This window comes from Zootoca vivipara, chromosome 2, assembly GCF_963506605.1.
Source record: "Zootoca vivipara chromosome 2, rZooViv1.1, whole genome shotgun sequence".
Classification (NCBI taxonomy): domain Eukaryota; kingdom Metazoa; phylum Chordata; class Lepidosauria; order Squamata; family Lacertidae; genus Zootoca; species Zootoca vivipara.
The window spans coordinates 40744063-40888241 of NC_083277.1; the positions used below are offsets into that span (position 1 = coordinate 40744063).

General features: G+C 43.6%; 2 protein-coding genes across 11 annotated transcripts in view; one reads left to right on the top strand and one right to left on the bottom strand.

Annotated features, from left to right (window-relative positions):
* Nucleotides 1-1112: 1112 nt before the first annotated feature.
* On the bottom strand, nucleotides 1113-85000 carry MGLL (monoglyceride lipase). 6 transcript variants are annotated; one of them, XM_035106463.2, is made up of 8 exons: nucleotides 84781-84998; nucleotides 82958-83096; nucleotides 62579-62685; nucleotides 22100-22236; nucleotides 14619-14729; nucleotides 11791-11880; nucleotides 5349-5564; nucleotides 1113-4081 (listed from the first exon to the last, which is right to left on the bottom strand). In XM_035106463.2, the coding sequence occupies exons 2-8, from the start codon at nucleotides 83080-83082 to the stop codon at nucleotides 3956-3958; spliced, it is 912 nt and encodes a 303-aa protein (XP_034962354.1). In that variant the 5' UTR covers nucleotides 83083-83096; nucleotides 84781-84998; the 3' UTR covers nucleotides 1113-3955. The 6 variants fall into 6 exon arrangements, with proteins under 6 accessions (XP_034962354.1, XP_034962353.1, XP_034962352.1 ...); XM_035106462.2 differs by lacking the exon at nucleotides 84781-84998 and adding an exon at nucleotides 83702-84772; XM_035106461.2 differs by lacking the exon at nucleotides 84781-84998 and adding an exon at nucleotides 83258-83695.
* A 20740-nt stretch (nucleotides 85001-105740) lies between these two features.
* The window catches only part of KBTBD12 (kelch repeat and BTB domain containing 12), a 62709-nt gene continuing 24270 nt past the window's right edge, over nucleotides 105741-144179 (top strand). For 2 of the 5 annotated variants that reach the window (XM_035106453.2, XM_060271410.1), the window contains exons 1-5: nucleotides 105741-105861; nucleotides 110717-111869; nucleotides 113809-114079; nucleotides 119549-119699; nucleotides 141560-141757. In XM_035106453.2, coding sequence (XP_034962344.2) covers nucleotides 110791-111869; nucleotides 113809-114079; nucleotides 119549-119699; nucleotides 141560-141757 — 1699 coding nt within the window. In that variant the 5' untranslated portion in view covers nucleotides 105741-105861; nucleotides 110717-110790. Of the gene's footprint in view, nucleotides 105862-110716; nucleotides 111870-113808; nucleotides 114080-119548; nucleotides 119700-119808; nucleotides 121829-122030; nucleotides 122119-141559; nucleotides 141758-144179 lie in introns of those variants that run through there. The other 3 variants (XM_035106456.2, XM_035106455.2, XM_035106457.2) reach the window with 3 other exon arrangements.

Genomic DNA, 144179 nt, shown 5'->3' on the forward strand with positions numbered 1-144179 from the left:
GCAGAAATGATTTTTTGTTTTAGAGTCTTCACTGGTGTTGATCCAGCACAATTCAGTTTACAAACTGTTGCTTATTCTATCCCAGCAGGAATAGAAGTCTTTTTCAAATTCCCCAACATCTAGCAAATGAGTATTGTTTAAATTGCCCCTCCCCTTTTTTGAAAGCAATACTTAAGCCAGGCATCCCCAAACTACGGCCCTCCAGATGTTTTGGCCTACAACTCCCATGATCCCTAGCTAACAGGACCAGTGGTCAGGGATGATGGGAATTGTAGTCCAAAACATCTGGAGGGCCAAAGTTTGGAGATGCCTGACTTAAGCAGTTAGTTCTATTCTTTTAAAAGCTCCATGGCAGACGGAAGCTCAATAGGCCTATGTGAAGGTGGCCGGCTTCTATTTGCTCTTAAAGGAACATAACCTCCCTAACTCACTCTCCCCAAATGCATAGTCCTTAGCAAAAATGAACGAACAGTAGCTATCACTTTCCCAATAACAGTAGCTATTGCTTTCCCATTAAGTAAGTGTCTGGTTTTTCAAACCTATGCATGACTCTTGACAGTTGAATAAATAGTTTTCAATCCACTTGTCTCCAACATGTGGTCCTCAAGATGTGGTTGCAACCCAGCTACTCCCACCAGTCCCAGCCACCATTGGCAATGGTCAGGGGGATGGGGACTATACAGTAGTTCAAAACATCTGGAGGGCACCAGGTTGGGGAAGTCTGTTCTAACTCTTCTCGATCTATTGCTTCAAAGCTCAGGAGTTACAGCAGGCTTTCGCTGGACAAATTTATTCAAAGGCACTGAACTTAGAAACTCTTCTGGGCATGTATACAATAGAGACCAGCACAGCAGTGCTCATGTGTGTAGGAGTTAAATGCAAAAAAGCACTTCTCCTCCAAGGCAGCCAGCATTGACCTAGATTTCTCACACTGTGGCTAAACTCCCAATTGACTTGAATAGGTGAAGAATTAAGCTAACATGCACATCTTTGGAATACTCTCCACCTTGATTGCCATTTTAATGTGTGCAATGTGCATTTTCTGAGTGCTTCTACTTCTGTGCCAACTGTTGCTTATTCATGCAGCTTACCTGATTTTTTTTTAAAAAAAATTAAGGTTTATAAATGCAAGGGCATTCACCTTAGCTAGTCACCACCCTTGCAATATTGCCTGTTCCCTCAGCTCGTGGAATGGGGAAAGAAGCCTATTATGAAGCTAGAAGAACAATGGTGTATCTAATTCACTGGGCTTTTGCTGCTGAAATAACTCCCACCACCCATATGCAACGGCAAGCATGCTGTTCTCCCATAGCCCAGTCTCCATTTTAGTAACCCACAGGCCACAACTCCAGCTGCACTGGTTCAGTGAGCTGAGCTCTTATGGTAGGGCTAGTCCTCTGTGATGTGAAATATCTGCAACCAATCATTAATCCGGGGCCTGCCAAAGGAAGTTTTAAGCACCCTGATTCTATAACAAAAGGCGGCTTTTTTATCTGGATGAACTGCTAGGAGTTGCAAGAGTCTGTGCAAACCAGGCGACTATTACTCCTACAGTGCTTTCTCTTGCTGAGGTCTTATGATGTGTTAAGCTTCTGCCACTCACACCCTTATTAGAGAACAGATCAGAGCTAATTAAAGTTAGATTCGGGGGCTGTTTGTTATTACACAAAGTTCTCTTTCACAGTTCCCAAAAGGAACTGGCTTTGGAGGTGGGAAGTGAAACTGTCATAATCTGGGTGGTTTTGCAATACAGTACAGACTACTGGTCCAGCTGAAAAATCTCAACAGTGGGGAATGCTGTGTTGTTCGCCCCCAGTGCAAAGCTGAAAGACCAGCAGGTGAAGAGAGTTCAAACTCCTGCTGGGTATCTATTATATAAAGTCCTATCCACTCTCCATGCCCCTCTACAGCAGAAATGCATGGTAAAAGCAGGACTGGCACTCTTGTAGAAAGATCATGGTAGGCACCCAATGGAAAACTTTTAAAACTGATTCTCTTTCCAAGTCACTTTAACAGGAGACTAGCTCAACAGTGCTAACGGGTTATTCTAGAGGGGGGAATAGTAATAAATAGAAGAATTTTGCTGCAAAGCAAAGTTGGCAGGCCCCTCATAATCCTCACACTAGTCAGGGTGGAGGGGGGGCACTTTTACACAGCCTTTCAACAAACATGGCAATTTTGGGCTGCCTGAAAGCACTGTTTGATAGCTAGGTGGCATGTTTTTGACTAGCCATGGGCTGCTCCTTCATATTTTCCTGGTGCAGCTGGCCAAGCAGCTAGTCCCAGTGAAAGCTAATACCCCAAAATTGTTGCAATTAAGAGATTCCACATAACTGTTTTGCTCTCAAATCCCCTCCCTCAGAGATGCGTACCATAAACAGCCCATTTTACCCATTTCCTCACCCCTCCACACAGATCCCAATCTTCCTCATATGCAACAAGCACTTTCACTCAACGGGTGGCTCTTTTCAATTCTTAGCGCTGCCCATTTCCCCCTCCTCAAATAAGTATTGCCAAAAACATGTTAGCCCTACTACTCTGCTAGTCAAGCTTCCAGGGCCCCCACATACCATGGACTCTGAGAATCCAGTAACTTTTACAATCACCTCCTGTCCCCGACTCGTCCATTACTTTGGCTTCTTTCTCTCACTCCTTCCCCTTATTTCCTTCCAAACATGGATAGAATAAAAGAATGGGGAGAAAACACTACCCTACCCCAAAGGCAAGCTGTTTCTGTCTGGTTCATCCTAATTAAAAGGAGTGTGAGAACTGTGGAAAAGCAACGGGTAGCTACCACCTGGTTTTCAAGTGGCAATTGCATTCATATTGCAACATGGCAGAGTTAAACTTGTGCTGCCTGGAAATCCCTTAAAGGGACACACGTTGCAGAAGCGACACCCCCTGCCTTCATTCTATACTCTGTTCCTCCTCCTCTTCCTCCTCCTCCTCTAGAAACCTCTGAACGACCTTTAGAGACATTATATATTATATTTAATATATATTTTTAAATATAACTTTTGACTTTACATTTTAAGTTATCAGTTAACACAAATAACAAGAAAAGCAGCCCCTACGTGTATTTACAGATTACAGTTCTTGCACAGAAGAAGGATTTGGTTTCTGGAAGCAGAAGTAACAACATCAGCATCTCTTTTGCGTGCTTAAGAGTCTATGCCTTAAGGCTTGTAGACTTCTATGTTAGTCCTGTTCCTCAGTGGCGTCATTTCTGGGGCTGATCATTAAACGGCGCTACATCTCAAGTGCTGTTTGCACTGTTCCTGTGGCCTGCTGGACTCCTCCTTGTTCTCAAAGCCCTGAGGGCTGAGAGGCCCTTTCGGCCTGGCCTGACCCTAAATCTAAACACTGTCATGGCCTGAATTCACACAGGAAGAGACTCCGCCAGCAGCCTAACTTCCTTCCTAGCTCCATCTCCATCTGACAAAGACGTTTCCCTTTGGATCTGTTTTGTATCCTTGGAAGTAGAGGAGGGAGGAATGATCACCTGGCAAGAGTAGAAACTGAATGACATGGAAGATGCCAATTATTTTTTAAAACGTTCTGAAGATTATTGCAATATTTAAAAAATGGAAAAAAATACCTCAGCACCTCAGGAACTCCCTGGACAACAAAGAACATGTTTAGAGCGTGTTGTGGGCTTTGAGGGGGGATTCAAGGAAGTCCCTTAAAGCAGCACCCCCAGCTGGGAAGTCTGTACTGATACAACATTCCCGTAGCTCTTTCTGCTGGGAAGAAAGCGCCCTTCAAACCGCTGCGTGGCAACCCCCCTCCCCACAACGCCACAGGAAATGTCTGTTTGAAAATAGCGTATTTCAGGAGTCCCTTTAAGAGAAACATTTTTGCCCCCGGAAAAGAGGTTGTAAAAAACAGAAAAGGAAAAAATATCTTCCCGGAATAGCCCAACAACCATTTAAGAAGGTCTCAAGCCAGCTTTTCTTTAAGAGCGACGGGCTTCTGCTGCTGCTGAGAGTTTCTGACTAATCCACGATTGTATTTCCTTAAGGACAGATGCAGTCACGTCAGGAAGCTCTTTGTGGAGGGCATGATAAGCCTCGTCATACACCTGCAAAGAGAAGAAACAAGCACGGTTAAAGGCACGGTTAAAGACACATCCATTTCAACGGGTCTTCTCTGAGTAAACCCTAGTTGAATATGACCCAATGGATCCAAAGATGTTGGAACCATACATCAAAATGACCCATTTGGGGGCTTTCTGCTGCCTACTGACAGTGGTAGCTTCCTGTCTGCCAGGGCAAAGGTTACATGTCTACCACATCAGAGAACCCACCACCCCTGGCACCCATGACTCCTCTCTGCCAGTGGAGGTCCAGAGAAGAGGACACTATGTGCCACCCTAAACCCCTGCTCTCACCACCATCAACAGCAAGGGTGGGGATTAGGATTGCACAACAGGCACTGTGTAGTATATGAATGAACTCCACAAGCTTACAATAACACCCTTCGCATCCTGCAAGCAAGTGTGGCCATCTGTGATCTACTCAAATAGAACTGCACTTTAACATGTATTAACAAGTCATCTTTCCCCTAATGCTCCGATGCACACAGAGTGGTAATGCTAGCGTCACAAAACCAAGCAGAGATTGAAAAAGAAGCCCCACATCTCTCCCTTGTTCAACTGATCATAACTACTGTTTGTAACCATGGATTGAAAGCAGGTGCCGAATTTCAGCATGTACCATCCCTTTTGTACAAAACTACACTGCATGCACTGTAATTCTTCATAAATACTTCAAAATGGCTCAGAAGGCAGCTTGTTTCAAGCTGCTCATCAACACCTGATAAAAATACACTTTATCCCTCTTTTTTTGTTTACTCTCCTATTGCTAGAGCAGATGTTCACTCAAACATCTAATGAATAAAAATTAAGTGTAATTTAAATATTTTATGGTTGTGAAATCCTAGTAGGTATTGCACTCCCTGTTTTTGTTTTTCTGCACATGCTTCCCATTACTTCATGTTAACTTCCTTGTGTTTTGGCTGAAATCAAGAATGTTCACCCTACTCAGAATAGACCCAGTGAAATTAATGGACACAGCTAACTGGGGTTCATTAATTTTAGAAGGTCTGCTCTAGATTAGTTGAGTGGCGTCCAGTGGTATTTATTTCCAAATAAATGTGCTTAGACCTACTTAAGTATTGCCCCAGAATTTAACTCATATCAGCCTGTGGAAGATAGAGAAGTTGACACATGCCTCTTCCCCAGGTGAGGTTTTCCTTTACAGTGCCTTACATCAGCCGGAAAGGAGCCCAATCGAACTGCCAAGCAGTAAACACCAATCCCTTAATCCTACAAAAAAACCCAAGATAACCTTGAGAGTTTTATCCTGGCTTGGTGCCGTATCCATCAGCAAATAAGAGCCTTTGATATCGCAGAGTTTGTCAGGTGAACCATGGAGCACCAGCAGGGGAAGAGTCAGTTTGGGGAGTGAACGCTCTATTTTGGCAATGGCATTCAGCAACTGGATGACGAAGGAGACTTTCATTCCGCCATGGTAAACTAGCGGGTCTGTGGTGTAAGAGTCAACCTGTTGAAATAAAAGGGACATTTAATGAACATTTTATGGCTTAACCAACTCAATGGATACTTGCTTTAAAGGCAGCACATTCTTATGTGGTGAAGCCTCCACAAAGGTTCCCAGTTTTGATTGCAGTCACATGAGAGGTTTTAATTTATATGCTGCCTTCTACAGAAAACCATGTTCAAAGCAGGTCATAATGTTGTTGTTGTTGTTTAGTCGTGTCTGACTCTTTGTGACCCCATGGACCAGAGCACAGAAGGCACTCCTGTCTTCCACTGCCTCCCACAGTTTGGTCAGACTCATGTTCGTAGCTTCGAGAACACTGTCCAACCATCTCGTCCTCTGTCGTCCCGTTTTCCTAGTGCACTCCATCGTTCCCAACATCAGGGTCTTTCCCAGGGAGTCTGCTCTTCTCATGAGGTGGCCAAAGTGTTGGAGCCTCAGCTTCAGGATCTGTCCTTCCAGTGAGCACTCAGCAATATATAATATCATCATATACAGCAACAAAAACAATACAATTCGGTTTTTGAAAAATCAACACAAAGTATCAATAAGCATCTCAATTCCAAAATATTTCAATATTAAGCAGGACATAGTGCTACTTCAATTATATTAACAATAAGAGAGCATCAACCTCCTTTCTTCTTTAACTCGTCACAGAATTCCATGGACTCTGCTATGAGATTAGCTCCTTCTTCCCTCAATTGGTAGCAGTCATTCCATCTCATTACAGTAGAGGGGGGGGAGAGGAGGGCCACCACTAAGTTTGGTAGGGCTCCTGCTGTCCCCCACTTCCTGCAGTGGCCCTTGGCACAGCAGGGGGCCCCTCCTCTTCCCTGGACAATAGAAGGCAGGCACAGCAGCAGCAAAAATTAAAAGCCAGTATCTATAATTTTAATCCCCCCCATGCCTCTGGAGCTCCATGTACTATTGCTCTATAGCAGTGCAGTCTTGGGGCCCCAAAAGCATTGTGGGGGAATTAAAATGGCAGCTGCCAGCCACAGCCACCTGGGCTCAAGCACTGGGCAAAGGAAAACCAGTGGACCAGCAATGAGAGGAGCAGGGTGGCTGGAGCATGTGGGTTATGTGGTGGGCCCTCCTGAGGGTTTTAGGCCACGGGAAACTGCCTGGCAGTGCTGATCTCTACTGCTGCGTAAATAGAAAGTATGAACAGCAGGTATGGACTTTGGTCAATACTCATGGGAGATGCTGCATGTGCCGAAAGTTCAGTTTCTTGTTGGTTTGGGGCGGTTGCTTTGATTTTTTTGAAGGCAGATATGCTTTTTAGTCAAACACTGAAACACACCTTGGGTGCAGCAAAAGTGTTCTTGGGGAAATGTGGAGCACAGTCATCCTGTGCCTCTATTTCTCCTACGGAAATATTTTTTCTTAGAAACGCTGGCTTGTGCCCCTGTGCCTAAGGGTACGTGAGGAAACCCAGAAGATTTTGTTTGCCTGGATGGGGGAAGAGAAGATGGAGAGAAAATCCTTCCGTACAGGTGGAAGTCCCTGCACCAATGGGATAACTCTGTTGCAAACAGTCCACTCTAAATAAGTAGACAAGTATGAATCAAGGCATTTCTTCCCTTGCCTTTAGGCATCTAAACTCTGCTTCTTCACTGTCCTCCTCCCATTTCTGCTCAGGAGAAACCTTGCTTTAGAAAGGTCTGGCTTCCGGTTTAATGTGCTTTCAGGGAAGAAGAAAGAGATGGCTAACGGAACAACTGAGGCGAGTGCATGCAATTTTGCCAACTCCCTTTCCCAGCACCTGGGTGTCCTCTGACATTTTCACCCGGGCCAATTCGACTTTTCTCCTCCAATTTAAACAAAAGTGCTGGGTTGCTCCGGCTACTTAGCAACTGGCTGCAGACTAAAAACTGCCAAGTTGTTTGGTGCTGTGACACAGCACCACGTGCAGGCAGCCCAGCCTCAAGCTGCTTCCCCGACGAAAAAGCAACAGATAAAAAATTCTTGGGGGAAGAAAAATCACAAAGGAGTGGGTGGGCGGAGTGACAGACGTCCTCTTCCCGCAGAATAAAATAACGTAGATAAATTCATATGACGTACCACCTTCGCCACCCTCATATGCAAAGCCACGAATGCCAGGAAATAGCCTAATGGGATTTTCTTTGTTTTCTCTCCCTAACCTTGTTTTATGCTGTTTTTTTAATCCTAATGCAGGAGAGTTCTTAAAAAAAAAACCCAAAAACAACCCTAACCAACCAAACAGTTTAAACTGTTTTAGGATGCTTCTTAAAAAAAAACCCATTGTGGATGTGCTTGCCTCCCTTGGGCTCCTTAGGGAGGCAGAGCAGGATATAAATGAAATACTAATAAAAAAAACTATGGTAGAAAAGCGTTTAAGTACAGTACAGTACAGTACAGTAAAGCAAAACAAAACAAAGAAGAAAACACAACAGGCATCACTGGAACACTATGAGTTGCTTTGATACTGCAGAGTAAACATGATGTTTGCAAGCCCCTCCTAAGTTTCCAGCACAGAAACTATTGCCTCTGTTCATCTAACCTGTCCTGTTAGCAGAACCACAGAGAAGGACTATTACTGCTAGTGAAACTGGGCTTCCCCCATCTCCTCCCCGCAAACTGGCTCGGGAGTCGCAGCCAGGGGAACCCCCAGAACAAGGTGCAGGGGGAGAGCTTTCTTCATCAGGTAAGCACAAATGCTTGCACCGACGGAGTGATCTCCTTAGCGCCATGTTGAATTCCTCCTAATACAGTGGATACTCGGGTTGCGAACGTGATTCGTGTGGGAGGCATGTTTGCAACACGCAGCGTTCGCAACCCGCAGTGCAGCGCCGCGTCAGCGCACGCACGGGTCGCAATTCAGCGTGCATGCGCAAAGCGCGATTTAGCACTTCTGCACATGCGTGAGCACCGAAACCCGGAAGTAACCCATTCTGGTACTTTCGGGTTCGGCACAGTGCACAACCCAAAAACATGCAGCCTGTAACCCGAGGTATGGCTGTATACTGATATAGTTTTTTCAACCCTAAAATTTGGTTTAATGACCTTTTCAGAGATCGAGAAAGGAAGACTGGTGAGTGGGAAAAGGCTGGATTCTGGATTCCCATTGGCTTTGCAATGATCACTCAGGTCCACAGAACCAGCTGGATGTATCTTAATGCAGATGGAGATGCACATCATAAGATGGGACCACTAAGGATTGTTCAACTAGAGCTAGATTGAGTGGGTTTTGCTTTTTAAGGCAGGCAAGGCCCACCCCACCCCCCAAACCCAAGTATAAATCTATAGCAACACAGCCTTCGCATCAAACACATTTTAGATTATGGTGACAGCCTTGCTTTCTTTTGAAATTGCACCCCAACACATCTGGAGTTTTGCATCAAATTTAACAAGCCAGAAATTTTTTTTTGATCAAAATGTCTCGAATCTATCATTTACATTTCAGTTCCTGGTTTGCAAAACCAAACTGCTATGAACACAAACAAGTCAGGAAATTCTTGGAGGACATCCCAATGATATTTATAGAGACTAGAAATTGGTCTGGCAGATGAATACGTGCAGCATGTAAATAGTGGCTGTTCCCAGTACAATCTAAACTTGTATTCTGCAGGTTTTGAGTGTAGGTGACACTAAAATGCTGGGGATTTATTTCTGTCAAACTACAGATAGGTCATTTTTCAGAAGTAAGCCAATGTCAGCAGACATGGCAATGTTTTCAAATTGCTTGGAAGTTCTGATGCACATAGCAGAGATGGACAAATTTTGGCGTCAGAGATCAGCTTTGACTCACCTTGGGCATTTTTTGCATCGCAGTTACCTGAGCTCTCTGTTATTGCTACTGCTACTACTATTATTTCAATTTATCATTTGCCCTTCGCCATAAGTTCCCAAGTTGGGTTACAACAACTGAAAATACAGCATTAAAAACATTTTAAAACAAACTATTGTCACAATAATAGGCTGGGTGTCAAGAGGTCTGTCTTGGGCACACTTGTGCAGAAAGAGGCCATAGAAAGGCTTGGATGAGCTTTTAATCTGATACAGTCTCATGTGCATATCAGACAAATTCCTATGTTGTTCCCAGCAGATTCTAAATTCGTATTTTTAAGATTCTGAGTGTAGGTGGAACTAAGAAACTGGGGACTGCGCTCTCTCTCTCTCTCTCTCTCTCTCTCTCTCTCTCTCTCTGTGTGTGTGTGTGTGTGTGTGTGTGTGTGAGAGAGAGAGAGAGAGAGAGAGAGAGAGAGAGAGAGAGAGAGAGAGAGAGAGAGAGAGACTGTTCAAACTTTTATAGGTAATGTTTCAGAAGAAATCTAATCACAGCAAACTAGACAATATTTTCAAATTGCTAACAGTAGGTATCTGTAATGTATGACATCAAAGAGGTGTTCCTGGTTCCAAAGCGATTTGGTAAGCAGCAGTGGTCAGTGTGGTGGAACAGCATGACAGAGTTGTCTGGCCAACACCAGTGTTGCTACAGGTTAACTGGGTAGTGCTGGGGCAGGACTGCATGGATTTACTGGTGGAGTCAATCCAACATCTGCACAGTCCTACCCACACCACTGCCCTGCCCTGCCCCAGCACTGCCCAGGTATGCTGTGCCAGTGTTGGGGGGAGGGTGGCTGCACGATGCCAACACTCCATGTGAGCTGCTACTGCTAGTACATTGCACATGTGGACTGTATGGATTGGATGACCTCCATGAACACTTGCCAAAAGCTGCCTTCCGGAGAGATGGCCCATTGTTTTTCCTAGCCAAATATTGTCTACTATGATTGATAATGGCTCTCCAGGCTCTCTCAGGCAGGGATATTTCTTAGCCAGATCTATTATCAAAAGGGCAAACTACAAATTACACTCACTATGTAGCTGTGCCTTTAAGTATTTGATTTGTTTTCTACACAAATTGCTGGGACCCTGGCATGGGGATTATTTGGAGGGCTTTAACCCTTTGCCACCTGATGTGGTTCTGATCTGGATTATTGCCCCTGTGTGTCTGTAATTTCCGGTGGGGGTGGGGAGACACGGACCACCCCATACATTTCAATAGGACCATTAAAATTTTTTTTTAAAACTATGCAAGCTACAGGTATGTTGAAGCCCCTGCGCCAGCAATTTAAGTTAAAACATCCCTGTACTGAAAAGCTCAGAAACACAGGAAATTTAGCATGCAGTCTGGCTCATGGACTCTTTAATGAAAGATACCAAAGACAGAATCTGGACCTTAAATGCAGAGCCACATACACCCAATCCTCCTTTAAGCTGCTATGTGTAGACCTCTCTGTTAAGTACAAGTGTTGTTGACTACAACAGGCTGGATGTGCTAAGAAGCATTTTAACCTTGCTGCATTGCTGGCATCCTGTTTGCACTTTGCTGTCAGACACCTTCTTAGCATTTCCAGGGTGAGAGCTCCATCAGCATGTATTAATCATTGCAATGCAGCTTACCTAGCAAGTTAGCAGCATTAAATATATTTACAGTGCATCTGAGAGAAATCTGAGCTGGTAGGAATGTGCGTTCACTAACATGCTATAGTCTCAGACTGCTGCTTTTTTCAAAATCAAATCCCAGAGTGGCATTTCCTGTCAGTTCAGTTGATCTTTACAATGAACTACAACCCCATCTAGCAATCCTTTGTCAGCCTCTGCTTACATTCATTTCCCCCCTGCCTGTATGGCCATGATTGTGTTCTCCTTTAAAGAACAAGTACATTTTTATTTGTTACCGTTTTGATGCCAAAGCTGCTGTGGATATCTCTGGTTTTACTAGCGGCTGCAGGTGCAGGTTTGCATCCTGTGCTTCAGGAAATGTCTGTAAGCAGCACGGAGGTGCTTGTCTACAGAGCTACTGCAAAATGCAAGGTCTACTACTGGGCAGCCGCCACCACGGGTGCATCATGGCAACTATGAAGTCAACCCATTTGCTTCCATATTACCGTAAGATGAAGAACAGGGACACAGAATGACAGAATGAATTTTCCCTGCTTCACAATACTGATGCAAAACATATGAGGATTAAGTCATTTCAGGCTGGATTAAATTTTCTCCTCCTAAGTGCCGTATGAAATTCTCTCATTGTCTATACAGACAAGGTCCCATCCCTTTTCCGAGGGCATTTCATCAGTTTGCACCAAGATGCAACTTGGCACTTGTAGTTCAGTCAAACTGCTGAGGCAAGAACAAATGGACAAGACTGGGAAACAAGAACAGACACCGCAATGATTTGCAAGAGCAATAAAATTCTCACCTCTTTTTTATTCCGGGAAACCACGTTTGGGTCGATAGATCCCAGGGACAGGTTTGGCAGAACTAAGTTAAGTATTTTAGCTGCAAAAACCTGAGGGAGATGAATGTAGTTAGTAACTTGGACAGCAAAGAAGAGAATTACAGGAGCCAGATCAGCAGGTGGCAGAAATGGTTTGAGGTTCTCTGTTACTGTACCACCACATCAATGTTATATTCCAGCTGAGGATCCGGTCTTAAGTGCCAACTAACAGCTCCAGTACAAATACACTGAAAAGGCAGGGAAAGTTCCCATGGCCATTTACAATGCCATTTCATGATGCAACAGGCAGTGTTCCTCAACACATCTTTGTCCAGCTTCAGGACTCCTGCATTTCTTCCTGGCACCAAAATAAGCAGGGAGAGAGTCCTTGCTGAAGAAGCTAATACTGAAGCAGCGCTTCACTTTTCAAAGCAGCCCAATTTTGTCTCATCACCATTTACTTCTAATTTCAGTCTGTTACAATGCAAATTGTCGCCTGTGCAATCCAACCAGTATTTGCCTAGGCTGCAACTCTTTCTGTGAAGCACATTCTCTAGGGGGACACAAATAAACAAGAACAAATGTGCAGGCATTGACTAAGGAAATCTATTGCATACCTGCCCTCTGGGAGTTAAATGCAAAAGGTCTGAACTTCTGGAGCATAAAAATGTCCACAGAAGAGAAGGAAAATGTATTTCTTTCTCCCATTAAAAGCATTTTGCAATCAAGCCCAATATTTAAAATTCTCCTCTGATCTTTTGAAAATTACCTTCTAATTAAGTGGTGATTGCTTGGAAATGTTGACAACCAAGAAAACAAATAGCCGGGCCTTTGTTTTATAGTCTCTTTGAATGTCAAATACTGTATCCAGAGATACTTCCTGCAAAGTATAAAATGAACCGTGCAACCTTGCTAGAGTACAAATCCATTAAATACACCCAGTCACATAACATTCTCTCATCTTCCTTTATCAAAGTTGCTATGGATTGGGAAATTATACTGTATTAGAGCAAAGATAAAAAGGATGAAATGAAGAGTTTCTCCAAGGTACCAAATATCAAAGCAGTCACAGATTTCAGAGGCATTTAGAGGCATTTCAAATGCCATTGCCATGGAACACTCCTTTTGTACCAAAGCTTCATGAGCTCCATTTAGCACATGGGCCAAGAGAGAGATTTTAGGACATAAATGTCTTCGCCAGAAATGCAAACGTGGTCCTGGAACTTCAAGTCACTTGGAAAAGTTCACTTTTCCACTGGCACTAATGCACATATTTCTACATGTTAGGAGACACCCTCACAGAGCTGTATTTCCTATCACCCTTAATGAACTACAGTTCACAGTATTCTTTTTTTGGGGGGGAGTGCCATGACTATTAAAGAGGTTTAAGAGTGCTTTAAATATTTAACATGAATGTGCCCCTGTGCTTTGTTTGTGCACCACTACTTATGCTCTGCCTAATGTGTTTAGTCTAGGCTTAGTTCCTAGCACTGGCCTGAGGAGGTGAGATGTCCTGGCTTCCTGGGGGGTGATACTAAGAGTCAGTGAAACAACAGGCTTTTAATTAAGCAGCTTTGTGTAACAAGTACCTTGTTTTACCTGGGGAAAAGCTAATGAACTCATCTGAGCAGTGTTCTTGCACAGTGTCTTCTGCCAGGAGTTGTGGTTGGTAGATTTAACTCATTATGGTGCATATCCATCTACATCAGGGCTTCCCAAACTTGGGTCTTCAGCTGTTTTTGGACTACAATTCCCGTCATCCCCGAGCACTGGTCCTGCTAACTAAAGATGATGGGAATTGTGGTCCAAAAACAGCTGGAGACCCAAAGTTTGGGAAACCCTGATCTAAATGATGGTACATATATATGCATTGCATGCGCTCTTAACAAGACAAATAAGGTGGGATTCAACCATGGTATGTTTTATTCAGAGTAGACTAACAAATATGTCCAGGTTAGGGGCATCCGTTTCAATATATCTTCTCTGAGTAAAACTTCACTGAATTCCACTGATATAAATAATGAAGATTAGCATATGTCGCCATTCTAAAAATCTAAATTTTACCATTATAAAGTTTGAGTAGAGCAACAACTGCATGCATGCTCCCATGCTTATCATTAACAGATGCCGGGACTGGATATAGGGATTGAGGCTACTTTTCCAATCTCAGGGCGTTCCCCCCCCCCATCCACTTAAATGCAAGCAAATTCAAAATTGCTTGTTGTGTAATACTGAGACTAAACCTATGAAGCTAAAGCAAACTAGGTTGAACCAAACTAGATTGAACCTCGCCTCCCAAGAAAGCCCACCAATCACATAAGCCACATCAATTGAAAATATATTAGGCAGAATTATAAGTGAAAAGTGTCCTTCCACTCATAGCGACTTTACAAAGGTAAACATGAACCTGGAATATGGAAAAAGCCAGGGAGGGGAGAATAGTAGAGGTAAAGTGACAGCAAAAGCCAGTTGTTAGGTCTTTGCAGGTTTCTCTGCTCCAGATCTCACTCGCTCAATGGTGCCTCATGCACTTTCTTAAAGGCAGCCACTGGGATTTTGCTATTCACATGTTTCCAACACATATTTAGGCCCATAGTCTTCATAGTGACCATGGCTTTTACTCTGAAATTCAGTTAAAATTAGTAAGGACCTTAAATCAATCCTTCCCCCTTTTCTTTTCTTTTTAGTGCAAATTGACATGTACAGAGGAAGGACTGGTGGGGGGAAAAGAGCTACTGGCTGGAGACTGTGTAAAGCTCAGCTGACATTTAGCTAGCATGTTGGAAATTAATTTATGCCTGGATTTTTACCTTGATCGGTGTTGCTACATCTGGGTTTGCAACTACCAGAGGAGAAATTAATACCATGCCTGAAAAGTCATTTGGTCTTTCGCACGCAGTGAGGATGGAGATGGCTCCTCCCTGAAATGAAAAAGCAAGCAACATTTTGAGTGAAAACACTGGCAATTGCAATGAGTATTATAGTCATAGGATTGTAGACCTGGAAGGGACACCAAGGATCATCTAGTCCAACCCCCGCAAGGCAGGAATATTCATCCCAATAGAGCAAAGAGGGATTCTAAGTATTTTATAGTCAAGTGCAGTAACAAGGTTTGCTACTGTACCCAGGAATCTTGTCGATTTGCTCTAGCGATAGAGCTACAATTGAGCCAAAGTAGTTAACGTGAATTTCCTTCTACGCACAAAAAAAACAACACAAAACAAATTTAGATAAGAGTTTCATCCTCACATGCCACTGAGTTCAATGGACATTTTTTTTTTGAAGTGCCAACATGGGATCACAGTGCCTGTGAAGCTGGCAATTTCAATTTTTATAACATGGATACAAGTGTGTATCACAGGTGTGATTCACCTGCCAATCTCAGCTGAGCAATTTTTGCGCTTCAAAGGGGGTTCCAATGCTGCTGCAGCCACTGCAACACTCAGAAGCACAATTATATGAAAGAAGGCATCCTGTCAATCTGCACACGGCTATTCTGTGATAGGTACATCAAGCTCAAGCTCATCCATATATAAATCCCAAGTTATACATAGTTTAGCAGAGAGAAATGAGAACAGTAAACTACTTTATTTACAACCCACCCACCCACATTTTAGACAGTAATTGGCGTGGGGCAACGAGGTGCAAGAAGTAAGAGTATGGTTGTCCTGGTGGTGTGGAAAGGAAGGATGCCTCTGATGTGCATATAAAGGTTAAAAAAAATGTGGGGAAAGAACTGACACAATCAAAGGGGCATGAGATGGTTGTATGTTATCGAGAAAGACAAGGTGAGTTAAGGAGCCAACTGGAAAAGGGGAAATGGCAGAAAAGACAGGCTGGCCAAAAACCAAAACCAAAAACTAAGTTACCAACAAAAGACAAAGAGAAAACCGAATTAATAGAGTTGTGCAGCTAGACACTAAACCTCAACTATTAAACACACACACACACACACACACACACACACACACACACACACACACACCAAAGCTATGGTAACTGTTTTCTGACATTCAAACCTTTCTTAAAACTTTCTGGGGGTTTTGCCTCCTCCAGAAGTAAGCTGCAGCTCAGGGTCATGACAACCTCTGTGGTGTCAGTATCAGAAGCAGTATGCATTTGAATGCCAGTTGCTTGAGAGCTCAAATTGGGGGGGGGGAGTGGTGCTGCACTTATGCCCTGCATGTGAGCTTCCCACAGGCATCTGGTTGGGCAGATGTGAGAACAGGATGCTGGACCAGATGAGTCCTTGGTCTGATCCAGTCCAGCATCCTGTTCTCACAGTGGCCAACCAGATGTGAGAACTTATTAAATTATTGTGTGTGTAGGGCTCCTTTGCTTGAGTGGGGGCTCTGGCTGCTTCACATAGAGCAGCAAAATTCATGTGTGAATGGCCTGCAGGTACCTTGGCATCCAGAGCACAGCTCTCAGGCACAACTCCCACCTTTCCCTTATGCATATGAGGTGTCTATGAGAACTAAAGGCTGAACCATTTTGGCCTACTTATCCTTACCGCCCAGTTATCCTAGCCGCCCAGAGTGGCTGGGGCAACTCAGTCAGGTGGGCAGGGTACAAATAATAAAAGCATGTCTGAACTGAAACACGAAGTTTAGGAAGAAGCATGAAGCACACACGTGTGCGTTTTCACCACAGCGGCACAGGTCACAAACACCTAGGTAGGAGCTAGGCTCCACAGAGAAAGAGAGTCCTTTACATTTGCTGTGGGGAGGAAGGCCTAGTATGGTGGTCTTTAAAAATCCTGTGAAGGACTGGACTCTAGAACCTTCTTGGAGACAGGGGATTTTGCAATTAGAGACTAAACTAAGGCTTTAAATACTCCAGTATTGTTGGCTAATATTTGACCAGTCTTTTAACAACATTGTTTCATCTAATCAAATGGGAAGGCTATCTTGGATCACAAATCAGTACAGCCAGGACAGAGCATATCTCAGGCACCAATAAGCAGGGATTGCCTTGGTGAAATTCTATGAGCTGGAGAGTCACAATCCTGTTTACATGTAGAAATGACAAGAAGACTATGTAAGACTTCATTTTGATGAGGATTTAGGAATCAGACTATTGCTACAGTCAATTTGCCTTTAAAGGTATGCTATGAGCTTCAAACCAAACATCTTCATTCAAGTTGGTCGCATTTGGACTAGTGACGGGTGAACTCCCTCAGCCTTGTCTCAAAAATCATTTTTGTTTTGCTTTGAACTTTCCTTGGGAACACTCAGAAACTTGAAATTAATTGTTTTTGTGTGCTGAATTCTGCTACTACCCATTCCAAACAAAGAGAACCTTTCTATAAAGAGGAGACGGCTGCCTAGACCCTACTGCAGTGTTTCCCAACCAGTGTGCCTCCAGATGTTTTGGGACTACAACTCCCATCATCCCTAGCTAGCAAGACCAGTGGTCAGGAATGATGGGAGTTGTAGTCCCAAAACATCTGGAGGCACACAGGTTGGGAAACACTGCCCTACTGAACCAAAAATAATGGTCCTGAGCATGTTCAAAGTTTTCATTTTCCTGCCAGGGAGCATGGGATTTGTAGTCGTCTCTGTTTCCCAAGGCAAATTCAACTGAATTAATTAATAGGGGTCCTGTTCAAAGGGGAGTGAGGCTTTTAGAACTAGGGGAGTTCGTGTTTCTGATTTCCCCAGTTGCAAAACTGCACCCACTAATCCTGACTCAGTATTTTCTTTTTAAACCTAACAATAGGCAATGCACTTTTCATGTGGCAAGTCTTTGAAGCATAATGCCGTGGGATATGGGGATGGCTAACAACATGGTAGTAATGCTAGATAAAAGGAGGGGGCAACATATTGGCTTAGAAGATCTTCCAGGGGCCTTAACTAATGAGCTGATCCTACTGGTTGCCACTCTACAGAAAGGAACAACACACTGAATAACTCCCCCCGTTCCTACTATTGATGCAGGAGTGGACACTGGAACTCCTGCAGTGCTGATAGCTGCCTCCAGCCCTTGCTTAGCTGTGCCAGGCAAAGGCAATTACATAGCAAGGAGAGAACCAGGGTCAGTTTTATGCCATGGCATCCGGCTCAGAGGTCAGAAGTCTGGGTTTGCTTGGCAAGTAAATGCAGCACTGCAGGTAAATAAACCAACCCTTAATGACTGGAGATGCAGATTAACAGGGCATGTATCCCCATAACGAAAGCTGTTGCACTGTATGCTCTAGGGCCCTCCAACAGACTACCTTTTGTATTTGCATTCCTGATCCTTTTTATGTTTTGCTTATATACACAATAATAATTGAACTAAGCTCCTATGAGGCTTGTGTGCGTATTCTGTGTTTTAAAACTCATTATTCCCATTCATGCAATAAGGTAACAGAAAGTCTCCATCAAGGAAAGCAGAATTCGGAGTTATGAGTAAATTGTGCATATCTGTATATATTCGCTTATTTTGCTTAATTCATGCTTCTTTTGTTAAATGGCAGAGGGAGCTATGCTGAGCCATACTGAAGCCCCCATTCCAAGATCACAAGGAGCCCTGCTCAACATTTTAATGTTTTAATGTTTGATGGATTTCTGTATTTTAGAATTTCTGTTTGGTTGGAAGCCGCCCAGAGTGGCTGGGGGAACCTGGCCAGATGGGCGGGGTATAAATAATAAATTATTATTATTATTATTATTATTATTATTATTATTATTATTATTATTATTATATTACTTTCGTTTCTGAAGTTTTCTTGAGGCGTTATCCACAACCTTTCTACCTTATCTCTAGCTTATCTCCACAACCACAGGGACTAGGCACCTGGGGGAGTTAGCTTTGTTTTGGAGAAGAACACGGAGATGCTCAGGTCGTTATTATGTGTCTACTATGAACTGCCCAGGAGGATTCCCCTGCTTGAGTGCCCTGTTCCTGCCTCTCACCACCTGACAGGCCTCATAAGGACGGTTGCCACTGCTGCTGTTGCTGCCCAGGAGAACTCAGAACAGTGCAGAGTTCTTTTAAAAATGTTTTTTAAAAATTCTTTTTTACCTTTTTAATTTCTTTTTGGTGTGGGGGGTGGGATGGATGTTTAGTCGGGTTTGGGAATTTGTTCAATTTTGGTATGTTTGTAATTTTTACTGTTTTTGGTTTGTATTGCTTTATTGTGTTGTTTTTTTTATTTTGTTCTTAAGGGGAGGGGTCAGGGCTGCCTGGGAGTGGATCCCAGCCAACAAAATGGATGGGGCAGGTTCCACCGGGGGGGGGGGGGAATGCACTGGGCCAACCGATCTCAGTGATCATGGGAAGGAGGAGGAGGAGTTACGCTAAGACCAGACCATGTCATTACCGAGGAGGCAGGTTTAGTTGTTGTTTGAGGACTATCCCTGCCTCCAGGTCTGGTCTTGACCAGACGGATATGGAATCAGCAAGGGATACCCACATGACCAGAAGGTGCTGCTGTGCAATGCCAGGTCAATGATTCATAAGACCACCGCCATCCATGGCTTGATCGTGGATGACCTGGCAAGTGTAACAGAGACTTGGTTGGATGAAGCAGATGGGCCTGTCCTTGCCGCTGCTTGTCCACCAGGTTTCTCTTACGCACAGCAACCCGGGCCTTGTGGGCAGGGAGGGTGGGTTGCAGTGATTTTTAGGAAGTGATTAGTTTGCACCAGGCATCCTATTGGGAAGACCCAGTCCTCTGAAAGTCAGTGTGGTGTAGTGGATAAGAGCGGTAGACTCGTAATCTGGGGAACCGGGTTCACGTCTCTGCTCCTCCACATGCAGCTGCTGGGTGACCTTGGGCTAGTACTTCTTTGAAGTCTCTCAGTCCCACTCACCTCACAGAGTGTCTGTTGTGGGGGAGGAAGGGAAAGGAGAATGTTAGCCGCTTCGAGACTCCTTCAGGTAGTGATAAAGCGGGATATCAAATCCAAACTACTCTTCTTCTTCTGAGTGCATGTTCTGGAAGTTGGGCAAATAGGGGCAGTACAGGATTCCTTTTGGTGTACCGATCTCCCCGCCGCACCAAGGCTTCCCTGCCCGAGCTGCTTCAGATCATGGCGGATGTTCTCCTGGAGACACCTGGTTTGGTTGTCCTAGGGGATTTTAACATCCACACCGACACGACCTTACAAGGGGTCGCTCGAGACTTCGTGGAAAGCATGGCCTCCATGGGGCTGTCCCTGAATAAGCCTGGCCCAACTCATAGCTGCGGACATGCCTAAGACCTGGTGTTCATCTCTATAGATGTTGGTGATCTGACACTAAGTAAAAGCAAAATTAAATAAGTGCCACGGTCAGATCACTTCCTGGTGCAACTGGACTTCTCCGCAACCCTTCCCCTCTGCAGGGAGGTGGGACCGATTCGGATGGTCCGTCCCCGCCACTTAATGGATCCAAATGGTTTCGAGAGAGTGGTAGGGGATGCTTTATCCCATGTTGGTGGCCTTTCAGCTGATTCCTGGTGGCCCGCTGGAATGTGGAGTTAACCAGGGCTACTGACTGCTTGGCTCCGAAGTGCCCTCTCCAATTGCATGGAGCCCGAACAGCCCTGTGGTTTTCCACGGATCTGAGGGCAATGAAACAATCACTGAGACGTATAGGGCGCCGGTGGCGGATACCTCATTCTGAAGCTGACCAGACACAGGTTAGAGCTCAATGTCGAGCCTATCAAGTGGCAGTAGCGATGGTGAAGAAGACTTTCTTCACCGCCTCTATTGCATCTGCAGAAAACAGCAGCAGGAGACTCTTTCAGGTGGTTCGCAATTTAGCGGAACCTGCTCCATCGGGGCCCAGTACGGGCCACATGATCTCCTGCAATGATTTTGCAAAGTTTTTTTGCAGATAAAGTAGCTCAGATTCGGGAAGAGGTGGACTCTACCGTAGGAGCAGGGGCGGGGTGGGAGAGTGCTAGAGTCCTGTCTAGTTAAGTTGTGTGGGATCAATTCCAATCTGTTACCTCTGAGGATGTGGACAGGCTGCTTGGACGAGTGAAACTAACCACCTGTCTCCTTGATCCTTGCCCATCCTGGCTTATAAAAGCTAGCCGGGAAGGGCTGGGTGATGGGCTTTGCAGGGTGGTGAATGCTTCTCTGTGTGAGGGAGCCTTCCCAGACCCACTAAAAGAGGCGGTTATCAAACTGCTTCTATATAAAAATTCTTAAACCCGGCCAATATGGCCAACTATCGCCCAGTCTCAAATCTTCTATTCTTGGGCAAGGTGATTGAGCGAGTGGTTGCTGAACAACTCCAGGCACACCTGGAAGAAGCTGACAATTTGGATCCCTTCCAGTTGGGATTCAGGCCTCATCATGAGACTGAAACTGCCTTGGTCGCACTGGTCGATGATCTCCGGCGGGCTAGGGACAAAGGTGAGAGCTGTTTCCTAGTTCCGCTGGATCTCTCAGCAGCTTTTGACACCATCGACCATAACATCCTTCTGGACCTTCTAGAGGGCTTGGGAGCTGGGGGCACTGTTATACAGTGGTACCGCTCCTTCCTCCTGGTCCGTGTTCAGAAAGTGGTGGTGGGGGATGAGTGTTCAGACCCCTGGGCTCTCACTGGTGGGGTGCCTCAGGATTCTGTCCTTTCCCCCATGCTTTCCAACATCTACATGCAGCCACTGGGAGAGATCATCAGGGGGTTTGGGCTGGGTGTTCATCTGTATGCGGATGATACCCAGCTCTACCTCTCTTTCAAATCAGAACCAGTGAAGGCGGTGAAGGTCCTGTGTGAGTGCCTGGAGGCGGTTGGAGGATGGATGGCGGCTAACAGATTGAGGTTGAATCCTGACAAGACAGAAGTACTGTTTTGGGGGGGACAGGAGGCAGGCAGGTGTGGAGGACTCCCTGCTCCTGAATGGGTAACTGTGCCCCTGAAGGACCAGGTGCGCAGCCTGGGAGTCATTTTGGACTCACAGCTGTCCATGGAGGCGCAGGTCAATTCCGTGTCCAGGGCAGCTGTTTCTTCCCTACTTACTACTTCAGTCCTGAGCTTGATTAGTCTCTCAAACCTTGGCCATATTGTGTCAAGTCATGTGGGTTCTCTTTCTCTTCGCCTCTCACAGCTTCTCGCCACAAAAGCTCACCAAAGTGACTTGTTTAGTCACCTCACTGGTTCTCCAGTGACTCCATCCCTCAGGGTCATGCCTGTTCACAGGTAACTCCACAGGTGCAATTACTGCTTTTAGCAATTATCCATGTAAAATGAACATAAAACGAAGAAAAAGGGGTAGGGAAACAGAAAAGACCAAGAATGGGAAAAAAGTGTCCTCTGCTCCTTGGTAGGAAGCCGAGAGTCCATTAAGGAGGGATAGAGCAGGACTGCTTACCATGGAGTGCCCTAGAAGGAACACAGGGAGGCCTGGGTGGTCTTTCTTCATGAGGTCAATGTGCTGCAAGCTGTCTCTGACAAACACATGGAAGTCTGACACAACCATACGGTCTCCTTCACTCTGCCCATGGCCAACTGTGGAGGGGAAAGGAAAAGTGACCTGCTACATCAAAAATATTCAACACCTTGAATGTAAAGATGCTTGAGGCAGCATCATATTTGAAATTCAATGGAGAGAGAAGGGGGGGTGCTAGAGATGTGCAAAGAGCTCTTGTGCATTGTCAGGGATGACCAATGGCAAAAACATCTTTCTGGTTAGTTGTAATCATATGAAGATGCAAACATAAGGGTAAACCACCGTGGCCTGGACCCAAATAATGCTGCTGCATGCAAACAGATCTGCCCACACACTCTTGCCTGGATAGCTAGCACTGACCTCTCTCAATGTTGGGGACCGGGATTCAGCCGCCCTCCAGAATGTGCTCCTGTGAGTGGCTCTCCCTTGTTAGCTTGGGGGTGCATCTGCCCACAGATGCACAGAGTGAGGGACTCATTGACTGGCAGCCTGCCAGAATGTCTGTCAGTTATCATGACTACACAAATACCTTGCATATGAACACACGCAGGAAGAAATTTTCCAGGAATTACACAAAGATTATTGGCACCCAACTATGTGCTGCCAGTGTCTAAAGCATTCAGCTTGAAAAGAGATGTTGATTGTGCTGGGAGCAGCTAAAAAGGCATTTCTGATTCAAAGGCAGCAGATGTCTTGATCCAAACCTGGATACTGGAGTGAGTGAAGGAAATGGCTAACAGTTAAGGAAATTATCAAAAGGGTGGCGTCCACAGCGCAGAGAAAGAGGAAATGCATGAGCAACAGAAGCTGGGAAGGAGACACATCAGCACTTACTGTAAATCTCAGGGTTAGAATCTAACTTTAGCGGGGTTTGAAATGCGGATGTTAAACATCATATGAGATACAGGGGAAAGAGAAAAAAATGACATTTCAGAATTTTGTCTATTACTTTTCAGCAAGGAAATTTTATGCCCTCATCAGACATTCAGAAATCATCTTTGGGGAATCTCAGAGCCAAAAACAGACATTAATTTAATTGCATGGCTAGCAGTCACATCTGTTTCGTTTTGTTGTTTTAAATGCAATATCTGGCACAGTGAGGGTGAGACTAAGTCAACTTTCATCAGGACCACAGCATGTGGGGTGGGGCGGTTTAACCCTTCCTTCTCATTGCCAGTCCAAGTGAAAATCACCCCCTGCACTACAATTAGTATTAGAAAGAACATTTCCTATTGGCACGAATAGGAGGCAGCTTTTTCTCTCATGCTAATTGTGGCACAGGGTGATTTTCATTGGATTCAAGACTGGGAGGGAAGGATGAAATCTCCACTGTTGACATGCTGTGGTCCGATTGAAAATTATTCCCTCTAGACTGGTTATTACAGTTAAAGTAGCATATATTTTGATCCTTAGGCAGCCCATGTGCTTTAATTCTCTTCTTCTTGAACCCATTCCTCCCCTATCCAATTCTATAAAAACACAATAGCTCCCTAAAAGATTAACTGATATATTAAAAGTTACAAATCTCCTGATAACTATTCGGAAGCATGAGTGTAAGTAACTATGCAGAGGTGCATGGTGGGGCAAAAAACTCTAATTTCACATATGCACTGAAGGGGTCTGAATTTGGATGCCTTTAAAAAGGGGTTTGGGCAAATTCATGGAGGATATCAGTGGTTATGAGCCATGATGGCTATGTCCTACTTTCACTGTTGGAGGCAGAGTGCAACTGAATGCCAGTTGCTTGGAATCACAAGTGGGTTGTGCTCAGGTCCTGGCTGTGGGCTTCCCATAGGCATCTGTGAGAAGAGGCTGCAAGTCCAGAAAAGTCTTTGCTTTCTCATGCTCTTAGGTAATCTTGGAGGAAACTTGTGTATGTGGCAGCAGTGAAAAATTCAGATTTCATACTACAGATTATAAAGAGAGGGATGGGAAACAGTGCTTCTTGCTTGGTAAAAACCACAACAGAAGGGGCTTTGTAGAAACTAGCCTTCCTGCACAAAGGCAAATTTGTCACCGGTTGCTCTGCCCACTTTTGCCTATGGCTCCACCCACCACAGGCATGTGGCCCCTGGAAGGTTGCCTAGGAGGGAATGTGGCCCTTGGGCTCAAAAAGGTTTTCCATCCCTGGTTTTCGCATGGCATGTGAATGTGAAACTGAATCTCAGAATTATTTGCAGCAAGATGCAGGGCTGGCTACTATCTATGGCTGCTTTTAAAGGAGATTAGACAAATTAATGGAAGATATGTATATCAACAGCTATTAGCCATAACAGCTGAAAGCACCTCCATTGCTGGGATGAAACAGTGGCAAAAGGCTTTATGACCCCTTTTCTGGGCTTTTCAGAGGCAACTGATTTGCTACTACATGCAACATGATACTGGACTGGAAGGACTCTGGATCCAGGACTCTGGATGGATCCATTCAGGCTGCTCACAGCCTGAATGAGAACTGATTGCAAATTGTAGGAATATGGCCCATTGCTCTTAAAAATAGAAAAATAATTATTAGCCTCCCCCACTACCCATCTCTTGCCAGATAAGGATTGTTTGCGGCACTGGACTATTGAAATTCGTAATTATCCCTTGAGGAACAGAACTAGAGCAGCAGCAATAAGCACTGATGATAAACTGATCTGAATAGGTGGGCTGCTGCCATATCACTGAGCCAAAATTACAGCTCCTTCATTGTAGAGTAGCTCTAATTCCCAAAGGGGAAAATGCAGAATAGCCAAGCTGGGAGAGGAGGAAGAATTCAGATCATTGAGAGACTTCTGTCACTCATCAGAGGAACATTTAGTATAAAGTGTTTCTCTTGCTGCACCCGCAGGTTTTTATCTAGATCTGCTCATACAAATTCTGCAAGTGCTTCCTCAGTTCTGACACCTCCATCTAGTGAGATCTCACTCAAAATGAATTCGAAAACAGACACAGCAAAGGCCTTCCTATTAAAACACTAATTCAGGCTCATTAGACAGCTTTACATTATCAACAGATTTGTAGGAAGCAATAGCATTGGCTGGGGGAAGGGAAGCAGGTGAATTTTTAATACGTTTAAAAATAGAAGTTCTGCAATGTACCATTCCAACTCCTCAACAGATAATGTACTGGGGACTTTGCTTGACTCTTTAGGTCTCATGGGCCAATTAACACACAGCTTGGTATTTTATTTTGTTTACTTAGGATCAGAATAGAGGTGGAAATCACAGAAATGCAGATGGTTGGCAGCTGTGCCATGTGGATTCTGGGTCATAGCTGAGTAGAGAAACAAGCAAGCAAACAAACATATTTTTTACATGGATCTGCCCTTGGTTTGGCTGGAAACCAACAACCACACAAGTCTTCTACATACCCGGTATGAATGAGGCAGCCTTGCAAACAGTTTTACAAAACATACTAGCCCCATGTGCCCAAATAGATTGTAGCTGAAAAGGAAAAAGATCCAGTCTCATTTCCTCATTGCTCTCCTTCACCCCCAGAACCCTGGAATAAACAAAGGTCAGTTTGACTGTCACTTTGGGCTGCTTTCTTAACCTAACTGAGCTGCCTTGATTGAATAGAAGTCAGGAGGAGCTCACCTGCAGGCAACTTCCACCATCACTGGAGCTCCAGAACGTGGCATTTGAGTCTCAAAGTCTGTCGCCCCAAGAATCTGCGAGCATTCAGGATTTTAAAAACATTTTTTAGATAACAGAGACCATTTTCTGAAGGCTTCCATTAAACATGGTGCTGTGGTCTGTGGTGGGATCATGGTCTGACCACAGTAATAGTAAGAATAACAAAAAGGCTAGGGAGAGCAAAACTTAACACCTGAACGATCCCTCAGAAAGATGAAGCTGCCATATGCAGTTCTTTATTCTGACACACTTCACAGCAGGCCTCCTTGACTGCTTTGTAAGTAGTGAATTCAATCTAATTTCAGCATCTTTCAAGTTCAGAGGGAGCTGCTACAATAACACTCCAGTATCTTGGTATGCAGAGGCTGTTGACTTTCATCCAGTTTCCTAGGATTACTTGGACACGTAACTCAGCTCTCCTGTTTCCTCTGAGATTCTTTTTGAGAAGAGATAATTGTTAGCATTGTTTCTTCTCTCCCTTAGTTTAATTACATACACCAGATGATGATCCTTCTACTGCACCACTTGACAGATTATTCCATTGCCTACTGGATTCAGAAGCCTCAGCTTCATCGCTCCTAATTCCTTTTAAAGTAAGCAGTCCTCTCCCCGCTCTCTGGTGTTTACACTTCTCCAGTTGCATAAATTGCTACTGTTGTTACTGTGGACAAACGCCAGGGGCCTGAAAAGCGACATGAGTGTCGCACCCCATAGTCGCCTTTGACTGGACTTAACCATTCAGGGCTCCTTTACCTTTACATTTTTTTAAGCTTACTGTTGATATTCTAATAAACCAGGGTTGGGGAACCTTTGCCAACACGAGAGCTGCATTCCCCCATCAGCAGCCTTATGGGGTGGAGGCAACTGTCATGTTGTGGGTGGGGCCAGAGGCAAAATGGGGGTGGAGCTACAGCTGTGATTCTTACCTTTGGACAGCAGGCTACATTCCAGCCACACAAAAGTAAGAGGTTTCTACACACACACACACACACACACACACACACACACACACACACCCTCCATCCTAGTAAGCAAGACAGTATCACAATTCAGTGACACATTCCACCAAGACCAAGCACTTGGGGAGGGTGCAGAGCAGGGTTGGTGACCATAGTGGCCTAGGGAGAGGGACTGTGGCGTGCAAGAGCTGGTGCAAAGGGAACTGAGAAATTCCTGGAGGACAGGATTCTGTGGTGCCTATATGGAATCTTCACGTTCAGGGGCAATGTGTGCATGACTTCAAGATAGGGATGCAAGAAGGCAGCATTTTCCATTCCTCCCTGTAGCATGCAGCAATGTTTCTATTCCGCTGCAGTTCATCTTTCACCCAAAATGACCTTATTCATCTCACAGTCCGCTGTGGCAAAATTATGTGCCTTACGTAACTAATTACATAAATTATGACAATCACATTGTCATGACGATATTCCACCTCATTCAATTCAATGCAAAGGAAAGGTAATGAAATGTAATCGCTTGCTGACTGAAAGCAACAACAGTAGTGAATACTGATTATATTCACTGGATTTATTTTCATCTAGCTGGCCATTGTTAGGAACAAAGATTTTGCTCCAATCAGACAGGTTTCTTCTCATGCTCCTATTAGGTTCTGGATTCTTTAAATGAATATCCAAGCTACGTAACTAGGGAACATATTATTTGCCTTTGGTTTCCAAGTGAGCCTTTATTTTGTTTTAAATCAGGATAATTGAAGAGTGTATTTCACCATTACTTCCTATGGGAAATAATAGTGGCTAATTGTGATTTTCAGGTCATCTGACATCTCTGAAAGGTAAACAAATATTTTGCCAATCCTGAGAAAGCAGGGGTTCAGCAAAAGAAGTGGCTAGACCAGAGATGGGAAAAGGGCCATTTTAGTTTAGTCTTCTACCCAGCAAACAAGCTTTACCATTCCCATCTGTCCTCTGTTTAAACTTGAAGTAAACATCTGTACAAATAAAGTGGGAAAATGAATATGTACGGCATGACCTCTCTTTCCTGGATGGCCTGGGAGCCATGCAAAGTATTTGGATAATGAGAAGTCTGGATAAACAAGAATGCAGCTTCCTTGGAGTTACAATGACAATGAACTATATGGAACACATACACATTGGTGGGTGCAGGAAGAGCTTGGGGTAGCTGGAGTTCATGGGAAGGGGAGGATGTATGGAAACTTAGCCACTGGTTTCAGCTGGATCAGTTCTGTACACATTTATTTTAGAACACGTCAGAAGAATTCCCCATAGAATAAAAGCACGTAAATCAAGAATGGGTTTTTAGGAAGGGAGTGGAGCTTGTACATGAAACACTGGATTTAACAAAATACATGGCATTTAATTATTCAAGGAGCAAGCAACACAGCTAATTCAACCATTGTACCCAAGAAGAAGGAAATCCCAAGGGCGGGGCACCTCTTCAACATCTGGAAATTCAAGGGCTCACATCCTTTTGGACATGCAAAGTCAACATTGTTCTGACAGAGCACAGGAAGCACCTCAAGTAAGCACATACACAAGGACACATGCAACATCAATCTGGGAAACATCTTTTAACACGGAGCAGAAGAGAGTGCTTTAAAAAGCCTTAGTCTACGTGCAGCTGTTTAGTTTTTAAAAACAAGCACACCACAATTTCTATATTGCTTTTCCCCTTTAACAAACACGATTGTATTAAAAAAACCTACCAATCTAGCAGTGGTGGGGATCTAGCATTTGGCTCCAAGAATCTGGGGATGAATCCACCCTAGCTCCATACCACGAAGCAATCCTACCCTTAAACTAGGGACCATCAGTGCTGCTGTGTCAGCTTTGGATAGGTGAATAATCTGCACCTTCAGTGTAGCCAGAAAACAACCTCACTAAGTGGTTATAGCTTATTTTTTAGAGACAAGTGGATCAGATATGGCTTAGTACTGGGAACTGTTTTACATGTTGAAGCTTCAACTTTTGCATGTTGTGCTGGAGCAGCTTAGGCAATGGGTGGTTTCATTCTTCCCATGTGCAGAGCTACATAAATGTACACATAGCTATCATTTTAGTGGGTCTGATGCATTAATTAGTGCATCGTGTAGGTGGAAGACTCTCTCATGGTTTCCCTGCAACAGACTAACACGCCTCTGAAAAGTGTTTCCCCCTGTTCTGGCCCCGCCAGTCCATTTGGTTGGTTGAAACTTTTGCAAGGTCAGAATGGGCAGTGCAGCGCATGGCTGACTTCCAGCTTTGAGTATGGGGGGTGTTCTGGGGCTTTAAGAAATGGTATCCTGCCTGCAGGCTCTAAAATGAACTAGGTACTGAAAAAGTAACAGATTATCTACAACCTGGATGCCTCCAAACCACTCCCATTCATTGCAAACCCAGAGGCCGGCCCATGCCAGTGTTCAATTGTCAGCTTGTGCCAAGGCAGGCCTAAGAATTCTCCAATTTGTGTGACTTTCAGCATGCTACTTCTAAGCCACATTTAGGGTCAGTGTGCCGAAGCTGAACGCCACAGGCACTGGTGAAAACCAACCACACTATGGCTGTTGCTGCTGGAAACTAGCAAAGGCTGGCTTTCATTTGCAGTTACCATTGGCTGAGCTCATCTTCTATTTTCTGCAAAAGCGTGTATCAGTTCTACTTTTTATATTACTGATGTCGCTGGGCTGGAATACACAATCTTTTTGTTTCCAGCACGATCAACATCCATTTCTTTTCAGTGTTCGCAAGATTACTTTTCTTCTCCCGCCTCACACAGCACAACACATTGAGAAGGATCTCCTCCCACCAGGCTCACATTTTTGGAGAGCAGAGATATTTTTAGACTATTGCCTGCACAACACTTACATTATTGTTTTGTTGTCTTGGGAGGGAGGGGTGGGAAGAATAATTGGAAAGAGGCAATTTTCTAGGCTAAAATTATTTCTGCCTTATTTCTGTGCAGCAGAAAATCTCTCATCTGGTAAATCCACTGCAAGGGGTTCCCCCCTCCCCTCCAGTGCTAAACAAAATGATCCCCGATGTCAGAAGGAACATTAATTCCCATCGGATAGAACAGCTCGGTAAGAAAAAGGACATGCCTCTGCTTCTATCAATGCTGGGGGCCAAAGTCAGACTTGGGGAATCAGATATGCAACTCCTGCTAATATTTTCATAAATGACCTTTTTTCACCAGCAGTCTCTACAAAACCTGTTTAAAGCAAACAGACTGAGTGATACATTCTTGGCGAGGTTCACCTAACAGCACCAGTATCACAGAACCGAGCGGGGGGTGGGGAAACCACATCAAATTATTTCAGTGAACAGAATCAGGGGCAGTAGAAAGGCTGCAAAGCTGCAGAACAGCAAGCCATATCCCTGAGGTCAATATTTTGCATTTTGAGTGGCTCTGCTAAATGCACAACTCGTGATTTCTTCTTCTTCTTCTCAGAATGTCCTCAGAGCTTGCTCATGCACTGGCTTTTCAGCTGAGGCTAGATTCCTGGATTGATCCAATTAGTGTATATGCATTCTCCAAGAATGCTTCCTGGATGGCTTATTCTACCATCCATGCACATATATTTCCATGCACATATATGGGGATCATGTCAAAGGTAAGCCTTTCAGTTGGAAAACATTGTAAGTTATATAGGTTGGCATCTCTCTGTCTCGGGAAACAATGGAAGAGCACACCTTCAGGGGTGAAGTCAAACCACTGGAGAGTTACAGCGCCTGCTGTGGCTGTAGAGACCAATACAGGAGAGAGATGTTTTGTTGCAGCTGAGGCAGATGAAGGCGTCTGTTGCCTTGCATCACACTGATATAGGCAACCGCACCTGGCTGAAGGCATACACGCTCCTTTTTTTTGCACAATGAGTCCTGAACAGGAATGCATAGGAAAGCCATGTGACTTTTTCACAGTTCTTCATGAACGAACTATTATCACCTCTTCCCTTTGCTAATAGGCAGCATAAGGAGAACAAAATCTATCCAGGATGTCTCAGGTTCACTGAATATAATGAGTTTCCTGAAGAGAGATCAGAGACTTCTTACATGCAGACTAGTCAGCTCTGGGCCACGGGCAGCCATGTATGTGGAGAGCAGAAGGTATATGTCCTGGCAGGATTGGACTCAGCAATATCAAAAGCATCACGATGGCCAAAAACAATTACAATGTGAAACTTTATGGAATAATTCAAAACATAAAGATTAACAAACTAAAGTCTCTGAAAGTCTCTTGAGAGTACTGAATGAATCACGGTGCCAGACTTTACCCGGCGGAGAACAAGCTGTAAAGCTTTGTAATCAGCAATGTCCAATTCTTATGTCCAACTCTGAACTCTGCTAAACAGTGTTTCCAGATAGCAACTACCGTTTCGTTGAATTCTTCATCAGCCAATTGGAAAGATATGTAATTTCTTCATAAACCAATCTTTTTTTCAAATAGATGTAATATACACGAGAATGGAAAATATTCTGGAACAATGCTCAAGCAGGATTGGAAGCAGGAGCAGAATGGGGCACTGCACCAGAGCACCTCAGGCAGGGTTTAGAAGGCAGGTTGGCAGAGAAACAATACAGAAGGTCCATAGAGAGGAAGAGCTAGTTGCAGGCAGGGGTTAAGATGAGGAATTTGATCAAAGGAGGCAGGAACAAGCATGTTGGGAAGCTGTAAACAGGTGGATAAGGAAGCTGCCTGCCCAGCTGGAAAGACCAGATCTGACTGCAGCCAAGAGAGAGAGACTAGCTTGACCTGCAAGCATCTATAGCCAGAAAGAATCAACAGGTTGTCTGGGGAATGGCCAATAATGGGACTACCCCTTTCTTTCCCCTCTCTGTAGCCTCAAGCTGCTCATTAAAAGACTGAAAAGAGACACCAGTGAATACCTGACAAGCAGTGTCTCTTGCTTTAGAATAACATACTTTCATTGTACACAATTTAAGGTCCTTATATATCAGAAGCCCATAAAGAAAACCCACATCACAATAACTTGTTCTCCATTTCTTTCAGGTCAACAATATGACTACATGTGGACAGGTAGTCTGGCCATTTTTTCCTCAATGTGCTAGTAAGCTTTGCATAGCTGCCAAGTTATCCCTTTTTTAAAGGGATTTTCCCTTATGCTGAATAGGCTTCCTCATGAGAAAAGGGAAAACTTGGCAGCTATGCATCCCCACACTGAGGCCCTCCAGAAGTTTTGGCCTACAACTCCCATGATCCCTAGCTAACAGGACCATTGGTCAGGGGTGATGGGAATTGTAGTCCAAAACATCTGGAGGGCCGAAGTTTGGGGATGCCTGCTCTAAAAGAACCAGGTTTCTTAACATGATTTGCTGGAACAGGTGCACTGTTACAGTTTAATCAGGAAAATTGGTCCTCAGAAGGTCCAGATCATTTGCCAGAGCCTCCTATGAGGAAAAGTCTTTGGGGGTTTTATATTGCTGATTTCTCATGATAGTCACTGCAACCATGTGGATAAAGACCACCGACTGAAATAATTTTAGTGCATAGTTATTTTAGAGAATGGGTGGAGAACATTTTTCGGCCTGAAGGAGGCATTCCCTTGTGCACAAATTTCCAGTGCCCACATTCTAGCGCTGGGCCGGATCAGAGGAAAAGGTGGGCAGAACAATAGTTGTGACCGTTGTCCAGTAAGCTGAATTTCAACTACCCAAATGTGAGAGGGTTCTAGACAAACTGCCTTCTCCATCATCTACTTGGGCATGAAAGAACCACTACCACAGTTCAGGGACAAGCGAGACGCACTTGACAGTATGGGACAGGGACCGTGAGGGTGTGGCCTGGGGAAAAGTGGACGTGATATGGGGAAGGACATGGCCTGAGGAGAGCCCTGAGGGACATCTAGAGAGACCTATGGAGAACTGCACTTGGCCCCCATCCCAGCCCCTGGTGCTTCCCACCGATTTCAGAGTTTTAAGGTGTCGAACATGGTGCTATTCTGTTATGAGCACTGTGACAGCTTTCCCTTTACACAAAATCTTCATTATGGCAACATGCCTCAGGTTTTAAAGAGACTATACCTACCATTATGTCCCTGTTGTTTTTAACTAAGAACATTGGGTAGCCGGGGGGGGGGGGGGAGAGAAAGAGACTGAAGTAGGGACACAGGATTTACCTTTAATAACTCAAGAGTTTTAGAAACAGCTGAAGCACAATGCCAGAGCAGTTGGGTGGTGGTGGTAGACTATTTGCTGATCACACCATGTGTTTTCACACCATGGGCATTGAGGGCATGCATGCAGCTGTGCTTTACAGCAGCACATGCTATTAAGTCCCAAATGACAGCTTGCTTAGCTGGAAAACATTTCCTTTCCTTTTCAACTAAACTCACCCACTTCCAGCTCTTCTGTGGGGCTTTGTTCACTCTGCTCGTGAGTTCTATATAACCCATTTGGCTGGTTTCGATTCAAAGAGTGTTACTAAGCTTAAGTAAGACCTGTTGGTCAAGAGAGAAAGGAGGGGTTTTTCCGCAGAGGCACATCGGAGTACCTTGTCATGTTGTGTTTATGTTGCAGAATCAAAGTTTGAGTTTCAAATAATGTTGGTGCCAGAGAAAACACAGAATTCTTATTTGACTTGAAAGAATCCTCTGTTTTCTAGCAGGAGTGGAGAATAGGCCTTGTGAGAGAGCTGGAGCACAGACTTCCTTTGATGATGGCTCCTTTGCCATCCTTGGTATTTTGCATTTTTAAATGAAAAATTCTTCTCAAAACACTTCCCCTGTCATGACTAGCCAATACAGCTGCCATTCACCCAGTATGCTGAATAAATGCAGCTGGCTTAAAAATATATAGAGAGAAGCTACAGTTCCCAGTAGATTGCTTTATCTTATAAAGATTGCATGATATTTCAAAAGTATCTTCTGAGTTTTGTGTACCTTAAAACTCTTGCTTAAGTAAATCACAACAGTTTGTGCTAGCTGTAGTTTAAAACCCCAACCATAGTTTGAGCTTCCAAATCAGTGTTCGAAATTCCCATTATTCTAGGCATATTTTGCGACAGGGAATTTCATTAGCGCGAGCAGTTTCTGAGCTCTGGGCGCAGTACTGCGCCTAAGATTTCAGATTAAAACTGCAGAGTGAAAGGAAAAAGAGGACCTTTTTCTGCCTGCCCACTTCCAGCTACTCTGAAGACTGGAGAAGAGACCATATCTGCCAAGTTGCTGTCAGAGAAATAAGGGACCGGGCCGGAAATAGCAGGCCGGAAGTAGCGCTGCTGCCATTTTGGAACTGGGCGGAGCATACTCAGAAGTGACTTTTGATGCTGCTTTGCCCAGTTCCAAAATGGCCACCGCGCCAGAAGTCGCATTTTGGAACTGGGCAGAGCAGCATCAAAAGTCGCTTCTGAGCATGCTCCGCCCAGTTCCAAAATGGCCGCCGCGCCAGAATAAACCAGGAAAAAACAAAAAAAAATCCGTTTTTTCAGCTAGGAACAGCTGGAAAAACGGGGATTTCCCGGGGAAAACGGGAGACTTGGCAGCTATGGAAGAGACCCTCTTAAGAATATTAGGGGGATGGGCAGGGGAAGAAACAGACCATGTGAAAAATGAACATAATATTTTTAGCTTTGTATTCTTGTTATCAAAAAATTGTGCCTAGACTTTTGTTGTTGAGGCCATAACCTAGGTTTAAGGTACACTTTAGCTCCTAGCTTTCATATATCAGTTTCTAACACTGTTCCAAAGGAATAAGGCAACCAAGGCTTAGAGCTCCTTGTCTACTTTCATTTCTGGTCTGTTCAGCAATGTGATTTACAGGTCTACTGTGTCCTCAGGAAGAGAAACCATGGTTTGCCAATTCAGGCTTCTCACCAAACCATTAGATGCCACAAACCAGGATTTGCTAATTCACTTTCAACCATGGCTTAATTGAGAATCACTTTGTAAGAGGCAGCCAAGAGCCACATGTGTAGTCAAAAGATTTGTCCATGTCTTGGCTTAATAGGCTGACATAGGATTTTCCAAGCACAGCCTTTGTGTCCAAATCCATTCCAGCTCAATTGGCACTTCCTTTTTTCCCATCAGACCAGATAGAGATAATGGTCAATGGAATCGAAAGACACTGAGATGACAATGAAAACCAATAGGATCACACTCAACAAAATTCAGGTCAACCAAAGGAGTTTCATTTCCAAGTTCAGGCCTGAGGCCCGCTAGTTGTGGATCTAGAAAATCAGTCTTATCCATGAGTGCTCAAAGGAAGGAGAGAACAATAAAGGTATGAATTAAACAGGGGAATAATATTTTACTATTTTAAAAATTATTCCTGCCACTTTTAATCATTAATTTGATACCAATGTTGTGCTAGGTGCTACAGAACCTGGAAAAGAGTATAATCCCTGACCAATTGACTTAAAATAGACAAACCTGAGTGGGACACAGAAGAGATTCATCCTCTGTAGGCATTGGGAGAGTACAGGAGAGTACACTTCAACTAATATGAAGCGGCAGTGCAATGGAAAATCATGGTTGTGTAAGATACATGTGGGTGGAAGATTTTGCCTGATCCAGATGCTGGGAAAAGCCTGTCCTTTGACTATATTCAGCACACTTTCTTTGTGAATTGAGCCCTGTGTCTGCCTCTGAGCATTGCCTAGTCACACTGGCTCAGCTGCTAAACTAACTTCCATTGTCTCCCAACCAAAGCTCCCACTTCAGCTTCTCTTTGCTATGCTCTGTGTGCTTGTCAAAAATAGCACATTCCCTACATCTCTGTGTGTGATCTGCTGGTATGGCTGAATCTTTGACCTTAAAATTCTGGCCTTTGATTAAAAAAAGAAAAAGATCAAAGCAAGAGATATCTCTTAGCCCTCATTCTCTGTACTTACAACACTTATACTAAATTATAATGGCATTTATTTCAATGCAGGAGACAGCTCTGTGTGCACAAAGGGACAAATGTACCAAACTATCCCGTCCACTGCTGTTATGAAAGATGCCTCTTGTGCAAGAGTTTCTTATGTACACTGGAGCATACACAAAGCTCTCAACTGGCTTTCAAATTCTCTCTCTCTCTTAAACACATGCACTAATCAAAAATATAATTTGCACAGTCAGAGATGAATCGTCTTAAGTAATTTAATAATAGAAATGTCTGAGGTGGGAGGCAAAATCCATTTAATGGGATGGGATATATGTCATCGTAATAAGAAAGCAAATTTTAAAATACTAAAGCTTTCTTTTTAAACACGGCTAGGGGCTTTTTTAAAAACGCTGCAAATTTCACATGTGGGTAGAAAGCAGGCAAATGCTAAGCAGTTGCTTTAATACTATGGCGATAGGTTTGCAAACAAATGTACTTACATCACCAAGAACTTCAGATGATAAAGACCTGGGACCCAATTCAACTAAGAGCTGAACACTTTTTACCAGGGGTAGGCAACAGAGTGCCCTCCATATGTTGCTGAAGTACATCTCTCACCATCTGTGAACACTGGTTATATTGGCTGGTGTTGGTGGGAATTGCAGTCCATCAATATCTGGAGAGCACCATGTTGGCTAGCCCACACCCACCCTTTTTTAAAAAATGCAAGTCTACTCAGAAGTAAGCCCCACTGAGTTCAATGGAGGTTATTCCAAGGAAACGGGGAGGGGGGAGTAAAACTTCCCAGGGGGTGTTAACTGAAAACTGTGCTTGTATTCTGTTTCCAATAGGAGGAAAGAAAAGGGAATAAACTATACTAGCTCCAGGACTGAAGTAGCTTGTTCCTTGGATTGAGGGTGTGTTGGACAACTAGGAAGGCAATGGATCCTTTTAGAGCCATGCCTTTCTCCAATCCCACTGAGGCATGCCTCAAGACCACCAGCAGAATACTCTCTTTTTGGCTACACTGATGGTGGAATTCTGACACCAACAGGTCAGGATTGTCAGGGAGCAGAAATTTGACACTGGGTCAATCTCTCTGAGGCTAGAGAAGGCATAGGCAAACTCGGCCTACAATTCCCATCATCTCTGACCACTGGTCCTGTTAGCTAGGGATCATGGGCCAGAGCTTTCTCTTCACCCTCAAAGTGGGAGATTTGATGCATCCTACTGTCCCTGAGATACTCTTCTGAACTGTAGGACCTGCCATTAATTCCACTGATAGAAAGAGGTTCAGCACATGTTCAACAGTTTTGGCTCATCCTCTCTTCAAAATCGTCCCATTTCACAGCTGGTCATTTTTTCCCTACCTCCTGCAGAGCAAGAGTTTTGCAGGTTGTGCTTAGCTTAACTCATCACAGGTTTACTAGATTACACATCACCTGGTTTCCTCAAAATGACAATGCACCAAGATGTGTTAAGTGTGAGCAACCACTAACAACTGCCTAATAGAAAAATAAAAAGCAACCTTTCTAATCAGACATTCTTGGCAAGTAAACGATATAGAAATCAGTTAGCTGATCACACTAATGAAATGCTGTTGCTATGGAAAAACACGGTCCTCATAAACAGTAAAACAAGGGGGAAACTCAGATTCACACTTCTGCATTTACTGCAGTACTCCTAAAGGATTACTGGTAAATCTTCTGAAGAAGGGTAGGCCACAATCTTGGCACAATATTTTAGATAATCTGTTTATTTCCCTCCCAACATTTTCAGATTTAACTGTGTACAGCCAGATGTACCCAACAGATGGGAGATTATGCAAATTTATATTACACAAGTCCCAGTCTCTCAAATGCCCTTTTTCAAAAATCCCAAAACTCTAACCCACCCGATCCCTAGCTAAACTGAAGTCAAGGAAGATCTATTTATTCACGTACCATAGGAACATAAAAAGCTGCATCAGACAACTGGTACATCCAGCTCAGTTTTTCTATACTGACAAGAAGTGATTCCGCAGGACTTTAGCTAGCAGTTCCAGCCCTACTTGGAAATGTTAGGGATTGGATATAGTGGGATATGCATATAGAGTACATCTTCTGCCACTGAGCTACAGCTATTTCCCTTCACATCAGGCCTCACCTGGTCATTATCAAAGCAACATTGCTAATAACCTCTAGTGTACAGTAGGAACATGCTTGTGGTGCTACCCCCCCTTTTCTAAACCTGCCTTCTTCTAATTTTCATAAAAACATTTGGCTGCAGACTCACTTTCTGCAGCAGGCCTTTACAACTTAAGGCTCACACAAATTAGTTGTGGTCACTTCCCTGTTCTCAAGGAAAAAATGGGAATTGTGGGAGGAGTCATCCCATCTAATGAATGTCCTCCTGTCCACTCTTGCAAATTAAGTCACATCCACATCATACATATAAAACACCCCCCTCAAAAAAAAGTATAATGGGAACTGTTATTTGTGAAGGGTGCTGGAAACTGTAGTTCTGTGGGCGGGGGGCTTAAACTGTGCTTTACCAATGTGGATCTACTGGCATTTGATAAACGAGTCAGCATCTACTCCTGGACACTTCAGTGGAGTTGCTCCGGGTGACCCCAGTGTGGGTGAAAGTCAAATTTTCTTTTTCCTGTGGGAAGCGCTCTCTGGTGTGAATGATTGGCAACCTATTGAAAGTATCACCAAGAGCTGTTTCTGCTTTGCCCTGCCTGTCAAAACCATTTTGCATCAGTTAATGTGCAATAGGGAAATTTGTGTTTCACAATGATGTTAAGTGGGAAGGAGCTCCTACCCAAAACTCTAGAGAGTGGCTGCCAGTCAGTGTAGGCAGTCCAGAGCTAGTTAGACCAATGGACCTGACTCAGTATAAGGCAGCTTCCTGAGGAATACCTGAGCTTTCTGCAAATAATCAAATGAAGGCTGCTGTATTTATACTCAGCCTCTGGCTGCAGCAAATGCACTGACATGCTTCTGCGAAAGAAGACACATGCTTTCAAACAACGTGTCTTTTAAAACGGAATCGAGAAGATAGTGCTTCACCTACAGAAGGCGCAGGAAAGCACCGTTGCTTAGGTGTTGAAGAATGAGCTATGCAGCCAGTAAAGTGAAACTTTAACTTGACCTACTTCTGTTGCCAAACAAAAGGTATCAGCTTACCTATGCCACATACAAGGAGGAAAGGCAATTGATCAGTGAACGTGCATGGTTCATTTCTGAGGAGCACGACAGCAAGCATTCAAGAGACACTGATCTTAAAACCAGTAGCTACAAGGATCTGTGGGCACTTATTTGGGGAGCTCCTTTGATCCCCCAGCACTATATCAACAAATGCCTCCCAAGTGTAAGAAAGGAAAGGTTCCTCTGCTTCCTTCCTCAAAGCAATGAAGATCTCACAACCATACCTGTTCATTGTGGAAGAGTTATGGCGTTAACCAAGGAGAGGGCATTTAAAACTGTGGCAACCTGGTTATAAAGAAGCATGGCTGGCGCATTTTCTGTTATATTTTAGGTGCCAGGCAAAAAGATTTTCAATTCCCCTGGGCTTTAAATGTTTTTAATATTTTTTTAAAGCTGCTGTGTAGCTCACTTTGCCATTTTTAAGTGCTTTTCATGTCTTTTGAATTTTGTTTTGTACATATGCAGTGGTAGCTTCACAATAAAAATAAAATACATTGTTGAATGTGAACCACCCTAGGATATGCATTAAGAATGGTATATAAAGGTTCTACAAGTAGATAAATAAAGGCTGCAGTTCTATACACACTTACCTGAGAGTGAGCCCCATTGAACTTTATGGCAGTTACTTTTGAGTAGACAGGCAAGAGATTCAACTGATAAGGAGTCTTGATATTAGCTGTTCAAATTCTAGAAAACATTTACTAAGGACTTTGAAGGACTCTCACTAGATCTAAGCAAAACATTTGTAAGGTGTTTTTTTGTGTGTGAGCTGCCTTGGCTATAATAGATATATATAAATCTCCAAAGGTGGAATAAAAATGTTTAAAAACAGTATATTTGTTTCCAAGATTGTACCCTACCCTTCAATAAATTCCCAGGGTAGTAAGATGGTGGTGGCTGCCTAGGGTACAATTCATCCACAGTTAAGCACTTTCAAGCCTATGGATGTAAAATAAATCCACTGAAATAGAATGCAAAACTGCTTAACGTTCTGGATCTGGATCGTAACCATAGTAATTTGCAATTCACATCCTGTGCAAGATAGCTGACCTCCTTTGCAAGCATTTACAAAGTGCTGATCATCTTCCAAAGAACTATGCTAGGTTGCAATGGGATTCGGCAAGCACAACTCTGGGACAGCCCTGATTACAATAACACTGTTTGATACAGTCAAGCAAAGGTGAAACTGACTAGAATAAATGCAAAGTCAGGAGATAGGCAGATCATCCTTATAATCAGGGATTTGGTTAGCAAGACAGTACTGAAGAAAATATGCATGCTACTTACACATGGCAGGTGTTGGTTAGATTTTTTACAATAATGTTCCAAATCTACAGCATGGTGTCACACCAACCCACATAATGCACATTAAAACATCAACTTATCTTTACTCTTAAAAATCCCACACCCTGCAAAGTGGGAGAAGCCACACCTCCAGGAGCAGAACATGGTTGCTATGTCTCAGGTTGCTTTCACCAGACTGGCACAACCAGAAGGTAGGATTGCACTGTCAAAGGTGTATATCCAGAGAAGGGATGGATAAATTGGTTGATATCAGTTGATTTCAGTTTGATTTCAGTTTCCCAATTTTTCCAACTTTAAGTTCAGTTAGCCCCCTTTCTGCATCAAGTTGATTTTTTTTCCTTTTAAAAAGTCACACAAAGCCATATGCATGTTTTGTGCTGATTTCTCCTAATACATGTCTTTTTGTATGCATTTTTTATAATATATTAGGGGAAATTGCTTGCTGAAATGCATATATTATGTATTGTACATTGTTTCCCTAATAAGTGCATTTTTGTGCGGAAAACCACTTCACGAGATTTGGAGAAGTGTGAATTTCTGAGTGTAGCTGCAATTTGGCTTCCTTATCAGTTAAGGAAGTACAAATTAGGTAGAGAGTGAGTGTGATGTATTGTTTAGAGTATTACACTAAGACCTGGGAGACCAGGGGTTCAAAACCCATTCAGACACAAAGCGCACTTGGTGTCCCTGGGGCCAGCCACTCACTCTCAGCCTAACCTACCTCACAGAGTTGCTGCGAGGATAAAATGGGGAGGGTTCAGTTCTGTTACCGTCAGCAGTCTCCAACATCCCTATGTATCCCTCTTGACTTTGACACTGGCAACTAGGGAACTGTGCTCAAAGAACAGCCGCAGAAAAGCTTTATGCCTTCCAAAACCTCCCCACCCCGCCTCATTTTTGTTTCCATTCCAGATTTATTGGTGTCTGAAACAACACCTTCAGGGTGCTTTAATGCAAGAGCCAACAGAACGGGTGACTCTGGCCAACTAACAGCTGATGATGAGTTTACCTCATAGAACAATCCTCTTCCCCAATACGCATGCCTGCAGAATAATTATAAAATACTCTAGGAGCCTAGCCAGAACTAACAACCTGTCATTTCTTTCCTCTACCGCTGTGGTTGAAGCAGGCCAGCTTCACAACAGACCCACTCTTGGCTGTTCTGTGAAACAGAAGTGACTGGAAACTGAATTAAAAGAACAGCAAAAAAAGATAAAAGAATAAAAATTCCTTGAGGCAAGGGAATCTCTCAGGGCTCTTCGTGAAGCAGCAGGTCTTAATGTGGGAGGTGAGCTTTCCCTAGGGAGATCCTTTCTCCCAGAGTAGGCACTGACTGGGCCAAAAACCAACCTTGTCAGGGCTGAGTGTCAAAAAGAAAAACATTTCCCCCAAAGCTTCTTTCTTTGGCATCTTAAAGGATTCAGCAAGAGCCCCTGTAATCCTTCTCCTTCCTTAGTTCGTTTTTTTTTAATCCCTTCACCTCTAAAAATAAGGACAAGAGCAGGGTCAGAGAAAAATAGTGAACGATGGTCAGTAAACCTACTTTCCCTTTTGCTTGGTTGTGCTTACAGAGTTATTTCAATCACTGCTCCATTACTCTTGTGGCAAAATTTGAATACTATTGTGAGTGAAGGGACACTTCACACACTTGATGGTCATGCGAGGACTTGCACATGTGTTACTGTGGGATCAGAACTTGAACACTGCACTGTAACTTCAACTTGGTCACATGATCGGAGATTGTGAAGGAACAGACCAGTACATTTTATGTGCCTCCCTCCCAGTTTGGGATAACTCCTTTTTAAAGAAACTTCACCTGGAAACTTGAGTACTGATCTTACAGATGTGGCCGGAGAAATAACCAATGAGCATATGTGGATTAACATATAGTCAATGAAAAATGTTACCAATCTAATAAACACATGGGTTGATCAGATCTAGGGTTACCATATTTCAAAAATTGAAAATCCAGACACATAAGTTACTGAGCTTTTTAGCCATTTTTAAAAGGAAATTTGCCAATTAATAAACACTTCCGGCATACAACATCTCAGACAATTTTGCGATTTTCAGAAATTCCACCCGTACACTATTTCTGATGGATGATCCCGGATATGTATGGCAGCCCCATTATATCTCAACTTGAAATGCTCTGGGCATTTTACACAAATGAGAGTTTATATGGAGTGGGGTAAATTTTTCTGCAAGTCTTTGGAGAACAAAAAGGGCAGCCTGCTCCTATGGGGAATACAGCCCAAGGACTTAAATGCCTTGCTTGTGTACACACACACACAACACATACACAACACATACAAACATGCCATGCACCTGAAGATAATTTGAATGATACTTCCATGATACAACCTAAATTAAGACAAATGACAGTGGGCTACACTATTATTTCAGGAAAAAACTGATGATACTAACGTACTAACTTGTCTTAACACATTCCAGGAGTTTAACCAAAGACTGATGTGAGTTTATATATATATATATATATATATATATATATATATATATATATATATATGTGAGGGACAGGGGATATCGCGAAGTCCCTCCCCTCCTGAGTTCAAGCCCGTCCCCGAGCAAAGGGGAAAGCAGGGAGAGTTCCGATTCCAGTGGGGAAGCAGGAAGTCGTGTCCGAGGCTCAGGCAAGGTAGAGGAGCCAGGGTCCCAGGTGGGACAGGAAGGGGCAAGCAAGGGGGGAAGACCCATCCCCCCAACTCCAGAATTACGCAGGAAGAGGAGGGGCAAGAGGATGGGTCTGCCAAAGCTTTTGTGTTGGAGAAAGACGCGCCAAAAGCCATTAGGAGGTTCTGAAACCGACTGACCACATCACTCCGTGTAAATAGCAATGACTTGAGCACTGTAAATACGCAGCACCAATAAAAGAATAAAATGCAGAGCTGCGTGGCGTCGTTACTCTGAAGTAGTCCACTCCGGCCACCGTGACAGCAACCTCCTAAACATTTTTGGGCTACTTTGGAGTTGCCGGGATGAGCGTGTCAGAGGCGGAGAAGTGGCGGCAGATCGCGGAGCAAGCCCAGCTAGAACTGCAGCAGCTGTCGCTGCAGGCGCAGGGAGAATTGAAGGCAGCTAAAGAGGAGACTAAGAAGGTCCAGGACGACCGGCTACAACTTGCGGAACAGGTGAGAGAGCTTCAGGAAAAAGAGCAGCAATTAAGGGCGGTGGCGGTAGACCTCCAAAACAAGCTGGATGCAGAGAAAAACAAGGCGGGAGGGGCACCCCAAGTCCAAGTGCTGCCAGGAAGGAGAGCTGGGACCCTAGTTAGCAAGTTCAATGGAGACCCGAAGGAATTTCAAGGCTTTGAGACTGAGATTGTGTATGCTCTTGAGCTGCACCACGATGAGTTCCCTGATGATGAGCACAGAGTAGCGTTTATTGTGGAGCACCTTACCGGGGCAGCCAGGGAGTGGCTAAGACCGTTAATTGCAACAAGGAATCCTTGCATGAAGAATGTCAAACTATTTCTAGAAGGTTTGAAAACGATGTATTCGTCCGATAGTCATATGGACCAGACTAAGGAGGAACTTCATAATTTACGCCAAGGAAATATGACAGTTCGCGCGTATTGGGCGAAATTCACCATGCTGGTGCACAGATTGGGGTGGGAACTGGGGTCCCCCCCAATGCAAGCGGCGTTCTACTTGGGGTTGCATGAGGAGGTGAAGGATGAGCTCTCGAGAGGTCCAAAGCCCAGTGATATGGATCAGCTGAGCAAAGCGGCTCTGGCGGTGGGGGTGAGACAGGAATCCCGGTGGAGCGACAAACAAGCAACGCGCGCAAAGCGGGCTTGGTTCCCATGGTCGCAGGAGAAACCACTCCCCCAACAACCCTTTCAAGCCACGCCTGGGGCCAGCCAGGACCAGGAACCCATGCAGATTGATAGCGCGCGCGCGCGGGCTTTTCAAACCCCAGCGGCGCCAAGACGCAAGGAGGGAAAGGGCGGGAATTGCTTTCTCTGCAACTCCCCCCAGCATCTCGTCAGAGACTGCCCACATCGCAGGGAGTGGCAAGGAAGGGCGGGAACGGTGGTGCCCTCCCCCACTGACGCAGCACCACAGCAGGGAAACGGGAAAGCCTGGCTGCAGGAGACAAGGGGCAGCAGCCAGGCACAGTCAGCAGACAACAGCCCCAGCCCACCCACCCGCACAGAGAGGAGCAGAGCCAGCCCACCCCTCCCAGAGCAGGAGTGGTTCTAGAAGTCACGCTAACGCTCCCTAATGGCTATCCCCTGACAGTCCTTGCCTTAATTGACAGTGGTGCCTCAGCGAACTTCTTCTCGAGAAACTTTGCAGAAGAGCACCAGATCCAGCTTCTGCAGCTGGATTTTCCCCTTCACGTGGCAACCATTGACGGCAGAGAGCTGCTGGGGGGGGCCATCACTCATCAAACCCCCCCCATGAGAATGACGGTGGGAAGGCACTCAGAGACACTGGCATTCAACGTCACCACCATCTCAGACCCCCCCATCGTCTTGGGCATGAGCTGGCTGGCGCGCCACGACCCCTCCATCAGTTGGCACCAGAGATGCATCACTTTTGGATCGGACTTTTGCCTGGAACATTGCATGCAGCACCAACCAGGGGAGGGGCCTCCGATAGCCACGGTGGCCACCATGCACGTCAAAGGGGGTGAGGCGATACCCAAGCCGTACTGGGACCTGCAGGAGGTCTTCAGCGAAGCGGAGTCCGACCACCTACCCCCACACAGGCCTTTTGACTGCCAGATCAACCTGGTGCCAGGGGCAACTATACCCCCAGCCAAGCTGTACGCCATGTCAGACCAGGAACTGGAGGATCTGCGCGCTTTCATCGACAAGAACCTCAAGCGGGGGTTCATCAGAGAAAGCAAGGCAGCAGGGGGCAGCCCGGTCTTCTGGGTGGACAAGAAAGACACGCAACAGCGCCGCCTGGTGGTGGATTTTAGACGGCTGAATTCGGTGACAGAGCCAGTGGCTTTCCCCATGCCCAGAGTGGATGATCTCCTGACAGCAGCACGCAGGGGCAAGATTTTCACCAAGCTAGACCTGAGGGGGGCGTACAACTTGATCAGGATCCGGGAAGGCGATGAGTGGAAGACCACGATGTTCACGCCTCTCGGCTCTTTTGAATATCTGGTGATGCCCTTCGGTTTGCAAGGGGGCTCAGCATGCTTCCAGGCCTTCATGCACCACGTCCTGGGGTCCCTCCTCTTCAAGAACTGCCTGGTCTTTCTGGATGACATCCTTATCTATTCCAATGACCCAGTGCAGCATGTGAAAGATGTCAGGGAAGTGTTGCAGCGCCTGAAGGAGAACCACCTGTATGTGAAGCTGGAGAAGTGCAAGTTTCACACCAAGGAGGTGGACTTCCTGGGCTACAAGCTGTCAGACAAGGGGCTGGCGATGGACAAGGACAAGGTGCAGGCCATCCTGGACTGGCACAGCCCCAGGACGCGCAAAGATGCCCAACGCCTACTAGGCTTCGCCAACTTCTACAGGAAGTTCATCAAGAACTTCTCTCGCGTTACGGCTCCCATCACTGACTGCCTGAGAGGCAAGCAGAAGTTCAGGTGGACACCAGAGGCGCAAGCAGCGTTCGAAAGCCTCAAGAGGGTGTTCGCCTCGGACCAGAACCTGTTCCACGTGGTCCAGGACGCGCCCCTACGCATTGAGACAGATGCTTCTGAGAAAGCTGTGGGCGCCATTTTGTTGCAACTGGACACCAACAGGGAGTGGAGACCCTGTGCCTTCTTCTCCAGGAAGTTGACACAGCCCGAGCGCAACTACACCGTGTTTGACAAAGAACTTCTTGCGATCCACGCTGCGTTCAAACATTGGAGACACTTCCTGGTGGGCGCCAAGCACCCCATCCAGGTGTGCACAGACCACAAGAACCTGGAGTTCTGGAGAACTGCCAGGGTGCTCAACCAGCGGCAGATACGGTGGGCAGAGTTCTTCTCGAACTTCAACTTCTCCATACACTACATCCCGGGAGAGCAGAACGTCAGGGCGGATGCCCTCTCCCGCAAGCCAGAGTACATGGAGGAGGAGGAGCCACCAGCCCCAAGGCACATTTTCCCCCCGTCGGCATGGTCCTGCGGAGCAGCAGTGGTGAGCGAGGCAGAACTCACAGCACTGACGGCAGCGGATGACTTTGCCAACCGCATCTTCAGAGAACTGAGAGGGGGGAGGGAGCAGGCAAAAGACTTTGCAGAACGCAGAGGGCTGCTTTTCTACAAGGGGGCACTGTACCTGCCCACCACCCAGCTCAGACGTACGGTCCTCAAACAGATGCACGACAACCCAACGGCGGGGCATTTTGGAAGGGACAAGACCACTCACCTAGTCATGAGACACTTCTGGTGGCCAGGGGTGAGGGAAGATGTTCGAGACTATGTACGGGGCTGTGACACCTGCCAGCGGGCAAAGGTGGTCAGAGCAGCGCCACCAGGGTTGCTGGAGCCCTTAGCCACGCCACACAGGCCGTGGGAAGTGCTGTCCATGGACTTCATCACAGATCTGCCTTCTTCCCGGGGTAAGACCGCAGTGTTGGTGGTGGTGGACCTCATGTCCAAAATGTGCCACTTTATACCGTGTGCCAGGGCAGTCTCTGCAGAAGAGACAGCCAAACTGTTTGTTGATCACGTTTTCAGACTGCATGGATTACCTTTAAGGGTTATTTCGGATCGTGGCCGCCAATTTGTTTCCAGGTTCTGGCGGCGGCTCATGAACCTCCTGCAGGTGGAGGTCAGCTTGTCGACGGCTAGACACCCGCAGACCAACGGACAAGCGGAGAGGGTCAACGCCATTCTGCAGCAGTACCTGAGATGCTACGTCAGCCAGAGGCAAACGGACTGGGTGGATCGCCTGCCACTAGCAGAATTTGCCTACAACAATGCAGTGCACGTCTCCACAGGGGTGTCGCCCTTTAAGGCCAATTACGGGCGCGACCTCAGATCTTTCCCAGAGAGGGAGGGGGAGGAGGAGGAGGAGGGCCCACAGGCTGAGGATTGGGCAGAGGAACTGGAGACGGTGCACCAGCAGCTCAGAGAACACTTGGAGAGGGCCAAGGAAGCGTACAAAAAGGGGGCAGATCGCCACAGGCGACTAGGGGAGGTCATCAGGGTGGGGGACAAGGTGTGGTTGTCCTCGGAGGGCCTTCCCACCAGAGGGAGGTGCAAAAAGCTGGCACCCAAAAGGCTGGGCCCCTTCACGGTCACGCAACAGGTCAACCCGGTGGCATACAGGCTGGCACTGCCAGAGGACATGAGGGTGCATCCAGTGTTTCATAGATCGCTGCTGTCGCCGTACAGGGAAAGCAGCAGGCTCCGAGACAGCGAACAAACCCCCGAGGGAGGGGGGGAGAGGGAAGGCAGGGAGCAACTCAATGAGGCCACGGCCATCCTGGATTCAAGGTGGGGGGTGGGGGGACTGGAGTACCTCATGGCATGGGAGGATGCTCCACCGTCCCAGAATGAATGGGTCCCAGCCACTCAGATACAGGAGGAATTCTTGGTGGAAGAATTTCACGCCCTCTTTCCCCACAGACCCAAGCCCTGGCACATGGAAAGGGAGGGGGAGGAGGAGGAGGCACGGGAGAGCAGCTCACCATGGCGCTGGGAAGCGGAGTTTGAGGAACCAGAGGATGAGGTATGGGTGTCACCGAGATCCACCCAGTCAGAGGAAGGAGCAGATTGGCAGAACGTTTTTACCCCCACCAGCTCTGACGCCACGGACTTTTTGGGATTCCCGTCCGCCCAGGCGGAAGGGGGGGGCTCGCAGGACTGGGGGGAGGTATTCACACCAACGGGCTCGGAGAGCACTGAGTTCTTAGGCTTCCAGTCGTCACCGACACATGGGGGGGGCCTGGGGAGGGGTGAAGGAGAGCTTGGGAGGGGGGTGGATGTGAGGGACAGGGGATATCGCGAAGTCCCTCCCCTCCTGAGTTCAAGCCCGTCCCCGAGCAAAGGGGAAAGCAGGGAGAGTTCCGATTCCAGTGGGGAAGCAGGAAGTCGTGTCCGAGGCTCAGGCAAGGTAGAGGAGCCAGGGTCCCAGGTGGGACAGGAAGGGGCAAGCAAGGGGGGAAGACCCATCCCCCCAACTCCAGAATTACGCAGGAAGAGGAGGGGCAAGAGGATGGGTCTGCCAAAGCTTTTGTGTTGGAGAAAGACGCGCCAAAAGCCATTAGGAGGTTCTGAAACCGACTGACCACATCACTCCGTGTAAATAGCAATGACTTGAGCACTGTAAATACGCAGCACCAATAAAAGAATAAAATGCAGAGCTGCGTGGCGTCGTTACTCTGAAGTAGTCCACTCCGGCCACCGTGACAATATATATATATATATATATATATATATATATATATATATATATATATATATATATATAATATTCCCAGATTAATTAGGGCACTCTGGACACATTTCTTTTACACTTTGAGATACCTGATTGTGACAACAATGCAGCAGTAAGCAAAATTAACAGCAAGCACATAGTGACTTGAAATGAGAAGCAAGGGTGCAAGTTCAAGGCACACTGGGACTGTATCTACCCAAACAATAAATTCAAACGGAAAAGCTGCACACCTGGTTATGAACCCCGATTTAGCAACCATGGCCACTTCTGTGTTAAGAAGCCCACCATGCCCAAACTACAGTTCCTCCTTTGTGTATTCCAAAATGCAGGAAGAGAGGGATGGCACCAATCTGAAACAGACTGCAACCCTCAGCAAAAATCTGCGGGACCCGAGTTTGAAACAACCTTTCCAGACGCTTCCCAGTATATAGCAGTTGCAGCAATAAAAAGAAGCTTTGGACCTAACTTTAATGTGGACACATCCGTTCCAATGATTTCCTTATAGGCATCCTAGGGATAACCAATGTTATTGTTTCAATTATTTTATAACAACAGAATAAATTAGACTGTTTCCCATCTTCTTGTTCTTGAATTTCTTGAGGTGCTTGCTCCTTTTTTACCCTGCTGGCATAATTTTGTGTTGTACTGATCAGTTTGTGCTGATCAAAATTTATTTGCTTTGCATGATAGATGTGCCATTCTATTTGATTACATTTATTTTGAAAGCAAGAAGTATTACAGGAGCTCTTTTCTCATTTTGGAATATTGCCCATATATCACTTCCAAACCAGAATTGCACAATAGCACTCCTTTTAGGGAGAAGAATTGGTCCAAGCATGAAGGCACACTGATAGAAGTGCTCAGAACCAAGGATGGATGGATCAGCCTATTTCAGCTCCATATGCCTTCAATCCTAAATCCATTCCATCCCATTTTCTTTGGTGTTTTTTTTTAACCATGGGGAGGAGGTGAATTTTAAATGTAGGAGTTTTTGTTAGCACACACAGGTCCCGCTTACTAAACACAAGGTGTTCACTGGAAATTGTTCATATAACAAGCCCACGATTTCCATTATTTCCTATGGAAATATTTCTAATGTGGGACTTGCTCCCCACTCCCTCTCTCTGTGGCTTTTGCCTGAAAATGGATGTCACTGACCAGCAAAACACAAACAAACAAGGAATTATGGAGGTTGGTGGTTTGGATATCTGAATCTGCAGTGTTTATCAAGGTTCCGGCATAATTCTTTACCTGCAGATGACTGAACTTTTGGATAGCAAGCATGTGGTTAGCAGGACTTGCATGCACTTTCCTCTAGAGTTTGTTTCATGCATTTCCTCCTTAACATATGCATTTTGTGTGCTTTTCTCCGCATTCCCCCCTTTTAAAATAAATCAAAACACTAGCATACAAATTCAAGGTGCACAATCTGATTATGAATTTTCTTCCAGACCATTTGTAACTGTGAACTATGTTAGTCCACTTGAAAATGTGGAATGAATGACATCCAAATACTGACTCTTTCTTCCTAGGCCATCAATCCTCTGCATCCATCTTTTACATGTTCTAGGAGTATTCCTATTTTCATCTCTGAAATGTCAAATGGTAGGTGGGAGTATGTCAGAAATCCATACATTCTCTAAGTTAGGTGAGAGGATAAAAAGGTTTTGCTTGATCCAGTAATTACAGCTGGGAACTTGGACTAAATACTCAGCTTGGTGCCAAAAATAATGGAGGGGAGCTAAGACATGCCGAGTAAGTCAATACTCCTAGCTTCAATGTCTTTGGAGAATTCATTCCACAGTCAGCTGCACAGGCTGTATGTGCAGCTTCATTGTCTTTTTATTTTTAGTTCTGTGTGGTCCAGCTGTTTCTTGGCTTGACAATGTTGCTCCGTTGAGCCTCCTGGGAGCATTACACACAGCGAGAAAAAGGCACACTTGTCTGTGTAGGATGCATCTTTCAGAGTGGAAGAAACTGCAGGTGATTTTGCCTCCAAGACTAATGGAGCTTCTTTCGCTGGGCAAAGTGAAGAACCAACAACATTCAACTTCCCTGTAACTGAAAAAAAAGGGATGGAAAAATACCCGGGGTCAGGACAGAGGCACACTACTGTGGGAATCACAAAGACATACTCCAAAGACAAGGGTGGCTGCCATCTGCTTGACATTCTCCAAAGGAAAAGCCCAAAGGGCCTCCTTTTGAAGTTTGCGAGGTACAGCCTGGGGCTCTTGACAAACTGCCAACGAAGTCTTCTTCGCTTAAATGTCGTGTCTTGATCAAAATACATCTCATGCTGGCTCTCCCCTAGCCTTACGTTTGAAGGCTGCTTCCATCCATGTTGACTGAGAGAAGTCATTCCAACTGCATTCCATACCGATGGGCCTCTTCATTTCAGCTGCTGTAGCAAATTCAGGGCCATAACTCTGTGTCACCTGAGCTGTGTAGCAGCTTTTTAAGTGCAGGGGGTTTATTTTACTTTCACAAAAATTACCAGAGTGGGGGTCCTGATCCAGACTGGTACACCTGGATGGCATGGGTGGGCTTTAACTCTTTACCTCCTTTGTGGAACTGATCCCGAACAGGCCCTTTGTACCTCCAATTTGCACTGAAGGGGGGGGGACCTCAATTTGATTCACTAGGAGCTTTTTCTCTATGCAAATCAAAACTGTGGGAGGCCCAACCTGGACTAAGTCCATAGCAAGGACAAAGGACTTCCATGCTAGGGTCCCAAAACACATCAGGGTCATTGTGCTGGCAATTCATGCAAATAAACCAAGAGACATGCACTTAAAAGGAGATCTGCACAACTAAAGTCGTATAGTTTGGCCCTCAACCACCCTACGTTCTTCCTGCTGGCTGCCTTTTGAGCAGCAGACTGAATTTTGAAATCGAGGCACTTAATGTTTAAAAGGACGCAGAGAAGTCGTTAGAAGTTCTTACTTCGTATTACCTGCAGTTTTGTTGTGTCAATGGGTTGACAAACCTATTCTGCATTGGGCTGTACAGAAGTGGGGCCAATTTAGCTATCCCTTCCCTTACAATCTGGGTTGTAGTCAATGTAGCCTTAATTAATTAATATCACACCCTCTCAATGAAGCAACTTTTAAAAAGCACTCTTAACAGTTACAGCTGGAAAGTGTAAAACAGTTATAGTCAAAACATTGTCTCATGCAGTGATCTCAGGGTTGCCAGGAACAGTGTCCTTCAGACATCAAATGCCTGGGTAAACAGCAGTGTTTTCAAGCTCTTCCTGAAAGTTAATACTGAGGGAGGTAGGCTCACCTCACCAAGGACATTCCACAAACGAGGAACTACAGTACCATTGAAAAGCCCCTGTCACGGGTCCACATCAGTGGTGGCACCACCAAGTACACCTCACCTGCTGAAGGTCACCAGAACATAGACAACTGAGACCAAGTTAGTCTGGTCCCAGAAATGGCCATAGCTGGAGAATCCACCTAAGATGGGCATAAGCACTCCTAGTCAAAGAAGCCATTTGATATTCCAGTGACAAATTGGAATCCAGGAATACTCCCAAACTATGAAGCTGTTCCTTCAAGGGAAGTGCACCCCCTCCCAGAACAGGTTGTGCATCTATTTCCCAGATCCGGAAACCAATCAACCCTACTACTTCCATCTTTAGCCATAGTACTTCAGCCTCAGTTTATTGTGCCCCATCCAATCCATCACAGCCTCCAGACACCTGTCCAACATCTTCAAGGCCTCTCTGGATTCTGATGAAATGGAGAGGTAAAACCAGTGCTTTTTTCTGGGGGGGGGTACGCAGGGGTACACATACCCCTAAACATTTTGTGAACCTTTGTACTTTTGTCAATTTATTTATTTTTCCCGATTTGAACTAAAAATGCTGATTTTCTTGAGTCAAAATGAGAGTACCCTGAAACATTTTTTTTTAGAGAAAAAAAGTACAGTGGAACCTCGGTTTATGAACACAATTGGTTCCAGAAGCCTGTTCATAAACTGAAGCGTTCATAAACTGAAGTGAACTTTCCCATTGAATGTAATGGAAAGTGGATTAATCTGTTCCAGACGGTCCACGGAGTACTTAAACTGAAGCGTTCATAAACTGAAGCGAACTTTCCCATTGAAAGTAATGGAAAGTGGATTAATCCGTTCCAGACGGGTCTGCGGAGTACTCAACCTGAAGCGTACTTAACCCGAAGCATGGGTGTAATTGGTTCCGGAAGTCTGTTCATAAACTGAAGTGTTCATAAACTGAAGCGAACTTTCCCATTGAAAGTAATGGAAAGTGAATTAATCCGTTCCAGATGGGTCCGCAGTGTTCGTAAACCGAAAATTCGTAAACCGAGGTGTTCATTAACCAAGGTTCCACTGTACTGGGTAGAACTGGTGGTGCCATGCTCCAAATCCCCAGACGGCAGTGCTCAATAGTTTCATATAGATGTTAAAGAGCTTGGGTGCAGAATGGAGCTTTGTGGAACCCAAGAGCACTAAAGCCACGAAGCCAAGCAACAATCTTGAAGTACTACTTTCTCTCTCTCTCTAGATTTAACACCCAAGCTCGAGTAGGTATCAGAGCTTTGCCGAGTGATCATAACTTGAGTGCTTGAATTTGTGAAACTGTTTGGAAAACCACAACCAAGTTATGCGCAATCTGTAGAGTCATCTGCTAGCCTTTCATGGGATTTTGTTCCTGGTTATTGTAGAGGGACCTTCTGTCTCTAGCTCTTCTTGGCAGGGAATGTATTATACGTGTCCTTTGAAATGCTTTGGCTGGAAGGTGAAAATGAAGACTTTAAAAGAGTTGGGGTGGGGAGGAAAAAACATAATCATTGGCAGTTTAATGGCCCTATCCCATTTCAGAAGTTAAAAGAAGATTGATTAGGGTGGGGATGAGGATTATGTTCCCTCCCCCCTGGTGATATAGTAGATTGGTGGTTGAAATTATTTCTGATCCCCTGCTCTGTCATCTGCCTCAGAAGAAGGGGAATGTTTATAATTGCTTCTCCTCCTACCCCCTGCTTCTTCATGAAGGTAGATGAGATGTGGGTGAGAATTCCCAATAGGTCATCACAGCTTCCAGAGCTCCCATAAAACAACCAAGATGCTTGTGAAATTACCTATCTAAAAGCTTTCTTTGCTGGTAAAATATTCTAATTACTACAGCTTAGGTTTAGGAGCTCCCTGTTCTGAATTCCTAATAGCTGTAGGAACTGAGGATAACATTATTACTTCATTAATCCATCCTGCTGTGATGCAGGGCATGAAACAAGGCTTTAGTCATGTCTCAGCATCCCCATCTAGCCCCAAAGATCGTAAAAAGATGTAGAGGAAGGTCAGAGCACATCTAATTTGAATGGTAATTTTGTATCTTCACCTTTTTATGATGGTGTTTGCAAGATCTAATCCAAAGGACCAAAGGTCTGGTTTCCTTAATGGGTTCTGTGCAATGCAATTCAATCAAAGCTTGCAAGATATAAGAACAGCAGCTGCTGCCGGTAGTACTGGTATATACAAAACCAAGCAAGGTCTATGAAGCTGGAGATGCTCAGATTTTCCTGAGCTAAGCCAAGAATTAAAACTACTGCTCAATAAAACTGAAAAGTGGGTGATTTAGGACAGACAAATGGAAGTACTTCTTCACACAGCACATAGTTAAACTATGGAATTCACAAAGTCACTTTGTGGTGACTGCCCTCAAATTGGGCAGCTTTGAAAGAGGATTAGATACATTCATGGAAGATGAACCTATCAGTAGTTACTAGTCATGATGGTTACCTCCAGAAACAAGAAAGATATCACAGCGAGAGAAGACTATTGTACTTGTATCTTGCTTGTGGGCTTTCCAAAAGTTGGCCACTGTGGAAACAGAATGTTGCGCTAGACAGGTTTTCGGTCTGTTAAGACGTTGTGTGAACTTAAGAAGTTCACATAAGTAGCAGGGCTGCAATGACTGAATGAGCACATGGATTTCTGTAGTCAACAATGGAAGGAATAGACATCATCTCAATGTATTCTATATATTTTATTATGTGTAAGCAACACAGCTATGCTAACTAGACCTCTAGAAAGATTCATGCCTTACTACACTTCTGTCTGGATGGGGGATTTAGCTGAAAGGGTTTGTCCATAAGGAGCCAACTGGGGCACAAAGCTACTGACCACAATTTTCATTCTGTTGTACTCTCAGTTTTTGAATTTAATGCTAAGAGGTTGCCTTCATTCAATGCCACAGTGGCCCCATGTGCTCATTTTTCACTCACCATTATAATTCTCAAGGAACTTGAGGCAGGTAGAGCACCTCACACTTAGCATGTACAAAGAGAACCTGAGGAAAATGCTTATTTTGGATGAATTACTCCTGGATTTAAAAAAAAACCAGTGTGCTTTAATGAATGCCTTCTTGGATTAATAAATTCTGGACAGCGGGGAACCAACTCTACTGGGAAACTACTAGAAAATGTCTTTCCTTATAACCTTTTTGAACACAATTATCTTCTTTTCCCCACATTCCTTTCCTTTCCTTTTTGCCACAAACCAACCTCACCATACCAGAAACAAATCTCTCCAAAAACTCTTCAGTAACTGCATATCTAGCCATACTTCTTTCCTTCCCCTCACCCCCAACAAGAACAAACGTACTACTCCATTTCAACTTCTTCTTGTAAATCACCCCTTTCAAATGCTGCACACCAGCACACACCACTAAAAGGTTTCTCTGCTTTCTGCAACAATGGACCTTGAAAGGCCTCGAGATCAAAACCCTGCCCCTGCAGAAGAATCCCAAATATTTTAAAATGTACAATTCCTACCGCTCCTGCTTTTCATGAAACAGAACAGAACAGTAAAGCCTTTGTTAATGACAGGACTCTTTCCTGGGGAATGCAAAACACCATGGTTAGAATGGGGACTCTCTGGAGGAAAGAAATGTGCACTTCAGTCGCAAACATCTTAAAAGACTTCTGAATAATAGGAAAGAAACAGCCTTCCCTTTTTCCTTTGATCTGACCTTTCAAGCGAATGGAAAACAACATTTATCTTCTGGTCCTTGGTATTGTAAAGGAATATGCAATGCTGCAAAGCCTGGCCTGGCCCATCTATTTTTTGCTCAGCCTTGAATATATGAAGCACCTCAGGATCAACGTCTAAACCAAGGATGAGGAATCTTTTTCAGCCCAAGGACCCCATTCCCTTGGGCAACCTTTGAGGGGCCACATGGAAGTGGCAGATGAGGCCAGAGGCAAAAGTGGGCAGAACAACAAATGTAAAATTTGCACTTTGTACAGTAGGCTAGTTTCTACACACACTCTGACACAGCCCTTTCTCCAGGTAGCCAGGAGACATTAGGCAAAAATTATCAAGGAGGGAGCAAAGAAGGGCCAGCGAGGGTTGTGGTCTGGGGAAGAGGTGAAACATGAGGAGAATCCCAAAGGCCAGGAAAAAAAAGAGGCCTGGAAGGTGACATTTGGTCTCTTGGTCTAAGGAGTTCCCTCACCCCTATTCTAAAGGGAGCTGTTAGGGATGGAGACATACAACAACATCTTCCCGCTTGATGGAAACTTCTGGCATTTTAACACTCCATGGCCAGGCCCCTTCATGGGAAGGAGCCAAGAAGCATCTGGTTATGTTTCATTATTGATTACCTGCTATTATTAAGAGCCAAACAGATGCTGGGCCTTTCACAACGCTAAATTCCGTGTGGCAGTCATCAAGGAGCAGCTGCCGATAGCTGAGAGAAAACCACATTATTTGTTTTTAAAATGCTTGTTGCCAATTTGGAAGTTTTCAAAGTTGTGAAGCAGGCTACAAGGTTACTGAAATCAATTATCCGGTCAAAATTGATAAGCACTGCCCACAGTGGACAAACAAGAAAGAATACATAGTTAATGTGTATCGTTCCCTGGGCATGCACATCTTGTCATTGTTTTGTAATGAGATTCCTATTGAAGTTTTTCATAATACAATAAAATAGTGGCTAAAAAAATACAAATATAATGAGTAGAAGATGGAGTCCTCTCTTAAAAGGAATGTTTAGCCCTTACCTCCCTCAGAAGAGAGTAGCTCCCCCCAGCTCTCACCTGATATCTTTCCTTTCTCCTCCCAACCTCACCCTAGGACATAGGGTTGCCAGACTCAATAGAGTACAGGACTTCTGTACCTTTAATTGCCCTGCTCGCTTTTGAGCCTGGAAACCTTAAAGAGAACCAGCAGACCCTTTGTTTAATTTCCAAGCAAAGGGTCTGCTGGTTTCTCTTTAAGGTTTCCAGACTCAAAAGATAGCAGGGCAATTAAAGGCACAGAAGTCCTGTCCTCTATTGAGTCTGGCAACCCTACTAGGACACCAGCATTTCCCTATCTCTCACCCGGGGTCCTTCATCAACCCTTTACCACCCCCATGAGTATACAGCAGAAAACAGCCTCAATCAAAGCATTTGAGGTTCCTCCCAAATCACCCTTATCTTTCAGAGTGATTAATAGCAGTCTCAGGAGGCACTGAGCTTGAGGTGAACAGCTTAACCCTTGTCCCTCCCACCTCTAGCTCAAAATGGCCCCAACTCCCCCCTTCCTCTTGTTCCCTCTCATGAAATGCACCACTTACACACCTTTGTATAAAATCAGCCCTCAAACTGTGAAAGTACATTAAGAGACTAGATCAGTGATGTAAGGACTGCAAGAATGTAGAAAAGAAACAATGAAGAAATTCAGACTTAAGGCTCAACTTCAAATCCAAATATTTGAACATATGGAAGTGAGGAGCAATGTCATCCAAGCAACATTAACTTTGCCGACTGCAGTGAACCTCAAAAGAAACCCAGATATTGGGAAAGCACTTATAAAATACTGCACAAGTGAAGAAAACAGTGGTGCTTCCTAGTTGTATCCGTGTGTTTTAAAATAAATCTTTAAAAACTGTGAAGCACATACGTGACAAAACGAAGCAATCTTGTTCCACTTTTCTCTGCATGACTTTTCAATTTGGGGGGTGGGGGGAATGTTACTACACAGAAGGCTTTGGTGACACATCCAAAAACATCTCCAAGACTCTAATGCCTTGATAATGTGTTCTGACTCACATAAACTAACTGAATGGAATAGCTTTACCAGGTGCAAACTGTTAATGGATTATTTTGGAAACTCAAAGGGATTTTTGAGTGTGTGTTTTTAAAGCATCTGTGGCTAAAAAAGCTATTCATTATTCTCCAGCATAAAAGACATTCAAGAGATACGGAGGGAGCACAGCCCTCATCATGTAGTGCCACAGAAGCCTCTTTGCTTCTATTTCCCACCCTCCCCAGTTTCCAGATGTGCCATTTTCTCTGAAGTATTTCCTCTGAAGCACTCATCTCTTTGGAGTTTACCATACTATACCTCCTGGGGATGTATGTGTCTCAAACTGAAGAAGATGAAGAACCAAAAACGTAAAATGTAAACTCAAAGAATGAAGGCTTCTGAAGACCTGGCACTCAAACAAATGGCCTGGGTGCAAGCATGTCTATGGTTCCCATTTAGAAGGCGTGAAATTGGTTTCACACAGCAGAACTCCACAGGAGCCGAAACATTTGTAACCTACGTGGATGCAGCCAATCATGTAGTGATACACCCAATAGGCCCAGTCAACATGTAAGAAACTTACAACTGTTATGGTCCCAGCCCAGAATACTGATATGCAGACATATTTCAACACCTTCACAAAGACACGGAACAACTGGTCCCACATCCTCCACTTGTTGCATCTCCTCCCAGTCATTCCTGGAGATGGTGGGATTGAACATGGGGTGTTTTGAGTACAAAGTATATGTCCTGCCATTAAATTACAGTCCTTCCCCTAAAGTCGCACTTGGCCTGCCAAGCAACTCAGCAGCTCTTCTTTCCAGCTACAAGTATTATCAATGGTGCAGGCGCGAAAACGTTGGAAGTCCATCCATACAATGCCCTTTTATCTAACATCACAAAAGGCCTACCAAAGGACTATATTCCAATAATAGATTTTTGATCTCTCATTAGTATGAACTTTCATCACCTTCTGATAACCTATTGGGCATGATGTGAACAGCTGAACAATGTTAGTATGGGCATACAATAAGTTACTGCATAGTGAAACAATGAGTTTGACAGGCGGCTGTTGCCAGCTCCTGACAAACTAGGCCAGGTACCTCAGCATCAGTTTCAATGAGATCCTGTTCAAGATGATATTATTTATTTATTTATTTATTTATTTATTTATTTATTATTATTATTATTATTATTTTATATTTTCAGGAGTTGTCTCCATTAATAGACTGAACAAGGTCAGGGCCAAATAATACATTTTGTGTAATTCTATTTTGAAATGAATCTAAAAAATACAGCTAATGAAAAGGGAGGACACACACAAACAACAATACAGAACTTCCAGTACAATAACATAAAAGCTGATTTACAGTCCTTAGTACCGTATTGCCCCGAATATAAGCCACATCCGAATACTGTATAAGCCGCAGCTTTAAAATTGGAGGGGGGAAAGAAAAAAAGAAAAAATACCCAAATGTAAGTTGCTCCCCTCCTCGCTGCTCCTGGCTGCATCCCGGGGTGGGGGGGTGGGGAGCCATGCTGTGTTGCCAGCAGCCTTTCCCCTTCCTTGCTCTCCCTCTTCCCAGCCTTGGGGGAGGGGACAGGGAATTACGCATGGGGCGGGTGCCACTTCACCACGCTCCTGGCGCTGTTTGCCCTGAGCTCCTGGCTGCATACCATAAGGTCGTGAATATAAGCCACACTTTAACTTTTCACAGAATTTTGGGGGGAAAGTGTGGCTTATATTCAGGCCAATACGGTATATCATAAAACTGGCCACATTACTTTCTTTACAACAACATGGTGCAGAGGGTTTTCATGATGCTGTTTTTCCTAGGCTGGAAATCACACCCCAAAGCTCCTATTTGTTCCCACAGGTGTTACACCTTTGGGGGGAAAGTGACTTTTGACAGGAAAACTGCAAGGAGAAGAGCTGAGCCCTTCCCAACTATGTCATGGTCCCAATTCACCCCTATGGCTGATTCTTTTCTAGCCATGTTAGTTTACAAAAATATACTTTTAGCATAATGTGCAGTTTGGCCCTCAAGTTGGGAAACTAACTGTATAAAAAAAACTTCTCAAATACTGTGCAACTAAATATACTAGGCTTTATAACGGCAAACATGTACTAACCTTGATGTATGAACAATGGACAAAGAGAGAAATGCTTATATGCTTGGTCAAAACAGGTTTGGTATTTGTTATAGATTAACTAGTGTTTGCTATACATCGGTGTTTGCCATACATTAGCATACTATATCAAGGCAGGCAGGCAGGCAGCGGGTCAGGAGGTACACACTTCGCCTTCAAGCACCAGCATCACTGCAGCATACCAGAAGGAAGAGGGGTCAGCATTGTGCACACACCAAGGGGCTCACCAAATTAGCTGCCAGTGTATTCGCACAATGCCAACCTCTCCACCATCCCTCCTTGCTGAAAAGGCACAGGAGGCCAGGTGTGTGCCATCGCCCCTCCCCTCCATTTGGTTCCACAAGAAGGTACTTCTTTTTATTTATTTTTGTGGCTATAAAATGTTATATATTCAGCTGTGCAACATCTGAGAAGTTCCTTTTAAAAACATTTCATTTCCTAGCTTGTTTGCAGTTTTCTTGGGGGCTGTGGCTGGGCTACATTAATCTCTCTGTGTGTTTTTTTGAGTTTGGCCCTCGGTCACTGTCCATTTCTGGTCTCCATGAAGAGCTCTGGGGCTTGAAAAATCTCTTTGTACGATTGACTGAATATTGCCAGAGTCTTGCAAATACCAGAGAATAATGCAACTGGTCTGTGACCGTAATAATAAATTCATTCATTCATGCCAGAGAATAAAAACAAAATCAAGCAAGTTTCAAGTCCTCGTGACTGAAGAGATGAATGGGCAATACATGCAGTGGCAAAATCCTACAATGCCGCCCTCACGCCTTGCTCTTCTTCTAGTGAGAGACAAAAGAGTAGCAGAGGCCAAACAAAGGCTTCGCAAGGCATTTCTCCCTGTAGGTTCCTGATGGATCAGGAAACGGAGTGTGTGTACCTTTCAAGGCATAATAGCCACCATTAAGTGTCATTAACATGGGTTGGGTGGGGGAGAAGAGATATATTCAACCCTGGATGCAGCTCAAGTGCACACTCCCAGATGGTCATTAGGGGGAATTATGAACTTAATTGCTCAAGCTGCATGGCTTCAGCATAAGGCTGCCTAATGAAATAATTGGGGTTTCTTGGGAAGACAAACATGGGGACATGGCAATCCATGTGCCTTCCTTAAACCTGCAGAAACAGATGAGAATTTTCCCAGAAAACAGTGGGGTCTGTCAGGAAAAAAATTAAGTGTTAGAGGAGGGTGGAGAGAATGGAGCAAAGTGAAGTAGGGTCACTCTTCTTGTGTGAATTTAAAATGGGAGAGCACACTACAGATGTTGGCTCTAACCCACTTGTCCTCAATTGCCTGTTCTAATTAACAAATTAACAAGTCAAATAGAAGAACTTTGTTCTGCCTTTGGAAGGAAGCAAAATTTGGGTATGTGGAAGAAAATCCTTAATAATATTGTCCTTTGGGACAGGGTGGGGAAGGAGAGAAACATCTAAAAGTTATGTAAAGTTTTGTTTTGTTTTCTTGAAGACAAGATGGCTTCATAGCAAGTGGGGACAAACAGGAAAGCAGGATCTTCTGGCAGATCTGAGTGTAGATTGGCAACGGTCTCTGACTCTAAACTGCTTAACAATGGAAACAATGAAGTTGTTCCCCCACCACCGCCTAAACTGCACTGCTGAACTGAAGAAAGCCAACCAGGAGTGGACTTGTGGGTGAAAGGATTATGAGCTCATTTCTGTACTGAAAAGAAAATTTTAGGCTCAAAATGTGTGAAGACAGTTACCCTGTGCTTTAATTCAAACTGTATGGAATTTGCCCCCGACTCTTATAGGTAGATCTTGGGGTTCTGGTAAAAACAAAGTAGACCTGGCAGGCAGGCCTGAAGAAGGCCCACTTCTGCTCAGGAGACAGATCCTTCTGTTTCTTCAAAGTTCCCTTCCCACCCCATCTAAGCTACTCAGAAAGGCTTTTATGCAACTGAGGGCTACAATGCATTTTTAGCACAAGCATAGGTCTATTTCACGGAAGATAGATCCAAGCAAGGATAGTTCTATCAATGGTTATTAGCCATGACAATGCTATGGAATATCCAAGGTCCAGAATATGCCTCTGAACTGTAGTTACTGGAGAGCAATAACCAGGGAGGTGCCCTGCTTGTGAGATTCCCAGAAGATGACTCCGATTGCTGGCTATGAAAAACAGGGTGCTGGATTAGGTGGAACTTCGGTATGATCCAGCATGGCTTTTTGCATGTCCTTATGACAAAAACATAACTGTTACCTGTAGGAGGTTCAGTAGCGCGGTCATACTTCATTTATGTATCCCTCTGATGCCTTCAGTTTTATATTTTTATATTTGTATTGAGAAATGTTTTTCTTTCTGACTATCGGTCGAATAAAGTATTTTGATTGATTGATAAACTTTTTCCTTCCACAGATGTCCCCATAATTCCCAGGATAGTTAGAATTGTGGTATAGCAGGGGCAACCAGAATGAAGGGCAAATGCAACAAAAACTGAATCCTTCATATCTAAGCTAAAGAACCCAAGTGTGTCATACACCAAAACTTATTTATTGTGTTTATATCTCATCTTTCTCCAGTCATGGAACCCAAGGCACTGTACATGGCACTGGCCAGACCCAGACCTCCCTAGTTTCAGTGACCTCATGTGCCTTCATACTCTGGGACCACATTCCTAGAGCACCAATGTTACTAGAATACGTTCTCCGTATTTCACCCTGCCTCCCCACCACACACACACAATCTCAAGTACAGGTTACAATGTAAACAGCATTCCAATCAATCCTCATATTTGATGATCTCAACATTTTGGATGTAAGCAACTGCATTACACATTCATTTGGCACTCAGACAAAATAATGCAGATGGGTGGAGGAGCCGCATCAGCTGTCTTACCATTGCTTAGAATTAATTCACAGTCTCTGTTTCTAAGCACCGAAGAGCATTTGACTTCATCCCTTTTGCTATCTCAACCACGCACTGTTCTTTCAATGGCACTCACCATGGTCATGGGCAAATACAAAAAAGTTGATTCCCGTCAACATCTGGGCCAAGTCATCATAGCGACAGCAGTGTTCTCCAGCACCATGAGCAACGAACACCAGGCCCCTAAATGGAGCATCAAAGTAGAATGTGTCAATTTAGAAACCAGGGAATAAAAAAAGCAAACAAGCGGTGGTTAAAAGAGCAAGATTTAAAAGCTTCAGTATTGTTATTTACAAATGCTGTTTTGAAGCATTTAAAGACCTGGGACCCAGATATTTACTGGACTGCCTTCTTCCATACCAGTCCATCCATTTACTGAGATCATAATCAGGGGCTCCCCTCCTGCCTCCTGATTTATTTATTCATTTATAAAAATATTAATACTACCTATTACAATCCATCTCAAGACAGTTTACAAATTAAAATTATACATGATATAAATGCAACTGATAGCATGGCATGTGGTAACTGGAGAAATAGGATGGAATAGAACTAAGCTGATCGTTCTGTTATTACATTTCTGTTTGCTGGATGGAAAGATCCCCCTCAGCTCCCCCCAACATGCTGTTCCAGGGGTTCTCCTGACCCACTCTAAGTCACCAGGGTGGATAAAAATCAATGATTTTTTTAAAAAAATAAAAAATCGGATTTTTTTGATTTAAATCGATTTTTTTGATTTAAATTGGATTTTTTTAAATAAAATGCTTTTTGAGGAAAACATATTACCATCCAAAGGTTATTCCATCATGAAATAAAGATTAGTTTTTTTAATTATGTAGTATAAGGTTGTATATGTTTAATTTTGGGGGTAAATAAATTCCATTAATCCATTCACCTCTTCCAGAGGTTTTTGTAAGATTATTGGGCAGTTTCTCTGCCTACAAGATATTATCACAGGTGCTTGGTTTACTTTTGCAGTTCTCAAAACTGAATTTGACTCAACAGAGATCACATGCCTCTTCTTCACAGCAAAAATGTTATAACATGAACAGAGTTGAGAAAAAGACCTTAATCCTATTGTTCTACAAACCTATGAATACAGAAGCAACCCCTTCAGTGCTAAGTTTCAAGAAGTTCAGTGAATAGAATAGAAACAATATTTTTCTGATTGTTTGGAGTGGACAGTATTTAAGTTTTTCATGTGTAGGCTGGGCTGACAGTCTAAGTTTCTTAAAATATATATATATTGTTTTTGTTTAGCCAAATTAGTTAACAAACATGGATGTTTGTTTAAGCAAATAACATTTGCTGAAATTATTGTTTCAGTTGAATAAATCTATTTAAATTGTTATTATTAAGGTAATGATTATTTTTCTCCTTCCTAGGTACAACAGTAAAGTTGTCCAAATATGAATGATTAACCTATTAAACTGGGGATAAAAAAACTAATATGAAAAGTTGTTATTCTAAAAATCTTCATCTCCTTGCATAATAAAGTTATACCAGCAAGAATTAGTCTTTATGATTTAAATCAACTATGATTTAAATCAAGCCTTACTGACTAGTGATTTAAATCGTGATTTAAATCGTGATTTAAATCAGTTTGATTTAAATCAAATCCACCCTGATTTCTGGGTCTTTGAGGAACACCTGGGGAAAGAGGGGGACGTCCTATTGCACAAGAAGTATTTGTGTGGGCTTCCGCTGACTGGATTCATTAGCTGAATCCTGCCCATAGCCTTTTAAGTGCAGCCCCTCATGTTTATTGGCCCTCATCCAGCTGATTACTGAACACTGGTTCAGCACTTGCCCAACCTCACGTGCCTCCAATGACAGAGAAACAGAGCTGAATGTACACTGAGCTCAGTATGCCGATGACACCTCACTCCAAACCCTCTGATGGTCTGCCAAAACTGCTTCATTAAAAAGCATAGAGTGGTAGATGGGAGGTAAGACAGAACCATGTTGCTTCTTTCTGAAACCAACTCCGCAAGTAGGAACAGAATCACTCTGTTACCATGCCCATGTTACCAGCCACAGAACCAGTCCAGGAAAATACAGTACCGTAGACACTGTTATCAAAAAATTGCTAAGAGGACAAGCAAAATACAATGGTTCACAGTATCAAAAACCACTGAGACGGCAAGGAAAATCAACAGGGTTGTGTTCCCCCATCTTTCTCCCAATGGAGTTAACCCACTGGTGCAAACACAGCAGCTTTAGTGCCACACTCGGGCCTGAATCAGATCGAAGTGGATCTAAGAAATCTGTTTCATCCCAAAGTATTCAAAACCACCACCTTCTTGGGTATCTTGCACCGACAGGTGATATTAGTGTACAGTGGTACCTCGGTTTATGTACACAATTGGTTCCGTCTGTACTTAACCTGAAGCGTACTTAACCTGAAGCGAACTTTCCCACTGAAAGTAAAGGAAAGTGGATTAATCCATTCCAGACGGGTCTGCGGAGTACTCAACCTGAAGCGTACTTAACCTGAAGTGAACTTTCCCATTGGAAGTAACGGAAAGTGGATTAATCCGTTCCAGACGGGTACGCAGAGTACTCAACCTGAAGCGTACTTAACCTGAAGTATGAGTGTAATTGGTTCTGGAAGTCCGTACTTAACCTGAAGTGTACTTAAGCTGAAGCGAACTTTCCCATTGAAAGTAATGGAAAGTGGATTAATCCGTTTCAGGCGGGTCCGCGCAGTACTGTACTCAAACCAAAGCGTACTTAAACTGAGGTACAGTATGACTGTATTGGTAATGGTTGTTAAAATCTCCCTGAGTGGCCACACAACTGCTTCATGACTCATGAGAGCTTACTGATCACAAACTGAATTTTCTCTTTTCATTGGTCGCTACAGTACAGTAGCACGCCATCCATTCGAAACATCTGGGAAAATGTAAACACCAAAAAGCAGACTTGCACAGTTTGTTACCCACCAAACTGAATGCAGACCACTAGCCACATTTGGTGGCTCTTGAGTTTTTTGTGAGGCATGCCCGAGACTTAGAAAACAACAACAATAGTGTGGTTGCCAAGCCCCTCTCAAGCTACTGCTGGGCTGTGTTCACCATGATGGGCTCAGGCCTACAGAACAGCCAAAGAAACGCATCCAACTTTTGGACATTGGAAGACCCCACTAACCACAGTGCTTCTTTTGCAGAGTTATTTTCATCTCCAGATGCTACAATTCTGTTAGCAAGAAACTCTGAAATTGACACGTTCCAAGAAGAAACCAGCATGGGCAGCATGAAAGGCATCTCTTGTACATCTTCTTCTTCTTTTTTATAAAAAAACAACAACTCATATAAGTAACAGAGCCAAAATAGCTCTCTGCACAGCCTGAAAACTGGCTCTGCATGAATGACCTGCAATTTCTACAAACTGGATTAAAACAACAAACGTGGCCCAGGAGTCAGCAAATCCTAAAGACTGCAGTTTTAAGCATGCTGGCGTGGAAACAAATTCCACCAAATCCAATGGAGTAAATGGATTTATGACTGATATGCCAACAACATGCCTAAGTTTGAGCAAGTGAGTAGGACGGCGTTCTGCTGAACCTAGCAACGTGACTAACATCACACAGGTGTTTTATATAACACACCATGGCTGTAGTATTAGCAGCAAGATGACGTGGTTGTCAGAATTTCAAATAAGCAATGCAATTAAGTGGTGCTTGGCTTAATGAGAGAAAGGATCCCCACAATGGTATAATTGTGAGCTTTCTATCTCTCCCCATCACCACCACTAATAATACTCTATCTGGAGGATTTACTGTAACACTAATGAGGGGAAAGGAGGGAGAATCACCTTGTGGTGCAATTTTCAGATTGCCAAATCACTGGAAGTGGGTAGGGAGCTGGCTGGGCTTGTTCTTGGCCCTCTGCAACAGAGCTGGCAAAATCAACAGGTATTCCACCCTCCCGCAGCACTAAGAGAAATGGTTGGCAGTTCAACCCACTGCTACAGGCCAAGGAGAAGGGAGCGATAAAAAAAAAAAGGTTGTCTTAAAGCCTTGCCAAGTGCACTTATACTTGGCTTGCCACTTTCCTATGAGAATTAACAATTTCACACAGGGAACCAGGCAGAAAAGTTCCTAAACTGAAAGGGAGCAGGTTTTTAAAATTCTAACAGGCTACCCAAAATATTAACACGGATCCTACAAGAAAGAAGATTCCACCTAAACATTAGGAAGAACTTCCTGACAGTAAGAGCTGTTCGGCAGTGGAATTTGCTACCAAGAAGTGTGGTGAGGTCTCCTTCTTTGGAGGTCTTTAAGCAGAGGCTTGACAGGCATATGTCAAGAATGCTTTGATGGTGTTTCCTGCTTGGCAGGGGGTTGGACTGGATGGCCCTTGTGGTCTCTTCCAACTCTACAGTTCTATGATTCTATGATCCTTAGTTAGGTGGTGAACCTACACAAACCTAAGTGAGAGTTACGCAAGAGCGGCCTTGCTGGAACAGGCCTAAGCCCCACCTAGTCCAACATCCTGTTCTCACGGTGGCCAAGCAGGTTCCTATAGAGACTCTGAAAAGTCCAACAGCACTCTACGCACCTGCATCCCCAACAACTGGCATTCAGCAGGGACATTGACCATGGAGGTAGAACATAGTCATTATGGCTTGCAGTCATTGACAGCTCTATCCTCCATGAATTTGTCTAATCCTCATTTTAAACCTTGGTGACCATCGCTACCCCTTGTGGAAGCAAATTCCGTAGCTTAACTATCCACTGTGTGAATAAGTAATTTATTTTGTTTGTCCTGAATATTCCAACATCCAAGGATTCTGAGTGGGAGAAAAGCTTTTTTCTCAATGCCCTTTTACCACACCACATATGATTTTATACACCTCTATCATGTCCCCTTCTTAGTTGCCTTTTCCCTAAACTAAAAAAAAAAACCCCAAATGCTGCAATACTTCCTCACAGGGGAGTTGCTGCCTCTCTCTTGATCAATTTAATTGCGCTTTTCTGAGCCTTTTCTTATTCTACAATATCCTTTCTGAGCTGAGGCAATCGGAACTATGCACAGTATTCTAAATGCAGTCACACCAGAGATTTGCATAACTGCGTTATGATATTGGCAGGTTTACTGGCAGTCCGTTTCCAAATGATCCCTATCATGGCATTCACCTTTTTCATCGCTGTCGCCCACAGGATTCTGTAGGAAGAACTGGATTGTGTAGAAACTATTATTATTATTTATATACCACCCTATTTATCAGGTATAATTCAAATATTCTCCAAAAGAAATAATAAAGATGCTTAATTCACCTTAATTACTCCTCCTAAGACAAGAGTATGCATGTTGAAGCATTCCAATGGGAAGCAAAACTGCCACCATTTGCATTTTCATCTGAAGTCAGGAATGGAATGGAATGGAAACAACACAAGCAAATACAAAGCAGAATTTGCTATCATTTTTTTAAGTCCATAAACGTTACGGAAATAGTTCTTTTATATTTTGCATTTCCCCCTCCCACACCAATGAAATTAATTACATAATTACTTATGCTAGTTTCGCCCACAGTAGACAGAGAGATGAACAGTATAGGTTTTAGCGAGAGCTGAACTGTAGCAGAACAGAAACAGCACTAATTGCAATGAATGCAGGATGGAATTCAGTGCCTCCATTCATTCCGAAATGAGGGCTGGTTAACAACTACGTAGAGGCTGCTGAAAACACAACTCCACACACGGCTGCTGTAATGTGTAGAAGCTGTTTACAGTCTGGACTGGTCCCACTGCACAAAGAATTTCCACACCAATGCTGCACATCCCTGGCACAGGAAAATACCACAAAATACTGTGGTCAACCACTGTTGCAGCCAAGACTCCAGTTTCCAACAGTGGCTTGTCAAATTCCTCTGAGAAGCTTAAAAGTAGGACATGAAGGCAACAGTCCAATTCCTCGCCACTCACCTAATGTTTGCCCTCAGCAACTGGTATACAAAGATATACTGCCTCTGTTTCTGGAGGTTTCATTTAAATTTCATAGCTAACAGCAACTATCCTCCAGCCACAGCATAGGGTAGACTGATATACATGCATTATAATAATGATTCCTTTCCTTTTGATCCCTTTCTAACAATCCTTAATATATGTGCACAATCCATGCCCAGAACAGGGATGTTAATGAGCTAGTCTGTTGGTGGGAGGGGGGCATGCTAGGCCAGAGCGCTTATCATTTAACTTATATGTTAGGGTGTGTGAGGAAAATTACAGAACATCTTTTACTTGAAAGGTTTCAGCGCAATAACTAGACCAGTTCTAAAATAGCATTGCTGACATACGCAGAGTGAACACTTGAAATTTAAATCCCTACAGAAAGATGATGTTGGGGTGTGTGTGTGTGTGTGTGTGTGGAAATCAGCTAACAGAAACTGGGGATGAAGCAAACTCACATTGTAACTTGTGAGAGTGTGGGTTCTCTGCAGAAGCCAAGCTGACTCAATTCATACATTTATCTTTAAGGCAAGATTGTGAGCTCAGAGATGCTCACTTCCTATTGGCTCCCAAGCTAATAAATGCATATTTTGATCACATTGTCCCACTGAGTCATGCAAGCACCTTCTACATCAGCAAGGATGGAGGGATGACATTGTTGTGGAAAGTGTCTACACGTTCTTGGCTATTCCTTACGTTATGTGGGAACCAGCCACAGTGGAACAGTTCTGCAGTAGCAACCAGATTGCTATGTCAACAACATCTGAATTGGAGCTCAGGCTCAAATTGCAAGCTATCCTAAACAAAAAGCCACAAACCGAAATTCCCCAGTAATGATTTGTTAAAGAAAATGGATGATATGACATCTTTCTATTCAGCATTCCCGATTGCCCACATCACACAGCTGCTCAGCTCCAAATAGCTGGACTATGCATTTCAAACTCTGCTCACTATGAAAGGCACCATACAGTCAATAAAGCACTATCTGTCTACCTGGAGTGAGAGAGTGCAGAAGGAAAGGACAGAGGCATAAACATCTGAGATTCTGAAAAAATGGTAAAGGGAGGTGGGGCAGCTGGAAAAAGTGGAAAGCTTCCAATTAAGATGTGACATATTCTGGCAGCCATCCTGTGCCCAGCTACAGCTTAAGCTAAATCTTATTGAATTAAGAGGTTCAACTAGGCATAGCAGAGTACAAGGTTCAAAATATCTCTTGTGTATGGGACTACCCAAGATCAATTTTTTTTCTACCTCTGCGTTCGTATTTCTCCAAGTCTTGAGTTTTCCAGAGCTAACTTAAAGCAGTATGAACAGCTTAGCAAATATGAACTAGTGGTATCTGGGGCCATAAAACAGTTTTAGCACTACATATAGCAATGCATGTGGCCATAAATACTGAATGTTTCCCACAGTGGTATCGCATACAGCCGAATCACAATCTTGAAATCCTATGTGACATGAATCAAATTTCAAGTATTGATTTCTTTCCAAAGAGAAAGGCAGTTGTGCATTTTTAAACTGCATAGAGAATAAGCACATTGATGTATGAAAAATCTGTATTTCAGCACTGACTGCCCAGCTACATTCTTTGACTCTGCTGAGAAAGGGGGTATGACATGAGGAAATACTCTGCTGTTTTAGTGTCTGGGGTCTTAAAAGCCTGGGGTCTTAAAAGCATGTTCCTTTCATTCAGCCTTCCATATTTCACAGACATACATATACAGGGTGAGTCCTTTAAAAGAGGCCCCGTGGATACAGAGTACACATGTTCCACAGGGTCTCTTTTAAAAGACTCACCCTGTATATTTGCATATACTGACATGTGAAAAATAACATTAAAAAATGAACCCTGAAATACAACATACAACAATTCTGCTAAGTCAACTGTTAGAAGAACATGTGCTTTAAGGGCTGAGTCATGCTTTCATGTTGTTTTAAAGGGTGCAACGGATTTGGCAGTTAATGCTATGTTGATCCACAGCTGACTTACAGTTAACTCGTCTGATCAACAATCCTTAAAAGCTGACAAATAAATTGGGCGATCCACAGCGGAGTAATATTTTTAAAGATACCTAAATTATGTAAAACGCTTTAAAATTTCTGTAAACCGCTTAGAGGCTTTGATGATTGAACAGTATGGAAATCCTGTTAAATAAATATATACAGTGGTACCCTGGTTTAAGAACAGCTTAGTTGATGAACAATGTGGATTAAGAACACTGCCAACCCGGAAGTAGGTGTTTTGGGTTGGGAGGAACTTTGCCTTGGGAGCAGAACATGTTCCACTTCCTGTTGAGTGTGTTCCATTTGTAAATTGAGTCCCCCACTGCTACAGGAAAGCACACTTTGGTTTAAGAACGGACTTCCGAAACAGATTAAGTTCGTAAACCAAAGTACCACTGTATATACATACATACATACATACATACATACATACATACATACATACATACCAAAAGTAGATTTGTTAAGATCTTTTGTCAGAAAAATAAATTTTGTCAAATTCAGTAGGACTTTATTTTTACATAACTGTATTTAGGTTCAAACTGATAGTGGTATCATTGTGTATATATATATATGTATCATTATTTACTTGTAATTCTCTCAGATCTTCAGCAGATTTCTTTTTAAGGGTTAACAATGGCTGCATGCATATCAGGCAGAAAAAGAGTTAGGTGTCCAAAAGAAAATGGATTTCCTGAGCTGGATGTCTCACGGTCCCTTCTGACCTACTGCGAGAGGAGGCCCACAGCATAACGGCACAAGACTGAAGTCTGAGGCAACACTTCAGTCATGGTATCCCCTCCACCTTGAGATAAGGCAGAAATAATTGTTGCTGATTTTCGACAGTGCCAAAAACCACACCTTTTTGCCCAGGTTTTTGGACACAGCAGGGGGAACTGAATAAACGCTCCACTGCCTACTAGCGATGGTGAGCTGCAATCTTATAATTGTTTTGTTATTTTACCGTGTGTTGAGATGTAGCAGCGATTCCGAGTGCTGCTCTGGTTCACCAGAAGCGGCTTAGTCATGCTGGCCACATGATCCGGAAGCTGAACGCCAGCTCCCTTGGCCAGTAAAGTGAGATGAGCGCCGCAACCCCAGAGTCGGTCACGACCGGACCTAATGGTCAGGGGTCCCTTTACCTTTACCTAAGATGTAACATGCTCTTGGGTCAATGGAACTGATGAAGGGAGGAATGTAAATTGAACAAACAAATAGATGAATACTGTATTATCTTAAACTGGTTGTTGACATGGAGCACTGCACTGAGGTTACACAAACAATCCTGTATTTTACCTTATGTTCAATTATTCTATGGGGGGGGGGAGACTAAGAGCACTAAGAGTATCCAATAGATGGGTAGAACTAAGCTAGACCAAGCAGCCAGTGAGATGGGAGAAGTCCCCAAATATGTGATCAAAAATCAGGGAACATTGGAATTCATTTCTGCACCCAAACTGAAAACAGAAAAGGAAGTCAATCCTCATTTGTAGCATAGCTGGCAACTGCTGAACCAAAACATACATGTACACCTACAACAATGCCAAAATAACAACTCTCGCATAAGCCTCAAGCTGTTATTCATTTATAGGAGAGCTGTGCTTTATGGGGTTCTCTTTCATCAAAGGCAGAACAATTATAGCACATTTTAAAAGGCACTGCGCAGAAGCCTCAACATCCTATGAACTCCTCTAATTTTAACCCTGCCTGTGCTGTATCCTACAGCTTCTTTACACTGAGGATGCAATGGTGAAAATGATAGTAATTATGTAAGTAATAGTAATGATTATACTACCGCAGTTATATGCATATATATCCCAGTAATTTAAAATGGGAAATATGTGCAAGGATGCGCACACAGCGTCGTAAAAATTTCAGGGGGGGGGGGAGAAACACGCTTAGTTGTGAATTTTCTGCACGTGTACATCTTACTGACATAAAGTAAAAGTACATGTTCACAGCCTAACCCTATATGACAGGGGGTTGGACTATATGACCCACATGGTTCCTTCCAACTCTACAATTCTGATTCTATGGCAGGTACTGTGGATGGGGAACCTCCAGACGTTGTTGGACTCCAATTCTCACAAGCCACAGTCGGCAGAGCAGCCAGATGATGGGATTGTAGTCCAACAACATCTGTAGAGCACCAGGTTCCCCGATCTTGCTATGTGGACTGTAGCCATTATACTTATACCATGCCTATCATACAGCAATGAACCTTTGGCGCTCCAGATGTTGCTGCTACAGCCTCCATCATCTCTGGTGCGTGGCCATGCTTGCTAGGGCTGATGGGAGTAGTGGTTCTGCAACATGTGGAGGGCGAAGGGGTCCCCACATCCATCATACAGTGTAGACGTGGGAAACTAGTCAGAGTATTGGTCTATATAGTTCAATTCTGTGAGCCACTCTTCAGCAGTCCAGCTTGGAGATGCAAGGGACTGATCCCAGGAAACTTTGAATGCAAAGCCTGAGCTCCACCACTGAGCTACCGCCCTTCCCAAAACCTTCCCACTACATGGCCTTTATCTATGAATGTACAGTTCTCCATCTGCAATCATGGTGTAATTTCTGCTTGTTTTTACTAGTCCCACCAAGGCTAAAGAACAATGTGATGCCACAGGGACTGGTTTACAGCAGGCATCCCCAAACTTCGGCCCTCCAGATGTTTTGGACTACAATTCCCATCATCCCCGACCACTGGTCCTGTTAGCTAGGGATCATGGGAGTTGTAGGCCAAAACATCTGGAGGGCCGCAGTTTGGGGGTGCCTGGTTTACAGCTAGGAAGCACTAGATGTGTCCTCAGTCCGATCCAAGACCGCTGTTCTTAGGCTTTCCAGGGTCTCCCTTAAACACAAGAAAGGACAGCGGAGAAGGATGTGTGTGCAGGAAATGGCAGAAGCTGAAGTGGGAGAAGGAAGGCTTGTAAACAAGGAACAGCAAAATGTTGGGAGGGGGATTTTACTTGTACCTGGCTGGGCTCACTAGTTGAGTATTCTGCAGCCACATGCTCTGGAAGAAGCTTTCTGTGATACTTCTGTCTCTGCCTGTGGCATACTGTGGATTGAACACTCTGATCTGAGAAGGGATGGTTCCGCTTGGTACCAGGGTGTTGAACTAGATCATATTTTTTGTCTCTCTTGTTTCTAATATTGTTTTATTACTCTCCAATAGGTATGAGAATTCTATCCAGATTAATAACAGCAGCAAAAATGTGCTGTTCTTTTCTGCCCCCAGATGTACAGATAATTATTTATAGTTGGGTAACTGATTGATTAATCAGGTGAAGCTGCCCAAACTCATCAGCTAAAACCCCTTTAATCTACTAAAATTTCATTCTAATATCCCAGGCTATATGCTGTCCCCAAGGCATATTGGGAAGGTCAGGGCTAGGTTATATTCTAAAAATTAAGTAGAATTCTGCATCTTGTGGTTGGAGGAATATGACTGAAAATCAGAGCTCCCACCATGGACAGAGCTTCAGCCACATCAATAGGATTTCAGGGCTGGAATATTAATCACACTGCTGAAGTGCAGAACACCACACTGTTATGTACACTTACTTGGGAGTAAATTCTACTAAATGTAGTGGGGGCTGCTTCAGAGTAGATATGAAAAAGACTGGGTCACATGGCACTTTTAAATGACATTTAGGCATTGGATTGGCTTTGAATTGAAAAGTCAACTTGGCTTTGAATTGTGGCCACTGTGTATAACTCTATTTTTCACATTTGAGGGCAACATTTTCATAATGAAGTCATAAAAAATATTGAGGTTGAATCCTGACAAGACAGCAGTACTGTTTTGGGGGGGACAGGTGTGGGCAGGTGTGGGGGACTCCCTGGTTCTGAACCGTGCCCCTGAAGGACCAGGTGCACATACTCAGAGTCATTTTGGACTCACAGCTGTCCATGGAGGCGCAGGTCAGTTGTGTGTCCAGGGTAGCTGTCTACCAGCTCCATCTGGTACGCAGGCTAAGACCCAACCTGCCCACAGACTGTCTCGCCAGAGTGGTGCATGCTGTAGTTATCTCTCGCTTGGACTACTGCAATGCACTCTATGTGGGGCTACCTTTGAAGGTGATCCGGAAACTACAACTAATCCAGAATGCGGCAGCTAGACTGGTGACTGGGAGTGGACACTGGGACCATACAACACCAGTCCTAAAGAATCTTCATTGGCTCCCACTGCATTTCCGAGCACAATTCAAAGTGTCGGTGCTGACATTTAAATCCCTAAATGGCCTCGGTCCAGTATACTTAAAGGAGCGTCTCCACCCCCATCGTCCAGCCCGGACACTGAGGTCCAGCACTGAGGGCCTTCTGGCGGTTCCCAAACTGCGAGAAGTGAGGTTACAGGGAACCTGGCAGAGGGCCTTCTTGATAGTGGCACCCTCCCTGTGGAACACCCTCCCTTCAGATGTCAAGGAAATAACAGGTATCTGAATTTTAGAAGACATCTGAAGGCAGCCCTGTTTAGGGAAGTTTTTAAGGATTGATGTTTTTATTATGTTCTGATATATGCTGTGAGCCGCCCAGAGTGCAATGGCACTGCACCCATCACAGGTAAGCATGTTCCCTCTGGGTCTGGAAGCTCTCACAGTAAGGATAAAAACATGCTTGTTTACAAACCAAAGGATTTTTAAATGCATGGCCCTTCTAAATGTAATGCTGACCTGTCATCTATTGTTTACAAATGGACAGCACGAAGCAGAATTCTTAATTTGAAGTTTAACTATGCCATATGTACCACTAGGTCAGTGAGATACTGATCTCTCTAAAGTTTAATTACTTACCGCTTCCCCAATACTCCCCCCCCCCCGGCCTGGCATAACGAAGAAACTATGTCTCTGTGCACGTTTGACAGACAAGTCCAAAACCTTGCACTGAATAACAACTGAGGAAACGTTATTAAAATATTCCCTTGCAGCCCACAAACTGGCTAAAAGCACTGACAGACCAGAAAATTACATTTGCTCTCCATTTTAAAAAGGACCATTTTTGCACCCTTGGAGCTTCCAAATCCTGGGAGAAAAAACTTAAAATATATATAGTACTCACCTCTGTATTTCGCTAGATCAGGGACTTTCTTTAAAAGAGGTTACTAATCATTCTTATCTTTAAACCATGCAATTTGTTTTCATCTGGCACCTTATCCTTATCTGGCTGTCAGAATCTATACACATTAACGGAGTGCAAAATCTTTCTACAAATGGATTTACTACAAGTATTAGGACAAACCCAAAGCAAGCCTGAGCTCTTGGCCTATACTTAAAATGTGGTACATTTCCTTCCATTACTTGATCAGTATCATCATGCAGCAATTTCCAGCTGAAAAGTGGAAGTAACATTTGGAGTCACTTGGCAGCAAACCATCCTAGAGGAAAATTTACTGAAGTTCAGCTCTTTTTGTATGTGGTCTGTTCGTTTCCCCTTTGCTGGCAAATCAGCTGCTAGCTTGTATCATTTATTTGGGATTTGACCCTTTAAAAAACAACAACAAGGTATGTGCATCTGAAAATCTACACTATATATAGTCACCTCCGTCTTCCCTGTTCAACCCGTAGCTTCAAGAACACTGTCCAACCATCTCATCCTCTGTCGTCCCCTTCTCCTTGTGCCCTCCATCTTTCCCAACATCAGGGTCTTTTCCAGGGAGTCTTCTCTTCTCATGAGGTGGCCAAAGTATTGGAGCCTCAGCTTCAGGATCTGCCCTTCCGGTAAGGCTGATTTCCTTCAGAATGGAAAGGTTTGATCTTCTTGCAGTCCATGGGACTCTCAAGAGTCTCCTCCAGCACCATAATTCAAAAGCATCAATTCTTCGGCGATCAGCCTTCTTTATGGTCCAGCTCTCACTTCCATACATCACTACTGGGAAAACCATTGTTGGTTGGGTAGCATTAGAAAAGAAGGAGGAAGCAGAAGATTCTAGTCTAGTATCACTTTTCTTTTCTTTTCTTTATCTCTTTTCTTTTCTTTACAACAAAATTGCCACTGCTTCAGCCAGCAACTCATTAGCATTATTTTCTTCCTTACAAGGGCCCAATGAGAATGATGCCATATCATTACGTAATACCATCTGCAGGGGCATTTTCGGGGGGAGATAATTTTAAAAATGAAACTGCTACCACCTGATCATGGTTCTAGACAAAACAATTATAATATGACTGACTGGATGGTCATGGGGTGATTTCTGTGATCATGAAGACACAGCCGCTGCAGAAGCATCCGTAAGTGAAGGCTGCCTGCAAGGATTCCCCCACCTCCCAGTGTCTGTCATGCTAGAGACCTGTGTTCCAAGTCATCTTCATGGTGTCATTAACCATGATTCATGGACCAGCTTGTTTGCCTTCTTTCATGGGTTTTCCCACTGCAAAACAGAGACAGATTTGTTTTTATGGAGCATTCTTGTGGCAACTGGGAAAAAATTATCGCACTAATGAGGCCTGTTTGAGCATCAACAGCGAGATGAGAAGCAGGACTTCTGTATTTTTTTTAAAAAAAATCTTCTTATTTTGAAGCTGGGTTTTTTCCATCGTTGAGGCGAGAAAAATAATAATAAAGGGTGTCCCACTGAAAATTAACAAGGCAGTCGCCATGGTGCAGAGGAATGCAGTAACACTGAGAGGAACGGAATAGATAAGATGACTCCCTGGGAAAGAAGGAAGACTTAAAGCTACTCATGACATTGAGATATAGATGGGACTTGATTTGCCAGTGCCAAGTCTCCCCCTGCCTGCAATTATGTACTACTCCCAAAACACATAACTACCTCTCTGCAATATCTTCAGCAGGCCTATCACAACAATTTACATAGTATACTATTTCAGATTAAACACATTAGGAAGAAATCTAGCTGGATTGAATAATAAATAACAGCATACGTAAACACCTTGGTCTTTCCAGATCCTAAAAACCTTTTGTATCCCCCTACTTTTAAGGCTTCACTAACGCTGGCATTGATCCAACACAAACATCATTATCTCATCTTCAATTAATAGATGGTAGGAGACAAGGGACACTCAGGTAGCAACCCTATCTACACTTAATAGGGAGCAAGTCCCATTGAACTCATTGGGACGTGTTGGGCCAGGAGCCAATCCCACCCTCCTAAATGCTGCCAACACCCCTGGGCTTTAGGCCTGAAGGAAAGACAGTTATCATTACAAGAGATTTTTAGGTGAACCAGAAATTGCTCCTTTACCCACAGAAACATCAGGCAGACAGTAGTTTATTCAAAGATTGTATGTTTAAAAATACCCCTTTCTCTAATAACATAAGCAAGTTACATAAGAAAGGGGTAGGCTCTCTTGATGGACATTCACCAGGTGAGGCCTTCAAAGTATCAATAGCACACTCCTTCTCCTCTGACTATGGAATGATTATGTTGTTATTACCATTTATTTATATACTGCTTTTAAGTCCCCCAAAGAGATTAAACACACATGCAAACACAAACAAATGATTCTATGAAACACACATACCGTGTTTCTCCGAAAATAAGACACTGTCTTATATTTATTTTTCCTCAAAAAACCACACTATGGCTTATTTTCAGGGGATGTCTTATTTTTTCCTCCTTCTCCTGCCGCGGCCAGCATTGCTTCTGCGCCTATCACTATGTCTTATTTTCGGGGTATGGCTTATATTCCTTGAATGCTTAAAAATCCTGCTACGGCTTATTTTATGGCTACGTCACACATGTACAATTAATTGCCATATATCAATGTGATGTTTTATTGCGTTTTTAGTATTTTGTTGGGAGCCACCCAGAGTGGCTGGGGCAACCTAGTCAGATGTGTGGCATATAAATAATGAAATTATTATTATTATTACTCAGCAAGCAAAACAGTGTAAGACGGCAACATCACAACACAGGAGGATTAAACAGTGCTCTTCCTAACCCTACATATCCAACACTTAGGGGCTAGAAACTTGAACAGACAATAATAAATAGTAAAAGAAGCCTAACCCACTTAGAAGAATTAAGGGTTCAGGGTGAACAAGCAAACAATGCAAACAATGGCAAAAAAGGGAATACTTCCAAATATCAATAGCTGTCAAGTACAATACTTCAAAAGCTTAGGACAAAAAAGGATATTTGCCTTTGCTTCTTTAGAATGGCCAAATGAGCTCTTGCACAATGATTCACTCCAATGACTGCTGGTTGGTTTCCATGTTTGACAGAATAAATGGAAATTTGCTCAGCTGCTCTACTACTAACACCTGAAGCTAAGAGCCAAAGGCCCAGAGCAGGCCTCTACCTTGAATGGTGTGTGCTTGTGTTCAAAGGGAAACCCATTTCCAAAGACTTTAAAAAACAACAACTGTACTATATATGATTCAGGTTAGGGGATTAAACATGAAAAGCGGCTGGCCCATATTCTCAGAAAAAGTAAGCATAGTTTTTAACTCAGGAGACTCAGATGATTTATGCCGTCATAAACAGTCACCAAAAACTGTAGCTATTTATGAAGTGCTTAACTATTTGACTGATTTTCTGGAAGACCAGAATACCAAATGCAACAAGATGAATGGGGGAGGGGAGAAGAGAAGAGGGTATTTTATTTTAATGTGAGGTGTATATTCCCTACATGTGGCAAGCAGGGGTTTTCTAGCCTTTATTGGAAAGACTAGGCTTAACTAATATTGAAAACCTATAGTACGGGAGTGTGCTTTTTCTCCCCTCAACCTAGCCGCCCCTAGGAAGAGTTTACTATTTTCCTGCATTAATGATTACCTGAACTTCCAAACAATGCTGAACTACCTCGAACTTGTTCTTTCACTGTGTAGCTATAGCTTCAATTATATTGGATAATTGTACCTACTTCCCTGCAAGCGATTCATGCTCTGCTTTAATTAAAACCAACAGTGTTTCTCTCATCATGAGAAATGAAACAACAGGGCTAAATTAACCCAACCCAGATTACAGACCAAACAGACTGCAACATCACATTTCAAAAGGATTTGGACAAAAATTTCCACAAATCGAGTTTCACAAGTTGAACAGCTTCTGTAATTGGAAAGACACATCTGCACTGCCCTGTTGAGCAGTGAAAGCAAAAAACCACCCCACATCCTAAGTGAAAACTTCTAGTCTGTCTTAGAGCCTATGGCCTGGTGATCACCACCTTCAAAGCAAAATTGTATTTTTCACTGTGATTGTTGGCTCCTGGGTTTGTATGCTGCATATAGTGGGAGATGGGGAGGTACAGGTAAGTCAGCATTTCGCTCAAGACAGGCCACAGGCACATGGACCAACTGGATGAAACACAATTCTGCACAGATTCAGACATTATTCACCTGCACCTTGCACCAGTATATCACTTCCCTTCCTCTCCTTTCTTCCCTTTGCTCCAGAGGTTTGGGGAACCCCCAGAAGCAGATTTGAGGAACGCAGGAGGGGAAAGAGGGAGAGCGTTCTCTTGTGCAGGGAAAAATCCTTACACCACTGGAACACTTGCCGTAACACTACATGGAATTCTATCCTAAACTTCATGAGACTTAATATTTCTATGCATGTGTGTCAAGTTGGGGAAGTTTACTTGTGGCGGCTTCCTCATTTTATATTCACAAGGGGAGATGTATGTGTGAAGCAATTGCCGCCTTGAAGATTCCAAAGTTGCTATCTCACAGAAAAATGTCCGAAACCTACCTGGCAAGTTCTATAGTTTTTTCTCATGAACTTAGTCCAACCCTATACTCAATAGGATCAAGGTAAAACAAAACAAAACAAAAAACAGTCACAAAATATAACTGTCTCCCTTCTGGGTTTGAACCCCCATCAGATTAACAGAACAGTAAAACTGACCCAAGACTCCTCAGTATTATTATAGTTTATCATTTGTATTTAGACAAAAGCTGTAGTGCTTCTAAAAAAGAAGCAGGGAATTAAAGGATGCTTTGGAAAGTGTCCAGGAATGCGTTTTCTCCAATTATCCTAGTATTTCAAGATTGTCCCATGAAAATCGGATGCGGCTGATAAATTATTATTCAGCAACCTACAATTTCCCCTTCTCTCACACATAACCCACAATACATCAGAGGCTAAAAATAAACGGCTCCACACACTTAAGAGCCACTTGTAAGTGAGCAGCCCTGATCCTGTTTACTTTGTTGTCACAAAACTAGGGCAATCTTGCTCTCAATTAACCACTTGGTGTGTGCAGACACCAAGCTACCAGGAGGAACAAAATGCCAAGTTCTAACTTTCACTGCTTTGCCGTCCTTTCATTTCTTGATCAAAGACTCATGTGAGCACCACTAATTTGCTAAGAAATTAAACATGAAAGGAGAACGCAATTCTGCAACTCACTGAAGAACACTGTGGGCAGTTAATGATTAATTAGCATTATAATACGTGACAGGCTGGTTTCACAGAAGAAGCTTGTTTTGATTCTGAATTTGTTCAGTAGAGGAAATCTTTAAGGATGATGCCAGAACTCCTGTTGCAAGTGCCAGTAAGTTACCCTCAGGTTTGGCAGAGCTGCCGCATGGATCATGTAGTTAAAAGTCTGGCCAAGGTAGATGCTTTACAGACAACTCCAAATCTTGTAAGGTTTGTCCACTGACCCTGGGAGGACTTAGGATATAGCCTCTAAAATGACTTACAAGTTGCAAAAACAAAAACAAAACAAGCTCAGGTGCAAGCTACTAAAGCAATTCATTTGAAATGATACAGCAGTACCATTTCGGAGGGTGGCTTCTGCATGTCGTAAACAACAAAGCACAAGGATTCTACAGGTTTTGTTTCTAGGTGAAAGGTTGAAAGCTTAAGGTAGGCCTTGAATGATGACAAAATTATGCTAATAGTACTCCTGTATCATTTCATGAATGATATGGGACACAATGCGCTAAAGACAGCAGCTAATGATATGGGACACAATGCACTAAGGACAGAGTCCTTTTTATTCAAATAACTGCTTTATTATCCCCAAACTTCAGCAGTTCACTAGTTTTATATGTTAAATAACTGAAGGCAGGATGAACATAAAACGTCCGTCAGATCAATAGTCCACTGAGCCTTGTAACCTCTCTCTTAAGTTCACAGGAAAACACTAGCCAATGATCTTCATAGCTTCAAAAGCTAATGGGAAAGAACACCTAGATCAATTACTTCATGCTTGCCCCATTGCTGCTCTTTCCATTTTCTAGGAGTGCTGCTGGAGACCAGTTCATAGTCTAGATCAGGCATCCCCAAACTGCGGCCCTCCAGATGTTTTGGCCTACAACTCCCATGATCCCTAGCTAACAGGACCAGTGGTCAGGGATGATGGGAATTGTAGTCCAAAACATCTGGAGGGCCGAAGTCTGGGGATGCCTGGTCTAGATGGATCATTGCTTTCACACAATATGGAAGTTTTATGTTCCTGTCTTCAGCCAGATGTCACATCATGCAAAGCTTAAGTACTGTAGTTAGATAGCTACAGAAACTACCTAGACAGGAAAGCTGAATTCCCTACTGTTCCTTGGGTAACCGTTTTCCAAATATGATTTCTTGCCTTGCAATGTAAAAATAAACAGAGCATATCCTGTTGGCCTGCAGAAAAGACAAAGAGCAGAACAATAGTCTCACTCTTTTCTATTTGTAACTCTCCTCCATTGCTAGAGCTGGCATTTATATCCAACAAGCCAGCTTCAATAGAGAAAAAGGACAGAAATAACAAAAACGAGGAAAATCCACATGACAAGTCCATCTAGAGTGCAATATTCATGCTTCCTGAAGAACCATATCCAAGAAGTCATTATTCTGTAGGAGATTATGAAAAGGGGATTATCTAAATGACTATTTGGTAATTTTGACTATTTGAACATATCTTCAGGGCTCTTGAGTTCCAGTAGAACCCTATGGCCAAGCTAAAGAGTCATCTCAGTACACAACTACCATTAGGAAAAGTAAATAACCACACAACATGTGGGCACCCTTGCCATTGAATTGAGATGTATAACCATTTTAACTTGGCTCCGAAGTTTTTACTTACTTGCCCTAAAATAATGGGAAGGACTGTGCAACCTGAACCTTCACACAGCTCTGAAACGCAACAGTGTTTGATTAACATATTTATTTACGTGTTGAATATTTATTTACGTGTTGATTTTTCTCACGGCATTTGGTTTTGCTGGGTTAAGAAACAGAACTGCCCCAATCTTCCAAGCCTTACTCATGTGAGTTGCTTTTAAGGCCTATTTTAATGAGTAGGAGGTTGAATGATTAATAGACAGCTCCTCTCTTACCGCAGCAGCATGCAATTCCTTACTCAAGATGGGCTTACCAATAGTTGTATTAGTGCAATATTTCAACATGCAACATTGCTCCATCACAAATACTGAAGGATCAAGGGTGTTACAGCCTTTGCAGTGAAGTTGCTTGGGGCAAGGATCTGTTTGACAAAGAACATGTTCTTTGTGCTACTCTCTCTACACCAGAACAAAGTGAAGCTGAATGAAAGGTATCTTATTTATTGACACACAAGAAATGCTCCACTTTGCAGTGCTCACCTTGGTGGGGTGGATGGCTTCCAGTATCTGCAGAAAAGGTACTGCCCATCAGCGTTGACCAAATGAGGAAGGTCCCGATATGGGACATTCTGGGGAGTCTTCCTTGGAGAACTTTCCTCTGGCATTCTAGAAGAGTGACCTACAAGGTGTGGAAAGAGGAAACACACACTCTTAAGCATAACTGCTGGAAAGAGTCTGCATGCAAAGGAATCTGCGAATACCATACACGGAAGAGAGTAATCCATAAATCAACTTGCACTATCCAAGTAAACCTCTTCCACTTTCCAAAGATGCACAAACCTAGGTTGGATTTCTTCTGCTCCATGCAACTGCTCTGCAGACTGAAGACTCACATTTTCTTTTTGCAGGAAGAAAATGCTCAAAGGGTAGAAAGGAGAAAGAGCACCCAACCACACTGCCTCATTATGGCTTGTAGTCCCCCCACCCTCTCATCTCCCATCTGTGTTTATTTTCCATCAGTTTAGGGAAGCGGATCTTACACACACACAAAAGATTTTAGCTCCAATCAAGTGCAAATTGTGAAGCTCCTGTATGGATACAAGAAGCCAGCTGCATAAAAGATTCATCATCTCTCTTTCTTAAAAAACAACACACATATCTCCAAAGAACGGCACAAGAGACACTGTAATGAGGTGACTGACACTGCCTGGTTGCTATGATCCTTTCTGACATGTGAGGGAAGGGAGGGTAAAAGAAAACCACATACAGAACGTCGTAACAAACCTGATTTCATCCTGTGCACGGTTTGCCGGCATTGCAAGTCAAATGCAATCAAGGAGAGCGCTTTGCACGTCGCCGAGGAGCCGCAGGAACACCCCGCCTAACACCCAGCACCCCGCTAGTGGCTAGATCAATTCTTCACCGTTGCAAACGGCAGCTAACTGAGCCGCTACCAGCAGCAATGCTCACTTCCCACCCCTCCTTTGCAAGCTCCTGTGCTCTACAGGGGCTGGGCTGCCTGCGATCGGTTCTCGCTCTAGCTCTTCCCCCTCCCGTGCTCCTCTTTGCAATCGCTCTCTCGCGCTCTCTCGCGCAGGAGGAAACGGATCTTAATCAATTTACCACTTTTTGCTAATTTCAACACTCCCCCACCCCGCGCCGTTCCTCTTAAGCAAATCGCGCGTGTGGGCTGGTGGGAAGAAGGTGGTGGGTAGCCGTGGTGGGGGGGGGGGGGGTAGAAAGCAAGCAAGAGTCCGTTCTCCCAGAAACAGCTCTCTCTCGCTCTCTCCACTCGCACACGCGCTCGAACACAAACATCAAAGGCACCTTGAACATTCAGCCATGGACCGGTTAAACTGAAAGTTCCCAGGCGGGGCCGGCTGCAGGTTGCTTTCAAACTTTGCTGCCAATACGAGGTCGAGGGAAGCAGGGAAAGGGAAGAGATGGAAGGGGGAGGAGAGAGATGTCTTTACTGTTGCGACCCCGGTTGGAAAATACCTGGGGTCCCTCCTGCCTAGACCTTTCCGCAAGATCTCCTCCAAACACCCCGGGTACCGTATTAAAGCCACCGGGTTACTGCATTTGAAAAGCAAGCAACCTCCCTCACCACCACCGCACACCCTCTGCTTGTGTGTTTTTTAGGGCTTTAGCCTTTAGGAAAGGCAATGGGGAGACCCGCTTTCTAAATAAGCCCGTGTGCGGAGCAGCAGCAGCGAGCAAGGAGCAGATTCGGATCCAAGCAGGCGCCCGCCGCGAGAGGACGCGATCCGCAACTCCGCCGAGGCGCGCGCGTTGCCTTTCGCGGCGGCTGGCGATGGAGGCGGGGATTGTGGCTGGCGGGCGAGAGGAGAGGGCTTCGTTACCAGGTGCCGAGACGCGCCGCGCTCGCCGGGTTGCTTGCCGGGGGTGGTGCCAGGCGCGGAGCCGCCCGCTCCGTTCGCAGGCAGGTAGACCTTACAAAGCGGCGGAGGCGCCCGAGGGGTTTATTCTAAGGCCGAGGAAATAAACGCCTTCCCTTCTGGTAGGGCAGGCAGGCAGGCGCACTGGGGGAGGAGGAGGAGGAGGAGCGGCGGCGGCGGCGGCGGTTCTTCCCCACCTCCCCCGCCCCGCGCCTTGCTGCGAGAGATCTTCTCACTGGTGGCCACGCGCGGGAGACCTGGCGTGCTTGCCACGCCTGGGGCCGGGTGACTCCCCTAGGGGACGTGGGCGGAGCCCTTCTTCCTCCTCCTCCCCCGCGCCGAACCCAGAATCTTAGGGCATCGCCTTGTTGGGTACAGACCAGGGTGTCAAGGAAGGCAGCGCGGTGCTATTCCTCCTTGGTGGCGCCTCTCGAGGAGGAACTAAGGCGCCTCTCCCTCCGCATACCTACCAAGCACCTCTGCCCGAGCGGTAAAGCCAGGAAGGCTGCTGCTGCCAGCGGACAGGTGGTGCCAGCGGTGGTTCTGGGGGCAAAAGGCCTGGGCCCCTCTCAATCGCGGACCCTGAAGCTTTTGGGGGGGGGTGCTGCAGTTTGAACTGTTACGGGAGGTGCTCTTCGCTACCAGAAACAAGGCCTGGGTAACCATTGTTACATCTTCACGGGGGTTGCTCCACGGCAGATCAGTACGTGTTTTTGTTTGTTTTTTAAAAACAACTTTACTACTACATTTCAGGTTTTGATTACAATTGCTGCACTAGATTGGCTCACGTGTCAAAGTCACAAGTGGAATTTCCCCCCCCTACGCATTTATAGTTGTCAAGTTACGAGGAAGATGAAAATTTGGGAAATGTTATATACAACATGCATGAATAAAGCCGCTTCTTTATTCACCCCTTCAGGATTAGGGATTCTGAATATTTAAGCTTCATTAGTTTCATAGTAGATCTGGCCCCATTTAAGGGGGTGAGCAGGTGAGGGCCCCGAATACAGCACACTTAGCTCATGGCACTGAGGCACCACGCAATACTGCTGTTGAAAAGGGATGTGGGGTGGTGGTCATAAGACCAAAGTTTAAAATTGCCTAGATCAGGGGTCAGCAAACTTTTTCAGCAGGGGGCCAGTCCACTGTCCCTCGGACCTTGTTGGGGGCTGGACTATATTTTTTTTGGGGGGGGTGAACAAATTCCTATGCCCCACAAATAACCCAGTGCTGCGTTTTAAATAAAATGAAATATTCTACTCATGTAAAACACACTGATTCCCGGAAGGTCAGCAGGCCGAATTTAGAAGGCGATTGGGCCAGATCCAGCCCCCGGGCCTTAGTTTGCCTACCCATGGCCTAGAATGCACCCCTGACTGTAGCTATTCTAAACAAGGGGAAGGAACACCAGCACTGATTTATAGAGCCTCCCCCCCCACAATACATTTTTTGGCACCCTCTCTCAGCTGCTGATTTTTGAAGGTGTGTGGTTTGAGTAAAAGTGGTGGTAGATTGTTTGGGGTTTATGGTTTATTAATCCACCACCAACAACAATCTCTGTAATTTTGAGCACTAAATCTGAGAGTAGCTCCTGGACCTTAGGTACACAGCTGTAATTTGTTGTGAATTACAGCTATGAGTGTTACTATTAATAGTGCCAAACATTAATAATAATAGGGATTTTGTTTTGCATTCTGAATACATGGGCCTGACTGTGGAGGATAGAGTCAGAATTGTATTTTTTTTAAAATTAATTTAAAAAAAAGAATTGTATGGAGTATGAGTGTAAGCTTTGGAAAGTCTTCTGTTGAAATGCTGCCTCACGATAAACTTATTAGGTGACCTCAGCCCCACGGCTGTAATGTGTATAATAATAAGAAAGAAGATTCCACCTAAACATTAGGAAGAACTTCCTGACAGTAAGAGCTGTTCGTCAGTGGAATTTGCTACCAAGGAGTGTGGTGGAGTCTCCTTCTTTGGAGGTCTTTAAGCAGAGGCTTGACAGGCATCTGTCAGGAATGCTTTGATGGTGTTTCCTGCTCGGCAGGGGGTTGGACTGGATGGCCCTTGTGGTCTCTTCCAACTCTACGATTCTATGATTCTATAATGATGATGATGATGATGATGATGATGTTACGCGTGGTATACAGAAGGACAAACAGCAGCCAGTTGTCATAGGTAGTTAAAGGACCAAAAATCCAGCAACATGAAAGTACTGTAGCTTCATATGCTTGTTCTAATTTAGAATTATTGAGTTGATCTATGTAGAATACACTGTACAAAGGCTGCTTATATGCTGCTACTATTAATGGTCTCTGAGTCCACTAAAAAATTAAAAAGCACAGAGAGTCGCCCAGAAATCTTTATGTTATATGGTGGCACACAAATGTCATAAATAAATAAATATACATTCAAATTCGGACACAGGTGGCGCTGTGGTCTAAACCACTGAGCCTAGGGTTTGCTGATGAGAAGGTTGGCTGTTCAAATCCCCGCAACGGTCCCAGCTCCTGCCAACCTAGTAGTTCGAAAGCACGTCAAAGTGCAAATAGGTACCACTCCGGCGGAAAGGTAAACGGCGTTTCCATGTGCTGCTCTGCTTCGCCAGAAGCAGCTTAGTCATGCTGGCCACATGACCTGGAAGCTATACGCCGGCTCCCTCGCCTAGTAAAGCGAGATGAGCGCCGCAACCCCAGGGTCGTCCGCGACTGGACCTAATGGTCAGGGGTCCCTTTACCTTTATACATTCAAATCACACACTTCAACCTCAGAACATATAATCTAATATATTTATCTAGATATAGATGTTTGGGACTACAGCTCCCACCAGCCCCAAACAGCTGGCTAGCTGGGGCTCATGGGAGTTTTAATCCAGAATACCTGGAGGGCACCAGGTTGGCAAAGTCTGGCCTAGAATAACAGATGCAACGGGAGATGCCATTTTCTCTAAAGGATTGCTTTTCATCCTAGAAAGTGAAGTCCTTGTAGAATACAGTGAGCATCCTTTATGAGTTGTGCTCAATGTTCAGTGCAGCCTATTTTAAAACACAATACAATATACCTTTATATCCAATTGGACCTATGCAGAATGCATTGATTATATCCCCTCAAAATAAATTAAGAAATAGTTTAATAACATAAACTAAGTATCCAACACAGGCAATTTAACTCAGGATGCCTTTAGCACTTTGTGGTCAGATAACTATAATAAAAATGTAGGTGAACTTTGTTACAAACAAATTGAGTGAAAAAGTTATTTATGGCAATTAACTTTAACTTTAAGAGTCAAAGTTACTTCTTGATTTAATGAGGGCTTCATGTACATGTTTAAAACTCTCCCATGAAAAAAGAGTGGTATATAAAGTGCTCCGTTTCCGTTAGATTGTGTTCTTAAAATAGTCTACTGCCTTTTACTTCTTATGAGGCCTAGACTCCCTCTTTGCTTCAAAACTGCTGCATTATTTCAGTGATTTTCGAACTGCTAAAATCCTAAGGCTCCAGCTGGATCCGAACACTTCTGGCTCATGAAATCTACATTCTCTCAAATGACTGAAGATCTAATGGAATGGTAACAAACAAGTCAAACAAGTGAATCTTTCAGAGCATGTGCCAGATTTTCCTAATCCCAACACACTCTGTTGGGATTTTGAAATGTTGCCTTCATATTACACCATTTCCTGTAACCCAGAAAGCTAATCAATGCCTTCAGATGCCACAGAATGTCTTGTCTGTTTTCAAGGATGCTTCACAAATACAAAATGCCGCTGGCTCACATTTTGAAAACAGGGATATACTAGCAAAGCTGATCAGAGCTTTACAGTATTATGTATTGGTCCTGCAGAAAAAATATATATAAAGCAAAGGAGATGGATAGCATAATTCACACAAAACAAGCAAGGAAATTATAGAAGCAAGCTGTTGGGCTGTAAAGAATTCAGGCTGGTGTGCATTATTAAAATGAGGATTAAGGAGCACTTCTAAACTGCAAGCTTGCTGTGTCAGGGGAGTGCAGCCTCATATAAAATAGGCTGAACACCATCTCTTGGACATAACCAGGACATGCCCACAGCACCTCCATCTTGTCATGATTCAACTGTAGTTTATTGGCACTCATTCAGCCAGCCTTTGCTTTTTCTCATATGATTCTGCCAAGACACGCTGTCTAAACACAGTTCAGTTACATTCTGTTTGGTACAGCTTTCCATACAGATGCAACATCAACCGAGTAACATGCCATCACCTTCCATTGGGGGCATTCTGCTTCAGAGACCCTTCCAAAGTAATTGTAAAGACCCACCTCTTCTGAACATCCCCAAAATTATGTAAGGAGGATTTGGTTTGGTTCCATTTATGAACTTCTGGAATGCACAACTGCAAAGTTCAAGATTAACTGAAGCTACTCAGTTGATGCTGAAATAACCACATGAGTATCCATGGGAGGGCAATCACACAGGCATGTCTCTGGATTAAATATGGGATGGGACTGGTACCTCCAAAGATCCCCTGATGCTAATTGAAGTAGAGCAATCATGAGCTATAAAATAAAATCAGGTACAATGTTTTATTATGTTTCATACTTTCCTCTGAATATTTTATTTTGAGCACATTTTATGCAACCTACTGGGAAAATGGGTAGTCAAACCTTTTCAGTCTCATCCGCATAATGCAGCCAATTATGTATATATTTTTTCTTTCAGATGCCTATCAATGTCCAATAGCCTCTAGCACCTTAAGAATTACAGTACACAGTATCTGAAAAACTAGGCATTGTGCCCAGGTAAATTTCAAATATGGAACAAAAGCCAAGGAAATGAAAATGCCAACAACAACAACAAATTGAAAAAGCACTCTCAAACCACATTAATAATAAGAAATCCAAAGCAGATTTCCCTCCTTTTATAGCTTACCGGTATATGAAATCACATAAAGGTTTTTTTATATTAAAAAAAAATTCAAATAGTAAAAAGCAGAATTACAGACTTCCACATATTGTAACATCTTTAGAGTCCATGAATTTCTTTAATAAGCAGAATGGAGGCCTCCAGAGCAGACAGTGGGGGAAAGAGCCCTTTAAACTTTTAAGTATAAAATGCCTTTAATAAAACTAATAAATTAAAATGACTTATTTGTCAACCAGCTGTAATTGCGTGATGTGCTATTTAAAAGATTCAGGAGGTGTCAAAACACCTTCCGGATTTATGTAAAATGTGCAATGAACTTTTGGGTTATAATGTGTGTTAACCAGTAGTTCCTGTTAAAGCAAATTCAGGGTGGTAAAAACAAAAATGAGATTTCAGAGAGCTCTAAAAGGATCTCACCAAGCTGGGGGGTTTGGTTTCAGACTTCATTCCTGCCACTGAGAGCATCACCTGAGCAGAGTTCTGCTCCCAGGATGCTCTTGCCAGCACTTTTGCCAATCCCCTTCTCTCCTTGGAGCCTCCACCGGCCATCTAGTGCCCTCTCACACAGTTCCAGAGGATCAGGGAACCCACCTGAATAGTGTGGGAGGTGGTGCTGGGGACTACAGCGTCAGAACAGGGAAGAACTAGCAATAGTGACCCCACCTACACTGGATCAAAAGACTTCCAGTGGTGGAAGGAGCCTTTACAATCCATCCATGGAAGGCAAAGTCTGGATCCTGAGCAGTAAAGGTGTGGTTCAATGGCACATGAATGCAGATGTCAGACTCTTCAGTTCAGTAGTTGGGGCACTAAATCAGCACCATGAGAAGCGACCACAGCAGATACCTTACAAAAGCAGGTGTCCTTTATAGTGCAGGGGGTTGCACTAGATGATCCTCAGGCCCTTCCAACTCTACAATTCTATGATACCCATTTCCCATCTCTTCCCTGATAGCCCTGGCTATGCAAGGAATGCAGAATCGCCCTCTGCATAGTTTGGTTTAATGCCATTGCAGACACACCTCTTGTACTCTGACACAACTGTAGGAGAAATTAATGAGTAGCAGCTGGCTGGCGGTCTGCTGTTCGTCCTGGTTTAGATCCTGAAATAAGAAAGGCCACCTGAGGAAATTCCATAGTGAAGGAGCAAGGGATCCCAACTGTGCAAGGTCAGGTCAAAATATAGATGTCCTGGTCAGCCGTGGCTGCTTGCTGAGAATTCCAAGCAGTTCTACCTCTATGGGAACAGCCAGAGGCAGGCGGCCCCATTGCCGCATCTCGCTAAGGACTTTGCGGAAGCACACATGCTAAAGCCAGCAACATTTTCAATTGCAGCCTTGAACAAATGGCATGTTTACATATAATTGTTCTAGCAGGGTCATGTTTGCTTGTTGGTATACATAAAGGTTTGGTTCCCCAAAGGGAGTTCACCACATGACAGTTTCCATTGAGTCATAATGGAAATGTCATTCCCCTTTCTGGCAATGTTACATTACACCGGGGAGCAGGGGAGGGGGGAAGTGGCTATATTTGCTACGTGAATAAAATTACAGTACCTTCTCTTTCTCATCATCTTCCACAAAACAGGAAGTAAGAAATAAAAGTAGCCACATTGGTCTCTGAGATATGTACACGGAATAAATACTTTTTGCCTATTTCCTGGACACATATCACACACAGGCTTACTCATGAGACAATTACAAGAACTTCTAATTTCCCTCTCATGTAATGAAGGGTTGGAACCCTTTCTTTCCCCCACTTTGAATCCCTTCCACTTCTGTCTATGTGATATACTGCTATATTTGGAGTTACAGGTAGGTAGCCGTGTTGGTCTGAGTTGAAGCAAAATAGAAAAAAATTCCTTCAGTAGCACCTTAAAGACCAACTATGTTTTTATTTTGGTATGAGCTTTCATGTGCATGCACACTTCTTCAGAAAGCTCATACCAAAATAAAAACATAGTTGGTCTTTAAGGTGCTACTGAAGGATTTTTTTTCTATTTTGCTATATTTGGGTATTGCAAATATATTCTAATGGTACATCGCAGGATGCCTGCTCAAAACTACTTCAGGTGTGATAGCCCTTAATATTCATATTGAAAAGATGAGTTGGCAACCAACATTAGATATTTTAATCTCTCCATCTTTGAAGCCCTAACACAGGGGTGGCTAACCCATGGCCCATGTATGCCCCCAAAGTTTTTATGGTTCCCAATACACCCTCAAATTTGTTGTTTTCTAATGAAGCTAAGAAAAAAATGACTGTTTCCACTCCACCCCCACCCCCGTGATGCCAAAAGGTATACAGCGGTACCTCAAGTTACAGACGCTTCAGGTTACAGACTCCGCTAACCCAGAAATAGTACCTTGGGTTAATAACTTTGCTTCAGGATGAGAACAGAAATCGTGCAGTGGCAGCGGGAGGCCCCATTAACTAAAGTGGTACCTCAGGTTAAGAACAGTTTCAAGTTAAGAACGGACCTCTGGAACGAATTAAGTTCTTAACCCGAGGTACCACTGTATTTGTGGCTTTCCAATCCCATCGTCCATTTTTATTTCTTTCCTGAGTGCCCCCACAGTAACCCCACTGTGATACTAAAAGTATTTTGGGAGGTCGTTGAAGGGCTCCAGAAAGTTATCCTTTAAAAATAACAACTCTCTGCTCCCACAGATCCCTTGTTGCGAGTCTTTTATTCCAAAAGCTTTTTATCCCCACCCCCAAAAATGTGTGCTTTCAAAAACCCATGTTGATGTGCAACTCCCAGAGGGTCCGCCATGAGTCAATGTGACCCTTGGCCCCCAAAAGGCTAGTTACCTCTATCCTAGCTAAAGACGATTACTTCTGCTTAATTTATGTTGTAATTTTGCTTGTTTACCTTATGATGCAATTGTTTAGTTGTTTTTCTGGTTGGCCACTGAGAGAAAAGGACGCTGGACTAGATGGGGTGCTGACCTGACAGCTATCATGTCTCCCCTTAACCTTCTAACAAACTCACCTCTTTCAACTGTTTCCCATCGCCATCCTCCGGGCACACATTAGGGCAGGGGGCGGGGCAGGGAGACAATGGGGAGGGGTAAGAAGCGGGGGGGGGGGTTGTGTTCCAGGGACATCCCAGGAGGGGGATGAATGCTTGGAGGTGGGCAAGTCTGTAACAATGGCACAGCGTTTCAAGTGACTTCTGTTGTGTTCTCAGTGCCAAGGTTCTCACCTTAGTAAAGCTTGTGTATAAACCCATCATTATGCTGGCTACCCTCCTCTGGACTTTTAGTACAGTAACTGTATTGTATTTGCATTGTAAATGTATTTCACAAAGAATAAATGCTACTGGGGAAAAGAGGTGGCAGTTGGCAGTTGGCAGTTGGTTGGTTATTTCATTAGTTGATTCTTGGACTGAGAACGTGGGAGTGTGGTGACTTCAAGCAGACGATTTCTGTAGGAGTTTGTGAGGACAGTCAAGTTATGGATAAATAACTTACGCACTGCTATGAAGGAGTTTTGAAAACAAAAGGACTAAACCCTCTCTTGGACTCAGGGGAGAGAAACACATTGTATTCATATATGAGAATATACGAGAATATTTGTTGTTCAACTGTTGCCAACCTGACCTGAAAAAGATTTATTTTCAAGTTTGTGTAAGGAATATGTCGGCTGGTAAAGTATGAAACTCTTAAGCTCAGGGTCGTGGGTTTGAGCCCCACGCCGGGCAAAAGATTCCTGCATTGCAAAGGGTTCAACTAGATGACCCTCGTGGTCCCTTCCAACTCTATGATTCTATGATTTTATGACAAATAGCTAACACGGACTTGCTCCAGTTTGTCAAAATCCTTAATATGTGACATCTAGAACGGGACACAGTACTCCCAACTATTTCTATTTTCTCACTGCAAGCTGCCTGAGTTGTTTTGGGTCAGTCACTCTCTCTCAGCCTAACCCTACCACACAGGATTGTTGTGAATATAACATTTGCTTGCTTGCTTGCTTGCTTGCTTGCTTGCTTGCTTGCTTGCTTGCTTGCTTGCTTGTTTCACTGCATTATCTCCCACCCTATGGTGGAATATATGCTTCTCCTCTTCCTCATTTAATCCCCATAACAACCCTGGGGGCAGGGGGAGAACCATGCCTACCATCTCAAGTTGCTCCTTGCAGGAAAGATGAGCTAAAAATAAAAACCAATCAATCACATAAAATGCACATTACTGCTGTCTGATTATGAATGCTTTTAGCGATTGTGAGCTTGGAACTTGGAGATGGTATTTATTTGGATTAACCAGAAGCAAAAACAGGGGAAGACAGAGTACGATTCTGTGTACATCAGGCATGGTGTCTGCCTTCTCAAATTCAGAGAGTAACTGTAGAAAAAGTAGTGTGTGTATCAAAGGGGCTTGGTTTGCTGTGAGCGTGATCTTACTTGAATATGAGAGAATTCCTGCCTAACCCAGCTAAGTACCCAACATTGCCATTTACTTAAAAGGCATGTATAATGCAAATGGGACCACTTGCGTCTTCTGTGTGTGTTAGGCAAGTGCTTAAGTGCTTTGCTGGAAGAAACTGTACTGGCTGCGCTGCATTGTGTAGCATCAAACCCCTCATGCGTACAAATGGCACATCTCACTCCCACTATATATGCATGAATGAAATGATCCCAAACTGGTATAGTTTTTAAGAGGGTAAATGATGCCAGGGGTGTTTGGGGGGTGGGGTTTCCTTTTAATAGAGGAAAGAAATCAACTGCATTTAGTTAGATCAGGGTATATAGTAGGTGTTGTGAGAACAATGGAGGAAAGAAGTAGAAATGAGTGGAGGAAGTACAGACCGATGAGAGAGAGACCATAAAGGGGGGGGGGAGTGAGAAGACAGTGTGGCTGCCACTACACATTCACAGCAGGATTTGCAAAGGATTGCTTCATTTTGGCATCCACAGGTAAATAGAATTTATAAGATCCTTCTGCTCCACTTCACTGCAGCAACCTCTTTAATTGCAGAAGGGTAATTTGATTTGTGAAGAAGATTTAATCAGATGCATGTGCCAAGCCATTTGCAATTCTGCTGAATAGGCGCATGAAGATCTGCTTCACTGATGATGGCAATGGCGATGTGTAGGGAAAAAAAGGATGCAAGAAGCAGTATTAATGTCAAATCTGGGAAATATTGATAGGACAAAGAAACAGTAAGAACGAGCCATGTCTCTAAGTTAAGGTGTCAGGAAACTGCTAGAAAGAGCAGCAGACAAAGGAAACAAGGGGATACGAAGCATGAACAAGAGGCAATCCCACACACAGAGCGCTCCAGAAACATGCAAAGCGGCTTGAGAAAGGGACATCCAAAATGCTCACATGATCCAGGTGACCTGCTTATAAATGGCAGAGAAGTCATTAACCATTCTCCTGGGAGAGATTGGACATTAAGGAGAGGACCAGGATTCTGGAAGAGATATGATTCTTGATACCCAAGGATGGATGCCAGGAGCTGTAGCACAAAGCATGGGTACAGGCTGGGAAAATATCAACATTTAGCCTACCCTGAAGATTCACAAATACATTTGTGTGTGTGTGTGTGTGTGTGTGTGTGTGTGTGTGTGTGTGTGTGTGTGTGTGTGTGTGTCAGATGATTTGGCCCCAGAAGATAATGTTGAAAAGCACTGAAAAACACTGTGTTGGATTTTGGGCCACATTAGTCTGGTGTATTTTGTGGTTACTGTATATTCTGCAACATGTCAACAGTGCAATGACAGTCCATTAGTGGTGGGTTTATAATGGACACATCATTTGGCTTTATTAGTTCTGCAATGATTCACCAATGTTACCACATTATTGCCATCTGGAAGGAAGGACACTCTTGCACTACAGCACAACAAAAGCTGGTCAAAAAAAAATCATCTGGATCATTTGTGGTATAAAAACATGCAAGGTGTAAACAGGAACTTAAATGCACTGATTGGCAATGAAGTAATATGATTGCTGCAAACCTTTTGCAGGCATAAACAGCATTGATGGTGGGATCACATATAACTGCTCCACTACCATCGTGATCATAAATCATTGGGAAAGCACAATAAAAAGGGTGTCTGGAGGGGTTCTTTGTGTCATTGCCACCTCTCCCTCTTGTTCCCAAGGCTACAACTCTGTGTCCAAGGCAGCTGTTTATCAGCTCCATCTGGTACGCAGGCTGAGTCCCTACCTGCCCACTGACTGTCTCTCCAGAGTGGTGCATGCTCTAGTTATCTCCCGCTTGAACTACTGCAATGCGCTCTACGTGGGGCTACCTTTGAAGGTGACCCGGAAACTACAACTAATCCAGAATGCGGCAGCTAGGCTGGTGACTGGGAGCGGCCGCCGAGACCACATAACACCGGTCCTGAAAGACCTACATTGGCTCCCAGTACGTTTCCGAGCACAATTCAAAGTGTTGGTGTTGACCTTTAAAGCCCTAAACGGCCTCGGTCCGGTATACCTGAAGGAGCGTCTCCACCCCCATCGTTCTGCCCGGACACTGAGGTCCAGCTCCGAGGGCCTTCTGGCGGTTCCCTCGTTGCGAGAAGCCAAGTTGGAGGGAACCAGACAGAGGGCCTTCTCGGTAGTGGCACCCGCCCTGTGGAACGCCCTCCCACTAGAGGTCAAAGAGAACAACAATTACCAGACCTTTAGAAGGCATCTCAAGGCAGCCCTGTTTAGGGAAGCTTTTAATGTTTGATGGATTTCTGTATTTTAATGTTTGATGGATTTCTGTATTTTAGAATTTCTGTTTTGTTGGAAGCCGCCCAGAGTGGCTGGGGGAACCCGGCCAGATGGGCGGGGTATAAATAATAAATTATTATTATTCTTATATATTACACAAATGTGAGGAATCCATGAATGTCCATGAGATGCTTTGGATTCTAGCAAAGAAAGGTCTCTGGGTTATTATATTATATTATATTATATTATATTATATTATATTATATTAATTCCTAGAGAAGAAAACAACTTGTAGAGAAATAGGAGCTATTCTCGGATCCTATCATTAAATCAACACATATGAATGGCTACAGAGCAAATCTGTATTGGCTCTGAAGAGGCTGATGAGTGAACAGGCGCTCTAGTGCTTGACCTAGACAGAGCATCCTTAAAAAGCATCTGGCCTTGACAAAGTTTACTTGCACCTCATAAGTTAGGCTAGTTAACACTTTAAGAATCATGAGCATAGGCAGCATTTATCTATAGTTGGGTGGTCCTTGACCAAGGTGAATGTGACATTTATCTTAAACAGATGCTGGGTGGTCCTTGGGTACACCATACAGTGAATAAGCAAAGTCTTATCCTTAAGTAAGAAACACATGTAGCAGGGAATCTCTACCAGGGTGTGGTTGACCCTAAAGACAATAAAGCTAATGGTAAAGCTGTTACTGGGGGGTCTAATGACATGTCTACATGGCTATGTTCCACACTATGATTATGGCACTAAACCAGAAGCAAGGGGAACACATGGAAAGCATCTCCTCCAACGCAGACATAATTTCCATCCCCTGTGAAGTCAGAAAGTTGGTTGTGCAGATTGGGTGGCCAGGACTGATATCTAACCAATTCCTTTTTGCACTGTGACTGCCAGGAACAGAAGGGGAATAAGAGACAAAATATCGGCATCACTGTCAAAATACACTGCTGAAACATACAGTCAAGCCCTTTCCATGCCTCATGCCAGTATGCCATAATGGAACCCTTTGTTCCATTATCACCAAGCTCAAAACCATGGAGGGACCTGGTTTGAACAGAGATATCGGGTTCTTATCTCATTATACATGATAAGCGATCTTCAGCCATCTCCACCCTTGCTTTTTCATGCAAAACCATTTGCAGTCGTTTCCGGTCATCAACAGCTACCAGTCAGTCAATCACCCATTTCCACCACCCTTCTGAGTGATCCCCCCTCCCCATCCCCACCCCTCCCCACCCCTTCTCTACATAAGTGCCTGGAAACTTCCATTTCACTGTATCTGAAGAAGTGTGCATGCACACGAAAGCTCATACCAAAATAAAAACTTAGTTGGTCTTTAAGGTGCTACTGAAGGAATTTTTTTATTTTACTTCGATCCAGACCAACACGGCTACCTACCTGTAACCGGAACCCTTTGTGTGAGCATTAAAAAACAAACTATGCCCATAAGGCATTCTCACATCTTCCTAAATCTTTTCTTTTTTCTTTTTTTAGCATTGATATACTGTAATAAATAGATTTCCTCTTTTCCTTCCTGTTAAAGCTTTGCCAATGATCTCTCATATCTTCCCCACCCCAACATTATATTTTGTTGTACAGTATTAAATGACACCATCTGCTGGAAATGCTCCATCAAAATGAATGGGAGTGGCACGAGAAACAGCCTCTAACGGCCAGATTAGCTTGCACAATCCCCATTTAATTGCATAATCCCAATTCAGGACCACAATACTGCAAGCACTACCTGTCTCCATAAAAACAGCCTGGGCCCATCATCTAAGGCCCTTCTTTGTGTGCCTCCTCCGCGAGAGGTCTGGAGGGTGGAAACACAAGAATGGGCCTTTTCTTCAGTGGCTCCCCGCTTGTGAAATAAGCTCACCCGGGAGGCTCGCTAGGCACCTTCATTGCATATACTTAGGCATTTCTCTATGACCAAACCTTTGGCTGATTAACATTCTATGGTCTTTAAATGTCTTGTGGGGGGCAGGGGAGAGTTATTGGTTTGTGTTTGCTTTATTGTGTATTTTGTGTTCTCATTTTGTATTTTATGAGGGGAACTGCCCTGTGATTTTCAGATGAAGGTTGGTTAATAATAATAATAGGAGATTTTACTTTCTTGGGCTAATAATAGGAGAGATTTTACTTTCTTGGGCTCCTTGATCACTGCAGATGGTGACAGCAGTCACGAAATTAAAAGATGCCTGCTTCTTGGGAGAAAAGCAATGACAAACCTAGACAGCATCTTAAAAAGCAGAGACATCACCTTGCCGACAAAGGTCCGTATAGTTAAAGCTATGGTTTTCCCAGTAGTGATGTATGGAAGTGAGAGCTGGACCATAAAGAAGGCTGATCGCCGAAGAATTGATGCTTTTGAATTATGGTGCTGGAGGAGACTCTTGAGAGTCCCATGGACTGCAAGAAGATCAAACCTATCCATTCTTAAGGAAGTCAGCCCTGAGTGCTCCCTGGAAGGACAGATCGTGAAGCTGAGGCTCCAATACTTTGGCCACCTCATGAGAAGAGAAGAATCCTTGGAACAGACCCTGATGTTGGGAAAGATGGAGGGCACTAGGAGAAGGGGACGACAGAGGACGAGATGGTTGGACAGTGTTCTCAAAGCTACGAACATGAGTTTGACCAAACTGCGGGAGGCAGTGGAAGACAGGAGTGCCTGGCGTTCTATGGTCCATGGGGTCACGAAGAGTCGGACACGACTAAACGACTAAACAACAACAACAACAAATAATAATAGGAACTATGCAATGTTGAGCATGTGTTCTTATGTAGCTTCTACTCCTTTCAATGAGGGTTGTACAGGAGGTCTTCTTGGTGGGTTGTATTCAAAATAAACTTCTGAAGAATCTTTGATATTACATTCTAAATGTTGTAATATAAATAAATATGTTCATTTAAATATTTTTATTTATATAAAAAATATTTTAGAAGCCAGAACACTGGGGCAAGAAGATATACCATATTTGTCTGTGTATAAGACGATGCTTTTTTGCTTTTAAAAAAATTTAGGCAAAAATTGGGTGTCGTCTTATACACGGATCGTGAATGCAGGGGGGGGGACGTGTGATTAATGGCAGCAGCAAGCAGAAGATTGGCAGTGGCGATTGGGCGGGTGATTGGTGGCTGCGGCAAGGCCTGCTGGCGATTGGCTGTGGCTGCGGCAATTGGCAGGCGATTGGCAGCTGCGGCAAGTGGGTGGGTGGGCTGTTGGTGGAGAGGAGTGGGCAGAAAACTGGCTGCTCCGGCGAGGTGTGTGATTGGCAGTGGCTGTGGCAAGCGATTGGCAGTGGTGGGCAGGCAGGTGAGCGATTGGCGGAAGTGACCTTCCCCACCCCACACAAAGCTAAACAACTTAATTTCTTAATTTTGGGTTAAAAAAATAGGGGTTGTCTTCTACATGGGGGCGTCTTATACACAAAAAAATGTGGTAATATGCTTTGCATTTCCTCCTGCCCCCAACTGAATTTGCATGGGAATCCTGTACATGCCACTTTCAAAGGAATATAGGTGTGCTACAGAGCATTTCATAGGGAAGCAAGCCAAAGACTTGCTGTAGTTTTGAGCACTAGAGGGCAGAGCAATAATGGCTTCATTTGCCAAGGCCTTTGAACAACCTTTGCTGCTTAGAAACCTCCTCTGTCATGTGCCTTTTATTGTTTCCTTCCCCGTCAACGGGTTTTGACTCGCCTCTGATGTCACTGTCACGGTCCTCTCTGCCCCGCTGTCACAACTGCTGTGAGAGGGAGCAGCACCCGTTTCCTGGAGCAGAGGAGGACTTAAATGAAGTGCCTGGAGGGAGATCTTAATCTCCTCATTGTGGATACAGACAACATGTTCAACAGATCTGTTCTTTGATGACATTTCCCCAGTTGCCATGGTGGGAGCCCTGTGAATACAGGAGAGGCTGTCAATCATTTCATTAGCCACAGCGGTTTTTCAAAACATATTTCTGTTCATTTACATTTGTAACCCGGCCTGCACTACGTGGTCCCAGGACTGGCAAGAACATCTATCCATCTAATTCCATAAGCAGATAAAACAACACTGAATTTTGTGTATGTTTTTAGCCGAAAGGGCCCAGTATGGCAGGCCCACAAGAGTTTTGTTGAACATCCATGCTAGTTTCACAGAAAAAGCCAAGCCATTGTCTTCTTTCTGGCTGGGCTTTCTTTCCATCTTCCGGCAGCTAATCCTCCCCAGATAAACACCGGAAGATTGGAGGGGTGGGGGGAGCAGTGAGACAATGGTACAACTCCTTCTCTCCATCAAAGAGCTATTCCTGCTCTGTTAACTTGAGAAGGGGATGGTCCAGGTCCAGCTCCCAGCTCCCCACCCCCCCGCCCCCCGCCCCCGTTTCAGGCTGCCCCAGCCTTCCCTGCTGCTGAGATAGTTGTGGGAGGGAAACTTTGGGGGTTTTTAAGCCCCCCCCCCCCGCAGGAGAAGCTGCAATATGTCACCAGATTTTCATTCTACATTCTGAAGCCTATGGGCAATTTTGTGATTAAGCTAAAGAGTGCTGTGGAGCTGCTCCAGAGTAATGACCCCCCCCAGACAACCTGATCTGCTTGCACAAAGCTTATGTGGAGGTTGGGTTATTTTCCCTCGGCCATGGGGCCTACTCAGTGATTTTGCGATATCTAGCCTACCTTACAGGTTGACATGAAAATAAAATGCATACTTTTATGCAGAGCACCTTTTGAGCAAGGGTGAGGTGCAAATGGCAATGAATAAATAGAACATTTAGGCACAATATTGCATCAGCTACATGAGAGTATGCTGAAAATGCACCTCTTTACCTTGTCCATTGGCACCTATTTTGAGAGACCCAGCTGCCTGACTTCTCATTGAAAATTGTTCAAACCAATTTTTATACAGTATTGTGTTTCTACATTGTTGTAACTTGCCCTGGGCCATTATGGTGAAAGGCGGGTAGATAGCACATAAATAAATAAATAAATAAATAAATAAATATTTATTTATTTGGGGGGGGGTAGGAAAAGTGTAGTATAAAAAGGAGCAAAACCAATTATTATTCGCGATAGCAACACAGGAAATATAGCAACATAGGAAGCAGCCATATACTAAGTCAAATGTATCAAGCTCAGTATTGTCTAAGCTGACTGACAGTGTCTGTCCAAAGTTTGAGACAGGAAGTCTCTCTGAGCCACAACTTGAGACGCTGGGAACTGAATCTGGGAGCTTTGGCATGCAAAGCAGATACCCGACCACTTCCCCATACATGTATTTATTGCTTAGCTTGGGTGTAATTCCCCACCAGGGCTCCACACATACATCTTCTCTAATAATTCTTTCAAAGCATATCAGTATGGCACTGACTGCATGGCTCCCGAGCCCTTCATACACTAGGGCAGTAATACCCTGACTACGTGTCTCCTACACAAGACCCTGTGGCAGCCATATAGTGCATGAGAGTCGACAAGCTCCATGGGGCCGACCAAAAACGATAATTTTGTTGCATGCCGCAGTTACGCAATAATTCCAGTGTTTTATTTCTTATTTCTGATAATATTCCAATATAACATTTTGTCACATCAATTAGCATTACGCATTAAAATGCACCCATAATTTCTGTTTGTTCTAAAGATAGGTTAACAAACAAAATACATAAGCAGGACTAATGAACTACACTGTGCATTATCTGTGGTCTCCCAAAATGGAGCCTGGGAACTTGAAAATGGCAGTAGCTTTGTCAAGGGAGCAAGGGTCGTCATGCCACCAAGGAAGACTAAATCTCGAATTAAACCCCCTCGATTCCAGGGATAGCATACTGTTCACTTGTCCACAAAGGAAGCAGATTATCTTTGTAATATCAAATTCATATGGATAAATATAAATTCTCTCAAGTATTTATAGCCCTGCCTTTCAGAAAAGTGCCTTTTTAATGCTTCGTCTCCTTTTTTTATTACCGGTGATGATGTCAACATAACCTACTTTATAAGCCCCACATAACTAATATAACAAAAGAGAGAAAGAAAGAAAGAAACTGTAATTCTTTGCTGGATGGCACATTGCCGCATTTCAGCAGCCAAAGTGGACAGAATTGTGGAGGAAGGTTTATTATTGTGCAGCCTGGCTCTCTCACACTGCCTCCCCAATTGACAAAAGTACCATCCATCATGCTTTGCATTCCAATTTTTCTATGCGTTCTTTTCTAGCTCATCATAACATAATTATGTCCCTTCTGTTTCTCCCAGCCAGGAAGCGGGACTTTTCTTCTGCTAAGGCAACATCTGCATAATATAAAGATGACAAACCCTCAACAATGGTAGAAATGTGGCTGAAACCTCCCCATATTACATAGTTTATAAATGTAGAGAGGTGGCATAGCTGATTTCCAAAGCTGATTTCCAAAGCTATGCCACCTCTCTACATTTATAAACTATGTAATATGGGGAGGTTTCAGCCACATTTTTACCATTGTTGAGGGTTTGTCATCTTTATATTATGCAGATGTTGCCTTAGCAGAAGAAAAGTCCCGCTTCCTGGCTGGGAGAAACAGAAGGGACATAATTATGTGGGCCTGCAACTTCATTGGTTACTGTGGCGAACCTATTTAGGAAGAAGGTTGAGCAAGTAAGGGGTTAAGTTTTGGAACCTTAGAACCCTCAGGGGCAGGTGCTGGCAGGGTATTAAAAAAAACCTCCCCAGTGGCAGTTAGGGGAGTTGAGTTGCAGTTGGGGTTGGAGTTGGAGGTGGGGAATTGTGGAAGGGAGGTAGAGGTATCAGTGAGAGTCAGAGAGCTAGGTGGATTATTGGGTGGAAGGAACAGACAGGATAGCAGATTGAGGTGAAACTGGTGGCGTTGTTTAAGTAGACGTTTTAGAGGTATAGGCCGGTAATTAATTGAGCAGGTATAGGCCAGTATAGGTTAACAGTTATAAGATTATGTACGATCTTACGCTTTCAGTAACCACACGCTTCGGTACCAACAAATAAACCACACTTGTTATTTAAAACATATCCTGGTCTGTGTTATCTGAATAAAGTGCAAGTATCCAGCTGGCAGACTGAGGGAAACTGCAGCTGCGGATACAAAGTGTCATTGGTGCAGCATCAATCGATCGTGAAACATCCAGTGGTGCTGTACAGGTCCAGGCAGGACCATGACAGTTACCATTTGCAAATTTTATGCTACTACCTGCTTAAAAGGTAAAGGGACCCCTGACCGTTAGGTCCAGTTGCGGACGACTCTGGGGTTGCAATGCTCATCTCACTTTTCTGGCTGAGGGAGCCGGTGTACAGCATGATTAAGCAAATATATTGAGTAAAGTAAGAATGTAAGCACTTCTTTAAGTACCGGTGCTCTAAATTTCCCAGTCTTGGTTGTTTCTAGTTTCTAGCAAATAAATCTAGTTTCTAGCAAGAAAAAAGGTACTTACCTTTAATTTTTATTTATTTACTTTTAAAAAATACAGGTATTTTAAAAAATGAAATAAGACATATGAATTTGGCATGAGGAAAGACAAATCTGCAAATATTTCCCCTTTTCCTTTTCATTACCTCATTTTGTGTTTGCGTAAAAGGAAAACACACAGTGAACTAAAACAACTGAAGAGTTATTGAGAGTCTGTTAAGATAACAAGCCTTGTTAGAATGGTAAATATTATGAGAATTGCTTATCCTTTTAAAGAAAAAGTGTAAGTACCTCATTCTATATTATGTTTTAAATTGCTAGTTAAAAATAGGTCAAAAATCATTTTCAGTGGCACAACAAAAGTGATCCGGATGGTGTAAATTAAAACCTCTTCATGCATTTGGTTCCTTAATCTCATTGGGTGTCTTCTTGATCTGTACCTCTGAGAACCAAGGGAGAAAAATTAAATTTCATGTCTGCATAGCTAATTCCACAAGTCTAAAGAACTTTTCAGTTTTCCTTCTTACTCAGAGCTGATCTTTAAAGCTTAATCTTCAGTTAAGAACAGCTCTTTAATCTTCAGTCATAAATTGATCCCCATGCCAACAATTTCTTATTCTCAAGACACCCCACACACCGCGGTCAGTACAAAGTTACATAAGCAAAGCAAGTAAAAGGGAAGCTGCCATTGTCTTTTGAACCTTTACTAAGGCTCCTCACTGAAGTTAGTTACAACAGGTTTATTAAACAAAGCTTTATGCAGCTCCCTGGCAAAGTTCTTAATGTTATAGCACAGTTTCTCCTACACACCATACATTCAAAAACATTTAAAGCACACAAACACACCGCAAGAATGCTGGGAATTGTAGTTTATGCCTCACTGAGCTACAATTCCCATCCCCCTTAACAAACTGCAATTCCCAGGATTCTTGGGGGTTGCACACTTTAAACGTGCAGCGTCAACGGAATATGCAGAACTGGCAAAATTAACAGATAAATTACATGAAAAGGATAACAAAGACTTTAAAAGAGACTGGGAACCATTTACAACATATAGGATGAGGCAACATAAAGAACTGGACTCATTGGCAGGGTTTGAACAAACAAACACAATTGTATTTAACAAAAAATAAGACTTTGTGTATTGGGGAAATTTTGGGAAACAACACGCAGGGTGAGAAATATGGAAATAAAACAAAATGGGAATATGAGGGAAGTCCAGGGGAAGAGGGGGCGGGGAAATATGGAAAATTGTTAGAGAAATATTGTTAGAGGATGTAACATGGAAAAACCAATAAAAATATTTTTTTAAAAAAACATGCAGCGACTACGCACAGCCTTTGTGTATGGACTGGTTTCTATATCTTGCTAAATCAAACCATAGCTTTGTGTGAATGTGTGAATGTTCCTTTGCTCCTCCCCAGTTATTTTTGTTGCTGTGCCTTAATGACAGCTCATGGTTAGCCTAAACCATGGGTCTGGATTTGGACAATACGCTAGACCAGACATTGGTGTAGCTCCTCTCTGGGGGCTCTCTGCATGTTCACGCTAAGCCATGCTTTGACATGCAAACTAGGCCAATGTGGAGAGAGTGGGGCAGGAGCTCAAACAGAGGATTGTCCTCTGTAAAGTTGAGCACATGGCCACCGTAGTCCTTCCCCACCAGTACAGCAAAAGCAAGGCTGACTTGCCCCAGTTATTAAAGTCCAGATCCAAGCCCCAGTTCTCTTAAAACTAGTTCACCATTTTATTTTTATAGCTACATGTCGATTTATACAGGAGAAGCACAAATGCCAGGTGGTGAGTTGTCTCACCAAGTCCCAATGTGCCCCCACGATGTAACATTAATACAGATCTCTCAAAGTGCCAAGTCAAATAATACTGAGCCAAGCCTATTTATATCTTCTGGCTTTCATTCCATTCACATGTGACTCTGGTATATGCACCAGGCAAAAGGAGGATTGCTTTCCCTCCTCTCCGTCTGTACCTCTCTACTCCTCCCTCCCATCCTGGTCCCCCAAAGAAGGAAAGACCCAGAAGTAACAGAAATGCCGAGAGAAAAAGGTAAATATGCCTCTTTTGGCATTGGATACAAATGCGGGGGCAAGGCTGAGCTTTAGGTGGCAGGGAAGTGATGTTTGTGATGGGAATACGGGCCTAAACTAGGCCTTGAGAAACAAAAATAAAAAATTAACTGCATTCTACAGAGATGAGGGTGCCAGCATATGGGAACATTTTGAATCTACGTAGCATGGCAGACAATGGCAGTCATTCAAGAAGGTTTCTTTGCAGTACTTCAATATGAAGCCATATTGTACATCAAATGTGTGATAAATTATACAGAACTGCCAATGAGATTGCATGAGACTGCCTGAAACGGAAGTCAAGATTAGAATATTTGTGTCTGAATGAGACTGAAGGAGCGTTAAACTACAGTATTATGTTCCAGGGCTACAGACATCAAACAAGGCAACTACAAAAAAACAAGAAACTGAAATCAAAACCAATTTCTAGAGATGCTTTCACAGAAAACATTTGCAGTAGATTTAACAGCTACAGCCATGGAGTTACAAACTCATATTGAGTATATTATTGTGCCCTGTGAGATCACAATACGTACACACTTAGATGCATAATTGCTCTATTGCTGATATGGGAGTTCTAATTTTTGGGTGTAGAATACCTGAGTCTGACAGAATTGCTTAAGGTTACATATATTGGTCAAACACTGCCAGCGAGAAGGGAATGCAAAGTAAGGCGGCATACACACCATGCACATTACTTCAATGTGTACACATTTAATACATGTTACCTTCAAAATCCTGGGGACTGTAGTTTATTAAGGGTATTGCAGCTCTGTGAACCACAGTTCTCTGGATTATTTTTTTGGGGGGGGGGAATAAAATGCTTTAAATCTATTGTGTGTGCACAGCCAAGTAAATAAGAGTTTTCATACCATTGGAGGAAATTAAGAGGCTGCAAAACTGCTCCTTCACAGGAGCCAGTGACAAAAGTTGTGTAGTGTCAGTGTTGATTCACTGTACGTTGTATGATGGAACATACATTTGCCACATACGACTTTATGAGTCCCTTAGCTAACAGGGACACTGGAAATGTCAGGTGTCTTTATGCTGTGAATCAACTTGTTATTTATACTGTATCAGAGATGACCAGAATGTCTTGTTGTAGCATGGGGTAGTCTGGGTGTCATCTTTCTATCTCCTCCAAACCTGTGGTTTTATATCTGCGGATGAGAGAGGACCTGCTGAAGCGGTCAAAATAGTCTCCTCTTAATGGCCCTAGCCAAGACTATTAAGGACCACTGTGCAGAACTAGAGTCCAGATGACTCATCGCCACAGAAACTACTGGTTAGTGATGCTTCTAAAAGGAGGGTGTGAGGAGGACAACAGACTAGGAACTAGTCTTGTCTGGAGCAAAGATCACAGAGCCAGACTTCCTCTTTACACTGAATCCAAAGCTATGGCTTTGCTAACCCACAGGCTAAGAGGCCTTAACTTGGAGGGGGGAGGTATAGGTACTGTGTACCCCTGAGTACCCCCAGAAAAAAGCACTGAATTCAATGGGACCCACTCACAAGTAATAATACAGATATAATACAGGTAGCTTGCAACTTATATTTGCATTTAACACATGTGCATTCAGTTTTTGTGCTTAGCAAGAAAAGGGGGGGAAATTAAAGAGGGCAGAAGGAAACAGAAATGGGGCAGGCATCTGGGGAAGAAAATACTTTGGCAATCCAAGTCCCAGTTCTCTTAAAAGTGGTTTACCATTTTATTTTATTGACTATATTGGTTTACCATTTTATTGTTTTGACTATACTGTACATGATTTTGGCTTTACACACTATCCCCAGAATGTCACCCCCGCATAAGTTGAGAGTCACCTGTATTGCAGCCTTAATGCTCTATTTCTGCACAATGTTTTGGGGTATTTCCTAACAGTAGTCCTGGAGAGCAGATGTACAGAGTGTTGCCAAAGCACAACTGCTAGAGGTTTTGTTAAAGAATGGGGAAGCATGCTGTGTTAACTACCCTAATAATTACTAAATTTAAAACAGATTTACTAGAAGGAAAACGAAATTACCGTAACATTGTCAGGACACAAAGGGTAACCAATGAAAGTAATAAAAAGGGAGAATGCAGCCTTCTTTCTTTCTTTTCTTTAAATGTGGTATTTCAAGTGTTTGTATTATACACAGTAAAGCAAGGTTTTTTAAGTCTTTCAAGCCTTAGCAATTAGCATATTAGGGAAATGATGGTGTTACAATGGAGCAGGGAGTTAAAAGTGAAAGCCATACCATATTATATTTTACTGTTCATTATTGTATTGTGCTATTCATTAGACACAGAGAAGGATTTCTATATTTCATTCAGGTACCAAACTGCATCAGTACATAAAAAAACTATCCCTGTATCAATTTTAAAAAAAATCTGGAGCAAATTTAGTGCAAACCCAGTTGTTGTGTATTGATTCAAAGGATTTTATATATCTGTACAGTATTACTATTGTCTGTATTTGCATTAGGGTAAAGTAACTGCCTTTTTGTTCCAGAAGTTACAGTTACTATTGGTATTACTATTGGGAACTGTTACTTTCTCCCCCTCATAGTTCACAGCACCATTAACAAACTAAAGTTCCCATGATTCTTTGAGGGAGACCATGTGCTTTAACCCCTGGGACGCGGGTGGCGCTGTGGTCTAAACCACAGAGCCTAGGGATTGCCAATTGGAAGGTCAGCGGTTCGAATCCCCGCGCTGGGGTGCGTTCCCATTGTTCGGTCCCTGCTCCTGCCCACCTAGCAGTTCGAAAGCACGTCAAAGTGCAAGTAGATAAATAGGTACTGCTCCGGCAGGAAGGTAAATGGTGTTTCCATGTGCTGCTCTGGTTCGCCAGAAGCGGCGTAGTCATGCTGGCCACATGACCTGGAAGCTGTCTGCAGACAAACGCTGGCTCCCTCGGCCTATAGAGCGCCACAACCCCAGAGTCGTCCACGACTGGAGCTAACGGTCAGGGGTCCCTTTACCTTTACCTTTATGTGCTTTAAAGGGGTTTGATTGCAAGATGAGAATTCAGAGGAAAGAGGGCAAGCTGTTTTCTACAGGTCCCATTCCTAGCTTTCTTTCTCAGTTCCTTTTTCCAGCATGTTCTTTTGCCGATATGGGGCTAGCATGGTTCTTCCTGGTTCTTCCCAAAATGCTTTCTATCTTATGTAACCAAGATCAAAAAGAGAGAGAAATCTAATTACATGAGAATATAGAAATCACACACCTGGAAGAAGCATGCTATCCTCTTATGGCTTCAGCAACCATATGCACACACACCCACTGTTCAATTGAACAGGGTGTGCCATCTCCTCTCGGCAAGTTAACCAAGAACATTTTGGGATGCATGTATGAAAAAGTGACAACTGCGCTGTTCTCATTATGTGAGAGAATTAGGTTTTGCTCAGGACCGTGATCTTACATCTTTGCTAGCATTTTGTCTCCCATGGCAACCTTCATGTCCAAAATAGTATGGTTTATAGGTCCCCAATCCAGCCTCATAATTCTCTCCTCCTTATTAGATGTGCTGTTATATTACTCCATAACAATCAGATGATAAAGAAAAAATTGTTCTTTCCTGTCTTCCCTTCTCTTCATTCCCCCCATGAGCTGTTGAATTCTCAGCTCTACCTAGGAAGCTCCCTCAATCCAGGATGTCTAATGCAAAATATTATCAAAATGTTACTTCAGTGGGAGTCTTATTTTCATGTATTAATAGCTCTTTGCCAATTTGTCTCCAGGAACTGTTCTTTGAACAAAATCTAGCTACCCTCCTCTTTCATTATTGAAGAAGAGAGCTAAACTAGAGCAAGGCACTTTCTTTTGGGAAGCTGTGTTCCTCCAGAATGTGCTGAATTTCCATCAGACCCAGCAAACATCAGTATCCTTAATACAGTAACAATAACAATTAAATGTATGTCCTAACCTTCCACCCAAAGGTGTGCAGGGCAGCAAACACCAAAGTGATAAAAATATTCAAAATAAAATCTCATTTAATTAACAAAAACAAAAACATCTAAAGGCATTTTTAAACATTAAGAAATCTAAAAACATGGTACAATTAATGCTCAGTGATTACAGTACTGTATTGGAGTTGCAGGACATATTCTCCACCCCAGCCCAATACAAGGATTTGGACTTGTGAGTATAGAAGCACTTAGCCATTAGATTATAGGGAAGAGCTTGTGCATTGTTTCCCATAGGCTGCAAATCAAAACACTTCCATTAGCTGAGTTTTCGCCCACAACAATTTATATTGGACACTGGATGTCAGAGTAAAGTTGCAGCATCAGTTAATGCTCAGTCAAGGTTTCTGCACCAATGTTTCTTTGCCGGAATCTGCAATGGATTCGGAAACTAAATAGGATAAAGAATTTGTTTTTAAGCAGGCGTAGATGTATGAATTAGTAAATGGTTTACAAAAATGCATGGGTTTTGATGGATGGAGACTGCAGAATTTATCCATTAGAATCCAGATTTATATACTGGGTCTCAACATTCTCATGAATTCTTAACATTCGCACTGTGAATATTCTGCATATTTGTTCAAATATTGCTATAGTAATGCATTATTCAGGATCTTGTCACTGACAACGGACATAAATTCAATCAGCTCCTGGTGCAAATTGTTCAATCCTCAAAATCTGGAGCGGAGAAACACTGGGTTTTTGTTGTTGTTCAACTAGAAATTGAAAATCCTAAATTTGCACACACACACAAAATGTATATATTACAAATTTATAATCCATCTTCTCAAAATATTTACTGCCTTTAGGCTGTAACAGTAAAACTTTATTGTCAGACAATTTGAAGATTTGTTCACATAAGAAAATTACATGTTTCTCCTCCCCTCCAGGAGCATCATATTGAAGGAACTTCACATCTTTCAAACCTCAAGCAAGTACAAGAGAAGATCTTAACAACACACAAATGTTTAGCATGGATTACAAGTCCGAGGGTAAAAGGAAGCAGCGGCATAGCTTGAATTTACTGGATCAAATAAAAAGTATGAAAGATTTATCGGAAATGATCGATATGGTTTTGGTGGCTGAAGGTGAAAAGTTCCCTTGCCACAAACTGATGCTGTCTGCTTTCAGCCCCTACTTCAAAGCAATGTTTACCTGCGGCCTGGTTGAATGCACACAGAAAGAAGTGGTGCTGCAGGACATGTCAGCAGAGAGTGTGTCCATACTTCTCCAGTACATGTACACGGCTGAGCTGCACCTCACTAATTCCAACGTACAGGGTGTGGCCACCACTGCATTTTTCATGCAGATGGATGACGTTTCCAGCATGTGCCAGGCATACATGATGGAGCACATGGATGCTTCCAACTGCGTGGGAATCCATTACTTTGCCAAGCACATTGGGGCCGAAGAGCTGTCCGATCAAGCCAGGAGGTATTTGTACCTGCACTTTGCAGAGGTGAGCCTGCATGAAGAAATATTGGAGGTTGAAATGCAGCAGCTGCTAAATCTGATAAGATCAGATGATCTGAATGTGTCCAGGGAAGAGAGCATCTTGGATTTAGTCCTCAGGTGGGTTAACCACAGCAGGAAATTGCGAGCAGATCACCTCTCTGAGCTACTGAAGCAAGTCAGGCTAGTGCTTGTAAGCCCTTCATTCCTAGTCGAAGCTCGGAAAAGAAACACGGTGCTTCTCAGTAATACACTGTGTAGTGAGATGATTGAGAGAGCATTGGAAACTATCAAGAAAACCAACCAACCTTCTCTCACCCTTCGCTATGGCATGGAGACCACCACCCTCCTGCTTTGCATTGGCAATAACTCGCAGGGCATCAGATCAAGACACGGTAACTACGGCGATGCCAGTTTCTGTTATGCTCCCGTGACACAAAAGACGTACTTCATTTCCTCTCCGAAATATGGAGAAGGCTTGGGATGCGTATGCACCGGTGTGGTTACCGAGAATAATGATATCATTGTGGCCGGGGAGGCAAGCGCTGCCAAAATGTCTAGGCAAAAGACCAAGAAAATTGAAATTTATAGGTTTGTATCCTCTGACATGAAGAAACTAAATACAACTAGCACCCCATCATAAACTTCAAATTACCATGTGTGCATAGAAGATAAGGTTTAAGGGCTACAACACTCACCCCAATGCCTGCTTAATGCTGTGTGGCCTAAACCTCATCCTCTGACATTCTGATATTCTGCCTAACTTCAGAGGTTGGCAAACTAACAGCCTCTTTCTTGGGCTTTAACTTCAGATCCATTATTTCATAACAGTGCTGATTAAAAAGATCCCATATGTAACTGAGTTTATGAAAGATTTCGGACAATTATAATTCTTCATCTGACTTATACTGGTGGCATCTGAGAAGTTTTATTTTATTTAATTCACCAATACCAGTTTATTTATTATACTACCATAAACTATCTGCTTTGGGTGGCTATGTTGTTGCCAAGACACAGGCTTCTACAGGGTTCCCCTTGATTCCATATTTAGTACACTATGTACAATATAAATACAAATTGCTCAAGTGGAATTTCTACAGGCTGTGGACTAAATCTTTTATTTTGTACCCCATTCATTGATAACAATGGCTAGAGTGCCCTCTATGTGCCACAAATAATTCCATAGGCTACTAGTTATTGTTTTTTCCTCCTCCTTTTGCAATGGTTTAGTCCCTGTTGAATCACAAGCAAGTTTAGTGCTCTTATTCTTGTCTACTCAATAGTATCATTACTACTGAAAGTCTTCACGATGTTTTAAGAGAAACTGAGGTTGGATATAAATCCCAACAAAATCAAGAGGAATTATTTTGAAGTAATCTTGGTTAGGACTGAGCTGTAAGGCTAGGTATACACACTGCTCATTCTGTTTTCTACCTCTTAAAAAAACACCAGGATAGAAGACAGAAGAATTTTCCTGACAGAAAATTATCCTTCCCGCTGATATTGCTACACCCTCCTATTAGTCAGTATGTTCTCCACTGGCCTTCCCTACTCAGGTGGCCTCCAGACGTTGTGGGAGGGAGTTCTGCAGAATAGCTGCTGCCTTGCTAAGAGCTTATTCCGACATTGGGCAGAACGGGTGACCTGTCTTATCAGATATGGACCTCCTGATAAGAGGGGGTATGTAGTAGGATGCCCTCTCAGACAGAGTGCAATGATCAGGTTGGTATATAAAGGATGAGACACTTTTAGGCATCCTGGTTCCCCTGCAATAGGGCTCTGTGTTCCAGTACCAGCGCCTCAAACTTGAGAGCCACAGATTCACACACACACACACAAACACACACACTGCTGTATAAACCTAGCACAAACATGTGGCATATATATTGCAATCATTTTAGGGTAGAGGTTTGCCAAGGTATGAAGTTGTTTTGGCACATTTTGGCTGCAATCCTATTCCCACATACTTGGGAAAGACACATTGAGCCCAATAGTACTTCCTTCTGAGCATACATCATTAAATTTCTATCTTGCCATTCTTCCCAAATGTACATGTTTAAAATTGCATTGCTTGTCATTGTTGGAAAATATAGGTAAAGGGACCCCTGACCATTAGGTCCAGTCATGACCAACTCTGGGGTTGCGGCGTTCATCTCGCGTTATTGGCCGAGGGAGCCGGCGTACAGCTTCCAGGTCATGTGGCCAGCATGACTAAGCCACTTCTGGCGAACCAGAGCAGCACACAGAAATGCCGTTTACCTTCCCGCTGTACTTGCACTTTGACGTGCTTTAGAACTGCTAGGTTGGCAGGAGCTAGGACTGAGCAACGGGAGCTCACCCTGTCACGGTGATTCAAACCGCCGACCTTCTGATCGGCATTCCCTGGCTCAGTGGTTAACCCACAGCGCCACTCGCGTCCCATTGGAAAATATAAATGACACATAAAGAGAGGGATTAGGTATAAATGTTTCTGAATCCACCTGTTGCCCTGACAATTCTAATATTAGCTGCTGCTGCTTCTTTTTTACAGGTACAACAGTCGGGGGAATCACTCTTGGCAAAGTCTGTGTACTGCAGAGTTTCGTGAGCTCTATGCTCTAGGCACCATCCATAATGACCTATATATCACAGGAGGTCAGATGAAACTGAAAAACCAATACCATATCACAAACTGTGTGGGGAAGTACTCAATGGAGCAAGAAAACTGGAGGGCCTTGGCTCCCCTCCCAGTGCCTTTGGCCTGCCATGCTGCAGTAACCGTGAAAAACAGGCTGTACGTCATGGGAGGTTGGACACCGCAGGTGAGGAATATCACAGAGCCTTTTAGCATTTATGGTGTACTCTTCCACCCAGACTGCCTGTGCTTGTTATGGAGGCCTGTACATATTCCCTGTGCCTCCACTCCTCTAAGAACATGTACACACTCTTGTTTACTTCATCCAGTGTGCTCTCACTGCTGGTTTGAGAAGCGGTACGCATATATCATTAGCCACAATTCATATGTGTTCTGTATCTGTCTTGACATTTCTTATGAAATACAGTGGTGCCTCACTAGACAAATTTAATTCGTTCTGTGAGTCAATCCGTTTTGCGAAAAAATTGTCTAGCGAATCCCATAGGAATGCATTGAATATTTTTTTTAAAAAATTGCCCATAGGAACGCATTAATTGAATTTCAATGCATTCCTATGGGAAACCGCGATTTGCTAGACGAATTTTTCGTAAGACGAATTTGTCTAGCGAGGCAACCTCCGCTCGAAAAATCTCTTTGTTAAGCGAAAAATCCGTCTTACAGGGCATTCGTCTAGCGAGGCACCACTGTACTGCATTTTGATGCATTTTTCTCCAAACCAGCATCAATTTGAGTTGGAAAAAAGAATGACCTAACTGCATTTTAAGCCAGTAATGCACACACAGCCTTATTCTCCACAGACACTTTTCACCTGGGTGCTGCTTTGACTCCGCCCCCCACCACCCCACTCTCCTGCTGTCAATCATCTTTCCTGCTCACTGGCTTCATAAGATGGTTATGCATTGTGGCAGAATAACCTTTCCCAGCTTGCAATCCTACGTGTACTTATTAGCCTAATTTCCTCCACGAGGTTAAGGAACAGTGATTCTTACTGCTCTTTCAACTGTAGCACCCAAGTGTAGAAATGAATTAGGCATTTCCTTGTTTGAGACACACAATCCAAACAGTGCCCATTCCCCGCAGTAAAAATGCAATGCGCATGATGTCATTCAGAACTTGCTGTTCCTGAAACAGAACCTCAAAGTCTGCCACTTGTGGGTGGGCTATCTCACTCTGGCTACTAAGCAAGGCTGGCCCAAGAACCAGATGGGTAAGACAAGGGGAGCGGGATACACAAGGGGTGGAGGGTGAGCTGTGTCTGGGAAGAGCAAGGAGATCTGGAATATCACTCTAGTCAGGATGATGGAGGGAGGGAAATTGGAACCTGAAACTGAGCAAGGCTGTTTCAGGCAACTGCCGTGAGCCAAGGAGCAGGGTGCAGAGGGAAGGAAAGTGGACAGGCTTATCACATGCATGGGATCTGACTGGGAGAATGCAAAGGCGGCTTTTGTCAGTTGGCTGCTTGAAGGTGCACCAAACAGCTTACAAGAGGCTTTTGAGAGTGGAGAGAGGATGTGGTAAACCCTCTGTGCTTTTAAAGAAACGTCTGGCTGAGCAACACTGAGAAACAGGAAGAAGACCTACATGGGTCCATATGCAGCAGGACTCTTCTCATGAGTTCACATGTGAGCCCAGGGTCTTCTTAATGCTGACCTTGCATGCTACAAGAGGCTAATTGCAATTCAATGACTAACTTTTATCTCAGCAAATTGCTGATGATTCATTTATTCAGCTTGTTCAGCTAACCTTTTAAAGTAGTAGATTAGTTGGTTTCCCATGGAGGATATTTGACAGATATATTGGAAATCCGAAAGCACGGAATGTGGGAAAACATATGAAAACATACTTGCCTATATTGTTTGTTCCAATGCTGCAGGCCCACATCCATGCCATATATTTAAAGTACCCTTATACCACCTGAACAGGCTTGGCTTCCCCACCACCACAGAATCCTGGGAACTGGAGTTTAAGTGCACTGGTAATTGTAGCTCTGTGATGGGTATAGGTACTGAAGTTGCCAGGATGGGGGAAATAATGATTGCTAACGTGGTCTAATATGCTTTAAATATACAGCGTGGATGTAACCCCAGTAAGACTACAGGCATGCATTTCATGTGCACAAATATTCATGTCCCGTCCTGTTCTGTTCAATGTAACTTTTATTGTTTCAGCTGTTAGCTGTGAAAATCATGGGAATGATGTTTAGGTGCTATATTTACCTTACAATACTCTGATATTAACTTATAATTGATAAAGTGTCTAAAATTTACCAAGTCCTGTACCAAGATTAAAAAGAAAACAAGACAGCCGTTGCCCTGTGGCTTACAATCTAAAAGGCACGACACAAAAGGAAAAAGGAATGGGGAGGGAAGATGAAAGCAATCAAATTCAAGTAGCTGTTCTAAAAGTTACGAAAGCTCAGTAGTGTCATTTGATCTGAGGAGGCAGGCCTCCCTACCTTTAAGCACACATACATAAACAACCCAGCAGCCCTATGATGCAATATCATGGGCGCTTTTCATACAGACGGACAAAAGAACATGCGGTTTTGAGCAATGATTTTTTGAAGACGCTTAATCCTCATGTAATTACAGGCTGCATAAAAATGCCAACTCCTAATCTTACAGTTACACAATATTAAGCCTTAATGGCCTTTTCATGACTTCTGTCAGTTGCATAGTTGAACAATGATTGTTTAATTTAAGTATGGTTTTAGGACTCAGATACAAAAACCCAACAATACATGCCAGTGGTTTTCTGAATGACTCCTTGTCATGTTTTCAAAGTAAGAACCCATCTTTTTCATAATCTGGATAGGACATCCCACATAGGTGTGTTTCTTTATTGTTTCCTTGTGCCTATTTCGCAAGCAACAGGTAAGCTTCACTTGGAAGGGAGAATCCTCCAGATTTAAGGCAGAGAGCCACTGATTTATATCAGGTGGGACAAATAACACAGGGCTAAAAAAATGAAGCAAATACACAGACAGTACCAGTTTCACAATAACAGCCCAGCCCTTCAAAATCCAGAGCCCAAATGGTTCTTTTAAAATAATCATGCATAGACTCTTCTCTAACTAATGTGAAACCCACTGAATTGTCTAAGATGGACTTTCAGACTAAGTGCAGTCAAACTGGCTTTTTTGTGTCCAGACACTTCATTGATGATGAGGTTTTGCTAAGCATCGGCACAGACCTTTCTTTTCGCTTCACACAATGCAACAGAATGGCCAACAACATTATCTAGAGGTAATTCATCTTTTAATTATAATGTTTCTAACTAAGGCCTGACTTGCAGATTATTTTCCTGGCGTGATAACACCATTTCAGCTTTCATGTGGTGAATACTCAATCTGAATATGCATTTCATACAGTGAGTTCATCATATTATAATTTCGTTGGTCTATGCTGGTGTGGTAAATGCCAGCTTTCACTATGTGGGAGTGCAGTTAAATAAAATTGTCACAAGATGAAGTAGACATAGTATAATTACTTTAAGGCAACTTTTCCAGAACAAAGCATAAACTTGAGAATTGGGTCGCAGGGTGACACAGTTCTCTCTTTCATTAAGCTGACCAACATTACGTAATTATTATGGAATTAATAATAAACAAACAAACAATACCGACAACAACCACTTTCAACACACCCGTCATCTCACTACTCTTTGCAATAATCTGGTAACATAGTCCAGTATTATTATGTCTGTATTGCAGATGGTAGGCTAAAGAGCTAAGTGGTTTGCCTAAGAATAAGCTGCAGTGGCATTTGAAGTGGATTTTTCCCGGCTCATCCTCACTTGTTTGCTTTCTTATTAAAAACAGTTATTTTTGTTAACCACTTCCCCACATTAGCTCAATAACTATTCATCCTATGCATTATTATACCCTTTTGAATAACTACAGTAGATGTGGGGAATCTTTGGCCCTCCAGATGTTGCTGAACTGCCACTCCCACCACCCCTTATCATCCCTGGCCATGCTACCTGGGGCTGGCGGGAAGTGTAGCAACATCTGGAGGGCCAAAGCTTCCCCACACCTGAACTACAGTCTATCTAGGTCTTTTCCTTGTCAGCCATAGAAGACAGCACACCCGTTGTTGAAACACCCCTTGTTCTCAGCAATCAACACCATCAGCTTAAGGAAGCACCATTAGCATAGCTGCCAAGTCTCCCGTTTTTCGCGGGAAACCCCCATATTTTAAACCCGTTGCCGCTGTTATCCCAAATAGAGAAAAATCCCGTAAATCCCCCGGATTTCCTACCTGCCAGGGAGGCTCCTTCTGCGCATGTCTGGACATGCGTAGAAGCAACTTCCGGTGCCGCGCCGCTGCTGATCCCGGATTTTTCTTACCGGGAGTTGGAGGGTATGACTATTAGGCTTTGTTCACACACACACACACACACACACACGGGGATCCTGAGATTGACAATAACGCGTGAGTTATTCTTGTTCATATGGCACACAGAAGCCGGTCATACCTTTGCTGGGCTTTTTACTAGGGTGTGTGTGAAAGAGAAAGACAATACATACAAGTGATAGGGGGAAGTGCTTGAGTAAATTCAGATTACATGCAAAATGAAATGTGCATCTATAATAATAATAATAATAATAATAATAATAATAATAATAATAATAATTTATTCCCCGCCCATCTGGCTGGGTTTCCCCAGCCACTCTGGGCGACTTCCAACCGAATATTAAAAACAGTACAGCATCAAACATTAAAAACTTCCCTAAACAGGGCCGCCTTCAGTTGTCTTCTAAAAGTAAAATAATTACGTATTGCCTTGACATCTGCTGGGAGGGCCTTCCACAGGGCGGGTGCCACTACCGAGAAGGCCCTCTGTCTGGTTCCCTGTAACCTCACTTCTCGCAATGAGGGAACCACCAGAAGGCCCTCGGTGCTGGATCTCAGGGTCCGGGCTGAATGGTGGAGACGCTCCTTAAGGTATATCCATCTATCTATCATCTATCTATCATCTATCTAATCTATAGCTTTGACATTAATAAATGATCCCCCTAAAGTGTTCTTTCACAAGTCTTCAAAGCACCTCTGGAAATGTTTGAGCAACCCAAAAAACAACTTATAATTTATTTATTTATTAAATTTCTATACCGCCCTGCATCTGAGGATCACAGGGCAGTTTACAATATAAAAACACAAAAATAACAACATAGTAACAAGCAAAAACAATTACCCATCTCCAGTTTTAAAAGCCATATACAGTATATTGTTTAATTAACCAAAGGCCTGGGAGAAGAGGAACGTTTTAAAATCCCATCTCGGGGGAGAAATAAAGAGGTTTTTTACTTTCTTCTGGAGACTTCACAGCAGCCTTACAAAAAGAGCTATGTTCTGTCAGTGCTGTGTCCGTAGATGGCTTGTTATTACCCAAATCCTCAGCTCCCTAACTGCAGAATATAAATGTGTCGTTATTCATGTGCCTTCCACAATGTATTTCCCAGCCACAAGTCATGGGTGCTGTTAAAGCCTAGTGAGTATGAATCACTTCGCTGCTATAATTGATGTGTTTATGTTATTTATCTGCTCAGCTGCCTTCCATGATTAATAGCATGCAGGCGTGCACGGACGGCTCCAAATGTTGTATTATTATATGGCTGTCATATTTCATACAGATGGATCTTCCTGACGATGAGCCTGATCGATTAAGCAACAGAATGTTGCGCTATGACCCAGGCCAAGACAAATGGACAGAGTGCACGCCAATGAAGTACTCGAAATACCGCTTCAGCACAGCTGTAGTCAACAATGAGATTTATGTCCTGGGTAAGAGCAAACAGATTTTTAACAGATAGGGCGGCCACTTTTTATTTTCGCCAGCAATTTGCCTCTTTCGAAGTGAAAGATTTCACCCCCCCCTCTCTCTGTATTGTAGGTTAAAGAAAAGACACTGGGACAAGAGGAAAGTACCCTTGAGGTCATAGGTAGGGAACTTGTAGCCCTCCAGATGCTTTAGGACTCCAGCTCACATCATCCCCATCAGCATTCAAGTTGGAGTTCAGTAACATCAGGAGGGACACAGGTTTGACACCCATGCCCAAAGTGTTGATAATATAAAGCCATTCTAAAAGGGGCCCCAGGTATCAGTGAGCTAAGAATGGCCCACCTTTCTTTCTGGTAATCAAACAAATATGTATAGGAGCACTAGCAAAATAAGAACAGCTCTCTCCATGTGCATTTAATAATAATAATAATAATAATAATAATAATAATAATAATAATAATTTATTTATACCCCGCCCATCTGGCTGGGTTTCCCCAGCCACTCTGGGCTGCTTCCAACAGAAAAATGAAATAAAATAATCTATTAAACATTAAAAGCCTCCCTAATCAGGGCTGCCTTCAGATGTCTTCTAAAAATCTGGTAGCTGTTTTTCTCTTTGACATCTGGTGGGAGGGCGTTCCACAGGGCGGGCACCACCACCGAGAAGGCCCTCTGTCTGGTTCCCTGCAACTTGGCTTCTCGCAATGAGGGAACCGCCAGAAGGCCCTCGGTACTGGACCTCAGTAATATGTCCAGTAATATGTCCTCCATATTAAGGTGCTCTCCTTTCAGATATTTTTGAAGGGATCACTAATAGCCATTTTAAGGCAAGCACGTTGTAATTCTCCCTTCAAGCATCCTGGAGAACAAACAAGGGATTTTTTTGTTGACACATGATGACACAGTAGTTTCATTCACAACGAAGGAAAGGGGATGGAAGAGAATGGGAATAGATTAGGAACTTTATTGCCCCAATGGGGCCTGAGCATGATTCTTTTCACTGGCATTCTAAATCCATAACTCTAAATCCAGGGGGGTGGGGCTGGATTTAGTCCCTTTTACTTCCCCTCCCTGCTGAATACCTGATCAACATGATTTCTGCTAAGGTCCTAACTACTTGTTATAATCAAATAGAAGCCCAACATGCCTCTTTCTCAGGGAGTGAGTGATTGGGAGCAGAGAATTAATGTGTGCAGAAAAAAAGGCTGAGTCAATTCTCCTTGGTGTTTCTGCCCTCCCAGTCTTGCATCCCAAAGTGGCTTTTCCTGGGAGCAAAAGGCCATAGGGTTAACTTATGCACATTTTCATTTAACATGTAGTTTAGACCTAAAAGGGCTCTGCATGTACACCCTCATTGCTATACGCATGTATCCTTCAGCAAAGGTGTCAGAATTCTGACCACATGGGACAGAATTAGATTTAGTCAATGATAAAGGGTTCATGACTCATACTAGGATGGATGCATAAGGCCATAAGCTTTTCATATCAAATATACAGACCTACCCCGAAACCGAAGTTCATGAAGCATTTGTGCTCGGCCTTCAGTTTTGGATTGAATAAACACAAACTCTTTTCCACACGATCTGTTGCTAATATTCTCTCAAGAAGGAGATTCAGTCCGCAACACATCCTGTCAATTGTCAGTCTGTGCTCCATTTCCTGGTTTTCTCACACAAAATCAGATGTGGGTTTTTTTTTTCCCTCAGCACCACTGCAAACTGCCAAAAAGCAATTGCAGTGGCTTTATTCCAGATTTACACTTCCTAGTGGTATAACAATTTTGGAATGATTTTTAACAGTTTAGGTTGAAAAGTGTCAGCTAGTCACAAAAGATTCAATTTATTTTAACTGTACATATTCACCCCAGGCTTGGGGTGTATGTCTACCCAGCTTTTCTATTTTAAAAGGGTGAGCAAAGAGTGTTATGGTTAAACCAATCTTTACAATAGGGATGGAAAACCCATTGCCCTCCAAATGTTGTTGAACTCCAGCTTCCATCAGCCTCGGCCAGCATGGCAAATACTCAGGTGTGACAGGAGTTGTAGTCCAGCAACTTCGGGAGGGTCACCGGTTGTCCCTCCTTATCTAGTTACAGGCAGAATGTCATTGTTATTACTTTTGCTTTGTGATTCCAGATTGTTGTTGTTGTTGTTTAGTCATTTAGTCGTGTCCGACTCTTCGTGACCCCATGGACCATAGCACACCAGGCACTCCTGTCTTGCACTGCCTCCCGCAGTTTGGTCAAACTCATGTTGGTAGCTTCGAGAACACTGTCCAACCATCTCGTCCTCTGTCGTCCCCTTCTCCTAGTGCCCTCCCTCTAGTGATTCCAGATAACATCATGCAAATATGGCATGCAGTTGGGGGTCTGGTGGGGGCACATTCAGTGACGAGGAACACCTAGATTTACTGCAAGGTGATGTGAGTTATGAATCAGATTTACTGCAAGGTGATGTGAGTTATGAAAGGCTTAGGCAGATCATAACATTGCAACGTGCAAGTTGAAAGTTTTCTTGTGGCGCAATCTTATGCGTGTTTGCTGAAAGTCATCCAATAGAATTCAGTGGGGCTTCCTTCCAGACAGGTTTACATAGCATCGCAGCCTCCTTCTGGCTAGCTCAGCTCTTGATCATTCCTATGACAGCGATGACAGAATGAGAATTGCAAGAGCTGGAGGTGACAGGCCGAAGAATGGTGGCTGCCGTGAGAACAGAAAACTCACAGCTTGCTAGTCTGGGAGCCGTGATTCCTCAAGACATTAATTGCTTCACAAGTGTCAAACAGCTGTGTTCAGAAAAGGATTCACAATGGTTCCCCTACCACCGCCACCCTCCAAAGAGGAACTGTTAGGATTGTGATAGGCAGGAGCTTTCTGTACTGCTGCTTTGGCAGTTTTAGTGCTAAACTGCAAGGGTGGATAGCCGTGCCAGCAGGACTGGGCCAGGAAGACACTTTTGCTGCAGCAAATGGCATTCTCCATCCCGCAAGACAAGATGCCTAGTTCCCAGGGAGCTGTCTATTTTGCCACCTGAAACAGAAACATCTTACAAGGGCATCTTCCCCTTTTTGGTGGCAAACATAAAATACTAATACATTCAGTATTAATTTACTGTCCTTTCATAACACAATCAGCTGCCCGAGGTAGACACCTCGCTTTGCCTACTGGTAGGGCTTGCCCTGCAGAGCAGAAAAAGGAGGGACCATGTTTCAAGGGCTGTTAATCGAACATCAGAATTTTTTTTTTCGAACATCAGAAATTATTTATTTATTTTCAGAAGATAAATATCAATATGTCATCTTGCCTGCCACTATGGCTTGCAGCAACTTTAAAATTACACAGAGATACAGCAGTAAAAGCATCCTAAAGCAAGGGGTTAAACCACTAAAACTTCTCAGTCCAGCAGGTCAATCTCCTTCCAGAGTAAAAATGTATTTGGCCCCATCTGCTGTATACATTTAAGGCCCTGCTGTATGACTGACTTCATGGCTTCCTCAAAAGAATCCCGGGAGCTGTAGTTTGTTGAGGGTGCTGAGAGTTGTTAGGAAACAATTTACAGAATTCCCGGCAAAAGGGATTGTTTAACCACTCTGAAAATTGTAGCTCCGGTTTCCAGAGCGGTGTAACAAGAAATCCCTCTTCCCAGAAAACTCTCGAGAATTATACCTCTGTGAGGGGAACAGAGCTCTCCTAACAACTCACAGCACCCTTAACAAACTACACTTCCCAAGATTCCCATTGGCATGATATTGCTTAAAATTTATAGTGTGGGTGGGGCCTTAGCTGGTGGAAGGCCTAGAGACAGGGGCCAAGGGGATCTTCCGAGATTAGGAGTGACATCATCTAGTACTGGCTTTTATAGCGCTTTTTAACTTTGTTTCCCATTGCTGCTACCCTGTGAAAATATTATTGGCAGTAGGCCTTCCATTAGTGAAATATACTCGGAGTCCTGTAGTGACTTCATGCTCTTTATTGCAGCTTGTAAAACAGTGAATGAAATGCCCCCCAAACCTCAGGCTTTATATACAGTACATTATTTACACAATGAGTCCCGTCTCATTGGCAGATTCTGCTTCCCTCCTGGAATCTGATTGGTCCTTTCCTGCAGGCCAATCAGTTGTTGCATTCTACAATCCAACCAGCCTAATAGGCTGATTAAATTCTTCCTGGAGTCTGATTGGTCTTCTCCTGTAAGCCAATCAGTTGTTGCATTCTAGGATCCTACTTGCCTATTGTTCTAGGATCTAAGCTTAGTACATAACAGTTACCTATTTTATTTGTATACCACTTGGTGTGTTTTTGATCAGTTTATAAATCTTCTGAATAATAAATAAATTGAGCATTTTACTAAACTACCCCTGGATTAAAATCATGTCAAAGTGATAGCTGTGGCTAAGTGGCTGGCACCATGGGAATGTCACTCTGTGAATTTCAATTTATCTCACGGGTACATTTCCTCCCAAAGCAAATGTATAGCCAGAGGAAACCATGCCCGGCTTTCATGTTTTTAATGTGATTGGCAGGCCTTCAATGATCTACATGGGACTCATTCAATGTTCTTAATGCTGCACATGCGGCTCCTTACAACCTTAGTCTGAGGTTTCTGACTTCGGCTACTCAGGCATATAAAATGCTGAAATAGATGGACACAAATCTGATCCAAGGTGACAGTCCCCTTACATTCCGATGAGAATGAAGCTCAGGTTGCTTGGGCATCTGATAGCATTATTAACTGGGAACCTGTGCTGTGTCTTTGATCAGATTTCCTGTCTTGATGCATTGGTTAAAATTCCTCAAGACTCCCTTACTACTTAAATGCCACACAGTCTTTTGAAGGAAATGAAGAGCATTTCCTGAGGTTCCAAACCCTTTATTCTTTTCACAGTATTTGACTGATCTTAGCTCTTTCTCTCCATATTTTCCCAGGAACATAACTATATTTGTTCAGAAGCCCAAGAAAGAGTAGTATTGTGTTCCTAATGACAGAGCCAATTGAATTCAGCCACTTTTTGGAAGAAAACCAGATGGGGGAAGGCACTGTTTGAGGTCATGCATTTTAATCTCTTGCATTAAAAAAGAGAGAGAGGGGCAAAAAAAAAAAATCCTTCACAGCTGAGTCTGTGAAAACTCATTACCAGCAACGGGCAAATTAGAAAAAAAGCCTGGCCAAGGGCACAAACTCAAAAAACACTCCCAGAAGAATGACAGTCTGTGAAATATAAGTCACCAGCAAGGGCTACAGCCTTACCATTAGGGGCGTTCGTGGTGCATTGTTTGCCTGTTATGTAATCCCTGGTTGTTGTTTTTTATAAATAAGAACATACAGAAGGAATTAAAGGAGAAATCCTATTAGAAAAGGCTTGGAAATCAAAGAATCTTTGTTTATCCTCCTCAGTCTGGAATTCTACCTCATTAAAATCCCGTTTTCCCTGGGGCTCTTGCTGAGAGCTTCTTTTTAAAGTTTTAAGCAGTTAAGTGAGGTTCAATTAAATTCTGAATATCTCCATCATAAAATACTTATTTGAAACGGCACCCAGGGATCTCTCCAGAAAGAAAAGTTAGAATAGGCAGGAAGCTGCATTGCTCTGGTAAGCAGGTTTGGTTTGAATAAATTACACTATTTCTAAAGTAAACACATTACTGTATTTATTTTAGGAGTTTCTTAAGAGTGATAGCAGTCTGGGTGTTTGACAGTGAAGTCAGTGATTTACCAAGAGCTGACTGTGAAACAGTAAAAGCTGTGAAAAACTTTGACCCTCCATTTATACACACACTCACTCTCTCTCCTGGGAACTGTAGTTTGTTCAGGATGTTGTGAATTGTAGCTCTGTGCAGGGTAAACTACCATTCCTAGGATTTGGGTGGGATGTGCTTTAAATGTGTGGCGTTTATACAGCCTCTGTCCAGTTTCTGGAGACAAATTATGGGAAGTATTTATGTGGGCTTTTGTTTGCTTTACCTAGCCCAGTTTTCTCCCTCTGTCTTGCTGCCAAGCTCACTAAACCAATTGTGCGGCTTAGCGCACACTTATCCTGTGATCCCAACCACATTTACTTTGGAGCAAGTCCTATTGATGTTGGTGGGATTTACTTCCAGATAAGCATAGTCTGCAGCCTTTCTGGCCCAAGGGGCAACCGTAACAAATTGAAATGCTTTCCCATTTCAGACTTATAAGAGCTTGCCAGGTCTCTCTTTATTGCTCCTTTATTTCTCCATGAACCAGTTATGCAGAGCTGGTTTACAGAGAATGAGAGAGCAATGTATGGGCTCAGGCTCTCAGCTTGACTGCTGGGACTAGTGAAGAGAAATGTTACAAGAGAGATTACAGCTATTAAACCCATTGTGTATTCCAAAGATCAATTTAACAGTGAATTATTTGGAGAGAGAGAGAGAGAAAGATTAGTTTCTCTCCCTTGCTCACAAACTGTGCTCAGTTGAAGAACTTTCCCTCCTTTTCTTCTTCCATTAAAGAAGCAGCACTAGTTGTAAAGCATTATTAAAAAATAAAATAAAACCAACAACTCACTGATTGCAATTAATGAGCTTAATGAGATCAGAGTTACTATAGTCTCCATTTGACATGGAATTCAAGGTGTCGTTTTTTGAAAAAGGTAGGGAATGGACAAAAGGTCAAACGTTTCAAAAGAAATGTTTGTTGCTCATGTCACCTTGTTGAGGTAAGACATTGGGCTGGGGAAATTGAAGGTTGTTTGTTCTGTTTTGTTTGTTTGTTTATACATTTCTATCCCACTTCTCCTACCAGGAGTTCAGGGTGGTGTGGTGCATTGTGGGCCATGCACTGTTCTGTGGGGTGGCTTTGGCTCTAGTCTATTAATTTTAAAAAGTAGACAATTCTGAAGATGCTGGTAGGAGTAGAAACCTGACTCTCTGGCCAACCACACAGCCTCTCCTGTTTCCGCCAGGTGCACCACACAGATTCCTAACACCTGTGCCACTTCTAGTACCTTTGCTGCAAGCTGGCCAGCCCTGCAGTTCAGAGCTGAAACGCTGAGGACAATATCCTCATAGCTGCCAAGTTATCACTTTTCTCGCGAGGAAGCCTATTCAGCATAAGGGAAAATCCCTTTAAAAAAGGGATAACTTGGCAGCTATGAATATCCTTTCACTGACACCACATTGTGTTTTAACATCCAAAGCTTCTTTGCTAACCCCAGTTTCTTAACGGCTGTGTCTTCCTTCCCATTTATATATATGCGTTTTATAAACACAGATTTGTTAAAATTTAAAATCCATTAAACTCATTGCTTGCAGAGCGAAAACGCTTTTTGATTGCGGAGCTATCCAAGCGTGATATAGAAAGCTCAGAAGCATTAATGGCTTTGATAATACAAAGATGTCTCTGCTGGTTTGCTGTAGTTATGCTGTGACATATGAACTATTTCCCAGATAAAACAAATAATGTTCTTTCTTCACATTGAAGGAGGAGGGGAAAGTGTATTTATGGCACTAGGGAACGCTGTTTGGACTAAAAATCTGCCTCCTTTTACATGATAAAAAGACAAGCCCAGACACATTGGGTGGTATTAAGTAAGTTTTCTCAGAGTAACCCTATTGAAATTCATAGACCTAACTTGGGGCTCCTCCACACTTTTGTTTGCTCTGTCACTTTCCCCTGGGAAAACCCACTGTTTAGTGCTGAATCAGAGCAAATGGCAATCAAGTTTTCTGCGGGTTGCCGTTTGTTCTGATTTGTTGTTAAAAAGTGGGTTTTCCAGGGGAAAGCAGAGGGGCAAAGACAAAACTGCTTGGACTTCTGCTTAGAAAGCACAGGCCAAGAGGAAGTGTGGACGAGCCCTGAGTCTGAGTAAGACATAGCTGAATATCACCCATAGTGAAATATTTCAGATATTCAGGCGGCATACACAGCACACCATACATTTAAAACAATGAATTGTGAAAACTGTAGTTTGTTCAGAATGCTGGGAATTGTAGCTCTGTGGAAGGTCAACTACAGTTCCCAGGATTTTTTTGGGGGGGGGGGAGATGTGCACTTCAAATGTATGGTGGGTATGTAGGAAGCCTTTGTCACGGCTAAAAATTGGCTTCTTCTTCTTTAATGCTAACAGAACTAAGTCAGCATGAGTCAGCGGCCTACAATGACTCATGCAACCTTTCATCTAATTGTACCTGTATATATAGAGTGGTCAATGTTAGTGCTGGGTGTTGGGTTTGTTGGTTGGTTAGAGAAAGATGGTAGTGTTGATGTGTGTACAGTTGGTCGGTCGTTTTGCAGATAAAGACTTTTAAGAATAAAAGCAGAAAATACTCCGCAAGGACTCTCTTCTCATGCCGACACGGGTCTGAGGACCAGGCTGAGAAGACAAAGGAAGTCAGGACCTTTGTTTTTTCAAACACTGTGTTATGTACTGAGCTGAATCCTAGAACAATAGGATTCAGAATCAGCAGTCTGATTGGTCCGCAGGAGCTACCCAATCCAACTCCAGGTGGAAGTGAATCCGCAACCTGATTGGCTTGCAGGGGCAGCCAATCAGGCAGCTGGCAGGAGTGAATTTGCAACCTGATTGGCCTGCAGGAGCAGCCAATCAGGCTGCAGGCAGAAGTCAATCCACAACCTGACTGGCCCACAGGTATAGCCCTGAAGTAGCCAATCACGCAAGGCCCATTGTGTAAATAATGTATATAAGCAGATGGTTTTGGGAAAAGAGCCATTCTTCTTCTCCTGGTTGACTATGAGCTGAATAAAGAGCATGAAATTCACTCTCGACTCCGAGTATATTTCACACTGGCAGCCTTTTTTCTGACCTAAAAGCTTTCCAGTTGCATGGGGATTTTGATGCAGAAGCCATCCCCTGCACACATTCTCCAGGCGGCAGAGCTGCAAGAGAAAATGCGTTCTTGAGCTACAATTCCCAGGGTTCCTGGGAGGAGGAATGGACTCTTAAGCCACTCTAGAAACTGCAGCTCTGTGAGGGGAATATGGGAGTCTCTAAACAACGCTCATCAGCACTCTTAACAAGCTACAGTTCCCAGAATTCTTTGGGGAAAGCCATGGCTGTTTAAAGTGGTGTGGTACTGCTTTCAATCATGGAAAGGTCAGCAACAAACCGCATATCCTAGTAGAAGATGGGGGTTTCTGGTCACTGTTGATCCATAGGCCTAATGCACTATCAAAATGGGTAGATGTGGGGAATGAACTGTTGTACCTAAGCAGCACCAGTAGCTCAAAAACAACAACAGCCCTTTGATGACATACTTTCTTATTTTGGGGACTGTCCTGTTGTTACTGTCACTCCTAGAAGACGCACCGGGAAATGTCATGGGCAGAGCATATCCACACAGGTGTGTACTGTGTGCCTCTGTTTCTTCCGGCACTTTTGCTGAAGATATGCACATGATTGCTCAGATTCTAACATTACTTCATCCCTATCAACAATGCTCAGTTCAAAGGGTATGTGAGACACTTCTTTCATTATTTCCTGCTTACCTGCATCATTTTTAACCGCAGTTTGCCATACATTAATCCAACATAAAATCGAAAATGTAAATCATCATAAAACAGTCAGTTAAAATAACAGAAAGCATTCCACAGAAGAAGGTGACTGCATGGCATCATTCTTCCCCCCCCCAAAAAAAGGCCTGGAGAAAGAGGTGTGCCTATACCCATTGATGAAAAACCAACCATGTTGGTGCGAGATTCACCTCAGACAAGGGGCCACCACAGCAAAGACCCTTTCTCACGCATCACTGCCCTGGAACTTTATTTGGAGGCAGTATTGCACTGGAACAATTGCATTCCACTGTTCCCTTGGAAAGAATATTGTGTTTTCCCAGCTACAAAATATTGCATGTTACGTGCGGGTGCTGCTGGTGGTGGGAATACTATCATAACAGCAACATTCCTTTGAGGAAATACATTTGGATCTGCCACAATAAATTGTTATCAACTGATTGCCTAGGGAAACCCTTATTTGTGTAAACTCAAAAATCCTTATTTGCATAAACTCAACCCAAGAGAAACATCAACACAGGAGAAAAAGGACATTGAACATTGAAAAATTAATAATAATCTTGATGCACAGCTGCTAAGTGGGACTCTTCCCTTTTTTTATTTATAATGATACCACCAACTCATAAAACAATCAAAGCAGTGCAGACCCTCCAAGTGCCCCTATTTTCCAGGGACATCCCTGATTTAGAGCTGTCCCGGTTTCTGATTTGATCCTGAAATATCCCGCTTTTCATTGGAGAAATGTTGGAGGGTATGGAATTATCCGACCCCCGAGCTTTTTGACGGCAATCCTATGTAGGGTTTTTTTTTTTAAGTGTTTCATGTTTTACCGTGTTTTTATATATGTTGGAAGCCGCCCAGAGCGGCTGGGGCAACCCAATAAGATATGTGGGGCATAAATAGTAAAATTATCATTATGAAATGGGATGTCCCTGTTTTCATCGGAGAAATGTTGGAGGGTATGGCAGTGTACAACAAAATGTATACAATAAAGCACTGTTAAAATAAAGCACTGGCTAATAATCGAAAGAGTTTTAAGCAGCTGCTTAAATAGGTCTGTCGGCATAACAAGGTCTTCAAGAGATGCATGTCGAATCTCAGCTGGAAGAATGTCCCACAGCATGGGACCAGTGACACTAAAGGCCCACAACTTCTAGTTGAAGCCAGTTGGGCCTCTCTAACACATAGGACACCTAAGCACGCTTCTCCAGATGATCATAGCTGGTCACAATTATATATCTTTTGGTGTTGCCCTTCAGCACCAGCATGCAGAGAGGACTTTTGGGGTGGAGAGAGCACAGCTACCCTTCATTGCAGGCAGAGAACAGGTTCCCTCCAAAATCAACAAGGAGCTTTGTGCCACCTTAAAGACAAGCACATTTCATTACAGCATAGATTTTCAAGTCTGTGGAAGCTTGTACTTCAATAATAATAAAAAGTGTTAGTTTTAAAGGTACTGCATGACGCTTGGTTGATTTTGCTGCAATAGACAAGCACGGCTGCCCCTCTGGCAAAAATGCTCCATCCAGGGCTCTTTGTTATATTGCAGTGATGATCATATCTCTTATTAGGATTTAGGCTGGAGTTGTTGGCTTCCATAGCAACAGAACGAAACCTAAAGGGAACAAAAGCTTGCCTTGGTCTTTTCCTGGTGCATTCACCTGTTTTATCTGCTGGTTCTAGAAGTCTTTGAGGAGCTTCAAGCTATCCCTTAGGAATGCACAGAAAACTGTAGTGAAGGCTAGATGCCTTCTACTAGGAATTGCATTCATTTAAAAGAACCTTGCAAGGGCACTCACTGCTTACTGTACGTTTGTGAAACCATTGAAAACATGGATGTGGTCCGGTTTCTCTGTCCCATCCCAATTATTTTATATCTGTCAGGCATATAACTGGGGAGAGGGAATGTGTTTGGAATGAAACTACAATTTGAGTCCTCTGTCGTGGTAAATCTGGGTCACACAGGAAACAAGCAGGTATTCTGGAATCAGACGGCCTTTCCCATAGGAGCATACCCGTAAGGCAAATGCAAGTCAAACTATTCATCAGGGTGTCATTAAATTTATTTATTTTGAACTGCATTCCCCTCAAAAATATTTTCCAAGCCCCCACCATAATTGAAATTGGTTTCTTTCCAAGTAGTTACCATCGTTTTCTAATGAGGAGGTGTCCAATCTCCCTCCCTGGGCTTACGCACGCAGCAGTACATAATGATTTTGAATTCCCTGTCAAAGCTGACTTTTCACTATTAAGAGGACTGTAATTCTGTTCCAGTTCAACATAAATCACCTGCTTGGCTTCCTGTTTCCGGCAGTGATAAATGGCTGACTCCCATACGATTGGACCCCAGTCATGCCAGTAATTCAGGGTGTATATGGGGGTAATTAGCCCTGACAGACTCCCCAGGGTGGGGGAGGACTGTCTCGTAGACCCGCAGATTGTCCGAGATTGCCAGCTTGCATTGTGCAAGAGGTAGGACACGGTCCCAGAGCACGACACGGCTGGCACTCTCCGAAGCCACTCTTATAGCCGGAAATATCTGTTTGATAAAATAATCAGATTTGGACAAAACAGACATAGTCTGGACCGAAGAAGCCCAAGAAAAAACCTGCAGAATTGTACAGTCCCTGGCATTTAAGCTCGAACTTCAAAGAGATTCTCATCATGGTGTTTGGATTACGGAGGATGTTATGTTCTTTTTCTTCTTCTCAACACTTACAATTGGTCTTCTACACCAAGCCTCATTAAGAAACCTAATTTATTTTGAGGAGTACAGATGGACTTCTATTTATAATTAAATATTCAACTGCGCAGCTTTATTAGGTTTGAAAGACTTGATAAAGAAAAGAAGAAACAAGATGGCGCTTGTTACTCAGCACAGAAAAATGAGAGTTCCTCCCTGTTTCGAGGGAAGTGGGAGATGTTTGCTGGCTGACTTTGTAGTGATTTGAGACAATAATTTGGGACAATATTTGCATCTGTTTGCAGAATTTCTTCATTAAATGTGTGAGAGAAGGCTAAATGGATGTCTGGCAGCCGCCCACCTGTGTGGTCTCCAAAAGCCGACTGATCGTCAAATGATTTATATCTGTGGAATAGAGTTCATTTACATTGCAATATGCAAACAGAATGCCTAACATCAAAGACAAACTTGGACAACAGCCCAGATGGGAATAACTCAACCATTTAACAACATGGGAGTTGCTGCATCCTTAAACTTTAAAAGAAGACTTGGATAACAGCCCGGATCAGGAGATTGAAAGGAAGCCAGGAAAAGCTGCACTGGCAAATAGACAGTTGGAAAAATATATATTTACAAATAAAGCTGTACTCGATGGATGTAAGGATATATGATTTTGGACATGATTGAGAATCGCATAGCCAGGGACGGAATGTGATAAAATCAGAATGTGGAAAATAGGAGAACAACAGAAGAAGGCAGGAATGAGACATGAGAGGTGTTCTTCAAGAGGTCCAGACTGTGGAAAGCCTGGAAAAAAATTAATAATTAATAATTTGGACTATCATTTGGTTCTTCTTTTTTTTTAGTTTAGATGTTAATTGGCAGTTTGTATTGGAAAAATAATAAAAATGATTTAAAAAATATATAAATCCCCTTTGTTTCAGAACTGCAGTGCTGCAAAATTATTCTCTTTTGACTGCAATTTTCATTTTGAAATAACAAGTGACAGAGGAAGTACCTGCAATGAGGGACCTTTTGAAAATGCTGTTTGGAGCAAATGAAGGAAAGAACCTTGAAGATAGTTCCCTTGACTTGTCACTCACAGCCCTGACTGCATCAGAACATTTTGTGAAGATGCTCCCAGGCTGTCACTATTTTCAGGTGGGATTCACTCACATCCGAGCTAATGCAAGCTGATTTAAAGCTCTTGCAAAGCAAACTAGTTTCTCCAAAAGATCAGACTTTTTGCAATTAGTCCGCTCACCTCTCTTGGTGCAGCGGTGTTGCTGGACAGAAGAGGCTTCATTGGGGCCCCCACGGTGGAATTCAAACGGCAGTGCCCTTCCTGATAGGCGGAGGGGGCATATACCTCCACCGTCTATCAGGAGCTGGATCTTAGCCTGCACCCTGCATTGGCTAATGGGGATGCAGGCTGAGATGTGGGCGGAACCAGGGCAGAGCCAGTGGAGCTGATGGTGGACTTCCCTAGGATCCACCCCTTGCCCATTTAAGCAGCCCACACCTGGGGCACAGCCTGTTTGTTCCTGCGTCTGGGTTTTCCCCCATCCCACCCACCCACGGTTTACGCTGATAGGCAATGACTTTGCTGTGGCTACAGTGGTCGCTGTTCTTTACAGGGCCAGGTTGGAATTTGCCCACTGGGCTAACTGGCACTGACCCAGTGGTTTTGCCTACCTCATAGCAATCCGTCACAACTGGTTGAGCATTGGGGCAATCCCTTGTTTTGGACGGAGGGGAGGTTGCAGACCCCGCCTGCCCCTCCAAACGCAGCGGTATCCCGTTAAAGGGATTGGGGGGGCAGAGCCAAAGGCACTCCCCCAGATGGTGGTCCCTGCGGGAGTCACCCTATTTGATGTAAGTCTTCGGAACCCCCGCTTGGATTGACGATGCGTCACTTCTGGCAGGCAGGCTGGAAGTATTTAGATTGCCCCTTGCCGAAGCCAAACCTCTTTCATCTGTATTAAATAAAGTTGTGGCCTGTTTTTACCCAAAACCCCAGTCTGATGGGTCTCTTATTTATATGGGTTGGGGTATGGGAAGTCCGATGCCTTGACCTGCAAGGAAAGTGGTGGGGAAATGGACTGGAAAGTGTTGGATAATACTTGCTTGATGCAATGTTGTGTGCGTGTCCACAACAGAGCTTCCTGTGGGTTTGTGGCCCCTTGCAAGCTCATGAGGACTGTGCCCTGCGGACGGGAAGTGGGGAAGGCGGCAAACAGGTGGAAAAAATGGATACAACAACATTCTGGAATTGAAAATGGCCACCACGTTATTGATTACAGATGTAGGTAGGCATTGGCTTACGCATTGGGCATGTAGCCTGACTCACCCTCCTGCCTGAAGTTGTTGATATGGGTTGTGCCTGGGTTAAGGGTTGCCTCAAGATGCAGATCAACTAAGCTGCCCCCACCCCCGGCCACCATTGGACGTTCTATGGCCCGTCCACTCCCTATTTGGGCTTCAGGACAGAATCTTCCACCCAGACACATTTACTGGGGTACACTGAGATATTGCAAGGGGATAATGCACCATCTCACACACCCATTCTGGGAATATACCAAGGATTCAAGACAATGTCTTATCCACCACTTGAGCCGGCCCCTACTTTGCTGGCTCGCCACCAAACCCACCTACAACTCAACCAACTCCACAGGCCCCAGTACACATCTAGCAACCAACTCTCGTTGTCGGCAGGTGATAAGTGCCTGCCATCCGGATGATACAAGTCCTTCTTGACAAATGCAATGCCTGGGTGCCGTACGACTCTACCACCCAGGCGCTCCACACGGCTTTGTTCACCTTCCACAGGGCATGATTGATATGTGCAGGCTCCCTTGAGCCACACCATTGCTGTTGTTGCAGGAAATGCCCATGTTCTGCCCCATGCCAATCTCCCTCAGAGTTTCAGCCTCATCACAGCCGTGTTGCCGCATCAAGATCTGCCGCCGACTGTGCTGCTGACACTCTGTGCAACTGGCCAAAATACTACAGTGGTGGACCCTTGTAAATTCGGGTTTACATGCCACAAAAAAATAACCCAATAAGCTGGGGGGGGGGGGGCTTTCCACTTGTCCTGTACTTTCCAGGCACAGTTACAGGTAGGTAGCCGTGTTGGTCTGAGTTGAAGCAAAATAAAAAAATAAAAAAATTCTTCAGATATCTGAAGAAGTGTGCATGCACACGAAAGCTCATACGAAAATAAAAACTTAGTTGGTCTTTAAGGTGCTACTGAAGGATTTTATTTTTATTTTTCAAGGCACAGTTACAGGTAGGTAGCCGTGTTGGTCTGAGTCGAAGCAAAATAAAAAAATTCCTTCAGTAGCACCTTAAAGACCAAGTTTTTATTTTGGTATGAGCTTTCGTGTGCATGCACACTTCGTCAGATACACTGAAACAGAATCCACCAAACCCTTATGTATATTCAGAGGGTGGGGGTGGGGGTGATGGGAATGGGTGATGGGCTGATGGGAGTGGTAAACCTGTAGATGGCTGTTAACGACTGCTGATGACTGCAATTGGTCCTGGGGGGGGGGGGAAGCAAGGGCTGAGGCGCTAAAGAAAGCTTGATCATGCATAATGAGATAAAAATCCAATGTCTTTATTCATCCCAGGTGGCTCCATGGTTTTAAGCTTGGTAATGAGTTCCAATTCAGAAACTTCTCTTTCCAGTCCGTTCCTGAAATTTTTCTGTAATAAAACAGCTGCTTTGAGATCTTGTATAGAATGTCCTGGGAGATTGAAGTGTTCTCCTACTGGTTTCTCTGTCTTGTGATTCCTGATGACAGATTTATGTCCATTTATCCTTTGGCGTAGGGTTTGGCCTGTTTGTCCAATATAGAGAGCTGAAGGGCACTGTTGGCATTTGATGGCATACACAATGTTAGAAGATGTTTCCAGGCACAGGTCTGAGTGGTTTTCTGTTTGCCCCACTGCTTTCCTGGGGAAAACACACTCTTTACTGCTCAATCAGAGCAGATGTTAATCCACGGGAAACCCGACTGGCGTTTGCTCCAATTCAGCGCCATAGGGCAGGTTTCCTCCGGTGGTGGGGATCTGCAGGAAAGTGAAAGTGTGGGTGAGCCCTCAGTTAACCTGTCTGTAAAAGGGGAACAAAGCTGACAAAGTATTGCCAATTACTGTGACAACAGGATTAATGTGAAGACATGAGTTCAGAACTGCGAATGACGCTGCACCTATCAATCCGTGCCATTGTAAGGGCAATGATACAATTTGAGTCACGATACCGACAAGGAGGAATGGAGTGCCCAGCAGGCTCCTCCTCCTCCTCCTCCCCCAAACAGCTTCATCCTAGTGAGGGACTGATAGATGCTTATAAAATGTGAATTTAATTAGCAAGGTTGTGCCCAGCTAAAGAGGATGTGAGGGGCTTAGTCTGAAGCGTACATGAAAATGGCCAAAGCCAGCTGTAAGAAAGATGCTGTTAAGGAGCTTTCCTTCTTTATCTGCCTAATTTACCAGCTGGCCAGACAAGGGCACTATATAAATCAGAGAGGTGGCATGTACTTGCCACTCTGTGACTACAAACAAAAGGCAAGGCATTAAAAAAGCTTGTTCCTCAAAGCCTTATTTATTTATTTAATCCACCACCACCCCTTTCTTCCTTCAGGGAGCATGGGATGGTTCTTTTACCTGCCCTTGTCATTTTATCCTCACAGCTGGAGTGGAGCAAGCAGGTTGCATTGCTCTGTTGACCAAGAAAAGGCAGAAGGCCTGGCTCCTAGTATTTATAACAGCTCCTGGCCTTGTACTGTACACCACTCTGAGATTGAAGCAGTCTGTGACAGCTCACCAGCCAAATCCCTGTTGCCTAAGGTTTTCCAAGACCAAGCAAAGCAAATGAGCAAGTCACTTCTAGGGATTCTACTGAAGATGTTTGGAAACCGTATCTTCAAAAATGTGCATTTTGCTACTTCAAATATTTACATTTCATGAATGTGTAAGGTTGTGGGTTTTTTTAAAAAAAAATTGCCCATCTTATTCTGAAAGCATTAAAAGAGCCTCAAAATTCAGTGCACATTAATCAAGTTCTTAGATGGAGTTACAAAAGCAGAGAATTTTAAGAAGCCCAGTGGGCAGAGAAGTTCCCAATTGTTGTTGGGTACAATTTCAATTTGCTTCAGCAAGCAAATATGCATAAACAAATAGGTACTTTACCTCATAAGCAGATATCATTGGAGACTGTGACAAGAGATATTGCAGCCTGGAGCTATAAATGGAAAAAAATGAATCTGCTCTAACTGGCTTTGAATCAAGTCCTAAGACCACCATATGCTGCTGAACCACTTAATTACAGTATATAATGAACCTGTTTTAAATGGGAAATCTCCAAATGATCATACTGTGAGAAGGGGAAAAAAAGACTTTGTGTGTCATAGGGAAATCCTTCATTTTATTGCCTCCTAAAGTGAACCCTCATTTTCTCCAGTAAGTGAAGAAGCGGTAACTCAGTAGAGTTTAGAGAATTTGCTCACCAAATCTTCCACACAACAAATTCTTTCACTATTTAGGGTTGATACAGAAAGCACCTGTTTTCTTCTCACCCAAAATGTGGGTTCTGCTAATGCAGGAACAGATTTGAGAGCCTGTTGAAAATCTGGCCCTCCTGTGGCAATCTGAGAACACAGCTGTCGTTTTATGTTTAGAACTGGTCACTCCACCTCTCCTAAATAATGATCCTTTGGCGTGGAAATAGTATCAATGCACATTATATGGTGCTGCATTCAGCAGTGTAGATGCAGAAGTTTCTGGGTCATGCCAGCACATTCATCTCTGCTATTTAACGATTACAGATTGCCCACCTAGAAAACAAAAAAAATTGTAAGCAGCCCTATTGAAGCCAACAGGGCTGCTCTAAAATAAGTTCAATTGTGTATTCCATGAAGGTCATTCTTATTCTGTGCTAGCATTGCCAAGATTTTGAGAGGAGGGCTATGCTGAATGTCCTGCTGGCATCTCTCTGCTCCCACCCGCAAAACAAGTGCTGAAACAGAGTTGAAATAAGTGTGTGTCGCGTGTGAGCAATCTAACTGTTGAAGGATAAGAAAATACATGTTCTGTATATGATGCCTTACCTCCTGCTGGGTCAAAATTGAGGAGGACAACTTTGGAATCAGCCATGGGCATTCAGAAAGAGTGGACCTCTAAAGCTTTGAATGGATCTGTTTCTGTGCTTGTGAGATGTGCCAAGCACCGAGGAGAGTCTGAATGCACTGCGGGACATTTTGCTCTGAACCACAGCAACACTGATGCTCCAGAGTGTACTGTTAGCAGCATACGGAGTGAGTTTATGGAGGATGCCTCTGGGGTGCTGCAATTCTGTCCTAGCCAATCAACGCTGAGCTCAGACCTCTCAATTTACTGGTAATTGGTAGAGTTTCTTTTGTTCAACAGGAGGATTATAATAAGCGTGCTTATTAGGGCTTGGCAAATTGTTGTAGGGGTGACATGAAATTATATTGTTATGTAGGCGTTTGTGTGGCATTATCCAAACATATATCTTTCCCTCCAGCAGGCAATTCATTCTTATGATACCTGAGAATGGAGAATCATTCGTTCTGTGCCTCCATCATATCACTTTTGTCAGGGGAGGGGTCCATAGCTCAACAGCAGAGCGATACATACAAGAAGCCACAGTAGCAGAGCTCACATACGGAGGGCAATAGGTTCATTTCCTGGCATCTCCAGTTAAAATAACGCCAGGTATTAGAGCTAGGAAATACCACTGCCTGAAAGCCAAACCAGATGACAACATAAGAAAGGGCTTGGTGGTGGGTCAGACCAAAGGCCTATCTAGTTGAGTGTTCTGGCCAATCAGCAGCCCACAAGCAGGAGTCGGACTTGAGCACAATGGGCATGGGGGGTTAACTGTTTGTTCCCCACTGGTCTGATTCACAGGCAGGGGGAGCATGATTAGCTGCATTGGCAGGAAAGCTCCCATTTGCTATCTGGCTGGAATGAGTGCGTTGTTATGCTCCCTGAGCGCTTTAGGCTGTGTGGATTCAAGTAGCAAGCCACGTGAAGGAAGAGACTATCAAACTTCAAAGTTATTTATGCCTCCATATCAGTACATGTGCAGAGCAATCCTGTGGATATGGAAGTAAGCCCCATAGTATTCAGAGGAACTTACTCCCAGGCAATTGTGCAGAGGATTGATCCCAACTCATACGATTTTTTTAAAAGCTTTGCTGTTGACTTTTTATGGGACATATATTTCTTCCAACTTAAGTACGTGGACATTTGCAGTGCTCAGCTAGCAATATAATTTATTCTGCATTCCTTATTGGGTAATATGCTAGCATCCTTTAAACATGGCCTCCATCCAAAGGCTGAAAATAGTTACACATTCAGATACAGATTTCCTCCGCCCAATCATCCAAGCCCAAATAGTGCTTTAATACCAGACTACTCGTCACTCAGCCAGATATCCCCCATTTAAAATTAATGTGCTTTTGTGCAAACATCCACTTTCAGATATGTGAACATTTCATTCCGTGTTAAGTAAACACTGCATGCCTCTTGGTACATGAAGTGAGTTTTTAGCCCCAACATAAAATACATGCAAGTTTTGATTGCTACAACTGAGGGCACTTCCTACCTTATGTACCACATTCAGAAGCCTGTGTGTGCTTCAGGGTGTGTGTGTGTAGCTTCTGTACCAGCAAGCTGACCCATTCTCTTCAACAGAACTTGCAGTTCTAGGCATGATTTCCTTTAAGCCCACTGAGCTCTCTCATCCATTGGTTTGAATGTGAAGAGTTCCATGTGTGCATTGGAGCTCTGACCCTACAAATAAATACTGGCCCGGGGTCCAAGCAAACTTTTAGCTCACCCACAAAAGTCTCACAATAGAAGTTCCTGGAAACAGCGGACATCACCCTAGTCTCTCACTCTAGACTTGCTTTTCTTGTGCAGGCCCAAGGTGGACAGGACTTCCTCAGGCTGCCCACAGCTGTGTCCCACTCAGCTGGACTCCCCACACCCAGTTCCGGGTACAGCAGATTGAACACAGCCTAAGTTGTGTTGGCTTCAATCAGACTAAAAATGCTTAACTTTTGAGCATCTTCCCCATTATGAATGATGCACCATTTGAGCTGGCCGTTTATAATTTGGGCAACCACTGTGGCCACATCTTAGTACAGTCATACCTCGGTTTACGATCGCTGCAGTTTGCGATCGATCGGTTTCCGAACGCCGTGGACCCGGAAGTGCTTACATCCGGGTTCCGTGGCGCAGAAGCAATCTGCGCAGCACGCGCATGCACAGAAGCAATCTGCGCAGCACACGCATGCACAGAAGCGCTCTATCGGCGCTTCGCGCACATGCAAAAGAGGCGCTCCATTTATGGACAGCTCGGGGAGCGACCGGCTCCCTGCAACCAATTGAGGTCGTAAACGGAGGTACCACTGTAAAATATATTGGCGTTTTCAAAATGTACTTCTTGTTACATCTGGCTTTGATAAAGAGTTGTGGGACTTCTCTTTCAAAGAGGCAGTGAATTCATGATTTGTTTAATTAAGAGGCATCTAAATAGGGGCTATTTCCAGCTGATCCATTTGTGTGTGTGCTCGCACAAAAAGTCTGCATTTGTTTCTTATCTGTTGCACACAGTCCACATTCTTCCTTCAGGGGTCAGTTCACTTCTGCTGTGGGGATATCATATTTTCCCAGCACTCAAACTAAAATATTTTGTACCTTGGAAAACGAGACGGTTCTCCCCAGATACCACATTCCTGGCTTTGGTTGCGGCAATGAGGAATGTGGTTCTGCCAGTGCAATAGACAAATTTATTATTCAGAGCCTGTGTGTGTGTGTGTGTCCCTTAATGATGGTGTGTCCAGCCATAATTTTGAAAAAGGAAGGGGCAAAGAGCAGCAAGGTATACCATACCACCTTCTGACCATTTCTTCATTCATACATTCACTTGTCCAGCCTTAATTCTTTAGGTGTGCAGTGCTTTGCCTCTCTTGCTATGCAATGCACACCCAGCCTGGTTTTTTTTAAGGGGTGAGCAACAGTTTGAGTTTCCCCAGCACACCAAAACCATTTGGTCCTCTCTTCTCCTATTCATATGCACATAGGACAGAATAAGGAACCTGGAGTCCTCCAGGTGTTGATGGATGGACATTTTTTAAAATAATATTTTTGACATACAAGTTTTCCAATATACCAGACTTGCACAAAACAACAGATTAAAAAAGTGTGTCTGTGTGTGCTACTCTCCGCCATAGCAGCAGCCACAAAGGACCACCTCACCAAGCAAGTATGGGGTGTGTTCATAGAAGACACTCAGCAAAATGTCACCATACACGTTAAACACACACACACACACACACACACACACCATACAATGCAGTACACCCACAGTTGGGTAACATGCAATTTTATCTTGGATTCCCCCCACCCCCGTACCTCATTATCCATAGATCAGGAAAATATGAATTAAATGTATGGGGAATGTACACTGCCACTAGGATGAGGATAATGTTGTGTGGATGACGTGTAAGACATGCACACATCATATGAATCAAATCAACTTTAAACAGCCTTATGTACACAGTGTAGATCTGCTATGAAGAGCCATTGGTAGAAATGCATTCATCCATGTTTTCTGCCATCATTAATGTATGTCTCTGTCTGTCTGTCTCTACAGGTGGGATTGGCTGTCTTGGTCAAGACAGAGGACAGTCACGGCAATGTCTTGATGCAGTGGAGATCTATAACCCTGAAAGGAATTTTTGGAGAGATGGTCCTCCCATGCCCTATCCTCTTCTCTCCTTGAGAACTAACTCTACATCTGCTGGTGCCGTGGAACGGAAGCTCTATGTCTGTGGGGGATTTCGTGGAGCAGGTACTGAATAAATCCAAAGAGAATATGGCTGTTTTTGTAATATGCATTAGGAGCCACCAAGGTAGCTGAATACAAATTCCATCATCCTAAGAGATACAAGTTGCATCCTGACCAGCTTTTATAATCCCTTCATTCTTCTGATACATGAATAAACTGAGCATCGTGTCGCCTGTTCCCTTGGAACCAAACCTGAAGGGTGCCCCCCCCCAGCTTTTCAACCCTCTGCATGTTGCCCATGTCCTGAGTGATGTTTGTTTTTCATGCTGCTAACTACCTACTTTTATAAAGTTGGTAGAGCAGGAGAATTTTAATCTCAGGTTCATAGTTTTGAGCCCCAATTTGGGCAAAAGATTCCTGCGTTGCAGGAGGTTGAACTAGATGACCCATGGGGTCCCTTCCAACTCTGATTCACACACACACACACACACACACACACACACACACACACAATCTAGGCAGAAAAATTGAGAAAGTTGCTATAACAGAGTTCCCAGCAATATCTGTGGTTCAGCTTTCTCCAAGTGCCTTTTAAATGAACCCCCACCCTGTAGTTTATATTATTCCACCTGATGTGGCCTTGAGAACATGGCTCCGTAGCCCTCCATCACATATGTAGGGTTGGCCCTAGAGCATTAGGCAGGGTAAGCCTAATACAGATGATTTTGGGTTTCATGAAAGGGCAGCCGATTGATAGATATTTAATTTAATATGGGCTGTATCCAATTAAGTAATTGGATGAGAGCAAGAATTTCTTCTACCTGTTTACCTGCTGAATTTGACAAAATCTGCTTTGGAGGGTTCGGGGGGAACCCAAAATTGGGGTTTTTTTGTGGGGAGTGCAAAGGGAGATGAAGTCCTATTGCACAGGCGGACATCCTTCTGCCAATTGGATGACGACTTTGCTGGATGCAGCCCGGTTATTGTATTTACTGCCAGAGAAGGGAAGAAGCGCTTAGGAGATTTTCTGCCAAAATAACTTAAACAGCCTTGTGTTCTATACAGCTTTACTAGAGCACTGGGTGCCATTTGCTGCTCTCATCCCAGGCCTGTGTAGTGAGCCTTGGTGTGAACCTGCCCTCACTCCGTGTTTACACCAGAATGTTGAAAAAATCTTGCCTGCCCTTCAGCTTCTATATGTGGATCTTCACAGCTGTGGAAAATAAAAAACAGCAATGCCCTTGGCCAGACTTCCCCTCTAGTGAGCAATGTGTGCTGTTCCCTATCCTTGATCCCACGCACAACTGCTTTCTTTGTTTTCATATATTCATGGAGCTCACAGGAGAATTAGCACTAAGGAAGCACAGAACGGAATTATATTATCATTACTATTAAAGTCCCGAGAGAGATTTCATGTTCCCCAAACAGTGACAGTACTGTCCCACTTGTGTAAAATCTGGTCCCTTGTCCCACAAGGCCAGCCTCACACACCAGCATGCTAAGCATGGACTTTCCATTGTCATAGTAGCAGCTATTGAACCAATCGGCATCCTCCGCTTCCTAACTCATCAGCATACTTGGATATGGTTGGTTAAAAATATTTTGTCAGGCAGCTTCAGGCATGCAGTCTTCTCATACTGTGGCTGTTATGTTTTCTTTCTCTGCCCACCCCACCTGCCAAACACACCTAGGTCTTAAGTACATCAAACATGTATTCCCACCTGACACAGCTGCTGTTGCCACAGTTCCTTTCACAAGGAAAACGCCGGCAGACAGATACATTATCTAGCACTAATGAATGTCAAGTCAGGTTAATTACTTCCCAGATTCTCTGCTTGGGAACACCACAAAAACATGCATCCATATTTTAAGTGACAGTAGTTCCAGCTGGGCTTGGTTTGAGTTGTTATCTCACTTCATTTTAAAGCTCTGTCCTCTGGATTCTATTCAAAACTAACCCTTCTTCCCACTGCCATTCTTAAAAAAATTATAATAATAAAAATGACAGACATATTAATGGCCTGGAACTGTACAGCTCAGAACACTGGTGATAATGGTAATAATACATTGCTGTATTTCTGTGGTAAATATTGTGGGCCCCTCTAGGCATATTTTTTATTATGCGTTCTGGATGATTTGTGCTCATGGTGGTATCAAGGTGGTTACGCACAATGCTGGTTTCCCTTGCAACAGTTTTGGGGTATACCTATCGCTTTGCTTCCAGTCAGAGCATGTTCCATAGTTTCCTCCTGAAATTGTGTCACTTTGTGCACAACAAGTACTCAAAGTGTGTGCGTCTTTTCTCCCACTTTTGCTGTGCTATGGTGCAAGAGTACCTTGACAGAGGGCAAGCATGCAGTGACATTGGGGGAGCATTGCAGAACTACTAATGTTGCGTGGACAGTTCAGTAGAACTCCACCATTGCACAATTATTTCATCAATAAAACACCAGAGTGAAGGGACCCTGGGTGTTCTTGCACTTGT

Bases quoted from the DNA above. Each gene is read 5' to 3' on its own strand.
- MGLL (XM_035106461.2), bottom strand. From the start codon at position 83,282: ATGGAGCAGAAGAAATCCAACCTAG. The intron at 22,237-62,578 runs GTGAGTGCCATT...TCCCCTCCACAG, and splicing joins TGTATTTGCCCATGACCATG to TTGGCCATGGGCAGAGTGAA. The intron at 11,881-14,618 runs GTAAAAATCCAG...CATCTCCCTCAG, and splicing joins ATGTAGCAACACCGATCAAG to GTTTTTGCAGCTAAAATACT.